The sequence below is a fragment of the Xenopus laevis genome, chromosome 5S (genome assembly GCF_017654675.1).
Source record: "Xenopus laevis strain J_2021 chromosome 5S, Xenopus_laevis_v10.1, whole genome shotgun sequence".
Taxonomy (NCBI): domain Eukaryota; kingdom Metazoa; phylum Chordata; class Amphibia; order Anura; family Pipidae; genus Xenopus; species Xenopus laevis.
This window is the reverse complement of record NC_054380.1, coordinates 112,843,296-112,986,697: the sequence shown is the minus strand read 5'-3', so window position 1 is coordinate 112,986,697 and position 143,402 is coordinate 112,843,296. Positions and strand designations below refer to the sequence as shown.

The 143,402-nt window shown below is 39.9% G+C and overlaps 3 protein-coding genes across 3 annotated transcripts; 1 reads left to right on the top strand and 2 right to left on the bottom strand.

Moving 5' to 3' along the window:
- The first annotated feature begins 19,618 nt into the window (after positions 1 to 19,618).
- On the top strand, positions 19,619 to 27,418 carry scg2.S (secretogranin II S homeolog). The gene is given in 2 exon segments (NM_001092731.1): positions 19,619 to 19,660; positions 22,919 to 27,418. A coding segment is annotated over 1 exon segment (1,833 nt). The 5' UTR covers positions 19,619 to 19,660; positions 22,919 to 22,929; the 3' UTR covers positions 24,763 to 27,418.
- A 36,426-nt stretch (positions 27,419 to 63,844) lies between these two features.
- kcne4.S (potassium channel, voltage gated subfamily E regulatory beta subunit 4 S homeolog) lies at positions 63,845 to 67,621 on the bottom strand. The gene is made up of 2 exons (XM_018265810.2): positions 66,927 to 67,621; positions 63,845 to 65,357 (listed from the first exon to the last, which is right to left on the bottom strand). The coding sequence occupies exon 2, from the start codon at positions 65,303 to 65,305 to the stop codon at positions 64,817 to 64,819; it is 489 nt and encodes a 162-aa protein (XP_018121299.1). The 5' UTR covers positions 65,306 to 65,357; positions 66,927 to 67,621; the 3' UTR covers positions 63,845 to 64,816.
- A 14,883-nt stretch (positions 67,622 to 82,504) lies between these two features.
- Positions 82,505 to 140,370, bottom strand: acsl3.S (acyl-CoA synthetase long chain family member 3 S homeolog). The gene is made up of 15 exons (XM_018265809.1): positions 140,147 to 140,370; positions 122,286 to 122,709; positions 119,307 to 119,484; positions 110,048 to 110,157; positions 107,460 to 107,592; positions 105,218 to 105,368; positions 103,818 to 103,941; positions 102,992 to 103,063; positions 99,514 to 99,653; positions 97,359 to 97,531; positions 96,942 to 97,016; positions 96,358 to 96,549; positions 90,137 to 90,251; positions 88,604 to 88,761; positions 82,505 to 88,448 (listed from the first exon to the last, which is right to left on the bottom strand). Exons 1-15 carry the CDS (start codon positions 140,353 to 140,355, stop codon positions 88,291 to 88,293), a joined length of 2,412 nt encoding a protein of 803 aa, XP_018121298.1. The 5' UTR covers positions 140,356 to 140,370; the 3' UTR covers positions 82,505 to 88,290.
- Positions 140,371 to 143,402: the final 3,032 nt, after the last annotated feature.

The window sequence follows — 143,402 nt, the reverse complement described above, 5'->3', positions numbered from 1 at the left end:
CAGCTGCCAAGAGGGAGGTGGGGAGTGCAAAAGGGGGTTGAAACAAGCAGTTTATAAAATTGAAAACTATTAAAGTCCAAGGAAACCAGGGTTTAAAAAAAAAAATTTAAAAAACCCCTTAAAAGTGCCCCCCCACCCTAGGCGGGTGCCTACTAGTTCCGGCCCTGAGAGGAGGTATAATATTTTGGAAAGTGGGCCCTCAACCTAAGGTTTTCTGGTGGGCCCCTGGTATCCCAGTCTGACACTGAATAGGAGAGGGATAGAAAGATAAGCTATAAAAAGTCACAATAACTCTAACTCTGTAGCCTTATAGATCATATGTTTATATATGGGGTCAGTGATCTCAGTTTGAAAGCTCGAAAGAGTCAGAAGAAAAAAGGCAAATAACTCAAAAACGATAAAATATAAATAATGAAGAACTCCACAGGACTGAGCACCAGGGAAGAACGGTGAGCTGGAGCGGTCTCTGTTCGGTTTTCATCTATAAATAATGAACAACAGTTGAAAAGTTGCTAGGAATTGGACATTATATAACCCCTTTAAATCTGCCTCTCGGTGTATAAGGTTGGACAAGTGCTTAGGGGCAAGATTCAAGTGGTGACATTTTATCAACACTATTAGAGCTTTGTCACCAAGTGAACTCATAGCATAATAGATTTGTTCCCCGAGCCCCCGTGTTATTTATATTATAGATTGTACTATGTTATATATATCAATAACATAGTACAGCTGGTTATTTTGATTAAACAGCCATAACTGCAATTGACTTTCCTGCTCGAACCATATCCAACCCATATTTACACCCAGTTAATGAATAGCTCATGAACAACCCTTTTGTTTGGAATCAGGTAACCAAATTGCTCTTGCACTGGTGGTGATGACACATCCTCCCCTCCACTATCAGTAGATTAGAAAACCATTCATTATATCAATCTCCATCATTCAAGGTAAACAGATCAAATGTATCAGGGTTGTTGATCAGGCCACACAGGGCGTTTTGGGGAGATTTGGTTGCCTGGCGACTAATCGCATCGTTTTTGTGGTGACCACTCTCCCCAAAGACTAGGCTAAAATGAAAAAACGCCGGCGCTTATCACACACGATGATTCATTTTCTGAAGTCACCCTAAGTTTCCTCGTGAGGCAACTTCGGAAACGAAACGCCACGTGTGATTAGCAGAGGCAGGGAAGGCGTTTGGGGAGATTGGTCGCCGCGAAAACGAGGTGATTAGTCGCCAGGCGACACATGGTGTGCTATGTAAGATAAGTAAAGGTAGAATCACTATCTTCCCCCATCACTACAGACCCTGGGCCAGAACCCCTCTTCTTCTAAAAATGCACCAGCGTGGCATAATCTTAAAGGGTTACTGTCATGGGAAAACATGTTTTTTTCAGAATGCATCAGTTAATAGTGCTACTTTAGCAGAATTCTGCACTGAAATCCATTTCTCAAAAGAGCAAACAGATTTTTTTTTATATTCAATTTTGAAAGCTGACATGGGTAGGGTTGCCACCTTTAAAAAAAAAAGCTTACCAGCCAGTGGTGGGGACAGGAACTTAAGGGGCGGGTTGTGGCGCAAACAGGGGCAGAGCCGAGGAAGCGTGCCGCAAAAGGGGCCAGTATCACAGGAAACACAGGTTGTGCCCAAAAGGCAATTTTTTATTCTTTGCCAATTTGTAATTACTGTTCCATATGGAGTCCAGCATCTGATTATTTTCTCCTATATCCCCCTGTTGGAACCTGCTCTGTTTTGGGGTGCCTTGCTATTGACTTGAGACAGCCTGATTTTTCAATTAGTGGTATATTTATTTACAAAAGAATAACGGGGCATAAAATAAAAAGGGAACTAACTAAGATGGAGGGAGGGAAAAGGTGCAATGGAAGAGCAGGGCCGGAACTAAGAGGAGCCTGCCTGGGGTGCAAGGATAGGGGGGCGCTGTGCAGGTACCTGTTAAAGTGTCTTCTGCCTACCCCTAGTCTGTGTTCACTGTACTCAGTTGCTCCCCCCTCCCTCCCTCTGCTACGGCGCATGTGTACCTGGCCATGTGGGGGTAGAGAAAAGTGCCTAACTAACAAAGTATATAAAATTCTCTTTATATATACATGAGGAACAAGCAGGGTTGGACTGGAGCATTGGGGGCTCACTGGGTTCCAAACTTCCTGGGGCTGCCGGCGTGCATGTGTGAACACATAATTGTTTTCTTTTGGGGGCCGGCAGACTACACCCCTTTTTATGAGAAGACTATAGAGATTAGAAATGTGGCATAATGGCAGCAATGCAGACACTGCACAATAGCCAAGCTGCCATGTATTCCCTGTGAGTCCCTTGGATTTGGTAGGCATGGCAACCAGATAAGATAGAAGATTGGCTTCTTCTACTGGCTGCTGATACATATGCAAACAGCCTGGTGTGTACACATTATTGATCTGCAGATGCCTGATATCTAGGCAAACAAGGTGTCATGGATACACAGCCACGGGCTCATTGCAAATGTACAAGATGATTAAGTCGCCAGTTTAAATCATCTATTGAATTCAAACATGTCAGAAAGTTATTGCTCATCTTTTTACAGCTCTCACTAGCTTTATAAAATGCTTCATATGGCTTCCAAACCAAGTGCATGTCTGATATATCACAGGATGAACCAATTGTAACTCAGGCACCTTTGCAATGGCGGGCCCTGTGGATTTGGGGCTTTATGCTAATATCAGCACATTCTTTCTCGGGTACAGAGTGTACAGGACTAGAAAGCTATAAGCGTGCTTATGAGTGAGAGTGAATGCAAAGTATTCTTGTTACAAGATCTTAAGAATATAAATTTAGGTGCACTGATTTTGGATGCTCACAAGCTGCAATCGCTTACAGAAATGAGTACGCTTTTGGACCTAGTGCTGTGCGTAAGGTTTCCATCTTTTCTGGAAAAAAATCTTTTTTCCCTATTAATAATATTGGGATCAACCATCATTTTTACCAGGCAGGTAAGGTGCCGACCCTAGCTGCGCCACTAACAGTAAGGGGGTTATTTACTAGACTCCAAATGCAAAAATCACAAAAAATTTGCGATTCGTTTTTTTTATATAAAATCGGACTTTTAAAAGATCATGAATTTTTCAGACTTAATTAAACCCCTGAGGATGGAAAAGTCTGAATCAGAAAATCCGGCATCTCAGACCTGTTGAGGTTGCATACAAGTCAATGGGAGAATTCCCAAAGATTTTTTGATGTGCGCTGGGTTTCGTGCAATACCCCGAAGTTTTCGGGCAAAAAACATAAGAAATCTGTTTTTTTTTGGGGGTTTTTTTGGGTGAAAAATCCGAAAAAATCGCCAAAATCAGATTTTTTTCCCGCAAAGCTAATTTTTGGGAAAATTTAATAATAAATAAGCGTAAAAAACCCAAGCGGATTTGAATGGAGTTTGCACCAGAAAATGTTGAGATTAAATTGGACTTTGATAAATAACCCCCTAAATCAGAGATCCCAAACGAGTAGCTTGTGAGTAACATGTTGCTCCCCATCCCCTTGGATGTTGCTGCCAGTGGCCTCAAAGCAGGAGCTTATTTTCGAATTCCTGGCGTGGAGACAAGTTTGGTTGTATAAAAACCAGATGTACTGCCAAACAGAGACTCCTGTAGGCTGCCAATCCACATAGGGGCTACCAATAGCCAATCATAGCCCTTATTTGGCAGTGCACCCCCAGGAACTTATGCTTGTGTTGCTCCCCAGCTCTTTTTACATCTGAATGTTGCTCACAGGTGAAAAAGGTTGGGGACCCCTGCCCTAAATGATGTCCTGTATCTCTAATCACTTTATACCATAGTCAGGGTGAAATAATCACAGCAAGTCAAAACTTCACCATTTTATAGTGGACTAGAGTTCCGTTCTGTATACCTCTATATAGACTCCATCTATGACTGGGCTACTGTGCTCCATATCTGGTTGTCAAAGATTTTCAGTTTCACAGAGCTAGGATGACAATTTGGTCAAGCATGTTCTACCAAAATCATTATTATAACATATTAGTATTTAAAAGCAGGCTTTCAGCTCCATGTTTGCACAGCAATCCCTTAACACCAAAGGTTTGCAAATAAAGTTATTGTTGATTTGACTTCCAATTCATTAGTCCCGCACTGCACTGATGTAGTGTGTTTCTTTGTGTGTCTAGCTAGCAATTAGAAACAATTGTGCTCTTATCAGAGAGAGTCATGCAGAGAAATACAATGGGCTATGCTGGTTTGAGTTTATAGTATCTCATAACGGGGGTCAACGCAGCATGTAGAAAGAACTGTTGCTGGAATATAATCTGGTATTCACACATCTTTTCAGTTTGTCCAATGGAGCAGATAGTGATCATTAAATTAGTATTAACAACCTTATAGGCAGAGGGTGATGTTTTTGTTAGGGGAAGCTAAAGACGGCAGACACAGGGCAATGTGCCTATGACTACGTATCGTTGGATACGAAATGCGTCAGGATATGGATATTTTTAAACTGCTGAAATAAAGTTTATCGTATTATCCTACGAGTGGTATACGGAGTGCTTGCCATAATTCTTCTATTTCTTTGGTTTTGTTTTGATTTTTACCTGTATTTACAAGCAGGTCTGGACTGGGAGTCAAAATTTGCCCTGGTATTCCAAGTACACAGAGGCCCAAAGAGTCCCCCACCAGCCCACTAAATAGTAACTGTCCATGGGACCTTATAGCAGTCCCTCTGGCATTTGCCAGAACCCTCAGATTGCCAGTCCAGGCCTGCTTACAAAAAATGACCAAGCATTAGTCTTGCATTAGACTTGCCACCTCATCCCTTTTAATATTGACACATGGAATAAACATGCTGAATGGCAAATTATCAATTAATTTAGATTCATACTTCGGACTACACTTATTTCCATGCAAACATGCAGTAAATAGTAGATAACCATGCAGTATATAGATTTCATATGTGTCTGATCAAATTGTCCAACTATTGTGTGCAAAGACTCATTCCCTTAAAATCTGTTGGTTGTGATTTATGAATATTAGATTATTAGATATTCTAAAAGCATTGTTTTTTAGTTCAGGTATAGGATCCCATATCCGGAAAAGCGATATCCAGAAAGCTCCGAATTACGAAATGGCTGTCTCCCATAGACTCCATTTTATCCAACTGACCCAAATTTTTAAAAATGATTTCCTTTTTCTCTGTAATAATAAAACCGTAGCTTGTACTTGATCCCAACTAAGATATAATTAATCCTTATTGGAAACAAAACGAGCCTAATAACCAACCTAAACCTATTGGGTTTATTTAATGTTTACATGAATTTCTAGTAGACTTAAGGCATGAAGACCCAAATTACAGAAAGATCAATTATCCGGGAAAACCCCAGGTCCCGAGCATTCTGGATAACAGGTCCCATACCTGTATTTAAAAAGAAACTGCGCACATGAACATATTTTCAGCTTGTATTCCAGATCCGCACTGCAAATGCCAGACTTGCAAACATGCAATAAGGCAGCCTGGTGAGCATAAGTGTTAGATCAGCACTCCCTTAATGTGCTACTAGTGATTCACAACATCATACAGTATAGTCTTACTGCAGGAATATCACAGACTCTCACATTTGTGGCGCATAGAAACAGTATTTTTACTAATGTGTCCTAATGTGGATCTTGCGAGGGCATCCTAATCCAAGTAATGCATTAAGTTTCTGTTTAACCCGTCCAGGTTCCTGAATCCCAGACCAGGGAGATAGGGGACAATTCATAAACAGCATATTTTTTCCTTTGATAAAGCAATGTCACTTGTATGTAGCTCTGCACTTTCTACAGTCTAATTAATTTAGTTTGACAAGGCACAAAGCATTTAACCATCAGTCAAAGGGGTCAGCCTATTTATAGAAAATAATGATTCTATGGGGTCAGTTTACTAAAAATATGCACACAAGAATATTCGCAAAATTTTACTGCCACCTATGTAGTGGCGTAAAAGTATTTTTTCGCCAGAAAATTCTCAAGGGGCAGGAAATATCCCATAATTTTTTTTTTTTTACCCATCATTCTTTGCTCGAGAGATCTGTAGCTATTGCTGACAGGATGTTTTGGCTTCTGCTTCTTTCTGTTGCAACAGCAGCAGTTTCAGCTCAGAGTCGTATTATTGGCAGCGACATCACAGTCCAAGGATTCGTCAGCCTCTACGCTTTTTTGGTTTCATTGTGATTGGCTACATTAAACTGTGCATTTCTATGAAGCAAAGAGACTGGTATGATTTCTTGTTCATAGGATTCTATTGGCAGAAGGGTTTATGTGAGGCATAAATGTTTGATTGGTGTTACTCTGATAATGTTGTTGGATGGTATAATCATCAGTCAATAAAGTTTATGAGTTTTGAAGATGCATTTCTGGCCATAAATGTCACAGTAAAAATCGCCATAATAACCGCCATAAAAGAAGACTATTTTAAGATCTACCTGTTGCTCCCCACACTCTTTCTATCTACAGCAATGCTCACATAAATCCATGGCACTTGCCCCTCCATTTGTACCATCTTGAACAGTGCTGCAATTCAAATATTTTAGATGGAGTTGAAATACGCATACAATTGAATAATGCCACTGTCAGAAACATCAGATCCTAGTTCATACTTAATGTTGATAAATGTAAAGTCAAGCACCTGGGATGTACAAATATCCAAGCCACTTATACCCGTAATGGTACTGCACCAGGCAAATCCATAATGGAAAAGGACCTTGGAGTCCTTGTAGATAATAAACTTGGCTGTAGCAAGCAATCATGCTGGAGAAGAGGTTCTTCAGGGCTGATATGATAACTATTTATAAATATATAAGGGGATCGTATAATAATCTCTCTAATGCTTTATTTACCAGTAGGTCTTTCCAGCTGACACAAGATCACCCATTCCGATTAGAAGAAAAGAGGTTCCGCCTAAAAATTCAGAAGGGATTTTTTTACAGTGAGAGCTGTGAAGATGTGGAATTCTCTCCCTGAATCAGTTGTACAGGCTGATACATTAGATACTGTAGCTTTAAGAAGGGGTTGGATGGCTATTTAGCAAGTGAGGGAATACAGGGTTATGGGAGATAGCTCATAGTACAAGTTGATCCAGGGACTAGTCCGATTGCCATTTTGGAATCAGGAAGGATTTTTTTCCCCCTCTGAGGTAAATTGGAGAGGCTTCACATGGGGTTTTCTGCCTTCCTCTGGATCAACTGGCAGTTAGGCAGGTTATATACAGACTTAAGGTTGAACTTAATGGACATGTGTCTTTTTTCAACCTACCTTACAATGTTACTATGTTACATGCTAGACACATGGGAGGAAAAAATGCACAAGGCCTTAGGCCTTATAAGAACCAGGGAAAGCCCTACAAAGAGATATATTTATAAATGTATTAATACATTAATACTTATATTAATATTTCCAAGTTCTGCTGTCAGAAAGTTCCAGTGATTTTCAGTAACTACATCTCTGATACTATTCACCAATGGCCATGCATTCTGTCTTCAGCACCTATGAAGATCACCTATATATATATATATATATATATATATATATATATATATATATCTATCTATCTATCTATCTATCTATCTATCTATCTATCTATCTATCTATATATATATATATATATATATATATATATATATATATATATTTATATTTATATATATATATATATATATATATATATAAGTTGCCCTGTATACTATAATACTGGGCATGTAATGTATAAAATATCCCATACCTTAAAGGAGTAGGAAAATCACCAAGGCTGTCTATTGCCAAGAGATTAAACACAATAGTGCAAGCTGTAACGCTATATTTATTCTGTAGAATGCTTTGCCATACCTGAGTAAACAGCTCTAGAAACTCTCTGATTGTTTAGGATAGCAGCTGCCATATTAGCACTTCCTGCTTGAGTATCTCCCTGCTGCTCATAGCTATGGGCTCAGATAACAGCAGTGAGGGAAGGAGGGAGGGGGAGAAAATTCGGCAGCTTGATGTCATTTCGGTACTTCGCCGATTTACTAACGGTTGCTGGCGTAACTTCGCTAGCGAAGGAAATAGACTCTTGCGGACTTCGCTCCCTAATGAATGGCATATTTGAGCTCTTGCGAATGGACGTAACTACGCAAATTCACTACGCAACATATACGTCCATTGAACTTTAACTTCCCGCCGTATGCAAATTAGCCAAAGCCAGCGCAACTTCGATTCAATTGATGCAGTAACACTAGCGCAACTTCGCCAGCGATCGGCTCCCTGGACACAACATTGGATTTTAGTGAATAAGCGTTGTCCTGGAGAACCTACGCCTGGCGAAGTGTTGCACTGTGAGCAAAGCAGACGCTGGCGAATTTAAGGTGGTTAGTAAATTTGCCCCCATGTGTACACAATAGAAGGAAAGTAATGCTGTGTTTCTTTTGACAGGGGACTCAGAGCAGCATTACTTTGAGGGTATTTATATAGACCAGGGGTCAGCAACCTTTACTATCAAAAGAGCCATTTTGCCCCCTCTTCCACTAAAGAAAAATAGTCTGGAGCCGCAAAACATAACACAGTTTATAAACTTTTAAAAATGTTAACCTTTTTTAATTTTAACTGTTACAACAACAGAATACAACAAACAGAAGTGCAGGGCTACTTTGAAATAAAATAAACACTGAACAGTCCTATTAAATGCTAGTGTTCTCATCTGTTTAAAGGCGATGGTTATAGACGTCATTAAAATATGCGTCACATCCACATCTATAGCCCTCGCACCTGCTGCAGCTGGACTCTGGAGGCTTCTCTCTTGTCTTGAGTGTGGGACCGCGGTAAGGACCATGAGAAACTACCAATAGATTCTATGGGATCTGCACGTTTTAAACTTTATGCAAATACGCAGAGTATTTTAAATACGGCGTCCAAATTCTCATGAGATAAGTGACGCATATACGTTTTAACGGCGTATTAGGCTGGTGATGTAATACAATCATTCTTGCTCCATTTTGCATGCAAAAAGCTTTTCTACTTGGCTTAAATTCTTCCGAGATGTCTTCCTCCAAAGCCAGCGGAATTATGGGGAACAAGAACAATGAGAAGTACATGTTGGGAAAAGAAACCTACATGCTGAAAAACGCATGTTGACGGTCACGTGTGGTTTCAGTGGCGTATTTACACCTGACAGAACTTTTTTAAAAATGCAATGTAAAAAAACCCACGTCTGGCCTTGCCCTTAGCTTACCGCGGTCGTACACTTAGGAAGCCGCCAGCAGGTGCGAGGACTGTATAGCCGACGTGACAGGCAAAGCCGCAAGCAGGATGAAGAGCCGTATGAGGCTCCGGAGCCGCAAGTTGCCTACCCCTGATATAGACCTTTCTGATAAAGCTTACTTAACTTTAACCATTCCTTCTCCTTTAAAATCTTCCTGAAAACATAAACCAAATATAGCCAGGCAGTTACTGGCATTGGATCTTGTTTCTCAGTTCTAGATGGTGCTCGATTCCCCTTTTTTAAAATATGCAGACTGTGCATTGCAACAGTAGAACAGGCCTAAGTGTTTAGCTATGTTTTAAGGGTACCATTTATAGGGTGCCTAACTTAGAAGCCCTGTAATAACGTCAATGTTATGTTTCCAAAAATAATAATACATATGACCTGCTCCAGAGGACCATTCAGAACTGGGGACTATAAATACTAATAGAAATCATTATTGATCTTAAATAATTCTTATCTTTAAATGAGGAAAAATACCTTCAACAGTAGTATAAGTCAATAAGTACCCAAGAAATTTGAATTCTAAATATCCTGGAAAGCTAACCAGACGACATGCAACTATGCATTAAAGGCAGTAAATATGTGTGTAAGATCTATTCATTAAGTAGCTCCGTGGTGACAGAAATATCAATGTACATGAAAAGGGACTTCATCACTTTTGGTGATATCCATCCATACATACATCACTGGGAGCACTAAATAAAGGACTGAGTATGGCTTGTAGGTTTAATGATTTAAGGAACTGCATTTTTATCTACCCTTCAATAACTGTTTTATCAATCACCCCAACGCACCTGTAGAAGCTTTGCATTCTGTGCTAATGATGAATGGTATCTCTAATGCCATAAACTTAATTAATCCTGCCATGTGCCTTGCAAAACATTTGCTCTATAGAATTCCTGCCATAAAGCAAGAAGCAGTTGCTGTTGTTTTTTTGGATCACAAATGGGCTGCTTCTAACATCTGTTTATTCCCATGTTTCTATGTGGAATGTATATGGAAATATAACAAACAGCTGGCATTGCAGTCTGGGGAGATTCACATGCATTTATTACGTCAAACACAACATTTCAGGGGTCCCTTTGTCATGTGCTCACCCCCAAAAACATTGTGTTTGATGGAATAACAGCAAGGGAAGTTCCTCTCACTACCAAATGACTTGTGCATGTTATATATATATTCAGTACATGAGTTTTGAGGGGTGCTTATCCCCCCGACCAAGCACAGGGCTATAATAAACTAAGAGGATCTGCTGAGGTGTATATTTGTACATATGCTGGCAATCATGGGCTGCCCAAATGCTGCATTAGAACCACTCTCTGGGGTAGATTCACTAAAAGATGAAGTGGCTAACGCTAGTGACTTTTCGCAAGCGTTACCATCCGCAGGGAAATCGCCTATTCAGACGCAGGCGTCTATTCACTAGCAAAAGAGACCGTCTCTAGCTTGCGTTCACACTCTATCGCCAGGCGACTTTTCTCTTTGGTGAAAGGTTGTTACCCGCCATATGCAAATAGACCTAAGCGCAAAATCACTAGCAAATTTTCACTAGGCACAAACGAACGCTAGCGCATCTTTGCTAAGAAAAACTCACACTGCCGAAGTAATGCTAGCGAAAAGTCGACAGCCTTCGGCGATAAGGAAGAAACTCTGCATATTAGTGAATTGGTGTAGTCGTAGCGCATTTGCGCCTGGTGAACTGTGCAAAACTGACACTGTCGAAAATTCGCTCGTTAGTGAATCTACCCCTCTGTCAGGTGCAAATCTTTGCACATCTGGAATCAGTGATAAGTGGTGAGCACCCTTTTGCCACTTACCTCTTTTGTAAAAATATTCTTATATCATTTTCTTCTCTATCTATCTTATTATTTTTTGGTAGTAAAATCGATAGCTTTTCCATCCAACACTGTATTGAGTCGTCATGTACTGCACATCATTTCCAGATGAAGTTTATGCTTTTCATCTGACAACAACCTCTCTTATAATTATTTATAGCACCCCAATTTTATAAAAGAATGCCAAACACGAGTTTATTCTCTTATGAATGAACAAACACTACAGGCTTTCAAAGTTGTGTCATTGAGGCTCAGAAAGCAGAAGGACACATGGTGTTTAGCGTAGGCTTTTAATGGATCTTGCTGCTATCTGTGTCTCAATGTCACCATGTTTTTCCTCCCTCTTTGACGTGTTCTTCATGGGAGAGGAGGCATCATGGTTGGGAAAGTTGACTCGAGTGTCTAATGCTGTTCCAGCTTTATTGTTTTTATTCCCATGTACTGGATTCCATTTATCATATGCATCCTATCAGAAATGGATAATAATTGGCAAGATCCAGAAATATCCTCTCCATTAAACTATTTTGTGTCAGGAAGAAGCATGACTTCACAGCTGCCCTCCCCATTCTCTCTCTCTCATTCATTGCAGATGAGTCGGTACTCTCAGGAGAGATGAGTCAGAAGCCCTTGCTCTGTCTCTCTCTCTCTCTCCAAATCTTTGCATATCTTTAGACTTTCTTCTTCATTCAGTTGACGTAAAACAGGTAGCTGCACAAGTGAGAGGTCTGAGGCAGTGACTGTCTCTGGAGAAGTGTTGATCTTTGCAACTCAGTAAATATAGTGTGGCTGTCGCTGGCATTCAGCTAGTGATTAAGTGCTTGTCTCATCCTGTGCAGAGGTGTTTTAGAGATATATGGGTTATAGCTGGCTTAAAGGAAACTGGACATGCGTTCAAATTTGCATTTTTATTAATGAATGTATGACACCGTCACTGTTTTTATGCAAAGAGCATCATTAACCTGGGTCTAAGTAGGGCAGATCTTTTAGAGGATTGGCAGACTCATCCTACTCTTAAAAGAATGAATACATCTGGTGTTGGTTTTGATTTTTATAACCAGCTTCTGAAAAGGTTCATCATTTTAGTTTTAATCGACAGGGAGACGGTATAGCCTGCTGTGGAGACGCCTCCCATAGATCCGCTCTGGCTGCGGCAATTCACATATGGAAGAAATTTAGTTGTGTCAGAGGTGCCAATGAAGCAGGATGCCGGGGAAACCAAGCTTGGTATAAAACATAGAATCTTTATTAGTCCTGGTTACAACACAAAGTAGAAGTGCAGGCAGGGGAACCAGCGTTACGCGTTTCGTGACCAAAGTCACTTCATCATTTTAGTTATATAGTCATAGTTATAGTATATTAGTTATATAGTTAGTTATATATGCAACAGGATTTGGAACCATGGGCCATTGCACTTGCACTGGAAAGAAGAAACAACAAAAAAAGATTATACTAGGGGGGCATAAAAAGGAACCCAAGCATGACTGGTGACATAACTAGATGCTACTGGGTTTATCTTGGAACCCAGAAGACCTGTACCTTAGGGAAATAGCAGGGAAAGACAGAGGAGGTAAACAGCCTGGATTGAAATTGCATGCCTGAAGTTTATGGCTCTCTTGTGGGTAGTTATAGGGGGGTGGGGTGATACACGTATTTTATTTACTGTACCATAATTGGTCTCTTTTTAACTTTTTAGGAAAAAAATATTGAGACCATACAAGCACATTTCCAGACACAGAGTCATTGTTTGCTATACAAGTGCGCTAACAGTAAACTGCACATTTTTGTGGACATTTATTCTCCATATTTCTATTGCACAAACCCTAGGGTAGAGTCCTGCGCGGGTCCATTTTTTGGAACCCGTACCAGACCCATACTCGCAACCTGCAATCCGCAACTCGGACCCGCAACCCGCATTCTTACCCACTTGGACCCGCTACCCGACCCGCAAGTACCTTACCCACAACCCGGACCTGCAACCCGCTGACCATCAAGAATCAGGTGCTGTCATTGTAAACCGGAAGTGGCATCAACAGAAGTAGGCGTGATCAGAAAAAAAGGAGTAAAACAGGAAGTGCTGTAATTGTAAACCCGGAAGTGACATCATCGGAAGTAGGCATGATCAGAAAAAAGGAGTAAAAATCGATATTGAGAAGACCCACGGCCCGACCCGCAGAACCACCGACCTGCGTCTATACCCGAACCCAGAACTTCTACCCAAAACCCGCAGATTATTGCGTGTACTGTCCCGCTGCAGGACTCTACCCTAGGGTACTGGTTTGTGTGCACTCACCAATGCAACCATGTTTGTATGTTTCTGTAACTTTTGACTTGATTAGGGGTTGGTTTTCAAAGGTGCACTTGGAAAATCTGAAAATTTATGGAGCACCATAGCTGCCTGTATATAGTTGTGCACATAGTTAATGCGATGGTATAGCGGTATGGGATCTATTATCTGCAAACCCATTATCCAATAAGCTCAGAATTATGGAAAGGCTTTCTCCCATAGACTCCATTTCATCCAAATAATCCATACTTTTAAAAATTATTGCCTTTTTCTCTATAATAATAAAACAGTAGCTTGTACTTGATCCAAACCAAGATATAATTAATCCTTATTGGAAGCAAAACCAGCCTATTGGGTTTATTTAATGTTTACATGATTTTCTAGTAGACTTAAGGCATGAAGATCCAAATTACGGAAAGATCCCAATACCTATATTGGCATCTCAGTTTGAATAAATATGGCAAACATTTGGTTCTTCTGTTGTATCTGGCAAAATGTACCTCCATGCTTTAAATCTGTTGGGTGTCACATCATATAGTCAATACAGAGTTAGTGGGAGACGTATTGAATTAACTTGTAGCTCTGGATGGGATTGCTTTATCTTGGGTTGGAATGCAATATTGTTCCCTTAGACACAGGATGACAGACACGTGCATTTATTCTTATATCATTAATTAATGGTATAATCCAGCCTAGAGTTCTGCCTTTGTTGTAGTTCATCTAAAGATATTGTATAACCCAGTTTCTAGGATATGCAGTTCAGTAAGAGCTGGAGAAGGTTCCCCCACCCCCATCTAGGTTATTAACGCTTACACCTTTACAGTAGTCCATACCCCTATCACTGTGAACACGAGGTTTATTTATCAGGTAACAGTAATTCATACTCTAGTCTATTACTCTATACTGGTGGTAGATTTAACAACGAGTACAAAGTGTTCAGATCCCAATATAAAGTACAGGTGGATGTTTAGAATTCTAAAAATCAAACAAACTGAACATTTTATTTACAGATGTTAGTGTTTTCCATTCTCTTGTCAATAGACTTTCATATATTTCTAAAAAATGATTTTTTTTTTTATGTGATCACGATTAGGCATGATAAATACTATGTAAATGTAACATTTCCCTCTTTTCCCTCCTTAATTTAATATAAGCAACAGTGACGTAGACAGGTCTGTTGGTATTTGTGTGACACTCCTTGTAACACCAGTCTCATTAAGTTGTCTCCAAGAGAAACCTTTTCATTTCCTACAATATAAGAATAATATATAATTGTATATTAAGGGCTGCTATCCAAAATTCATTTCCACCACCATCACCCGCCAAAAAAAAATAACTTCAGTTTTAATGGTCTCAAGGTTCAGTTGTAACCTTTTATGTACTCATCTTTTAGTTCTTCCTCCTGCAATTGCTGCTGAGTAGTACTTTACCAATGCTGGGCAACTTTTCACACGTAGTGAACTGATTATTTGCCAGACCATGTTTGATGGCAGTGTATATATACATTTACTATAACACAAAAAGGTTTGTGGAACCCTAGAGCAGACTGAGGACCATAACAGTACCTTAAATGACCATGTTCGATCTACGGGCATCAAACTGCGTAGTTTTGATTAGGTAGCCTATTAGTATGCATTGAAAGAGAAATATTGTATGTTCTGTTGTAATAGTTGCAGTACTTTGCACAGGGACGCTTTCTGGCCATGTCCTTGGATAAAGTGACTTTGTGTAAGAAAGGTGACTTTGTAGAAAGCATAATTTAACACATGCTCGTGTGCACTATCATTTCTCTCTCTTTTCTTTTTATTCTGGTTTATACAACAATGCCCTTTGGCGCAGATGTGACTAACGCTGGTGAAGTCCATTCGCCAGGTGAATTTTCGCTCTGGCGAATGGACGAAGATGCGGATTTTACTGAACATTATCTCTTTTGCCAGACTTGCCTTCACCAGCTCAGACCAGGAGAAGTGCATTGGAGTGTATAGATCTTCCTCATTCTTTTGTTGCTTACATCATATTTTTAGTGGAAAAAGTTTCTAAGTCCCAAAAAACGCTGGCGTCTTTTCCTTTTTTCAGAGTGATAGCCTGCAAAAGTCCTAAAATTTTTTCGGGTAACCGGGTTCTCCCATACATTTTCTAACATATAGAACATAAACTATACACTGGGCTCATGTGTAGGGCATTATAACAACTTATACATCCATTCAACTTTAAATATCCCCCCGTATGCAAATTAGAGTGAAGACCTATAATGAAGTTGCGCTAGGCATAATTGAACGTTAGCGCATCATCACTTTGATTGCCTAAGTAACGCTAGTGAAAATTCGCCGGCGTTCGGCGCCCTGGAAGCAACTTAAAAATTTAGTCAATTAGAGTTGTCTGAGCGAATTTTCGCCAGGCGAAATGTAGCGTTGGGTGCGAAGCCATCACTGGCGAATTTTTACCGCTTAGTAAATTTACCCCTTTGACTTTTAAGGGCATTTTATTAAAGAAGCCCAGACTTGAATGCTTTTAAAGGGAACTGAGTTCAAGTGATACTGTCAGCATGTAAGTATCCCATATCATCTCTTTACAGAGGCATTGTTATTTGCTTTTCAATCATATCATTTAGCTGTACAGCAGTTCTGTTTTGCTAGACCCCAGCCACAACAAGGCTATCTGGTCTCTCACATTCTTTATTGCCCCCAGTATAACTTTTTTCTCACATCCAGTAAATACACATGGTATGACCATTATTTTCTTCCCTATTGTTTATACCAATGTAGAATACAAAGAAAACACTGCCTCAGGTCTTGTAAACATTTTATTGTCTCTTGTGCAACAGAAAAATACAAAAAAAAACAGGAGTGATAAGAAAGGGAAATAACATTGTTGAAATTATTGCTTTAACGTTTTAAAGAGAACCATTTTGTATTTAGAACAGGCATCTATTATGTACAGTATGTATTGTATCCAAATTAGAAAACAAAATGCAATTTTATATATCCTTGTGCTTTTGTGGGTTCTCCTCCAGGTGCTCCACTTTCCTCCCCCACTTAACTGGCTTGTGATTAATTGATCTTTAGATTTATGTTTGTGAGTGTGTTGATTGTGTGTATGTGTGCAGTGGCAGGGAAATAGAAGGCCACTGGGACAAGGGCTAATGTAAATAGTAACAAAGTAATTAAGGTTGAAAAAAGACACGCGCCCATCATATATATCTGCCTAACTGCCAGTTGATCCAGAGGAAGGCAAAAAAAAACATCTGAAGCCTCTCCAATTTGCCTCAGAGGGGGGAAAACTTCCTTCCTGACTCCAAAATGGCAATGGGACCAGTCCCTGGATCAACTTGTACTATGAGCTATTTCCCATAACCCTGTATTCCCTCACTTGCTAAACACCATCCAACCCCTTCTTAAAGCTACAGTATCTAATGTATCAGCCTGTACAACTGATTCAGGGAGAGAATTCCACATCTTCACAGCTCTCACTGTAAAAAAAAACCCTTCCATATATTTAGGCGGAACCTCTTTTCTTCTAATCGGAATGGGTGACCTTGTGTCAGCTGGAAAGACCTACTGGTAAATAAAGCATTAGAGAGATTATTATATGATCCCCTTATATATTTATACATAGTTATCATATCCCCCCTTAAGCGCCTCTTCTCCAGCGTGAACATCCCCAATTTGGCCAGTCTTTCCTCATAGCTAAGATTTTCCATTCCTTTTTACCAGCCTTCTCTGTACCCTCTCTAATACAATAATGTCCTGTTTGAGTGATGGAGACCATGGAGACCATGGAGTGATGGAGACCAAAACTGTACGGCATATTCTAGATGGGGCCTTACAAGTGCTCTATACAGTGGAAGAATGACCCCCTCCTCCCGTGACTCTATGCCCCTAAATGATGGAAGATGCCTTTGCATATATCTGTACATTTTCCACATCATGAATTTATGATATATTATATTGATCTATTGACGTTTTAAGAGAATGGCATTATTCACCAGCAATTTTCCCTCTAATTTCTTCTCGGCTATGTGCTCCAAAAAATTCTCTTGTGCACATTTTAAACTTGTGTGTGCATTTTTAAAAACTGTGTGCGCAGGACAGAATAAACGCAAAATTTTGTATTTTCATATAAAATTCTTTGTCCGCACCACAATTTGTTGTGTGCGACAGCCTCAACATTTGTGCGCGCGCGTATGAGCACACGCCTTACAGGGAACATTGTTCACCAGTAAAGCAAATCATCGTGGCAGCTATTGCTGAAATACAAAATGCAATAAAAGGTGTATTTTTTTCGAATAAATAAAAAGGTAAAGTAGTAATGTACACTACGCAATATGCCAACCCTATGATAATGGAAATGACTATTTTTAAAGCTTAATAAGTTTCTAATAACGTTCAAATGTATGTCAAAGTAGTTGTGGATAAAGTAATGGCAATATAATCAAAGTAGCAAAATCTTACTAATTGCATTGTTCAACAAAGACATCAGAAGAATGCTTTACTTCTTTCACTTTGCCTCAAAATATCCTCCCATAAAAAATTATGGAATTTTGTTAGATCTGAGCTGGGGGAACAAATGAAAGTAATTTGTTGGAATGTCATTATCGCCAAGACCACAACTTTCCTAAAACCATTGAATGGAACCTTTCAACTACAGTTCTTTTTTTTAATTCTTTGATGAAAGGTCTTATTTATGCCCCTTTAGGTTCCAGGGTTTAACTGTAAACTCTTGAGCTATGTAGTCATCTATGAGACCATCATATACAGTATAACCTGCTTTATATGATAATTAAAATTGCAAATAAATGCAGATAAAAGGAATGATGTCCAACCAGCAATTCTACAACTAGAGCCCTTGCCATACCAGTACATGTTCTTACCTCTGGGTAATATCAGTGTCTGAAGCAAGAATACAAATATTTCTGAACATGAAACTCAGCATGGGCAAGAATGTGGAAGCCACAGCATGATCCCTGCAACTGCCTCTGTCTGCTCATTACCAGCAGGCAGGTACAGGGGTGGATTAAAGCACAGACTCCCCTATGCGATAGCCTAGGGGCCCATCTAACTTCTGTCAGTTATTACTCCAATTTTCTTTTCTTTTAAAATGCATTTTTATTACATTGCTAGTTCCAGTTGTGCTTACCTGCTGGGAGAAGAAGGTGTGTGTGAGCATGCGTTTGAATGTGTGCAGATGCAGTGATGTCACTGATTCAAGCAGATCCAGTGATGTCACTGATGTGTGCTGATCCAATGATGTCACTGATGCGTGCATATCCAGTGATGTCACTGATGTGTGCATATCTATTGACGTCAAGGATGCGTGCAGATCCAGTGATGTCACGGAAGCGTGCAGATTCAGTGATGTCACGGATGCGTGCAGATTCAGTGATGTCATGGATGCCCACAGATCCAGTGATGTCACTGATGTGTGCATATCTAGTGATGTCAAGGATGTGTGCAGATCCAGTGATGTCACTGATGCGTGTATATCCAGTGATGTCACGGATGCGTGCAGATCCAGTGATGTCACTGATGCGTGCATATCCAGTGATGTCACGGATGTGTGCATATCTAGTGATGTCAAGGATGCGTGCATATCCAGTGATGTCACTGATGCGTGCTAAACCTGACCTGGTGTAGGATACTCAAGAGCACGTGTCTGATCTGCATGCATCTGGACCCAGCAGCAGCCCAGAAGGGGGTCCTTTCATTAATGTGCCAATGGGCATCAGTCTGCCATTGATAGCCAAGACATTATTTCAGGTCTGGGCCACAAACATGATATATGTACCTGGGGACAAAATATAACATATTTCATGTTTTATTACATAAAACCTATTTTAGATATCTATAGTATATACACTGGCTGCTAGACAGAAAGCTTGGCTGGACATTCTTGATTCTTTCAGACACTGGTTTCCCAACCCTGCTACAATATTCCTGCCCTCAGCATCTTTGGCTCCAGCCCAGCAGACATAGGAATCATTAGCCTCCTGCCCTCAGCACTATAAGTCCAGCCCTGCTGTGATCATTAACCCTCCTGCAACAGCTCCCCTTGCCCTTAGCAGCAGACCAGTCACATGTACGAGCCAGGCAGCCAGGACACAGCCGGTTAACTGTCAGCTCACACCCCTGTGTTTTTCTCTCTTCTTTCCTCCCTTTCTTAGCGCCGTGGTGAGTGACGTCATGCGAGTCACGTGACGAGCCCTATTAAGCCCTGGGAGCTGTTCTGGTGCTGAAACGATCGCTCGGTTGTGAGTGGGAGCAATGCTGAGCCTGAACTTTACAGGTACGGACCGGCTTGTTGGGTTGTTGTTGTTGTTGGTGGGAATGTAGGAGGGGGCACAAGGCTGGTGAATCTGATACTTAACTAACAAATGGACTCTCTGTTTAGTTTAACATGTCATAGGCAATAACATATAATAAAGCCAGGCATTCCCATAACTTTAGCTGAATGTTCTTTCTGGGTATGAAATGAGACTGCCTTGTGTGATGTCTCTGCATCCCAATCCCAGTAATGAATAGAGCCAGTCAGTAGAATTGCCAGGGGCGCTGTGATACCACTGTATCCTCCTAAATGTCTTCTCTCCTGGCACCGGGACACTCACAAATGTTACAAGGAAGCCACAAATAATAACAATATATATATATATATATATATATATACATATATATATATACATATATATATATACATATATATATATACATATATATATATATATATATATATATATTGTTCTGTTAGCTGATATAAATAGCTGGGAGTTACAGTTACTGATGTGCCACTTCCTCTATTAGTGAGGTCTGCGTGGCTTGCCTGTTGCTATGCCATAAAAGCAGTCAGGCTACTGGATTAGGCTCTGATGAATTGCTGTTAACATGGAAAGGTAGAGATTTCCGCATGAACAGATTGCTCAATTATGCCTTCAAATTGTCAACATGCTGTAAGTGTACAATGTCATGCCTTCAGCTGTTCTTCTGGGAGTTGCTGTTCAGGAAGAGCTGGAGGGCTGAAGGCTGCACAATATATCTATCATCTATCTATCTATCTATCTATCTATCTATCTATCTATCTATCATCTCTCTCTCTCTCTATATATATCATCTATCTATCTATCTATCATCTATCTATCTATCTATCTATCTATCTATCTATCTATCTATCTATCTATCTATCTATCTATCTATCATCATATCTCTCTATAAATATCATCTATCTATCTATCTATCTATCTATCTATCTATCTATCTATCTATCTATCATCTATCATCTATCTTTCTATCTATCTATTAATCATCTATTATCTATCTATCTTTCTATCTATCATGTCTCTCTCTCTATATATATCATCTATCTATCTATCTATCTATCTATCTATCTATCTATCTATCTATCTATCTATCTATCTATCTATCTATCTATCTATCTATCATCTATCTTTCTATCTATCTATTAATCATCTATTATCTATCTATCTTTCTATCTATCATATCTCTCTCTCTCTATATATCATCTATCTATCTATCTATCTATCTATCTATCTATCTGTCTGTCTGTCTGTCTGTCTGTCTGTCTGTCTATCTATCTTCTCTCTCTCTCTCTCTCTCTAATTTCATGTCTAGACAGATACACACAATAACTGGCCATTTGATCACTCATGCTGTCCATTACACCGACAGTGGGATTAATGCATTTCCAATAAGGGCATGAAAACAATTAGAAGAAATAAATGGGGGCAACTATAGAAACATAGTAAAATAGCACAGGAGCTAACAGTTGTTTGCCTTAAACAGGTAAACAAGTGGGTTGAGTAAAGAATCATAAAAATAGTTGTTTAATACACCCAAGACTCTCTTGTTTCCATGGTAGGAGAGGCTATAACAGATCTTCGAAGCCATCATATAAATGAGCTTAGGAGCTTCGTTTATATTTAGACGTCTGTCAAAGCAACACGCATTCTGATACCTAAGACGGAAGTGCATAGATTTCTTAGTTTCAGTTGAAGTGGTACAGTTTGTATCTAAATTATACATTGCATTTTCTAATCTTTTTTTTCTTCCAGTTTCATTAACCCTAATTTATTATATTTCCTTTGCTTGAAGAATGATGGCATTCAATATACTAATGTTTCTAGCCATTTTACTTTGGAGCTGTTATTACTTAGCAGCATTCATCTCCCATCTTTATTTTAGTACCAGAATTTGATACAATTAAGGAATCATTTGCTTACTGTCTACTCGGTGTGCAAGGCATTTTCACAGTAATTTGACTGTCCTGTTTTTAGCTAGAGTAGATTGGACTGAAGCACCAAAAAATAATCTCTTTATGTTTTATTGAGTAAAGCCATAGAGAGGCCAATATTGTCTGCTGATTCTGATAGTGTATCAGTATTTTGCTGATAAACATCCTGTAGACTTGACTCCTACCCAGAAGAAAAATTATCTGCACTGATTTTGGGTATTTTTATTTCAAAATATTTGCATTTCTATAGATGACCCATAAATCCTCATTTATTTGGGCATTCATATTTATCTATCTGCAAGAGGCCAGCCATACTATGTGCTCTAACATGGTGTATATATATATATCATAAACTCCACTGAAGTAGTGTCAGCCACTGGCAAACTTGTCAGTTTAATTTACAGCACAATTATTTTCCCTTTAAAACAAGGTTTATGTCATGGCCGTAAGACATGGTCGAACCTGTACTCTCAGTGTAATTACCAAGAAAACAAGTTTAAAATGCACTTTATCATCTAATCCTTACATTTTCAACATTGATTATGTTTATTCCATGGCTTGAGGTTCAAACATTGAAAAAAATGAACAAGTTTAACTAAATACAGATCTTTCCCCTCAATTTAGGACATGCCACCCCATAGAGAAAAATTACAGTGGGGTAATAAGTGGGTCCTACATTTTGAAAACCAAAATGACAGTAAGGTATATTCTGTAGGATATACCTATGTTTTCATGGTTATATAACCAGATCTCAGTTATGGGATAACAAGATGCCATAGTATAGTAATAAAACTAAAGCTACATACCCTTAGATAGAGAATGTCATAAGCTTTCACTATATCATTGTCTTTTTATGAATAAATGATCTTTAACGCAGTAGGTGGCTCTGGCAAGAGCAAAGGGATTAAGGAAGATTTAAGAGCTATGCTGGGAAAGAGCCAGTTCAGGATTTATGGGTAATGCATTTGTTCTAGTCTTCTTTGGCAGAGCCCCTTTCACTTAATCCTAAAAGCATGATCTAAAAAAGGTTATTTAGAGCATCCTGAATTCTATAAATACATTAACAGTGTTACTATAAGTAGCTAAGGTTGCCTGTGAAAAGAGAATTATTAGGACATTTTACAGGATTACATCATGCAAAGGAGCTTAAGAACGGAATAAATGTATGTCTTCTGATGTAGGTCTTGAATTATTGTAAAGTAAAACGATTATAGGAACAGAAGAGGAATATTTGAAACTGTAAAACAAGTCAAATCTTTAAACCTATTACTCTCACTTTATATAAATGTGTTTTTTTTGTAGGAAAATTAAAAATGGCATCTTCAAGTTGTTGCTACATTGAGAAATGCCTGTCCCTGTCATTTTTACTGCTTTTCACATCCTTTGCTGATGCTGCACCCTTTCAATATTACCAAGTGCCACAAGACCAAGAATCCAGAATGAAAAGTATCCAGCGCCTTCCCAGCCCAGATATGCTGAGGGCCCTGGAGTATATAGAGAACCTCAGGAAGCAAGCAAACAGACCAGAGACTCTACCAGACTATGCATCCTATCAAGGGGCTCCATTTCTTTCAGAGCAGAAGGATATCAGTACACCAGGCATTTCACCAGAGAATGCCAAAAGCCCAGCTATAGATGATGAATCAGAATGGATGAGGGTCATGTTGGAAGCCTTGATGCAGGCAGAAAAAGAGGCAAAATTTTCACCCAAAGAAAAAAATAAACAACTAAGTGGAAATTTGGAGAAGAACATCCCTGCTGATTTGTTGGAAGATTATGAGTCAAGTAAGTGGCCTGAGAAAAGGCCAAAAATAGGCAACATTCAATCTAGGTACTATGATGATTACACTAGGGACAGTCCGTTCAAACGCACCAGCGAAATTGTGGAAGGTCAATATACCCCTCAAAACCTAGCTACACTACAGTCGGTCTTCCAGGAACTAGGCAAATTAAAAGGACAGGGAAATCATAAAAGAGAAAGATTAGAAGATGATCAGAAGCTGTATAAAGATGATGAGGATGACATGTATAAAGCCAACAACATTGCATATGAAGATGTTGCTGGAGGGGAAGACTGGACTCCTATAGAAGAGAAGGTTGAAAGTCAAACTCAAGAGGAAATAAAAGAGAGTAAAGAAGAGGTAGAGAAGACAGATGACATTGAAGATGAAATGAAGAGGTCCGGGCTACTTGGAATACAAGATGAAGATACTGAAAAAAATTACAAAGAACAAGATTCTGGGAACCTAGCAAGCCTGATGGACAATTATCTTAAAATGTGGATTAACAGAATGGAAAAAGGGAAACCGAATACAGAAAAACGATCACCCAAATATATAGGCAAAGACCTGGACCCTGAATCAATATACCAGTTGATAGATATTTCCAGAAACTTACAAATACCTCCGGAAGATCTTCTTGACATGCTGCGAGATGAAGATGGAAAGAAATATGCAGGAAGACTGGAGCCTAATAAAGATGTTGAAGTACCTGAAGATCTGGATGAGGTTTCTGAAACAACAGTGGATAATGTTGATGTCTATAAAAACAGACAAGGATTTATGAAGCAGCCTGCTGGTGCTCTGTTACCTAATGCCCCTGAAGATTTAACTGTGGAGGATATGATGAACCTCATGGGGGCAGATAAGCTGCCAAATCAGAGTCCTGCCTTTCTGAACCAGTTTAACCAAAACAATGGCTTACAAAGACCATATTCCATGCACAGTAAAGCAAAGGGGCACAAAGCTGCTTGGTTAAATGATTTTGAAAAGAGGCAAATGGAATATGATCCAAGATCAGAGAAAGAAGATGAGTATGTTGTTGAGATGTTAGCCAAATACCCAGAGCTGTTAAATAACAATCAGAACAGAAAAGTAGGAGCCGTATATACCCCAGGTGACATCCAAGAACTTGAAAAGCAGTATGAAAAGGCTTTGAGGGGTTATTTGAACACAAGAGGATTTCAGGATTATGAGACACTGACCAAAGGTAACAGAAGACTTCCTATGCCCAGGGAGGGTGATGACACACAGGCCAAAGTGTATGCAGACGAGGACATGCTCATGAAGGTGTTGGAGTACTTAAACCAAGAGAAAGCAGACAAAGTTAGAGATCAAATTGTTAAGAGATCATTGGAAAATATGTAATGTGTTTGTGATAACCAACCTTTTTAGTTCTGTTTATTTACCTTTTCATTTCTTTTCCTCAGGTGGATAAATATGAGTCCCTCTTCCATTGTTGAGGAAGGTCTTGCAATGTCCCAGTTTAGAGAAATTATTTTATTTTATTGGTTTAGGTCAGTTTCCATAGTAATATTGATTTATCCATTAAATGCTGGCTGTACTATTTGTAGCAATTCCCTGAGGTTGGGAGGGAAGGTTCGTTTCCAGTTGGGAAGAAATTGCTTGAGTGTCTTACACTTTAAAATTTACAGAACATGCTTTGTTTTCCAGTCTCTTGTAATTTGTTTAGCATGAGATCATGCTCTGAGAAGCTGCCACTTACTTAACAACAGTGACAACTATGTAGTTTATATTGGAATGTAATGATTGGTCAATAGGGAATACATCTGTATTGTCCTTATGCAAAGATATTATATTGCTGGGCTCTATATTAGACTTCTCTAGACAATGCAGTCATTATAATGTGCTTATTTTTGTGTCCTGCTAATTTCATTGGCACAGGCATGTTGAAATCTAGGAAAGGGATATCTGGGGTAGTCATATATTTTATTTATATTTATTTCACTAAGCACTGACTGTGCTCATAGTTTCTATGCGATTCTAGTGGTACATTTTCTTTTATAAATTATTTACTTTAACTGAACCTGAAAAGCAATGCTTGGCAAAATGTGAGTACAGCACCTGCTTTGTAGCAAGGACACTTCCATTAATGTATGGGAAACAGCTGCTATAGAAGAGTTTTATGTTCTGCGCACACCAAAACAGGGACATTTCTGGGCCCTACTTAGGGCCAGATTCAATTAAAAAATAAAAAGATTCATGGGAGAGAAAAATGTTTTCATCTCAGATTGAATAATCTGTTTAACTCATGAGTAAGATAAGTCACATAGCCATTCTAGTGCAAAGGCATTGCTATTTAAAGGAAAGCGAATATGTCACTGTAATTAATAAGACCAGGGCCGAAACTAGGTGTTGGCAGAAGAGGCACCTGTCTACAGTGCAATGATGGGGGCGTTGAGCAGGTACCTGTTAAAGGGTCTGCCTACTCTTAGTCCGTGTTCCCTTCCCTCTGTCACTCTCCCCTCCCTGCGTCACTCTCCTCTCCTTCCCCTCTGCCCCTCTCCTCTCCCACCCCTACCATCCCCTCTACTGCTTTCTGCCCTCCCCTCGGCCACACTCTCCCCTACCTCTACTGTCCTCCCCTCTGTTACGAGCCATGCGCCTGCACATTCATGCTTGCGTGCATATGGTGGGGGGAGAGTGGGGCCTATTGTGGCCGGCCTGGTTGACTAGGGCTCCCAGTCAGCCTGGCCCTGCCCTGAATACAACATTTTATGTAGTGAGATATAACAATGACTAGAGCTTAGCGTAACTAGAGCTTGGCCGGCCTCTCTGCAGATAAACATGGAGTTCCCCTCTATCTTGGATAACTAATGAAGCACGTGTATACCTTTCAACCTTTCAAAAATCACAGACTTGCCAGTAAGACCACTATGAATATGTTCAATGAAAACTCCATTAACTTTGGGCACTGCATTAATAGATTGAAAGCATTACCTCACCAAGTCGAATACCACACTATTCTTCTAACTGTGCTTGTCTCTCTCTCTGCTTCTTCCACCTCAGGGAAAGTTCAATGAAAAAAAATCAAAGATGGCCGTGCATTCCACGGGTGGAACGCACTGGCATCTTGGATTTATTCCGTCCAGAATGGGAAGGTGAGACAGCTCTATTCAAAACCTGGCAGCAGCAGCGATCCCTGCTATTTCCTCCACTGCAATGACTTACACTATACTAAAATGTCATAAAATATCTTGATAAAGTTAGCATTGGTTTAAAATACTACAGAACCACCACAGGTAGGGTTGCCACCTGCCTGGTATTTTACCGGCCTGGCCTGTGAAAATGTTACCTGATGCCAATGTTATTTATAGGTAAAAACCACAAAAATATAGAAAGGTCTGTATTTTTTTCTAGAAAAGGTGGCAACCCAAACCACGGACAGGTTTACAGTTTATCATAGAATGCCTTGTTGATAGGCACCTGAGACATAAAGTGGGAAAATAGTTAATATGTTAATTCTCAGCTTACTTCAGTAAGGAAGGGTAGGTACATGGGTGGGGTCCTTATGAGAAATGTTATTGTACACGTCCATTCTTGCAGTCTCCATTGCTTATTGGTCTGCAGTTAAGTTAAAACACTTGCTGATGGCAGTAGTTATATGAACACGTATTATAATATTTCAAACTGAACAGTAAATATCAGTTGCAATATAATAGAAGTTATATCCAGGATTCTAGTAGCAGATTTCCCCTTGCCCCTCCATGCTGACCTTTCATTAACAAATGTATAATTTCTGCCTGGGTCGTTTGGTTGTTTCTACATGTACTTACCATACTTGCCATGTTACTTAACATGCTTAATAAAGTGTTTGGGATATGACGAGACTCTATGGACTACACATTCCCTATTGACACTGCCTGACAGGTTTCACCTTTGAGATTCTGTTCACAGGCATTTTTTTTTACTCATAGAAGCTATTTTGTTACTGTTTGTTGTTTATTGTGTGGTACTGTACAAAAAAAACAAAAGAAAAGAAAAATAAAGCATTCTGTATATTTGTGGAGCGTGGTCATTTGATTAAAGCATGGTTATCATGGTTACAGTGCTATAACAGTTACACCATCATTCTGATAGACTGATAATCATTTTGGACCCTTTTGGGGCTTATTTATGAATGATCAGATGTTGACTCCTGTACGTTTCCTGACGGATTCTTATCCATTCGACCTTGTGATTCTCCTCCTGACATTCAGGATAGGGTAAATGAATCAGATCAGAAAGTGGTAAGTATTCTTCAGGATTAAAAAGAAGCTAAATAAACTCTGTTTAACGTTTACCCCTTTGGAAGAGCTGAATTCTTTAATAGTTTTGTTAACAAACATATTGGTAAACTCAATAATTTCTCCAAGGCATGCTAGTAAGTAAAAAAATATACTTTATTTACATCAATAGTTAAAAGACATGAAAAATATCCCCTCTAACGCGTTTCATGCTTACCCAGCACTTAGTCATAGGCAGATTCTAATAACAAACATATTGGCACAGGTTATTTTGCACATAGTTTAATTAATGTGTGTGGGAGCTCTCCTATTTGGTTTGCCAATAAGCAAGCATTAAACTAGTTAATGTACCGAATTGGCTGGAATTAAAACCTTGAGGGCAGGGGCACACAAAGCTACTGGGGGAGATAAGTCGCCCAGCGACAAACCGCTTCTTCGGGCGACTAATCTCGCCGAACTGCCTCCCCGCTGGCTAGAATCTAAATCGATGGCACTCGGATCGATTCGTTTTCTGAAGTCGCCCGAAGTTTCCTCGTGAGACTTCGGAAAATGAAGCACTCTGAGTGCCATCCCGCCGGCGATTTAGATTCTAGCCGGCGACTAATCTCCCCCAGTAGCTTTGTGTGCCCCTGCCCTGACAGAAGTCTTTAAAGACAACAGACAATTTCAACAGTTTTATTCCTCCAAAAGCATAAATTATGAATTGCTGATCCTCTTGTACAGAAAGTCTGAGGACCCTCATTAAATAGGTTTGAATTACTCAACCAAGATAGAAAAATGGGGTGTTAATCCTGTATCTGTCTGGTGCAATCTAGCCATGCATATGTATGGCCAGTCCCATATTGAGCACATATTTCTTACATAGGTTGCATAATAACTCAGCTATTTCGCTATAGAGCAGTGGTTGTCAAACTTTTTCAGTACAACTCCCACTTGAAGGTCCAAAGTTTGGCCAGGGCCCCCCTTGAAGGCTGAACCTCTGGTCACCAGCCTCGGGTAAGGAATAGTGAATTTTGGTTGAGACCAAGAGGATTAAAGTGGCAATAGATAGACAATTATGATCTTTCCTTCACCCATTCAAAGATCAGCCCATTCAGTGGTTGAGCCGACCGATATCCAAGTCTTCTGCCGATATCGGTTTGGCTCATTTCCTGCCATAGACGCACTGATTATTAAATGTAACTTCATTTTGTACGATATTATTGGTGCATCTATTGCCACCTTAAGTAGTGGCATTATTTTAGATATATAGTGCAGGCACACTCAAAAAGTAATCATTACCATATTCACACAGTGGTATTCTTAAAAAGCTTTCTTTATGTAATATAATTGCATTTACAAACATATACAGTCAATTTGAATCAAGAGTATTCACATATTAAAGAGAAAAAACATTTTTTTTTTACATACCACCACAATAGTATATCTGTGTTCACTTTTTGGGAGTGGTCTGGGGCTATGCTGCACCTTTTTTAAAAAACAAAACATTTTTCTAATTGGAGTGCCCTCCACCCATTGTTGTTTAAGTAGCGGCATTGCCTGGGCAAAATCATTAAAAGGCATCTCTCAGAGGGTTAAAACATTCACATTCTTTCAGCTGCAGAGGGTTAAAACATTCACGCTAATATAAACAGAGGATATGATCAGAGAGCAGCACAAAAATGCTTTACCGTACATCTAAAAATAACAAGATGAAATCATTTTAGACGCATATAGCCTACTATTACTTGCTTCCCTCCAGGGCCAAAGCTGGACCCATTCTACTCGGAAAGGAAAGGTACATCTTATACTTGTAATAGATTAGGAAAATTATATTTTATCCGAAAGTCAAAGACATGATTTTCATCTATCTGCAAATGTTCTCTCTTATCGAATCATCATGAAATTCAGAGATTTTTTATGCATTATTTGAGAACTGAAAGGATTAATTATTGAATTATGTTGATGGGTTTAAAAAATTTTTTGATACATACTGTCCACCATAGGTGGACCATGTGGGGGTCAGTATGTATCAAAATTTTTTAATACAACTTTAAATAAATATATATTTTTACTAATGAAAAGCCTGGGGACACATATCTTTGGATATAACTTTGTTTATGTTGATTGCCTGTGAACTGGGGCAAGTCCCTTTGGTTTGATGGAGGATGCACAGAGATCAGGCGTGGATTCCCAACCAAATATTGACATACCCAAAACATAACACAAAGTTTTGCCCTGGGCGTCGGACGCTGGCAAATATTTTGCTAGTGTTACTTTGGCAATTTGAGCAAATCAAAGGGAAGAAGTGCAAGCGTTCAAGTCTGCCTAGTGCAACTAGTTAGAGGACTTCGCTCAGCCTAATTTGCATAGAGCCAGACATTTCAACTTGAATGGAGCTGATACATTTCATTTCCACTGATAACTACACATGTCCAGGGAACCTAAATAAAGCCAATACAGTTGTTTTAATTCCCTACACATGAGCCCACTTTAAAATAATGTTACATATGTTAGAAAATGTATGGGGGAAACCAGGTACCTGAAAAAAATTTTTATGCCTTTTGCAGCCTATCACCCTGAAAAATGGAAAAGTCGTCAGAGTTTTTTGGACTTATGATGTAAGTAACAGAGGATTGAGGATGTTCTGTGCACTCCAATGCACTTCGCCTGGTCTGAAGTGGCGAAGGCAAGTCTGGCGAAAGAGATAACGTTCAGTAAAACCCACATCTTAGTGAATTTGCGGAGTAACGTCCATTTGCCAGAGCGAAAAGTCTCCTGGCTTTAGAGTGTGAATCAGTGCTAGCGTCTATCTCCTTTGCTAGCGAATTGTCGCCTGCGCCTGTAAGTAAATCGGTAAAGTGGCCAAAAGTGGTAACGCTGGTGAATTGTCGCCAGTGTTAGTCACTTCCCCTTTGGTAAATTTACCCCAAAGGATTTCATAAAGAGCTAAATGCCTCTGCTGGCAAGAAAAAGGCCCAAGTGAGGATGAGAATATGAGCAATGGCTGTCATGCAGGTTTTTGTTAAGTGCAGTAATGTGGGTGTGCCAGTCCACTAAGTATATGGTGCATTTTTATCACAAGGTCAAAGTAGAGTGCACCATAATTAGCAATATGGAAATTTCACATCTCTATATTCACTTGTAAGTATCTCTCTGGTGAACTCAGTACAGTCTATATGACCCTTTGGCGAATGGACCCCTAATTGAGAGAGTGTTCAAGTGTTACATCCTAATATAGCAAAATCACAGCATCACTGGACCCATTTAGTTGTAAATTGGGTAGCATTTACTGGGGAACCTAGTTTCCCAATAAAAAAAAGTTTAACTTTGTGAAAAAGTTATAGAAATGTAGTAGTTATGGACATGGGGGATATGTTAACTCCAGCTCTACTACATGCCACTCTTTCTCTCAGCTGGGCCTCCATGGACATAGTACATACAAAAAATCAGGTCTGCACACTCAAACACGAATCTTTAGACTCAGGTGGTAAGATTGAAATATGTTTTACTAGTTAAAAAGAACAAGCAAACAAAAAGCATAATGTTTAACAAAAACAAAAAACATTTCACATGATGCTAATATACATACCACCCTAGGGGGCTATTCTCATTTTGGCAGGTGTATTCGCTCCTTGTAGTCTTCTTTTCTGCCTTGCTTGTACCTTAAGGGTGGTATGTATATTAGCATCATGTGAAATGTTTTTTGTTTTTGTTAAACATTATACTTTTTGTTTGCTTGTTCTTTTTAACTAGTAAAACATATTTCAATCTTACCACCTGAGTCTAAAGATTCGTGTTTGAGTGTGCAGACCTGATTTTTTGTATGTACTATATTTGGTTGCTCTGTAGGGGTGACCTAAAGGTTATTTTGCACCTCCCACTACATTGTTTTCTTTTGTATATTTTGAATAAGGTGTGCCCTCCATTTATCTGTATTTCCTCCATGGACATAGTGCAGGTTAAGGGGCAAATTCCCTTAGTGGCGCAAATTCACTAGGACAATGCTAATTCCCTAAAATGCAAAGTTGTGTCCAGGGCGCCGAATGCCGGCAAAGTTGCGCCAAGCAAAGTAAAGTTGCGCTATTTGCATAGGCGGGAAGTGAAAGTTGAATGGAAGTATATGTTGCAGCAAATACATTACACTACACAAGCCCAGGGAACCTTAATAATATAAAATAGAGTTGTTATATTGTCCTACACATGAGCCCACTGTATAGTTTATGTGCCATATGTTAGGAAATGTAGGGGGAAGCCGGGACCCCAAACAAAAGTTTTACAGTCTTTTGCAGGCTATCACCTTGAAAAAATGAAAAGTCGCCAGCATTTTTTGGGACTTAGAACATTTTTCAACCAAAAATTGCGGAAGTCCTATCCACTCCATTGCACTTCGCCTGGTCTGAGGTGGCAAAAAGCAAGTCTGGCGCAAGAGGTAACTTTCAGTAAAATCCGCATCTTACTGAATTTGTGGAGTTACGTCCGTTCGCCAGAACGAAAATTCATCTGGAATTAGAGTGCGAAGCAACGCTAGAGTCTATCTCCTTTGCCTGTGCCCATTAGTGAATCAGCGTAGTTGCAAAATGACGTCATGCTGGCGAATTTTCGCTAGCGTTAGTCACTTCGCCCTTTAGGGAATCTGCCCTAAGGGTCTCCAAGCTGAATTATATTTTAGTCAATATAAAATGCCTAGCAATTCCCTCCTTCCAGAGCTGTTGTTGCTGTCCCTTAAAGGGTTGAAGTTAGGATGTGACAACACCAATTTGTATCTATGGTGCCAGAAACATAAAGGTATTTTATTGCACTGTATGTATTCATATAACACAGGTTTACATAATGATTTTACTTATTTATACTACTGACCCATCATCCTCGCACCAACACTCCCACTTTTCCCTTTTTCTAGGAAAAATACAGATAGAAGGTAAAACTAACTAGATTACCAAGGATGCTTTTAGAAAAACAGAAGCTGCAAGGATCCTTTCCAATCAGTGTTGCTGTGCTGAGTTTATTTTTTAAAGTATAACTTTAGACTCTAAAGTAATATTCATTTGTATCTCTAATATTAATATCAACAGCAAGCAGCCTGCGTCAGCTGTCTCACATTAAAGTCCAGTCCTACACAAGAAGAGCTACAACAACACTATGACTAACGTCTGACTCATACACTGCAGCACAAGGGAAGATACTGTATGTGATGGAGAGGGAGGAGAGTCACTTAACCCCTGTACCGACAGAGAAAACTTCCCCCTTATATACAGTAGGTCACCATGTGATGCATGAAATTTAACCCCTGTACTGAACCAACCCCTTATAAACCAACCCCAGCCAAGAACCTGTATTGACACAAATGAATAGAAATAAAAGAAACACAGACATATAAGGCAAACGATTATTTTCAATGCAGTTTAAGAGCTCACTTTGGAAGTGTACAGCTATAGCAAAAGCAGATATCACAACTGATCCTTGGAAGATATGTGTGATGCCCTCAAGAGAAAGCTAACAGAGTAGTGATGTTTATTCAGTATATTATATGTCAGGGCATCCCCATCTGACAGGCAGGATCAGCTTATTCGGTCACAGTGATATATAAAACACTTTGGTGACGGAAGAATGAATAATGAAGTGGATATTACCTGCATTGCCACTTTGTTCATAGGCCTCCTGTTCTGTATGTTCTAACCCTGAATACCATATGTATGTAGCATACTGCACTTACTAAATGCTTCATTAGGTGCATAGCCTAAACCCTCTGTAACATATCCAGTATATGGATTTTTTTTAATACTTTAAATTAAGCAGAAATATAAAATATGTGTTTATGTTATATGTGTGTCTCATTCATTAACAGCTTCCCTGTATATTCCTCATGTCCCCTTTGGCTTACATGCCATGTAAAGTACAGTATACACTGTCTGATTTCCATATTACACTAGATTAGTGCTGTCTGCATTAGTCACATGTGCTAGTCTTGCACTGTATGTGCCAGTCATGCTATTTGTTCCATTTGTCCAATGGCTGCTTTGCTACAGTATGTTTATTCTGTGCATGTGATATGTAAGAATTCATCCATCTGTTGTCTGCTTGATCTACTGTCTCTGAACTGCTACTTTTCTGTTGAATGATGTTACAAGGTATCATATGGGGACATTTTATTAGTGTGCAAGCCTCCTGCGATTAGAAAGCACTGGGGGCTAGAATTAGGGATGGTGGAATCCCTGCATCCTTTGTTTAAGCGTAACCCTAAATTGGCTTAAAAAGGCAAATACCAGCCAGTGAGATAGAACATAGACCCTCTTTCAGCAGGATGGGCTTTCACTAAGTGGAAAGAGCACACAACAGCATCATAAGACTACACCTCTATACTGCCAAAAATATAAAATAATAGAAAAGAGGATGCCAGGGGTCTTTTCAAACACAATAACAACAGACTTTCTTCAGTATAAAGTGCCACAGGGTTAGGAATAACCACAGTACATCAATAAATGGCAGATACAGTCACAGGTGTAGCAGATATAGACAGAATGGTGAAGGAATAGCAGGGGGAGTTGAAGTATACACCTTCCAGGTTGTCAGTATCTCATGTGGTCTGGATCCCTACAGTGGACAGGGAATAGGGATCTGACAATAAGCTGTTTCCCTTGTCAGTACTGCGGCCCCTTCACTACAGGCAAGCAGAGCCTGGGAGAGAGCTATACCCGTCTATCCTCCTTGTTGGAGTTCAAAGCACATTATAAAAGCACAATGTTCTTAAGTATAACAGTTACAAACTAGGATATCAGTATGTAATAATATAATAAGGGAAATGGATGCTAAACTATAAGTAAGCTCCATGCCACTGATTAGTTCTGTATGCCACTGCTGCAAGATACCAGTCTGCATGCTTTCTTTATTTTCTTTGGTAGGGTAATTTGCTGCAATATTTTGATATGTTACTGTATGTGTCTCTTAAATTACATTCACAAGGATTCCAAATTGTTTCAAAAACAGTTTGCATCAGAAGCCAGTTATAGCAAACCATGTTCTCACGTCATGCATCTAATGGCATTATACTTTGAAAAGCACCTGTCAGCCAAAGAATTACCTGCAATCCAATCCATCACCCTGCCTTTATTCATTAGGCACACGTACTGTACAGTGGAGTGTAGAAGTCAGGCCGCTACATTTGGTATTTCCGGTAGCATTTACATGCTGCCATTTCCCAAATATGACATACAGGAAAATGTTGGGATCTGGTCAGAGATCATAAACCGTCAGACACCATGATTGTAATTGCTGAAATCAGAGTGTTATATTTTTACTGGTGATTACTGATGATATTATATAATATATGTAATGATATTTAAGCTGTGGTATTAAACCTTAAATGCAGGGAGTAGTATTTGTATGGTTATTAGGGATGTAGCGAACTGCCAATTTGGCAAAAAATGCGAACGTTCGCGAACAGTTCGCGAACTTCGAACACCCGCTAAAATCGTTCGATTCGAACGATCGAAGGATTTTAATCGTTCGATCGAAGGATTTTCATTCGAATCGAACGATTGAAGCCATTCGATCAAATGATTTTCATTCGATCGAATGCTTACAATCGTTCGAACGAATGGAAATCGTTCGAACGAATGGAAATCGTTCGATTTTTAGCGGTCGAAGGAATTCGAATGGTCGAATGGTCGAACGCGAACTCAAAATGCGAACGTTCCCAAACGTTCGCGAACATTCGGCGGACGCGAACGGTCGAAGTTCGCGCGAACTAGTTCGCAGGCGAACAGTTCTCTACATCCCTAATGGTTATCAGTATTCTCACAATATCTGTGGGATTCATTACTATAGCCATAAATGTTTCATGTGTGCATTAGTGTCCCGAGGTTGATTAGGGCTGCTTGTGGTTAAAAGCTCAAATTTATATATAATTAAACCCGGAAATAAATGTTTGCTTACAACAAAATAATCCTGAAATATATATAAATTGTATAAACAGTGGAGTGATTAAAGAAATGACTCTACCAACTCTGCACATTGTGGGTTGGGGCAGTTTAAATTAGGGGATAAAAAAAGAAATATATATATATATATATCCATCCCATATAGAACAGCACTCTCAGGACTTCAAATGATATAAAAAAGGTTTTTGTTCATAAAACAGCTTGAGACTAATGTTTCGGCCTTTATCATTTTAAGTACTGAGAGTGCTGTTATATATGGGATGGATGAAGATAATGTGTTGAACGTGCACTCAGGCATTCGAGCACTTTATTGTCGAGAGTGCCAGCTTCCTGTGGGTATATATATATATATATATATATATATATATATATATATATATATATATATATATATATATATATATATAGAACAGTACAAGAGTTAATTGGTTTATAAACTACAACTACTTTAGAAATAGACCCCTTAATGCTGGTTTATTTATCTATCTAATCCATCTATCCCCAGGATCCTTGCCGCTCTGAGATGGCCCTTATGTTATCGCACCCCACCCCTAGGTGGGAGGTGCATCACTAATGCAGAGATCACAATTACAATTTAAAAATCAGAATTTTGGCTCTTAAATTTACAAGGAACTCTTTTTGCCGCCCCTGGAAACTTACACACTGCTGCAGCCTGAGTTGAGTATCTCAACTTGCCTAATGACAGCAGCTCCCCTGTATCTATCTAATCTATCTATCTACCTAGCCTCTATACAAACCTAATTTTGATCCCTGGCAATTTCTTTAGTTCATGGTTTTTATCCAGGTTTTATATACATTCCAGACACCTTTGTACATTTATCTCACCCTTCTAAAAAAAAGGGGTATGGCTGCCTAAATTCACACACTAATGACACATTTAATGCCAACTCTCAGTAAAACCAATTACTGTATATCATGATACTCTGTAAATGCATTTAACTCTAGCTTTCCAATTTTGCCTGAAAAGCTTTGTGCAATTGCCAGTAGACAGTGTAGGTTACTACAACAATATTTGTACCTGACTATAATAGATCTTTATTTAAAAAATGCATTTTGCTTCTTTTCCCTGTTTCGATAGAGGGGAAATGCACCTGTATCTCTATCTCTGAAATAAAATCCCTGCTTATAAAAGGGTTAAATGCACTAAAGTAAGAAAAAATATCACTCAATGGCAATCCTGCCCAAATCATTAGCCATTATTCAGTTGTTTGTTGTTTTTAATCTGTTATGAGAGGTGAAAGAATTCTCAGTATCCCGGGAGAGTCTGCAGGAAATGCTACGTAAGAGCCAAGCCCCATCTCCATGCAGCTGCCTGCTAAATTGCTTTTATAAAGGGAGTGGACAAAATATTTTCTCAGCCAAAAAAAATAGAATTAGAGCTTTAAAATCATTATAATGATGGCTGTATTAATATTAGTACCATTTGTTCTTGATTAAATTGACCCAAGGTGAGGTTCTAAGACTGCAGATATAAAAATCAGATTGTGGTCATTTGCCTTTGATATTTATTCTCTTTATTAGAATGTTGAATAGAGAAATAGGTAAAAGAAATAGTAAGCGATTGTTTCAACTACATTATTGTCAAGTAACATACGCGATGTTAAATTTTATGGAAATTTTGATAATATATAAAAGCCATATAAAAGATAATTAAAATATAATAAACATACACAAAAAGACCCTACACTTACAACCCATCTGCACAGCGTAGCACTAGTATACGGGCCCTAGAGACCTTTCAGCAGGCATTATATGGTTTGGGTGAGGTTAGGGGTGCTTATGTGGGCATTAGTCTAAAATTTAGGGGTGGCTGCGTAGTTCTGCTTTAAAGGGTTGTTTGTAAAGAAAAAATAAAATGTAGCAGTGCAGAGTGATGAGCTAAAATCTCTGCAGTCAAATATGGGTGGGGTGTATTTGTAAATCAAAGGTAAATGTTGCTTCAGAGTAGTAATCAAGGTACCAAGGTGCCCCACTGCCCTAAGGGTTACAGCTCCAGGAAAAAAATATCTTTGCGAATCTTCCCATCTTCTCTCACCCCAAGCTGGATGTAGCTCTAGAAGATTCACATCTGGGTAATTACTAGAACTAGAATCCAAAATGTGACCTTATTTATTATTTAAAAAGCACAATTTAATCGGATCAGGGACAAAATCGATAAAATGGAGCAAAAATCTGAATCGTTTTTTTCGGGTTTTTTCCCAAAAAGTCAGATTTTTTTGATTTTTGCCCAAAATGCCAGAAATAGTCAGATTATGTATGCGTGCACATGCATATGAAGTGCAATATGTTTCCTGTGTTCTGCCTCTTGCAATATTCTCTCACGAAAGTGAATAAGCTCTCAGGCCTAGCAACGGAGTCCAGATCCTTAGGAGAGCAGCTGTAACCATGGTGACTGCAATTGTGAAGACGCCACCTATCAATCTCTAATGACGGCGCCTTCAAGACAAACAGAATGAGCGAGTGACTAAGTCCAGCATATTGTTTCTGCAACTCTTCTTAGCAACAGAGTAGGGGGAGGGAAATTTCATTTGGGGCTCCTCAGAGCAGCTTCAATATTCCAATTCCTAGATTCTATTAGTAATCACATAGAGCTGTTATACGCCACATCTGCTATTGTCCTATTAAGGAGCATATTTACTCTGTGTTGGTATGAGTACACATCCCTCCTGCTGTTGTGAAACCAAAACCCAATTAAACTGGATGCATGAGACTGATAGAAGTTGTAGCTCTTTTTAGTAGCTGAAAAGCCACATATTGCATAGCTAGGGTTGCCACCTGTCCGGATTCCACCCAGACAACCCTGTATTTGGAAGTGCTGTCTAAGTAAAACCTTCCTGTCCAGATTTCCAAATTAGGAAATCCGCACAGGACATTGAAAATAATGACATGGTGATGAGCCAATCACTCCTGACCTCACCAGTCCCGCCCCTGATATCACCAGTCCCGCCCCCGTTGTCACTGCCCCTGCCCACACCCCACTTCTGACATCATCCCGCACCCTGCCCATTTCCCGCCCCCTGAAAAGGTGGCAACCCTATGGATAGCCCTTAGTAAAAACTACAGTCAATTTTAACATTCCTCTACTGGAAACCATAAACCTCTATCAGTGTAGTTATTATTGTGTAGTGTATAATTCTGCTGCAGAATACATTTGTATAGTTGTCCATTAAAGGGACCTTAAAGTAGTTGGATATAGTATATTCTGCATAATCTTCCAGCCAAGAGTCTTCCTAGCTCTCTGCAGGTATAGACTAGGAGGCTTCTTTCTGTGACTCCATACTCCATATTATAGAGACAGAAATTACACAGTTTAATGCCGCTCTCAGATTTCCATCAGAATTTTGTTTTATTGTAAATTATAATCCCTGGGATATAGTTGTGGGAGTGTATGGGCCATACATCCCGCCTGCACAGGGAATTAGTCCCAGGACTGCTGTAATTCATAAATCTGACCACTACTGTAAATGATGGCAAAGATATAATTTTTGTTATCTTGTGGGCAGCGGGTAACATATGGATAACGTTCATTACATATATAAATATAAATATTTCATACATGAAACTAATTATGAGGTTGTGGCATTTGAACTACTCATCATTATGACTTTTACGGAATGCTAAGATCCTCCGTGGAAAAGGAGAAATATTGCCGCTTCCTAACATTTCATCTAATGAGCAGCAATTTCCTTTCACAGAGCGTTCCAGTAATGGCGATACTGAAGTCTCAAAAGCAAGTGAAGTCATGTTTCAGCAGGAATGCCTAACCATAATTGCCTGTACAATTAGTGTCACAGCAGGGACTTATTTGTTACTCTGCGTACATTCAAGGACTGGGTAAGACCTGCCTTTAAGCCATCTTCTCTTCCTCTTATGGCTGACCAGAGAGACACAAATTAGGAAGAGTCAGCGCACTTAATTAATTAGATATTAGCTGTATAACCACTAATTGTTACTGTACACAGTGCACTTAACACTGTGCTAAAAAAACATAGACAGGCTATGCACACTGCAATAATCAGAAAGGCAAATGTATAGGTATAAAATAGATTTTATTTTTAAATAGTTAGCCTTTCCTTGCTCCCTGCAGCTAAGAATCTGATTATCTGGCTGTCTACCTAAACAAAGTTTCACTGTGACTATTTAACAGTGACACTGACACGCTTTTCAGGAATCTGGTTGCTAGGGTACAAATTAGACTAGCAACCATGCACTGATTTGAACGAGAGACTTGATTATCAATAGCAGAGGTCAGGGATATTCTTCCCAACTGTCCCGTTTTTGCGGGACAGTCCCGATTTTGACAGCTCAACCAACAGTCCTGGATTTTTACTGAAATGTCCCGACTTTCTCTTTGATCTCCTGAACTGAACAGCCAGAAAAAAACATTATTGGCTTTTGTCAGAGAGCCCAGAATACGTGGCAGGTGCATTTAGATACATTTGTTACCATTTAAGATAAGCAAAGAAACAACTGTAATAATTTAAGATAAGCAGGTCTCTTGGGGAATCTGTGACTTGCAGCTTCAAGGGCAATTCACCTTCATTAGCAAAACAGTAAGAACATAAAAGCCACATAAAATATTGTAAAATGAACATGGCAATTAGGGGGTGTGGTCACAAAATGGGTGTTGTACAAACATTTTCCAGCGCTGCACGCTGCAGTTTCTTTTGTCCCTCTTTCTATTTCCAAAATGTTAAGAGGTTTGGCCAAGGTTATCAGTTAATAAAGAGAATACAATCACTGGAGTGTGCCTAACTTTTGGCATCTCCCATTGATTAATGCCTTTCCTTCACTGAGCACCAGATAAGTGCAGTAAACAGTGTCTGGATGCACAGGACCCTGTTGTTTATACAGCCCACCTTAGAGGTGCATGCTGGCTGCTCATCCCATGAATCTGTCTTGGGCCTCTGAATTCTGCGCAAAGTACAGGGCAGGAGGAGGACACACATGGAGGCCTTGAACTAAGCACGGGGGGGGGGGGGTGCAAGTGCTTATGAAATGTGAACTGTGGGTCATGCTTTTGTGCCCCTAATGCTCTTGCCTCTATTGAATGGAGCACTGCCCAATGCAGGAAGAATTCAGGGTGCAGCCTGCAGACTTGCATGACCCCTTTTGTGTGTTACCATTATGATTGTATCTCAGTGCAACAGGAAATTTGAACTAAATGAAATACACAAATAAAACAATTTCAATTGCTTTAAGTGCAGGAACAAACAACCATCTTTGGTGGTTGCATTATAAATATCCATGGGCTGCGCTTGGTACACCTACAACCATGTTCTGGTGGCCATAAGATAAGTTTATCAACTGGTCCTGTAAGGTGTTATTGGCCACTTAATAACGGCTCTATCTTCCAGCATGTTGGTATTCATCTACCACTATTTTTCTCTCAAGCTCAACTGTCAAATTGTTTAGGCAATTTTGTACATTTAGTTTTTTTGTTTGGAACCTCTTCATCATGTTGAGCATGTTTTGTAATAATCCATTGCCTTGGATAAACCATCACTATTAGCTTCAGCCATCTTCTTTATTTTTATGACTTTCCAAATGTCAAGGATAGGAATGGTGGGGAAAATGTGACCCCCTTAATTGCCAAATCTTCATCCTCGTCCTTGATATGCATTTTTTCATCTAAGTGGGCCTTCTAGAGTTGCATTTTAGTGCTGAACACACAGAAGAAAAAGCTCAAAGACCATTTCTATGAGGCACCAGAAAAAGCAGGTTGTAAATAATAAAGTCTGTCTGATGCTTGAGTTTTTCCAGTAGAGGGCAATATTAGACTAATCTGATCTTCTATATGGGAAACACAGCAATTCAAATAAATTAAGATAAAATGTGCACACAGCATCTTCCAGTGTCTGATGATTGAATGAAAGAGTATAGATGCAGAATAACTATAACAGGATAAGTCTGGTTTGTATTTTGCAAAAACTTGTTGTAAGCACAAATAACAAAATTAACCAATAGACACCTTGAACCAATGCAGATGTATGTGCTTCCCTGACCCTTATTCTGCCTGGTCAGAAAGAAGTGAGTGAGCAATAAGGAGAGGGTTGGCTGGGTGAGAGATGAATTTGTGGACAGTGCCACACCATATGAAAAAAAATGGTCAGTCATTTGACTGCATTTAGGATAAATATCTGCTTTCGCAACTTTTATAAAGTGGAGTCATTGGGGACTTTAAAAGGTTCTATGCAAAAACCTAACAGAATCATTTTATCTTTAACAGTATTTAGCAGGTCATATATAAATTCATATATAAAGTCCTCCTGTACTTCTGGAATAATCGACAGAAATTCCAATGGCCATTATCCTAAAATACAAGGCAAGTTGAAAAACTCACCTCAAGTGCCAACAAACTGCAAGAAACCGGGATGGGGGGGAGCAACTCCTGGTACCTTTAAGAGATGGATTTCCCGTTTTTAAACCAGAAATTCAGCTTTTTTAGTGCAATAGTGTACAATTATGCTCTCTGCACTAGTGATATGGTCCCCCAGACGATCTCTGATGCAGGAAAGGTAACGCTGGAGGGCAGCATTGCAGCAGCTCCTTATTAAAAAACACTGTAGTTACAGCTCTTTTGTGCTGTCAGAACAAGTCTTAAATCTCTATAGAACATGTGATTGGGACTTGTATGACTTATCCGCAGTACTGGTGGAAATGGTAATAGTTTTGTAGACAGCCCAGGAATGGAATGTGGATCTGTGACCAGTTTAAGTTGCGGATACTTAGGGCTGAACCAAAAAGAGGGGAAAGGGGAAAGATGGTTGATGGGTATAATTGTGAATCCCTTTAATAGATTTTAAGAGCTTTAAAGGAGGGAACAAGATTAGTGATGTGCGGGTTGGGGTTTTCCCGACCCGCACCCGACCCTAATCCGCCCATCTTCAGCCCACCCCCGCACTTCCGGGTTCCTTTTATAGACCTGCGCCACCCCGCCAATGATGTCCCAAATGGTGCGTGGCGAGCAGGCCCGCGGCTATAAAGCTGGAAGGCGGCATTTGAAGGTGGCGGGCGTGGAGGGCAGGAGAAGAGCAGATGAAGAGCAGTGCGAGGTCGACCCACTTCCCACCCAACCCGTGTATCCCTCGGGTATCGGGCCGGCTCACACATCACTAAACTAGATGGGTTTCCAGAATTGCAGCAGCATTGTCAGAAGAGATACAGGCCCAGGCCTGGATTTGTGGCGAGGTCACCTAGGCCCAGGCCTAGGACGGCAAAATATTAGGGGAGTCCACCAGGCTGTGTGTGAAAATGGCTGCTAAGAAAAGGATTATGTTATGGGCAGCCAGTCCTCCTATGTCAGATGGTAGATAAATAACGAGACGAGGGTGTCTTGGATGCTCAATAGAGAGAATTCAAGATAGAGTAAAGTTTTTGGAAAAACATAGCTGGAAGGGTTACTGAAAAAAGATATGTAAAAATTGGGAGCATTATCATTTTATACAGGTTTATACAGCACATAGGTGTCCCCTTATCTGTCCCCTAACTTGTCATTCAGACAGACAATGGTGCAAAGGTTGACTGCCCTCCAATAAACATCTTTTGCACACAGTAACGTAACTTGGATTACACAGACCTTTGTGCAGGACTTGTGCTCAGGCCCCCCTTCCACTGCACCCCCCCAGGACGTGCGCACAACTGTGCCATTGCGTCTTCCCCACACAAATACCTTTAGTACCAGCATCATCTGATCAAATATTTGTCAGACCCATGGAAGGTGTGGACCTGGGTGCAATTGTACCCCCCCACACACCCCTGGTAGTTATACCAGCATTACACAGTTTAAATCACTGGGGTGCCAAAATGTTAGGTATCCCCTAGTGATTATCTCATACCTCCCAACATTTTGGAAATAAAAAGATGGACAAAAAAGTAACCACGCCAATTTTTTCACCACCTACCTAATTATGAAAGTTTGAACATATTTCTGTGTTTTTTTTTTTGGTTTTTATAGTTTTGCTACTGAAGGTGGATTGCCCTTTAAGCTGTGAGTCTAACTTCTCCCAAGAGACCTGTTATCTTACTAATTTGCTGATCTCAAAATTGTTACAAAAGTAGCTTATCTGCAGCTGTGGCTGTTCTGGGCTCTCTGCCAAAAGCCAATTAAGTTAGAAACATTGTTTCTTTTTCCGGCTGTTCAGTGCAGAGAAAATCAGGACTTTCCAGTACAACCGGTTGAGCTGTCAAAAGAGGGTCTGTCCCTCTAAAAATGGGACAGTTGGGAGGTATTCTATATTGCCTTACCTGCAGAGTCGGACTGGCCTGGCGGGACACCGGAAAAAAACTCAGTGGGGCCCGACCCTCATGGGCCCCTGCCGGGCCAGACCCCCTCTCCCAATATTCAGATTCTACACTGTCTGCGCATGCCCGAGGCGTCTATATGCATGCGTGCCGAGACTGCGCATCACAGTAGGGGGCGGGGGCCCTGGACAACAGTCCAGTTGGGCCCCTGCCCCCCAGTCCGACCCTGCTTACCTGACACCCTGGGTAGGAACTACTGTTCGATAAAACGGCACTTGCCCTGAGCACTTCTGTAGGTGATCCTCTTCAGCTTCTTCTGTCTTCTTTTCATTCACTTGGCATATGTGCAGTAGAGTGAAAGCTGAACAAAAATAGCCGACTTTTACACACTACTGTGCATGCTCACGTCCCCAGACATCCCCTCGCCCAGGGTATCAGGTAAGTGATTATTATCATTGGGGGGGGGGGTGCTAAAATATGGCACCCTCCCCAGTGATTTCAACTTTAGTTTTCCTTTAAAAGGTGCACAACCACATGTAACAGGGCCACCCATGGCTGGTTGGCACCTAAAGATGTATTAGGAAGGCGTTTAGTGTAAAACGCAGACATCTTCATAAGGCTGCAATAAACCAAGGCACACGTTATTGATGAGCAGTTTCTTGCAGGGAGGCAGGTTACAGACCAGGGCTCTGCTTATAAACTCAAGGGTAATAGTTACACAATTGGTGGCCTCTCCACAAATCCGGGCCTGGTCACTCTTCATCTTAGCTGTCCTTGCTAACTAACCTCTCTATCTTTCACACCTCACTACTAGCCACTCACTAGTCCTGAAGGAATAGCCTCCCACCTGGTATTGCCACAATCGTCTTCAATCCTGCCTGTTTGATTGGCCAGAGAGGCAGTGCCTCAGCAAGTTACTGCCTTATATAGGCTCCTGCAGGGATCCATTTCTTTCCCTAAGCTAAAAGCTTTGTACACGACTGGGCACTGCATTTACTAACAGTATAGACAAACCCTTGTATAGATACTTGTCCGCAAATATATTCCAAAGCAGTGGTAAAAATAGGAAAAGAGGCTGCTGAATCAAGTGCTGCCAAATGCAGTATAAACGGATAAGATCCCAAAACAGCGAGGATGTTCAGAGCTGAATAAACCAGAAGTAAGGATAAGTAAACGTAAAGATAAATCTAAAAGTATCATTCTAAAACAAATATCATTTTGAGATATAGCAGCAGGCTTCCATTCTATAAATAATTCTCTTAGCAGACTAGCATGTGATTCCATCTTTCACTGCTCTGACATAGAGAAGTAAAGCAAAATTAAAATGTGGCCTGTTTTATGCCTTTATTAATTCCATTCTAGGTCTCTATCGCAGCAATTAGAATCAGTAACATTTCCAGGTGCAGTCCTGGTATGACTTTTATGGCATCTCGAGAAGGAACATTTTCTGAAAGTTTAAAATGTCCATAGAATGAACAGTGAATAAGGCTGGAAACACGTTTAGGATATTTCAGGTGACGTTTATCAAGTTTTACAGACGCAATAAAATATTAAATATTTTTTTTGCTGCTGCTAGACTCTGTTCTTAGTTACCTCCTCAAGCAACAAAAATAGAGCAGTTTTTCCCTGTTGGAAGAACAAAAGAAATACTGATTCATCTCACTGGCAGGTTTATTGCACAGCTCACTTAGTCTGATATGAATATGGGGAAAATGTAGTGCATCATTCTTCCCTGTAATCTTTTCTTGAACTAGAGCCATGTAGCCACAGAAGGACTGGATTGGTCATGGCCAAGCAAACCAGCAGCTGTGAGTTTGTCCATAAAACCAAGGTAAGCACAACAGGTAGATATGGTCACAATGTTGGATTACAGCATTCTGATATAGGCGCTCAGGAATTTCAAAAGCCTCACACCTAGAGAAACAATTTTGTTTGGCTCCAAATCACGTTTCTGCTTTCCTGATTCCAAGTCCACATCTTTCTGCTTGCATTGACTCCAAATCATGTGCTTTCTGATTTTCTGGCTGAAAATCCACATGGATTCTGTTTATCTGGCCCCAAATCCACGTGTATTCTGTTTTCTGGTCCCATATCCACATAATTTCTCCAGCGTGCATGCTGTCTGCTTACCTTTGGCTCCAAATTCACATGTATTCTCCTTGCACTCAGGCCCGGACTGGCAATCTGTGGGTTCTGGCAAATGCCAGAGGGGCTGCTATAAGGTGCCATAGAAAGTCAATATTTAGTGGGCTGGTTGAGGCTGTTTGAGCCTCTGTGTGGGCTGATTGGGCCTCTGTGTACCTGAAATGGCAGGGCCTATTTAAATTCTCAGTCCGGACCTGCTTGCACTGCTTTAACTTATAGCTATTATATATATTTACTATATTTATCTTTACACATAATTTTTTCTGCTTGCCTAGCTCCAAAATGCATTCTTTTTCCTTACCTGGCTACAAATTACATGTCTTCTAGTTACATGGGTACAAAATAGAATGTTTTCTGCATGTAGCAGCGAGATTGGTTGCTGAGGTCGCCCGTGTTCTTAGAAACAGATTTGCATACATCTCTAGGTGTTGGGAGAGCTGTGTGAGAGCTGCTGTGCCTGGCCTAAACTTCACTTTAGTCTTGCACACCAGATAACAAGAGTGAACTACTGCATCCCAAAACCCACCTCTTAACTCATCCAACTTTGGGACAAGGGTGCTCTGTACATTAAACCTGCCTTGAGGAGGCATTATCCCACTGTTCACTTCCATTCACATGTTTTCTCAGTAGGCACTCCTACATGAGCCTATGACTAAGTGTTAGGACTACATGCATAATGCTACCTGCTACTGTTATTGTTACAAAATAAATGTACATTCCTGCCTCTGATGGATCATGGACTGCTCATTTAGTGCCTGCTCAGACATACAGGGTTGATTACGCTCCCAAAGCTGAAGGCTCAGGGCAGTACACTTGGACACTCCTACTTGCCCCAGCTGTATCATACTTGCCACACACTCTGGCATGTCTAACTGCCACAAAACACACAATATTGCTTTATGGAATCATTCTTGTAACTGTACTTTAAGGTATGCTACATGCTGGGATGGAACTGGGAGCATAAGGAGAGCTCAGCCTGAGAGAATTGGGCAATGCAGGAATATAATTGGGTTACAGGGATAGTAGCCCATTTATGGATATTTGGAGACTCAATTAAATGAATAAATGCAGAATGCTGGCAATAAAACACTGGCTCACAACAAGTACACACAGTACCCAGAAGAACTTTTCCCTTTCAGACTGGGTTATGGTGTTCCTTGTTTCATGTTCTGTGTGAACTGATGGTTGCAAAATTATACAAATGCTGTGATATAAAACTTTTCAGAACAGGAACAAGAAAGTTCCAGCTAATGGTAGATTAGAGTTTCTAAAGAAGGTGTCTGTTCTCAGTAATGTAATTAATGTCCGGCAGACCCTGCTGAAAAATTTGCACTTTGGCCCCCACTTGAACCGCACCCCTATCTGTCCCAATCCATCCCTCCATTTTTATCTACTCTTGTCCTAAACTGTTTTCTCCCTTCCTTCCATATTTTTATTCTCATACTCTCATTTTGCTTCCCTGCTTTCTCATTATTTTCTCATTTCTGCTTTTTAGGCTCTAAAACTGAGGGTGGTGTAGCTACAGTATGTCGTGAGTGGAAGAATGCATTAGGAACGTAGGAGTCTTGGTTTCTGCAGCTGACTTTAGTTTCTTATTCCTCTGCTGCTCTTCTTGGTGCAAAATCAGAGGTTATGTAGTACATTTCCATATGGCAGCCATATAAGCATACCCTCAAACAAATGTTTCCCATCCCATGCGTGAAGGCATCGTAAACATGTGCAAAAGACGGGCTGCGTGCATGCTACAGCATCACATTTGTCTTTGTGGGGCAACCAGGGGAGCAGGTCTGGGCCGGCCCAGTCCGACCCTGGTATTCTTTATAAAGGGCCAAGGAGTGCCCGAAATGTAGCTGTAATGCCCAGAGAATAATACAATAACTTAAAGAAAATTGAATAGTGCTGTTCCTATCTCATTGCAGCCCCTCATGCTTGGATTGCTGAATGTGCCTGCCAATACAAGTCATTCATGCACAGAGATTTAAAATAGGTCCTGGCATTTCAAGTACATTGAGGCTCAGTAAGTTCCCACAGGTTCAAAATAAAATACCAGACAATGGCAGCCCTTCCAGCATTTGGCAGAATATCCAGATTGCTTGTCTGGGTTTGAAGTATTGAACAGCTGTATCTGCCCGGCCTGCGCAACAGTTTGAGTCTGGATGTCAGAGGGGTCTGTGCATTCCTGGTGCAAACAACCGCTTTTATGAAGCCTCCTTAGGTGCTTCCAATCTTAGCTGTAGGGTTTTGTTAGAACCAGGCCCTGACTGGGTTTCAAAATAGGCCCTGACATTTCAAGTACACAGAGGCCGAAACAGCCCCCCTCCCCACCAGCATTGTAAATAGTGACTGTCTATGGCATCTTACAGTAGCCCCTCTGGCATTTGCAAGAATCGACAGATTGTCAGTCTGGGCCCGGTCAGAACACAGAGGACAAATCACACCTGTGGCTTAACAACGCTGTTGTACCATGAACCGCAACTGTCCTTATAGTAACTTTCTACAACTGCGCCCAGCTACTATGGAGTCTTTTAAGTACTCTGGAAACCTAATGAAAATCTGTAGACCTGCAAGAGTCCTCTTTACCTAATTAGTACCAATGAATACCTAATAGTCACCAAGCTGCGTAAAGAACCCATGAATTCACACTGGGAAAAGCTCTAGGAAAGTCATGTTCTTGCACAGGCCATCTCATTTACACAGCTGTGGCTACTAGCCAGTACACAGTGGCCCCCTACAATTATTCACAAAAACAACAGCCCCTGATGTACATGTGAAAAGTTGTAGTTGTGTTAATTTTGGTTTTTGCATACATACTCTCATGTCATTATAGGACTAAATTCTCTATTTGAACCACAAATAGTAACTCCATGGCTCTGTTCCCTGATACCCCATTTTTCGTGGCTTGAAACCATTCGGTGAATTTTCTGCCCAACTGGATAACTTTGCAGTTAGGGCTGCTGGATTGCTGTTGTTTCAGTTTCATCTTTCTCCCTGACTGCTTCAACCTTCTATTTTTGTAGATAGTCTGGAAAATGCAATATACTGTGACAGCTTTAATACCTTTAAAAGTAAATGGCCTGAGCTGTATAGTCTTTGGTGAGCTATCGAATTACATTCAACATTAACCCTTAACAACCACTGTATATTAGCCTTATGGACCAACAAACTGAAATTGTGTAAGTTACTAATGGGACAAAGTACAAAAACCAGAACTGGTTGCTACAACATACCTCCCAACATTTTGGAAGTAAAAAGAGGGACAAAAAAAATTTTGTCATGTAGCGCAGCAATTTTTTTTGACACACCCATTTTTGTGGCCACACGCCGTAATTACCATGTTCATTTTACAAAGTTTGGCAGATTATAAAAGTTTGAAAATATTTCTCCTTATCTAAACTGTTAAAATTACTTATTTTCTTATCTCAAAATTGTTACAAAGTAACTTAGTTGCACCTGTTAGCTTTATTGGCCTCTCTGCCAAAAGCCAATTAAGTTAGAAATTTTGGACACAATAAAAATCTTTACACTTTGAATTGGTGCCTGCTGGAAGTCTGCCTTCATTGAGTGCCTGCTCCTTTTTACATTTCGGTTCGTCCGCCCCCTATGCTGAGGGCTCAGGGCAGTGCACCTGGGCCACTTCCCTTACGTGGTGAGTAATTAGTTTACCACATTGAAGTACCCATACTACAGATGACTTCTTGTAAGTTAGAAATTTTGTTTCTTTTTCTGGCTGTTCAGTGCAGAGAAAAGAGGGACTTTCCAGTACAAATGAGGGACTGCAGGCTGAGCTGTTAAAAGAGGGACTGTCCCTCCAAAAAAGGGACAGTTAGGAGGTATGCTACAATCCAATGCAAGAATGCATATTTTCCACAGAGGAGAAGGCAAGTAGGAGTAGCACAAGATGAATTACAGTGAGCAGTAAATATCTAATCTATTTCTGCTTGATGTGGCTCCAACAACTGCTACTCGTGCTTGCCTTCTACGACAGAGGAGCATACATTCCACCCCACCTCCGCTTCCTTCAACTCCCATTCGTGGGAGTTCTTTGCAGAGTTAACTACAATGCTAGTGAGGGGATCTGAGACAGCTGGAGGATGTAACTGAAAGATCTTATCATGTACAGATCTAAATAAAACATATACACAATGAACCTATCTGAAACGTACACAGGACCGATGGATTAGTTGTTCACCCTTGAGTTAACTTTTATTATGACGTAGAGCGTGATATTCTGAGACAATTTTCAATTGGTTTCCATTTTTTATTATTTTACGATATTTCCCTTTTTATTCAGCAGCTCTCCAGTCTGCAATTGCAGCAATCTGGTTGCTAGGTTCCAAATTACACTAACAACCGTACACTGATTTGAGCAAGAAACTGGAATATGAATAGCAGAAGGCTTAAATAGAAAAATGAGTAGTAAAAAGTAACAATAAATTTGTAACCTTACAAAGCATTTGTTTTAAGATGGGGTCAGTGACCTCCATTTGAAAGCTGGAAAGAGTTAGACAGTAATAACTAAAAAACTATAAATAAAATGTATAATGAAGACTAGAGATGCACTGAATCCACTATTTTGGGTTCGGCCAAACACCTGAATCCTTCGTGAAAGATTCGGCCGAATACCGAACCGAATCTGAATCCTAACGCAAATTAGGGGTGGGAAGGGGAAAAAAATTTTTACTTCCTTGTTTTGTTACAAAAAGTCATACGATTTCCCTCCTCGCCCCTAATTTGCATATGCAAATTAGGATTCAGTTCGGCTGGGTGGAAGGATTCGGCCGAATCTGAATCCTGCTTTCAGTGCATCCCTTATGAAGACCAATTTAAAAAGTTCCTTACAATTGGCCATGCTATAACATACTAAAAACTTAAAGGTGAACCACCCCTTCAAGGGTTTGTCATTCTAGAAATCGGTGGTCAAGCTGAGTCATATAGTAGGACAGGACTGGTGTATTGTAGTAGGATGCAAGAAGTTAAGGTAATGGAACCAGGAATTAAACTTCTGTATATAGAAAATGTGAATAAAACTTACCCCCAAACTGACGCTGCCCTGTCTGGCCTTACCTTAGTTATTCTGATGTTCCTGCCTCTTTTAGAGGGAATTCTCTTTCCACACAAATAGCCTATGATCTGTTCTTTCTGTTCCAAACACCATGATGCAGAGCCTCCTCTTGCACAGTTGGGTGACATTTTATCACTTTTGTTAAATACACAGAACTCATAACCTTCACAGAAATGATTTTTTGCGTAAATAAAGGTCTAAAAATACACAGTCAGACCATTTGTAGACATGCTTGAAGCATAAATAATGCCTATTTGAATCACTCCTATCTAAATATTGTGAACATTTACATTCCCAACTTTATCGAGAAATATTTCACTGTAGTTTAGTAAGAAATATATATATATTTTTTTTACTTAGTTCCCATTTTCAGGGATATTCAGCATGAACATCCCCAACTTGGCCAGTCTTTCCTCATAGCTAAGATTTTCCATTCCTTTTACCAGCCTTCTCTGTACCCTCTCTAATACCAAAATGTCCTGTTTGAGTGATGGAGACCAAAACTGTACGGCATATTCTAGATGGGGCCTTACAAGTGCTCTATACGTGACTCTATGCCCCTTTTAATACAGCTCAAGACCGTATTTGCCCTTGATACTGCTGACTGGCATTACTTGCTACAGCCAAGTTTATCACCTACAAGGACTCCAAAGTTGTTTGCCTAATGCAGTCCCGTTAAAGGTATAAGTGGCTTGAATATTTTGAAATCTCAGGTGCATGACTTTACATTTATCAACATTGAATCTCATTTGCCACTTAGCTGCCCAGATTGCCAGTTTGTCAAGATCATGTTGCAAGGATGCCACATCCTGGATGGAATTAATTGGGCTGGATAATTTTGTGACATCTGCAAACACTGATACATTACTTATAATACCCTCCCCAAGTCATTAATGAACAAGTTAAATAAAAGTGGACCCAATACTGAGCCCTGAGAGACCCCACTAAGAGCCTTACTCCAAGTGGAGAATGTACCATTAATAACCACCCTCTGTACCCGATCCTGTAGCCAGTTTCCTATCCATGTGCCAACTACTTCATTAAGTCCAACAGACCTTAGTTTAGAAAGCAGTTGTTTATAGGGATACACCGAATCCAGGATTCGGTTCGGGATTCGGCCAGGATTCGGCCAAATCCTTGTGCCTGACCGAACCGAATCCTAATTTGCATATGTGAATTAGTGGCAGGTAGGGAAATCACATGACTTTTCATCACAAAAGAAGATTTTTTTCCAATTTTTCCTTTCCTGCACTTAATTTACATATGCAAATTAGGATTCGTTTTGATATTTGGCCGAATCTTTCACCAAGGATTCGGGGATCCCAAATAGTGGATTTGGTGCATCCCTAGTTGATTGTGGGGCACAGTACCAAACGCTTTTGTTGTTATATTTGTACCTCTATGACCTCGTACATAAGGCAAAACCACGAAATAGTGCAAGTTCAAATACAATGAGGTAGTTTATTGTGTCCAAAATATAAGACAATAGGTTTTGCCTGGGGAAGCAGTCGGTGTGTCACCTGGGTGGTACCCGAATGCTTTCCCAAGATACTCCCACATAACATAAGTTTATATACCCATTTTGATGTCATAGATGGGGGTGATAACAAATGGGGGTATGCCAATACCATACATAGTCTGACTCCTCCTTGTACAATTAATGTCTAGATAATTTGCTTAGTCTTACAAGTATTTCAGACAATATTGCAACATATTGTTCTTAGTTCCAACAGTCCGCAGCCTCGCAATCAGCTATTAGCTAAACATAGCCATTGTGGTATTCACAGTAAGTTTGAGCAACACTTATGCAAAAAGGGGCCCCACAAGACAGTCTGACACTATGCTGGCACTCTGGAATTTAAGTAACAGAGTGGTGATCATTTATTTGTATGGCCTAGTATAAGCTATATGAGTGACCATTGTCCACAGTAGACCATTAGCCCTTATAGTCCATCCTGCCTTGGGCCCTATAGCGTTATGGCGTCATAGAGGGCGGGGGTGACAACTATCAACCCTCTGACACTAGCCATTCGTCCGTCTTAGGATTTAGACCGTTCCAGATATAATTTTTCATAACATATTGACACAATCCAAATAGATCACATCTACTGCCCCCCCCCCACTGTCGAGCATCTTACGTATCTCATCATAAAAAGCAATCAAATTCGTCTGACATGACCTATCCTTCATAAAGCCATGATGATTGCTGCTCATAACGCCATTCACTAGGACAACATTTTAAATGTGATCCCTTAACAAGCCTTTAAATAATTTGCCCACCACAGATGTCAACAGTAACGTAACTAGAGGGGGACGGGCCCTTGCGCGGGACGTGCAGCCGGGCCCCCGCCCCCTCCGTATGTCATTTTCTGCCGCCGGAGTCAGTGGCACACGAGCTGATAGGGGGGCCCTGAGGGGGTGCGGGCCCTGGCCCAATCCCACCCCCTGCTCCCCCGCTAGTTACGCCACTGGATGTAAAATTTACTGGCCTATAATTGCCAGGCTGAGATTGTAATCCCTTTTTAAATATTGGAATAACATCATCTTTTCTCCAATCCATAGGCACCATACCAGAGGAAAGTGAATCTGAAATTCAGAAATAGGGGCTGGTCTAAAACTGAACTAAGCTCTCTTAGAACCCAGGGGGTGTATGTCATCAGGCCCTGGAGCCTTGTTTACATTATTTTTTATTATATATGGATCATATCCTGAGTCAGCGACTGACTAGCTTGAGCTGAGCCATCTGTGTACCTGGAATGCCAGGGCCAATTTTAATACTCAGTCCAGACCTGGTGGGGGGCACCAGTTGGACAGCACTGCCTTAGAAAACAGCAAAGGAAAAGGCTACATGTAACCTTAACCTACTCTAGGATGGGTCATTTCTGAAGTATAGTTGTGAAGGCTGGGATGCTGGAAGTTGCAATAATAGGTGAAGGGTTGAAGGTTGATTATGTTTGATATACCATGCTGAAATTGGGAACAGATGCCATCCCTCCACTTCTTTATTTCTAAAGTGTCATTTTTCACCTTCTAAAGCAGCTCTGGTAGGGGGGTCGCCGACCCTCTAACTGTTCTAAATTGATACATTTCCTTGATATTTTTGTTATCTTTATCCCTGCTGAGCAGAATCCCTGAGTTCCATTAGAGGAAGTTTTTAGAATTTATACAATTGTTGCTAATATTCTAAAGATACTGCTGAGAAATGTATCAACTAAATGTAGCAAATTGTTACAGTTCAGAATCTGCTCATGGATCATTGAGCTGCCAGACTTCAATTTTGGTAAAAGGATAACAAATAAAAATGGAAAGCCATTGAAAAAAAGTCTTTATTTTTGGTGAACAATCTGAAAACAACTCAACTGAAAAAGTGTTTGGAAGGTGAACAACCCAAGAGCATATAGAAGATCGAATGAGAGAAAAGATTGCTGGGAGAGAAGTAGAGAAGAGACGGAGAAGTGTTATACATATGAAGAAGAAAATAGGGAAAACAATATTAATGTAGAAAACAATAGCAAATTTGAGGAATGTGAGATTATATATATTAAATATAGAATATATTGGGGTTGTGTTACAATATACAGGCAGGGTGCTATGTTTTCAGAAGTAGAATTGGCATCCAAAAAAGGTCATGTACAATTTGTCATTTCATTTTTGGGTCCCTATGCATACTGGGCATCAAACCATTCATTACCAACATGGAAATACCAATATGGCTTTGCTTTAAAGGGATACTGTCATGGGAAAAAAAAAAAATTTCAAAATGAATCAGCTAATAGTGCTACTCCAGCAGAATTTTGCAATAAAATCCATTTCTCAAAAGAGCAAACAGATTTTTTTATATTCAATTTTGAAATCTGATATGTGCCTGCACTTTAGAAGAGAAATGCTTTCTGGCAGGCTGCTGTTTTTCCTTCTCAATGTAACTGAATGTGTCTCAGTGAGACATGGGTTTTTACTATTGAGTGCTTAGATCTACCAGGGAGCTGTTATCTTGTGTTAGGGAGCTGCTATCTGGTTACCTTCCCATTGTTCTTTTGTTTGGCTGCTGGGGGGAAAAGGGAGGGGGGTGATATCACTCCAACTTGCAGTACAGCAGTAAAGAGTGATTGAAGTTTATCAGAGCACAAGTCACGTGACTTGGGGCAGCTGGGAAATTGACAATATGTCTAGCCCCATGTCAGATTTCAAAATTGAATATAAAAAAATCTGTTTGCTCTTTTGAGAAATGGATTTCAGTAAAGAATTCTGCTGGAGCAGCACTATTAACTGGTTCATTGTGAAAAAAAATTTTTTTTCCCCATAATAGTATGTATCCCTTTAAAGTGGGTGAAACCAGAAAGTGTTTGGCTTATTATAGCAGTGGGTGTGGCATATACATGTGGGAGGGGCTTGGTTTTAGCAAGCTGTGCTTCACCAAGCACAAATAGAATCCATTCACCTTTTTTTACTCCTATTCAGGCACTGCTTATATGTAATATTTCCTCAACCCATTGGGGCCCCTGTCTTCCTGCATTTCCAGGAGTCCCTCTAAATCTAGCCTTGTTATAAAGCATTCCATGCTGGGTTTTATGTTGCGATGAGGTGAATGGAAAATGTTAGTGAAGAGGTCATTAACAATCTGTACAGTTCAAAAACCACACATCTATAATTGTTTTCTTTTTTCCAAGACATTTGTTCCCACACTTTTGCCAAGAGATGATGTTTTATAGCTGGATTTTTTTAAAAAGATTTTTTAATTACATTTTTTGTCCAATAAATGGAATCTCAACATGCTATAAACTGGTTCAGACAACTAAACCCCTGTATATATCTCAGCAGATGGGATAAGGCAAGCTGTAAACTGGGATAATATCAGCTAAAAATAATAGGTTTCCTGCGGGAGTCAAGAATAAACATCCTTTAGATCAAACTGGGGATTCATTGAATCTGTGGTTATTTATTTTATATTCTTCTGAATTCTGAGGTCTAAAAAAATGGGGAAATGAAATCCTAATTTCCATATTCAATTATGACTGTAATGAGAGAATGTGTGATCTATAGCAAAGTGTCTCTGACAACATGACATTTGGATTTTATTCAAGCAAACCTAAAGGCATACATTTTCATTTAAATTCAAAACTAAAATAATTAAACAGCGAAGGCCCCAGATGCTTCATATTCAGTCTGTTACTACTTTTATTACTGCAAAGGTCCAAAAGTCTGTTGAATTCCTAGACCTTTAGTTAACCAGCTGACAAAAAATATAAAAGTTGAGCTATTGCTCTAAACATTCAACCTCTCTCACTGACTGAGTACTTTGCACAACCATAAATGAAGCAACTGTTTTATAATTTAGGAAAAACAATTGGGTGACTAGCGTCACATGACCTACTGGGGGCAGTATTATAATCTCCTGCCACCACAGTCCTATACAGGTTGGGTCCTAACGGCAAGTTAGTAGATCTTCATTAGTCTTCAGTTAGTGGCAGGTGCCAAAAGATGTTGAGACTACACCATCTTCTGGTTCTAGCACTCCAGTGTGTGCTTCATGCCCCTCTCCCTACTCCAGATAGGAATTTCATGCCCCTCTCCCTACTCCAGATAGGAATTTCCAGTGTTCCACCTTCTGGTCCTAGCATTCCTCCAGCGGCCCTCTGCCCTACTCTGCATACGAATTCTCTCATTCTTGCCAAAGCCTGACCCAATTGGTCATACTGCTGCCACTTCGACCCTAATTGTGGCTTAGTCACAACTACTAAGCGTCTAACTCCTTGTTGAGGTTAGGGCTACCCATGCTAGTTGCCCTGTCTAACTGAAGTACCTAGTACTTCCCACTAGGAGACCCTCTTGTCCTGGATGTGACCTCCATTTTTATACCCTTGGCAATCTATCACCCTCTACTGGTTGGGGTCTGAACTGCAATTAAACTTACATCACCTTAACACCATCTAGTGGCCAACCTAACACATTGCACCTATCCCCATTATTGTAAATGCAACAAAACATACTGTATATGAAATCAACATTTACATTTCATAACTTTTCACACATCATTTCAAAGTCACAATCACACACAATTACCCAGTCTACCCCCTTACACATTATATGAGATAGTGAGTGTGTGCTGATAATTAGCCTTTCATGGACACTGCCGCACACTATGAAACTACAAGCTAGTTTTTCTCACTAGGCCAAGGGGGGGGGGGGTCCCAAAATATATAATGGTTCAAGACAAGGGTTATGAACCTTCTTTTCTTTCTTTAATGCTTCTCATAGTAAATTCCTTTGTTGTGCCTATTTAAAACACTACAGTTACACTTAAGGTCACAGGTATATTCATTGCACAAGAATTGTTTGTAACCCGAACAATGGAATGAAATTTAATGAAGAAGTTTTAAAATAAATCTATGAGTAAAAGCAATAGTACCCATTGTCCTACATGAAGAGTAAAAATTAACTGGAATTTAATCATTATTTGAAAGTTAACACACACCTTGAGAACACACAGCCCTAGGCTACGGGCCAACACCTTCTGGCTATGTGGGAATGTTTGGGAGGAAGGTGTGACCCCTTAGGCATGAGATAATACAAGAAGACACATAATACCTCCTAGTAGGCTGAAATAAGAAAGGTATCTGATAATTAGTATTATACTAATGTCTAGAAACAGGTTGGGCAGTTAGAAAATAAGGCCTACCTTGTGTTACTGTATATGCGGCAATATAAAAATCACAAAAGCCAAGTCACAGATTTCTTAACCACAGGGCAGGCCCCAGCTTTGACCAACAGTTTGTTTAACTTTAAGGTTAAATAGCTATTGGCAAATCCAAACTCTTAGATAAGTAGGGGGCCTTTCATTTTCTCATGTTTATTGTTTGTCCTTCACAATAAAAACATGTTTGTCTTGATAGTAATCTAAATATTCCTTTCCTGACCCCTGACCCCTCTCTCCAGAACACTGAATTCTTTAGTATTAATATTTTTGTTTCCATTTTGGACAGAAAACGTGTAGTTTTTTTTGTTATATAACTCCTCTCTTAAAGGGAAATGGTTCAGAGACATAGCATTTAAATAAATGATGTAGTCAATGATGTAGGGTAATGGCAGTCTGCTCTTCCAGGGCCAGGCAAACTATCGCCTGACATGTGCTGGCATCAGCTTAATAAAGAGTAGGAAAAACAACTCAGGTTTGCATCAACAAACCTATTAGCTCTATCAGGGGAAACAATTTGGCCCTGGTAGGTGCCCTAATGGCTACCCCCCGTAGCTTAGGAGCCAAAACCAGACTTTCCCTGGGTCCTCCTCCTTTCCCAGAGTACCATGGGGCTCCCAGCAGGCTTCAAGTGCTTGTCCCACCTCCCAGCCAGTTGGATGGTTCCCCTGCCTGTAAATGGGCAGTTTGAGGTCACAAGCAAAAGGAGCAAAGGTACAGGGGCTGGTTGGCCTACAGGCAGATCTGCAGTTCTCTGATCTCCTACACCATACAGACAGTAGAACATTTGGCTTCTTTTGATTTTGATACATCGACATGTTGATCCCCTCCCATATGGTAAACTCATCTTTTTTAGATGAGTACCAAAATGGTACTATAAGTAATTAGGTGTAGAAATCTTGAGTTTTTTCTCATTGGGGCTTTGTTCTCTCCTGCAAACATGCTTCTGTTGAGCCCATCTGGGCAGTTTTATGCAGGATTATTTGCTGGAGATTCAGTAGAGCATGGGCACCTGGGCTGACAGTCTCTTTTTGCTCCCTGAAACTAATTTTTATACAGTGGTAACAATTATCTTTTAAAAAAAGTTCATTGTTCAACCTTTTGCAAAACCCATGCTGATCAACAGGAGGGCAACATTTCCAAGCAGACGGCTGCTTATTCAATATCCCATAGCAAGTCCTACCTGACCCAGAAAATGCCACTTGGAGTAGCACTAATAGAAGGGCATCAAAGCAGACAGTGGACTCTCTGGTACCTGGGCATTTTGGTCTCTCCATACAACATGGGTTGCCACCCACAGATGTTGTATGTAGTGGTATGGTGATCCATACTGACCATACTTCCCAACTGTCCCATTTTCAGCTCAGCCCGCAGTCCCAAGTTTTTTTTACTGAAATGTCCTGATATTCTCTTTGATCTCCTACACTGATGCCAGAAAGAGATACAATCTTTCTGAAATTAATTAAAATAAGGAGTTTTGGCAGAGAGCCCAGAACACTGAGCAGCTGCACTTTATTACATTTGTAACAATTTAAGATAAGCAAAAGCACAATTTCAACTACTTAAGCTAAATAAGTCTCTTTGGAGAACTGAGACACAGCTAAGGGTTAGTTCACACGAGGAGATTTGGGAAGATTTTGTCACCTGGCGACTAATCGCCTCTTCTTCTGGGCGAAAATCTCCCCGAACTGCCTCCGCGTGTCTTCCATTTCGTTTTCCGCAGTCTCCCAAAGTTGCCTCACAAGGAAACTTCGGGCTACTTCGGAAAACGAAGCATCGTGCGGAGGCAGTTCGGGGAGATTGTCGCCCAGAAGAAGAGGCGATTAGTCGCCAGGCAACAAAATCTCCCCGAATCTCCTCGTATGAACTAACCCTTAAAGGGCAATTTCAGCTTCCTTAGCAAAACTGTTATAACCATAAAAAAACTCCCAGAAATGTGTTCAAACTTTCATAACCTGCCAAATTTTGTAAAATGGACATTGTAATTGGGGGGGTGTCCATAAAATGGGCGTGGCCAAAACTGATATTTTTGTCGTGCTTTACATTTAAAATGTTGGGAGGTATGCTAAACAGAGCAGGCATCTGAGCTGAGCAATCAGGCCTGTGGCAGACCTTTGACCTGTGCAGCCCTCTCTGTCTTCCTTCAGGCTAATGCTCAGCAACAAACTCCTCCAGATATGTCCATATATGTCCCATTGGTTTTCCAAAGTTGGCAAAAGTTTTCTTGTGAGGCAATTTACATTATTGCCAATGGGAAAGCATTTGGAGGAAATCGCCACAGAAAAGGAGATTGATTACGGGCGACTTATTTCCTTGTCTGTCATTGCCCTTAAAGGCAAATATATGCTTAATGGGTAATAGGTATTGAATAAATAGACATTTATTTACTCATCTGCCTTTGCTGGATTGCGCATTAAGTGCCTGCTCACAACTCAACTCACATGGTTGAATTCACTTCCCTAGCTGAAGGCTCAGGGCATGGACCTGGGCCTCCACGTGACTTTGGTGAGATTTGGACATAACTTTTACCTTGTTTGAAAAATATAAAAGAGTTTGGGTGCTCATTCACCCAAACACTCCCAACCCCACTCTACCACTCACACAAACCACTGGCAGGTGCTGCTTAAGTTACTCAATACCCTCTTGGGTCGTTTGCTTGCTCTCTCCATCTGTTCTATAGGCAGGGGCTTCTGCTGTCTACCCCTAGTTCCTGCCCTGTGTCTATCCTTAGGCCTACTTCAAAAAGACTACTATATGGCTTATATGTAGGGCTGTCACCTTTTCTGGAAAATAGCATTATGTTATTAATGTGTTAATAACAAATACTGGCCAGGAAGCAACCCTTATTATATTATTATATATGTTTATACAGAAGGCTGACCAGCCTCTCTCTCTATTTTATATATATTTGATGGTTAATAAATGTTTTATTTTGAGAGATGTGTTGGGAGCAGGACTGGCAAAGAGAAACAATCAGTACCACAGTACACACTATAACACCTACTTACAGAATAATAATAAATACTAATAATAAAAACAGACTGTGATATGGTGGGTTCCTTTGGTGAAGCAGCTACAACAGCCATGTTCTTCCCACTTACTATACAATAATTTACACATACAAAATCATGTTAGCAGACTCCATAATGGGGACCTGGGGGACTTGTTCTTGACCTTTTTGATGGGGAAACTACAATGGGGGAAAAAGCCCTACGAATGCCATTGGTTACCTATCACTGCAGTGAACACCATCTGAATATTTCTATTGCGGAATAGGACTTGCGTGGAACATAAATTTTCTCTGTTTTCATCACAAAAAATGGAATTAGCTATTTAAGCAACACCCATTATCATACTTCCCAACATTTTAGAAATGAAAAGAGGGGCAATAATTTTGCCGGGCGTAGCGTGGTGAAATTTTATGACCACGCCAATATTGGCCACACCCCCTAATTACCATGTTCATTTTTCATAATTTGGCAGGTTATGAAAGTTTGAACATATTTCTGTGGTTTTTTTTTCCAGTTATTACAGTTTTGCTAATGAAGGTGAATTGCCCTTTAAGCTGTGAGTCTAACTTCTCCCAAGAGACCTCCTTATCTAAATTGTTACAATTACTTATTTGCTTATCTCAAAATTGTTACAAAAGAATCTTATCTGAACCTCGTGGCTGTTCTGGGCTCTCTGCCAAAAGCCAATTAAATTAGAAACATTGTATCATTTTTTAGTTGTTCATTACAGAGAAAATCGGGACTTTCCAGTACAAACACGTGCCTGCAGGTTGAGCTGTCAAAAGCAGGACTGTCCCTCTAAAAACGGGACAGTTGGGAGGTATGCATTATAACAGGTAATATTAGTAACATACAATGACATGCTTTCTGTGCTTTGTTCTTTAGTTTACTTGTCATTTAGTTGTCATAGTATAGTTGTCATTCAGCCTTTAAAACAGGGAATTAGTTATAGATGTTTGTTAATTGGCTGGGGCTAAAAAGCTCCTTGCTCTTTCACTATAGCTCCTGGGTTAAGGGAAAGTGCACTCTTGGGGGCAGATTTATCAAGGGTCGAAGTGAATTTGAGGGAATTTTCCAAGTAAAAAAATTCGAAGCAATTTTTTGGATACTTCGACCATCGTATAGGATACTACGACTTCGAATTTACTTTGAATTCGAAGTAAAAATAGTTAGAATATTTGACCATTCGATAATCGAAATACTGTCTCTTTAAAAAACTTTGACTTCAATACTTCGCCAAATTAAACCTGCCGAAGTGCTATGTTAGCCTATGGGGACCTTCTAGACCATTTTTCCAAGTCTTTACACATCGAAGTAAAATCGCTCGATCATGCGCTAAAATCGTCAAACGATTTTACTTTGATTGTTCGATGGCCAAATTCGGTGAAAAATCCTTCGACTTCGAAGTCAAAGTATTTCAATTCGAGGGTCGAAATTTCGAATTATTTATCACTTCGAAATTCGACCCTTGATAAATCTGCCCCTTGGTCTTACAGTCACACTGTTTGCTGGGGGACTTGATTTTAAATACACTACAAACTTAGAATGCTCACAGATAGTGTAGGACTCATGTACAATATTTTGGCCAAAGTGTGGTACCAACACCTATAATTTTTTATAATAATTACTTTTAGGCAATCCGTGCACTGGCAATTTTTCTCATTCAATTATATCATATGGACCTGACTGTTTATAATAAAAACAAAGTTAGGTCCACATAGACTTGGAGTGGAGGAATCTCCTAGGCTCAACCATCTCAACAGCTGTAGGATACATTGTCACACAACTCAAGGAAACTTGTGTATTGTAACAAACAATGTCCCCCCTGCTGTAAATCACTAGGGTAAATGAAATCACATCAGTGTTCAATAACCTGTATAAAAGCACTCAGCCTCCATGCTTTTATATAGTCATGAAATCTCCACAGTGACTTATAATATCCTTATAATGTATAAGTGGGTAAACGATTCCCTATATAATATATCTATGTAATGTATCGTGTAACTATGTCATTTCATGATAATTACTCTTTTAAATGAGGAGAAAAAAAGACCTTTTTGAAATAAATAAAATACATTTATTTAAATAATTCAATATATCAGATACAAAAGATCTCAGGCATAGATGTTCCATTTGGTGTCACAGTCATAATGCAGCGTGAAACAAAGTAACTAGAAAAAACTCCTCTAGTTCTTTCTTCTACAGTCACTGCCTTTGGGTCTTTTAGTCAAATGCCATTTCTATGGTCTTCTGTAAACTGTGGGAAACGGCTGTTGTATAGACCAGAGTGATATCATAGAAAATGTCAGAAGACGTGGCACCTCACAGTTCATCCCAGAGACAATTTACACTTTACAAAGTACAGCTCAATACAAATCAGTCATGGCACAAGAAGGTTAGAAAATCTGTGTACAGTGTAGAAATTATAAAGATACATATTAGTGCCAAGCAAACCAATACAAACCTTCTGTTCTTGGCACTATCTGTTACCTCTTTTATTGGATATATTTATAAAAGTCTCCACATGAAGGGAGAGAGAAAACCACCATGAACTTACTAAAGCACCCTGTCACATTCAGCCGGATTTGCTCTATGGCTAAAGAGCATCGGTGAGAGTACAGCCACACTAGAAGCTAAACCACACAAAATGCATACACACACCTAACATATCAGATTTATTTCCCAGATACTGTATATACATGTCCTAGCAACTCTAAGCTGATTTACATAGGATTCATTTAGATCAGGTTGTTAAGTTTCCACCTTTTTAAAGGAACAGTAACGTCAAAAAATAAAAGTGTTTTAAAGTAATGAAAATGTAATGCAGTGTTGCCCTGCACTGGTAAAACTGATGTGTTTGCTTAAGAAACACTACTATTGTTTGTATAAATAAGCTGCTGTGGAGCAATGGGGGTAGCCATTCAAAGGAGAAAAGGCTCAGGTTACACAGCAGATAGCAAATAAGCTCTGTCTGTCAGATGGTGTTATCTGTTATCCATTAGTTATCCTGTGCCATATAGCCGTTTTTCAATTTCCACCATTGCTCCACAGCAGCTTGTTTATATGAACTATAGTAGTGTTTCTGAAGCAAAGAGATCAGTTTTACCAGTGCAGGGCAACACTACATGATATTTTCATTACTTTAAAACACTTGAATTTTTTGGTGTTACTGTTCCTTTAAAAACGAGATAGGCAGCTATTTTCTTTGGCCAGCCTAGATATCGCAGAGGTTTGCAAAATGTGTGATAGGCAGAACACTTTCCTTACAATCTGGCTTTGCAACGTGGCGTTTATCTGCACTTGCTTTGCAGGATTCTTAATATATATGTTCCGGGCTTGAATAAGTTAAGGAGATAATCGTATTCATTATCTGTACTGGTCTAAAATTTTCCCAGGAAATCCAGATGTTACATTTCAGCTGTAAAATGGCTTTTATATCCATAAAAAAATCCCCTTGGCTAACTGAATCACTGTATTTTTAAACACATTCTATGTATTTTGTTGTGTATATGGTCTGTGCAAACTAGGCCTAAGCTCCTAGTTTCCATCAGATTTAATTAAGGAAGGAGGAAAACCAAAAGTTAGTCCATGGTTAAACTGAGATATTATTTCAGAACAAGAGAAGTCCATTTACATTATAGACAAGGCAATCATAAAATACATCATAAATGGACACCAGTTTCTACTGTGTTGTATTTGGTTTTGGATTTTTAAAGCTTTTTTGTTTTTTGTTTTACTTTTCTCTTAAACCTTTTCCAGTTCCGCTGTATGACATTCTCACTTGTAGTAATGCGTTTTCCCTAAGACAGGGCACACTAAACTGTACAGGGCCTGTTCTTTGGCTATTCTAAGGCCACGTCAAATATGGTTTATTGTGAGATTAAAGCCTTTTAAGCTACTTAGTTTACCAGAGGTGAAAGGAAGATATTTTTATTCCCCTTGACGCACGCTCATGGTTGTCTATGTGCTGCAGCTGCCCTGACCATCACAGGACTCATCACACAACTTGGCTTCAAACATAAGAGCTAGGTCTCACATCTAGAGATACTAGAGATTCCTATATGTCCAGATGTGAAAGGTCGCTAGGAAATCTGCCTTTTGTCGTCATCCTTCTCAACCTCTGGAACATCTTGGAGAAGTCCTTCTGGAGATTCTTCCTGGATAGTTATTTGGACATCAGATGTGGAGGACTCAGAGCTTAAACTACTGCCTTCCATACTGCAGGCAGCACAGGAGAAAGCAGGGATCATGTTTTCTTGGAGGGCACTGAACATGCTGGAAGCCTGTAGAGATAAAGGGACTGACAAAGCAGGGGTGGTCTTTCTGCCACTCAGCCACTGTCTCTCCTCATCACTGCAGAGAAGCAATATATTGGCTTCTTTATCCCTTCTTTTCGTTTTCATGTAGACCAGCATGATCCCCATAAGAAATATTCCATAGAAAGACAAAACAATCAGAATGTAGAAGTATTCATGGCTGTCATTCCCATTGGTCACTTTTCTTGGTTGATCCATAGACAAGCTGACAGCTGGGCTTGCCATGGTCCCATTCATTGCTTCCATCCTCAACATTGAAGAAGTTGAACTTTATGTTCTGCTCAGTAAAAACAGACTACGAGTTCTTCTAGAAAGCAAACAATATATTGATTTAGAAGAAATTCAGCAAAGATTCATTCATACATACACACATTCATACATAGGTATGATACATTGTATTGTAAGGTTTAATCCCCCACTGAAATCCAACATTTGATCAGGGACCCACTTAGAGAAAGTTACATGAAACTATTGATGTATTATTAATTTAGCAATAGCTCCAATGATATCTAAGGTGGCAACTTTCACCCAAAAATCTCACTTCTAAAAGTATGTAAAAGAGTAAACAGACAGTTTCCTTATAGGCGAACTATTGCGAAAACGAAAATTTAATATAAGCTTCAGCATACTAAAACTTTTAGAAACTAAATAAAATCAATTAAAAATTCTGCAGCAATTCTGAACTAATCAAGTTTATGTTCACTATTCCTCTCTCAGCATCTGTTTCTCTTCATTCTCTCTTCATGCAGCAGTTGGGTGTCAGATAATCATTGACAGTTAGATCCAATATATCTTATAATGGGGCTCCTTTTGCCTAGAAGCTCACTCTATTAAAACACCAGACATCATGTCTCTCTACATGCAGAATTTGTGCAAAAGGCAGTTATTTTGTTACATTTTGTTTCTACTGGAATTAGTTATTTGAATGAGCTCTTATTCATCTGCTAGGAAAGGAAGCACCTCCTATAAGATATATTGGATCTAACTGTCAATGACTATCTGACACCCAACTGCTAAAAGAAGACAGAATGAAGAGAAACAAAAGCTGAGAGAGGGATAGTGAATATAAACTTGATTATTTCAGAAACAATGCAGAATATTTTATTGATTGTGTTTAGAAAGTTTCTTATTTCAGTATGATGAATCTTATATTACATTTTCGCAATAGTTCCCCTTTAAATGTCTCGTTAACAGCTCTTCAGCTTCACAGTTTCTGAACCACTGGTCTACTGTAACAAAAATATCTATAAGATAGAAATATAGATAAATAATAAATGGTCATGAAGTCTTCACGGACATCAAAAAAAAAAAAAAAATTTAAAGGGGACAAATGAACTTAAACATGACAATGATTATAGTCAGTCCAGGTCTATTCATATGTTATCTGCGCGCACCTTTGGAATATGAATTCACAAGGTCAGTATTGTGTTGAAGAAATCAGAACAAAAATGAAGTCATTCTTTTAAATGGACAGTTAGTATGACTTTGTTTAGCTATAATTTTGCCAAGCAGTATGTGATCTACTGGGCTAAGATTGCATTGAGTGACTTTATAAGAACCCCCATTGATACTCTGAGCAGCTAGCTGATGCTAAGGGCTATAGTGGTAGTCAATATTGCTGTCTGTATTTTTTATGGAACGTTTTTCTTCTCTCTCAGACTATGGGGAATATGTCAGGATGCTACTGTAGCTACAGGCTGTTTCAAATGAAGGCAAACTATAATGTGTTGGATCTTACTATTGTGGGGGCTGTACTGATATTAACGTGCCACAAATTCAGATTAATAAAAGCGGTATAAGATATATTACAGTCAGTGACTAAAAAGTCAGAGGATTAATGAAACATACACACACAGAGAAATGCTGTAACACTTACTTGTGTGTCTTGCAAGAGGTTCAGAGTAGAGGTGCGGCTGTTTTTGGTAGCTGGCAAGAAGAATAAAGCTGGGTGCTGGCCGGTATACTGGAGAGGGGCTGTAACTGCTGGGAGAATATATAGGCAGGCGTCTGTGTGACATGCTAGGGAAAGGGGAGGTACAAGGTTTCATCCAGCTGAATGTGTGGCAAGACTCTGAGTGAGGGATGTGTGGGGTGTGACGGATCCAGAGAACATGAATAAGACTGGATGGAATAGAAGAAAGGATATACAGTTTATCTACATCCACATAACATATATTGGCAGATAAAGAAGCTACAGAGGGCCCTGTTCAGCAGAGCTTACAATCTAAAAATGAAAAAGAAATATGACAAAACTGTTTCTGGGCTTACATGTATTCACCTAGGCAACTGTAATACAGTGCACAGGGCCAGTGAAACAAACTCTTTGACTGCTGAATAAATGTTATGAAAAAAGTCAAATCTTGCTCTCCTGTATTTAGTCTTCCTATATTCCTTCAGCCCCCCAGGTAAAACAACTGACAGGCAATTACATGAGTTTGTAGCAGTTCCCCCCACCCCCGCTTTTCCTGCTGAACTTCATCCATGTTTATTATACTATCAAGCAAAATTTTTGTCTCTAGCATGAACCTAGCCTAGATTGCTACTTGTGTTGGTCTAAAAACAGAGTACATCATTTTCAGTGGTGCAAGGTACATAGGGGCAAATTTACTAACCGCCGAAAATTCACCAGTGACGGCTTCGCTCACAGCGCAACACTTCGTCAGGCATAGATTCGCCAGGACAATGCTAATTCCCTAAAATCCGAAGTTGTGTCTAGGGCGCCGAACGCTGACGAAGTTGCGCTAGCGTTACTGCGCCAAGCAAAGCGAAGTTGCGCTAGAGTTGCCTAATTTGCATACGGCGGGAAGTTAAAGTTGAACGGACATATATCTTGCAGCAAATACATTACACTACACAAACCCGGGAAACCTTAATAAAAGAAAATAGAGTTGTTATATTGCCCTACACATTAGCCCAGTGTATAGTTTATGTGCCATATGTTAGGAAATGTAGAGGGAAAAAAATGTTACGCTTTTTGCAGCCTATCACCCTGAAAAAAAGACAACAGCAGAACTCCTATCTACTCTATTGCACGTCGCCTGGTCTGAGGTGTCGAAGGCAAGTCTGGCGCAAGAAGTAACGTTCAGTAAAATCCGCATCTTAGTGAATTTGCGTAGTTACGTCCATTCGCCAGAGTGTAAATTTGCCAGGCGTTAGGGAGCGAAGTACCGCTAGAGTCTATCTCCTTCGTTAGTGAAGTTACGCCAGCGACTGTTAGTAAATCAGCGAAGTACCGAAATAACGTCACGCTGGCGAATTTTCGCCGGCGTTACTCACTTCGTCCTTTAGTAAATTTGCCCCATAGACTACAAAATATAGCATAGACATCTGCACTGTCTGCCTTAGATCTGTGACTACATGTTTTAAATGGGACCTGTCTCTGTTTCTACTGATCCTGGACTATATCTAGCTTCACAGTAGTGCCAACTGCATGCTCACTACCCTACAGACTGCTTGTGCATTACAAGAGAACTGTGGGAAACATCTAACAAGTAACTTTCATATATGTATGAAGCATTGAAAGGGTTTGAAAGGATTGCTGTTTAACTCTCTCTTATAGCTGTTCTTTTACTGAGATATGTTGGTACATTATATATTTTGAGAGTAAAAGCGAACTTGTTGTCTAAAAAAGAGGGGAGTGCACTTCTTAGAAAATGTAATCAGCTTGTGCATTACTATACCTTGCTTGCTGTGCAAGTGTGCCGTACAGTACCTACTAAAGCTATAGCTTTGCTTCTTCAAAACTGCTTGGCAATTATTTCTTGCTCTGCTTTATTTATATAATATTCAGTAGTTCTGTTTAGCCCCTAGGTAGCCAAAGTATGCTTATGAGATCTAATTTGCCCATTGGTGGAGCAATCAGAAGCTTAGTCATTCTCTTTCTTTTAAAATTCTTTTTATTGAATTTTCATGAAAATACAATGAATTAAATATATGAACAATCATATTATGGAATAAAAGAACAATTCATATGAGTAAAATTCAAGAGATGTTTTCATGTATCTGAACCATGAAATAACCAGAAACAAATCAAAACAAAAACAAAAACAAAAAGACCCGTACTTTTTTTTAAAAAAGATAATTAAGACATGGGAAGTCAGTACAAATAGTTTTAACACACTATTACCAAATTCATTCATTAGCGATCATCTTGTCCCATCAGTTTAAGGATAAAATCTTTTTTAGAAACATCTAAAGATGAAATATACAGGGACCATCTGTTTTTAACTTTATTTCTTTGAATAGAATCATCCATCCTAAATCTAACAGCTTCTTGCATACATAGCTTATGTAAATATGAAATTACATCTTTCAAAGAAGGGGGTTTATCTTTAATCCAAAACAGAAAAATAGACTTTCGAGTAGCAGCCATAACCAGCCAACAGAAAGACAGTATTTCATCTGTAATCTTCCCAGAAGAATCACTCTGTGATAACTGAAACGAATCTTTAAGATCTAACAGTGCATATTGGGGTTTCAACAATATATCTAACGTGACCACTCCTTTTATATAACGTGAAATTTTCTCCCATAAAGTTGTGATAAGTGGACATACCCACATATAATGAAAAAAGTCAACATTTTGCTCTTTGCATTTCGGACAATAAGAAACCTTCTGAGAATTTTTATTTTCTTGAAACAATTGTCCATAACCCAGATGAATGAATCTAAATTGCTGATCTCTCCAGCTCTCAGAAAGTACATTCTTTCTAAAATTTTGAAACGATCTCAAAAGGTCTTTGGAAGAAATGTTTATCCCTAAAAACACGGACCATTTTTTACTGGAATTATCAAGTGGATCAAAATCATTAGAAATTGGGTTTAGAAGATGTGATGAGATCCATGAAATATTATTTAGTTTGAGATCTTCAGTTAATTGCACTACGGAATCATAAAACTGATGATGATTTAGTTGTGACTTTGTTTTGTGATCAATTAGTTGAAAACCTTGTCTAATTTGCAAATAACTTAATCTCTCTTTCTCAGAAAGACCATATTGTTCTTTAATTTTGTTCCAAGAAAGAGGATCTCCTGAAACTGGATCAATAATATGACTAATTTGAAAAAATACCAAATCTTCTCCACCTATGAGAGACAATATTTCTTCCCTTTTTAGGAAAACCTCCCAAAAAAAAAGGAGATAAGAAAGGTGAAACATTAAAATTTAAATTATTCTGTTTACACAAAATTTTCCAAGTGCTGAATGTATCTCTATATATTGGGTTTCTTTTAATATCAATATTTTGCTCTGACCAACCTCTATGTAGAGAAGAAATAATATGCTCTTTTGAGTCTAAAAATTGTTCCAAATCTAGATTTGTGAATTTCTCTCTACCAGACAACCATTCAACAATATATCTAGTATTTGCAGCAACATTAAACTTTCTAAAATCTGGAACATTAAGTCCCCCTAAGCATTTAGGTTTCCTAAGTTTAGATAAAGAAATTTTTGCTTTTTTGTTATGCCAGGTAAAATTACTTAAAATTCGATCCATCTTCTGCACATCTGAGTGCTTTAACAATAGTGGGAGATTTAATATAGGAAATGCAATTTTTGGAAAGATCAACATCTTAAATAATGCTATTCTTCCCATTAAATTTAATGGACTATCCATCCATTTTTTACAAAGAGTATTCATTATTTGAATTAATGGGTTATAATTTAATGAATATAACTTAGAGAGATCAGAAGAGACCAGCAATCCTAAATATTTCAATGTACCAGAAGGAGATTTAATGTGAAGGTCAACAAGTAATTGTCTTGGAATGACATTACCAATGTTTAAAATATTTGTTTTGCTAGAGTTTATAAAGTACCCCGAAAAAGTTTTATAATAATCAAAAAATTTAAAAATGTTCTTAAGTGATAGTGTAGGATTACTAACAATTAAGAGAAGATCATCAGCATATGCTAATGACCTAATATGTTTGCCGTCAATCATCAACCCTTGAAATAAATCAGAAGAGTCCATAAATCTAATTAAAGGCTCCATAGAAATATTGAACAAAAGTGGGGACAAAGGGCAACCCTGGCGAGTTCCTCTATACAAACCAAATGTTTCAGAAAGTTCACCAACTACAGCAATTCTCGCTTTAGGATTTGAATATATGGAATGAAGCAGTCCAATAAATTGACCTCTAAAGCCAAATCTGTCACAGCATTCAGAAAGATATTTCCAGGAAACATTATCAAAGGCCTTTTCGGCATCAAGGCTCAAAATTGAACATGGAACCCTAGATTTCTTGGCTTTATAAATGACATTTAATAAAGTACGTATATTTTTAACCCCAGTCCTATTTTTCACAAAACCATTTTGTTGAGAAGAAATAATAGTAGGCAGTAATAAAGATAATCTATCAGCTATTATTTTCGTTAATATCTTAAAGTCAATATTTATTAAGGAAATAGGTCTGAAAGAAGCAGGTTGAGAAAGGTCTTTACCTTCTTTTGGAATTAACTTAATATGGGAGACCAAACTAGAATCTAAAATTTTCCCATGACAATAAATTTCGTTATATAAATCAGTTAAAAAGGGGGCAAATTCCATTTTCATATTTTTATAAAAGGGAGAAGTGAATCCATCAGGCCCTCCTGCTTTAAAATCTTTAAGTGAATTAATGGTTAATAATACTTCTTGAGTAGTAATTGGTTGATTAAGCGAAGCTAACTGTTCTTCAGAGAGTTTTGGAAAATCGACCTTCGAAAGAAAAGTTAAGCTTTCAATGTCATTTGTTTGTGAAGGGGAATAAATAGATTCAAAATAACATTTAAAAATATTAACCACATCTTTCGGAAGATTAGTTAAATTACCTAAATGGTTTCTAATCAACATTGGTTTATGAGAACTCTTACTATTTTTAAACATATTAGCTAAGAATCTGTTAGACTTATTATGCAAATTACTAAATTTAGCTTTGTAATAAGCCAATGAAGATTGATCTCTCAGGTTAGTCCAATATTTAAGTTTATCCAAAGATTCTTTATACTCCTCACTATGTTGTCTAGATGGATGCATAATAAAATTTAAATAAGCCTTTTTCTGAGCTTTAGGCTTAGTCATTCTCACACGCTGTGTTGTGCTAATGAGAAGATCCCATGTGATCAGAGAAGGAGTTTGCTGAGTCCTGAACACTAACCTTGCTTAATTATGCCTTAGCATTTTGAATATGTCAACCCCTCCCTGACTGGCTAAATAAAGAAGGACCTCACATTAGGTTTTCTTATTGTTAGAGAACTCGGGAATGTGAAAACTTAAGTTTTGACCTTTTGAGCAAAGTTCCTATTGCCGTGATGTCCAGACTGAGTCATTGCACAAATAACATTTGTTTCTCATGCATACAGTAGCACTGGTGGGATTTCTGGGAAGCCTTGGAACTAACTAACTGATCTAACCAATTAACTAACGGAACTGTGCCTTGTTTTTACCTCTATCACTTCTTCTTCTCTTCCAGTACCTGTTCAGTGACTAACCTATCTTCCTCAAGTTTAGTCCCCCTCAATGATGCAAGCTGCCAAAGTCAAAGCCCACCCACAGAGTGCTCCCAAATTCACAAACGTAACAAGAAACACATTGAATAACACTGACAAGCCCACTAATATACATTCTGATACCAGTTTGTTACTGTTGTAGCACAAACAATTTGATTCCTACCTTGTCCAATTTTTTTAGTTTTAATGCATTTTTAAACCCTATCTTCACAAAAAATTTCCCTGTACTTAGTGATGTGTGGGTCATGAAAACCTCGACCGCACCTGCACGACCCACTGCCGGCTTTCCCTCTCTATTTATAGACCCACATGACATCACAAAAGGGAGTGCCGAGGTCAGTCCGCACATCACTATTGTGCAGCTTCCAAACTCAATTTAGAACTTACATCTAACAATAAATATTAGAGGCATAAGTAGCTGTCACCGGGCCTGCCCCCCAAAAATCTTTGAAGAGGCCTGCCGCGCTGAGCAATGATGCCCCTACTGGTTTGCACAAATGTTGTGGTGGGTGCGCAAAGTTAGAAAAGTTAGAAAGTCTTCTTTTATATATAGGGATCTGCTTCCTATATAGTTACACCTTTAATAAGAATGTGGCAGTTGGGTAATTCCGAATTGCCTATTGTTTGGATCCATCTAGATCACTGGCCCCAACCAGAGGCTTATGAGCAACATGTTCCTCACCAACCCCTTGGAAGTTGCTCCTAGTATCCCCAAACAGCAGCTTATTTTAGATTTGTTTGGTTGAATAAAAACAAGATAAACTGCCAAACAAAACCATCTATAGGCTGACAATCAGCACAGAAGCTGCCAAATAGCCAATCACAGCAGTTATTTGGCACCCAGGAACATTTATCATGGTTTATCGTGGTTACTTTACTCTTTTTACATATGACTGCAGTGCACAAGTAAGAAAGTTTGGGGAACCCTGATCTAGAAGAAAGAAGAAAGGCAGATGCCATAATAACTTTCCTATTTTCTCAAACCACAGCTCTGTTTGGGGGAAGGAGGGGTAGCGGTAAAAATAGATGTAACAAAGGCAAACAGCTAAACAATTGCCATTACAAGAACTTTATATTTACAAGTTCAGAGTGATCTGGCGTTTAATTCCATAACAAGCTGTTTTAGTCTTTGGTGGACTGTTCATTGTCTTAATAAAGACGCATGTATAAAAGCTAAGGCCAAATATTCTTCATATAGAGTTTATTGAATTAATTTTACTTCTTGTCTTGTCATAGCACCATAAAACAGATGGATTATCATAGTTATATTTATCTTCCAACATTTCTTGCCACTCATCAATAGTTTAATGTCATGAGCCTACAATTTTCAGGCCTGCGGGTTCTTATCAAATCTCTCACTGAGTTTTTCATGGAATACAAAGTGTACATGCAGGGGCCACTTCATCTTCTGTTTTGGAGTAAGAAAGAATTGTTTTTGCTCATCTGAGCCAAAATGGAGACAATGTTAGAAAGATGTCTGAAGAACTGAAGATGATGGATGAGGGTCTTTTCTCGTCCTTCACACATATATCTTACAATATTTATGCTTTATAATAATGCCTTTTTAGAACCCAATGAATGAAAAATATTTGCATCTAAATAGGAGCAAATCTATGTAGTAACCTGCATTACTATCGATACAGTAAGGCCTATCTGCTCCTTCTCTAGTTCTCTTTAATTTTCCCCTGAATCATGACATGTTTCGGGAATAGATCCCTTTTTCAAGTGATCCCTTGAAAAAGGGATCTATTTCCGAAACATGTTGTGATTCAGCAGACAAAAGCATTGCCTATGTCCCAGTCTGTTTCAACTTTCTACATTTGTGGTAGCCATTGGCACTGTACCTTTGCCTGGTGTGATTTTGTGCCGCTTTTTTTTAACAACTGCAAGATATCTATTAACTTTTCAAAATATCTGGCATTTAATAGCTGCACATATTTCACTATATAACTGATTTATTAGTGCATCAGTACAGGTATGAGACCTGTTATTCAGAATCCCAGGGTCATGGGTCTCCATATAAACATTAAATAAACTAGGGATGCACCAAATCCAGGATTTGGCTTGGGATTCAGCAAAAATTTGGCCTTGTTTTGCAGCAGGATTTGAATTCGGCCTAATCCTTGTGCCAGGCCAAACCAAATCCGAATCCTAATTTGCATATGTTAATTTAGGGTGGTAAAGGCAAATCACTGGATTTTTCGTCACAAAACAAGGAAGTAAAAAAATGTTTTACCACCTTTTCCATTACTGCCCATAATTTGCATATGCAAATTAGGGTTCGGATTTGGTTCCGTATTTGGCCGAATCTTTTACAAAGAATTCAGGGATTCTGCCGAATCCCAAAAAGTGGATTTGGTGCATCACTAAAATAAACACAATAGAATTGTTTTGCTTCCAATAAGGATTAATTATGTCTTAGTTGGGATCAAGTACAAGGCACTGTTTTATTATTAAAGAGAAAAGAAACATTTTTAAAAATTAAAGTGATAAATTTATGTCAGATCACTTTCCCTTAATTCAGAGCATTCTGAAGGGTGTTATATGCATAATTATAAGGATTAAACCCCATGTTGTACCTGTTTCAGCTGAACTGCAAGCAATCCAAGCTGTTGTGCAGCATAACTCTTCTAACAGTAGTAATGTGACTATGGAACAAGCCCAGGGATCTGTTTATTTATACCTAAGTGACACGTGGCTCTGTCGTAAGGAACATAATGGCTGTAATGGAAAATGTGAGAGTTTTCAGCACTAAAGAGCAGATGAGAATGCCGCAGGAGGCAGAAGCCCGTACGCACATGCATTTAACCCTGTGACTGGTGCCATTTGACTTACCCTTCAACTATGTATTTTTTCTCATTGCTAAATCAGAGGCTTGAGAGACTGGGGCATTTCTTAACCATTTCCCTGCCAGAAAACATTACGCTCAAAGTGATGAATGCAGTAGCAAGGTTTAGTAAAATTTTAAAAAAATATTTATTATGACATGTATAGGCTACACCTGTCCTAATAAATATTTTTTTTAATTTTACTAAACCTTGCTAATGCATTTATCAATTGCGAATCTTTTTCACTCACTTTGAGTGTTTTTCCAAATTTTGGTTACCCTTGGACTGGGGGTTTTTGTGAACAAGACCGTGTGGTTTGACTTATCCTGGACAATCTATTTATATATTTATTGTATAGATGCATAAATAAATGCCATTTCTGGTGTATTTAGAAAATTAGAAAGTAAACCCAGCCTGGCTATCCCTGATAATCAGTACTGAGTTTGCAATGTCACTGTTGCCCCTCTAAACTCTCCATAGGCTACATCTAATTTGCTATATATACTCGACACTGTTCTGGAGCACTTTATAGCTGCACAGCAGTAAGGCATGGGGTACATTTGACTCTTTACTTATAGGGAACAGTATATGCAATAACATTACTCTTTTATTTACACAGATGTTGAACTCCAGTGGTTCTGGAGTCCAATATCACACATTGTGACAATATAATACCACTGCAGAATGAATGGAAGACCAAAGTTATTATGAACTTAATACTAAGGTTCCTATACTGGTCATAGTTACTGGCCTCTAACCCAACTAGGCTCCCGCTCTTTGCAGTTAGGGGCTGCTTATCTACTATGTTTTCAAACTAGAGCAGGGGTCCCCAACCTTTTTTACCCGTGAGCCACATTCAAATGTAAAAAGAGTTGGGGAGCAACACAAGCATGAAAAAGTCAATTGGGTGCCAAATAAGGGTTGTGATTGGCTATTTGGTATCCCCTATGTGGACTGGCAGCCTACAGAATGCTCTGTGTGGCCCTATACTTAGTTTTTATGCAATTAAAACTTGCTTACAAGCCTAGAATTCAAAAATAAGCCTGTGCTTTGAGGACACTGAGAGCAACATCCAAGGGGTTGGAGAGCAACATGTTGCTCATGAGCTACTGGTTGGGGATCATTAAACTAGAGCAACTCCACTTAGGAAGCTAGCCCTGTTTTTGGAGGAAACCCAAGTATTTTGGCAATGGTTTCCAGTAGGCAGGCCCAGAGTAGTGGAGGAGGGTTGGCCTTAAGGCTGGTTTGGTGAGATTTTGGGAGAATCCTTTGATGTTGTACAAGGATCTAGATTAGAAATTAAATGTTAATAATGACCTCTGGCCGTCTTATTTATTCCAGGGGAATCTGGATTGGCTGATGTGTCTGTTGCCATCATAATCTTGCCTAATATATATTGCATGTGTTTTAGCTAGAACACTAATGAGCTGCCTTGGCATGGCTCAGAAATTATATCTCCCTAATGTGACATCCCTTTCCATAACGACTTTTGTACTTAATAAACATTTTCCGTACTGGGTTACAAGATGCAGATGGCGAGCCTTTGCCTTGTTTGGCGTTTGCACAAGCTATACTGAGACTAGCAAACTGTTTGTGCTTGGGGTCTTTATCAGACCCAAAGTCAAAACTGACCGTGAAGACAAACAGCTAGAAAAAGACACTACTTGTATTTTATTGCAGTACTCATTTCTGAACTGTCAGTACATTTTGTATCTTGTAATTCAGGCCCTGAGCCAGAAGTCATCACTTCCAGACCAATTTGTGGGTCTGTTTCTATGTATGAAGTGATTTGCAGTCCCAGAGTAACACAAATAGGCACGTTACAGGTCAGAAAATGACCCCTGCAGCTGGCATTGGGATCCATCATTGTCAGATTACATGAGGCAATGAGGCAAAGACATGCAGTCTGAGACTACATGAGGGGACACAGATATTCCTCTGACAGAGCTCATTACAGAGAAGTCCCGACTGCATTGTGCCAGGGGTGAACAACTTTGCTCTCTGCCTAAACAGGAGCAAAAATGTTTTCAAATGATGTTACCTTCCATTTATTTCCTTAAAAAGACAAGGAAAAGCTTCTGGGGGTGCCAGTTTGTTAGACACCCCCAATAACCTCTGACCCTAGGCTTGCGCTCCACTTTGCTGAAAATATGCACCAGCTCATAGTACTACTCTAGTGGGCACAGTGCCACCATCTTGTCTGAATACAACCAAAGGAAAACAAGGAAAACATTTCCTCAAATACAGTATATCAGATACATTATATTAGTACGTTTTGTCACTGCGTCATCAATTGGGTGAGAAGGGACATTCCACATTATAAGGCACAGGAATCAAGGTAGGACAGCTGCATTATTGGGTGAAATATATACCCACATATACTGTATACCCACAGGCAGATCAAATATGGCGAACGCAAAAGCTATTTTCAAGCCAACCTCCACTCCCTGTACCTGCATGCAAGTGGAAGCTGTAGTTTTCAGTGCAACTCCAGAGCTTTTTTCTGCCTGCAAACCCCCCCCCCCCCCAAAAAAAAGTGCAGGCTGAGAGCCAATGCTCTGCGTGCCTTGACCAGTGGCATAACTAGATGTTACTGGGCCCACAGCAAAATAATTTGATGGGCCCCCAAACTCCCGAGAGGTTGTCCTGTTTTACCAATATATATTAAAATTACTCATTAATATGGGCCTCATGGGGTCCCTATACCTCCTAGACACCCCTGCAGTCGCAGGGTCTGCTTCCTCTGTAGTTATGTCCCCTGGCTCTGACCAAAACACCACAGCCACGCCAATAAAGACAATCTGTGTGTATTACTACTACATTACCCACTATATGGCAGGCTGGATTTTATATAGGCACCCAAGAACCTCTGCCAATGGCATAAGCTTTATGGGGGGTGGCCCTTGATTGACTAGAGGGAAATTGTTTAAAAAATAAAACCCAACCCAGCCTGCAATCAGACACTTGTGGCTAAATCCGGCAGCAGGATGAACAATAAATGTCCCCATCATATTATACATATCATATTATACATACAGTATATGTGTTACTAAGATTTGTTTTCTTCTCAGATCTAACTAACTAACATGGTCCAATTCTCTTCTTGGACAGATAGAGACAGATGAACTATAACACAGTTGGCTGTATGTGGCAATGAACTGGGGGGATTTGCAACCATTCTTACTCCACTCCTAATGTGCTTCTGAAATGTCATCTGAGAAGGTGAATCCCAACAGAACAGGGAGATCTGCACTGAGACCTCCCAGGTTTAACCATAGAGTCTCAAGAGCAAATGCTGAAAGTCTCTATAAAGAGAGGTCTTTGATAACTTTGATTATATACAGTGTCCTTGCTGTAATACAAGATAGTGGCCTTATATCGACCTAGGACAAGATCGTGTCTTATAAAGTATTAACACTTGAATCAAATGTTCCTATTCTCATGGCCGAGTTGGAACCACTTATGATAGAGATACGCTGCAACTGCAGTTAAGCCGCTAATGCATTCCAGAGCTCGCACGGTATGAAAGAATTAATGGTATTGTCATACAAATATGTCCTCCCCATGAAGAGAGTCATAGGGGACCTTTGTGTAATTTATAGCCCTGTGTGATGTCACTTGGAGATCTGGAGACCAAAACAGCTTTTTGAGGATACACAGTGATAACTGATTCCAGAAGCTTAATGGATGGTTAGGGAACACAGAAAAGGAGATTTCCATTATGTTGTAGATTTCTAAATGTGACATTCTACATGATGGCTTGATTATATAGAATTGGGAAAAGTAGAGTGGTGGTCTCTACGTGTTTTGGAAAAAGTAGAGTGGTGGTCTTTATTATGGGAAAAGTAGAGTGGTGGTCTCTTTTTTTTATGGGAAAAGTAGAGTGGTGGTCTCTATTTGTTATTGGAAAAGTAGAGTGGTGGTCTCTATTTGTTATGGGAAAAGTAGAGTGGTGGTCTCTATTTGTTAATGTTCCTTTTTTGCACTCCCCAGTGGATACAATGATTGAGTTTGTTGCAAACAACCAATTACAATGCGTTATTTTACCAAACACTGGGCTACTTGTCATCTGGGCAGTCACTCATGGGAACCAAATGTTTGCTTTCCTTGTTCGATGTGCACCTGGCTGAAAAAAAACTAATGGTTACTATGGATTACTGCCCAGGTACTAATGTGCCCAGTGTCTTGGAAGTTAGGCATTGATTTCTTTTTCTTGTCCACCATTAGCATGTCCTTCTAACAGACTGCAAGTGGATGAAAAAAAGCTGTCCTAATGCAAGTAACAAACAAATGGGCATATATACGGTTAATGTCACTGGAAGATGACATTGGAGCGGAGGAACACTATCAAAAGTATTTATGTATAAATAGCAGGATGTTTGGGTGCTCTGAACATGTTGCACAGTTCTCCTTGAGGTTACCCTTGACTATCCTGCTGACAGATTTATAATGTAGGAAATGAATATTTCCAAGCAAGGGGATGATATTGTGTAATAGGATGATATGGGACTGGATACAGGAATGCCTTGACTTGACCTTGAGGACATAATACCCATAGTAACTCTACATGAAGCGTATCTTGTTACATGTTAGGTTGCTGGACAAGGAGGAACACTCAAGCCATTCACAGCACTATCCCCATAAGCGAGACGGCACTTTGTAACTTACCTGAATGTTTAACTACTCATATTCTGAACGGAAAGATATTTGACGTTCTATTAAACTTTCCACCGCTTAATGCTACTATTTAGCTGTGGGAATTGTATTTTCTCTGGGTAACTTCTGTCCATGTTAATCCAATAGGCAGAGATATTGGATGCTAAACTGACCAATCATCTTCCTTGGTTTCTGACAGCTTTTTCCCAATAGATGAAGAAGAGTACCCTTCCAGCTCACTAAGCAGCCATTTGCTCTAACTAGAACATTGAATTCCACTATTCTCCCTTTTACCATACAAATGAATAAGCAAAATAGTGCTGCTGTGTTGACAGATGCCATCTTGTAGTTTTTAATCTTTCTGGCACTGAACACATGCAGTCTCCATAGTCAGTTGTTAGTGAAGATTTGGCTACACAGTATGGTGTCTGTTAACCTCTATGTGCTACTCTGCTTCTCCTCATTTTGCAAGGTGAATGAGGCATACCTGGGTGGAGTGAGCTGGTGCTGTTCAGGAGAGGAGCTTTCCAGGGACACAACCTATGCCCTAAGGGTTTAGTTATTTTAAGGAGAACTAAAGCTTAAAGGGGAACTATGGTGAAAATGAAAATTTAATATAAGCTTCCTCATACTGAAATAAGAAACTTTCTAAATACAATCAATTGAAAATTCAGCATTGTTTCTGAAATAATCAAGTTTATATTCAGCATATGTTTCTCTTCTGATTCATGCAGCAGTTGGGTGTCAGATGAATGATCCAATATATCTTATAGGGGGGCTTCCTTTCCTAGTATTAAAGCTCACTCAAATAACGGATTCCAGTACCAACAAAATCTAATAAACACGATGTCTGGTGATTTTAATAGAGTGAGCTCTAAAACATCTTCTATGCAAAAGCAGCCCCCCCCCCCATAAGATATATTGGATCTAACTGTCAATGAATATCTGACACCCAACTCCTGCATGAAGACGGAATAAAGAGAAACAGATGCTGAGGGTGAAGATAAAGTTGATTATTTCAGAAATGGTACAGAATATTTAATTGATTATTTTTAGAAAATGTCTTATTTCAGTATGCTGAAGCTAACATTAAATTTTAATTTTTGCGATAGGTCCCCTTTAACCAAAGAAATAGGCTAGTATTGTTGCACATTATGTTTTGTGCTTCTGTACCAGCCCGAGGCAACCACAACCCTTTAGCAGGGAAGATCTGTGTCTCCAAAGATGCCCCAGTAGCTCCCCATCTTCTTTTCTGCTGATTCACTGCACATGTTCTGTGTGACTGACACTTACTGAGCTTAGGGACAAACTCAAAATATACTGTACATACAGAAATGTCACAATATAAGGCCGATTAGTAATTAATACAGATAATTACTACAAGGCAGCACAGAAACCAGTGTAATTAGCATCAGAATTAATAATCAGCCCTGTTGTATCAGCTTATATTACAGACAAACCTCATTTTCTGCTGGATAATTAGTGACGAGCCCTAAGTTTAGCTTCTCAACAGCTGCTCAGAGCCCAATGAGCATGTGAGTGTCACAGACACTTTCCAAGATGGTGACCCCCTGTGACAAGTTTGAAGTCCTGGATCATTGCTGCTATTGACAAGCTGAAATCCCCAGTATGCCACCTGCATATTCAAGCAAGAGGATTCCCTGGAATCCTACTACTAGATGGTAAGTGTAGAAATAAGAGAACATATTGTGGTAGTGGCGTTATGCACTGCTTGCACAGGCTAGAGGTGATGACAATAAAGAGAGAGCATATATCAGCAGATTGGTACAAGAGTGAACAGGGATTGCATGTGAGAGGTGTCCGGTACACTACTAGCACATGTTAGGGAATCCAATGAGACAGAAGAGAGCCTGGTACATACAGTAGTTGATGCTGCCATTTCAGCACAAACATGAAAAGAGGGGATTCTGGGGAAAAGGTCCCTTGTTAGCTTCATTTATTTTACACAGGATACAGAGGCCAAAAAATGGTAGTGTTTGGCAAAGCTTTTTAGAATCCTTTAGAAGTACACTCCCTACTATTGACAGTATCAAAGAAAAAAATAGGGGATTACAAGGGAGAAATCTCTCTTCTGTTGTCCCTGTTTGAGGCGATGCAGAAATTAGGGATGTACCGAATCCACTTTTTTGGATTCGGCCGAACCCCCGAATCCTTCATGAAAGATTTGGCCGAATACTGAACCCAAATTTGCATATGCAAATTAGGATTCGGCTGGGCAGAAGGATTCGGCCAAATCCTGCTGAAAAAGGCAGAATCCTGAACTGAATCCTGGATTCGGTGCATCCCTAGAAGAAATAACCTGGATTTTTGGGGAAGAAAACCTAGTGAATTTGAAAAGCAGATTTCCATTTCTGATCAACATTTATTCCATGTTGTTTTCTCAATATGGGACTTTTCAAGCCTACAGTTTTATACAAATACAGTAGATGTTCCCAGGAAAAATGAGCACAGAGCAGGGAATCCATTCACAGAGTTTATTGGAAAACTTCAAACCATTTAGTTACAAATAAATAAACTTGACTTAGCAGAACCCAAAAGTGACATTTGCTTCCTTTTTTGTTTTTTTTGTTGTTTTTTTAACAGAACCCGTTGAAAACACCTTGAAAAAAAAAGACATTCCACACAAAAAGGAACAAAGAGTTGAAAGGGTAAGTTACACAGTTTACAAATATTGGGAAGCAGGTGTTCTGTTAACACAGGTTTAATACATTTCTAAAAGGTGCCCCAACTCTCATTCCTGGGCACAAAGCAGCTTGCTGCCTACACACTGGAGCAGTCACCAAAGCATTGCAGCACAATCAGAATTCCACCACTTCTACACTCAAGATTAAATGGCACTCTATGTCATTGGTTAATTTATTCAGCATTACGGTCATGGCTGAACATCAAGCTGTATATCAGCTAGGGAAGCTGCTTCACAGAAGCACGAGTGCATCACAATAATGATAGGGTAGTGCACAAAGATGAAACAATAGTGGAATGTGCATCTTACGGCTGCTAAATGGTCCAAATGTATTAGGCCATTGAGAAGACGGAAGGAGACTTGGTGGATTGTTTGGACGTTTTTATACACGAGATACATGAACTGCTGGAGCACATTAGCAAATACAACCAGGGGACAAGCATATCCACAGAGAATGCAGTTACAATTGCAAACAAAAAACAATACTCCTTTATGATAATTTCAAAGATATGAGCACAATTTTATACGTTTAGGTAGAGGCGACTGCTCATTTTTCTCTTCTGGGGCTTGACCCTGTATTCAACTCTTTGGAAAAGAGTCAATTAGGACAATAAAAAAAAGGTAAAATGAATATATATATCACTCATTAAAAACCTGGACAATTTGTGTTCTCTTACTCTCTCCTGAAGCATATTTACCGCTTCCACCTATACAGAGCAAACAGCCATCGGGATCCTATGGTAAAGCAGCAGACTCGTTTCTGCAGAAATGTCTGAATAATATTCCCATGCAGTGGGCAGACAAGACTATATAAAGGGTAACTGAGCATACAGATTGATAAAAACACATTTAAGCTGCTTACTATTGAGAGTTAATGTTGGCCATAGACGTGCCGATTTATCTTCATATGGGACGGACGATCGTTCGGTGCCATCTCCCGACCTGCCACTAACCATTCAGATCAAATAAAGTAAAAAAGAACAGATCAACCGATGTTCTGCCCCTGACAACAATCGTATGAAAGTTATGTCCGACAAAAGCTGGTGACAGTCTCCCACTGATACCGTCAGATCAGCAATACATACAGAGATATTATCGGTAACCGACCGAAATTTTCTAACCCATCTGAACGACCGATTGCCACGGTACGAAAAATGTTGGAACACTCTACACACGGCCTGAAAATCGTATGAAACGGAGATTCGTATGATCAAATCTTTGCGTCTATGGCCAGTTTAAGGCATTGTTTCTAGCTGTGGAGTGTATACAACAGCTGATTCAATGTAGCCAGGAGATCATGAATTTGAGTTTTTACGCCAAGCATGTACATTAGTAACAGCTCATGGGAACATATCCACCCCTTTAGTATGAGGAAAGCCCATACCTGTCTGTGCTGGAGACACAACAGCAAAGTTAGCATTTTCACCAGCCTCTATTGTTACAATTTTATGGAATCTTTGTACATATGTGTGATTTAGAATATAATCTGAGGGTGATGGAAGGACAGGGTTTAATTCTCCTGTATTTCTTGATCACCTTCCTAGCAGATTGTGTGTTAATAAGGAGAAACTGTTGAGTTACTATTACTGTAAACCCATGTGTTTTGGGAAAGTACAGCTACCCAGGCAGGAAAGTCACACTTTAAACAGACGTCAAAGTACAAGTGATACAGCAGCCAGCTATTTTTTGTCTACCCCCCCCCCCCCCAATATTAAGTCAGCAAATTGACTATGTAAACATGGCAGAATATGGGATATAAACCAATTACCTATTAAGGAAGAGAAATTTCCACTTGTAAATGATGGAATTTTTTTTTTTACCACTAAAATGGAGTGAATATAATCTGATGCCAAACGGTCAATAAATGGTGCCAGCATGACCTTGCCCATTTCATGCAAACCGGAGGGCTCCGTTTACTATGTGCCTAGCCAAAGGCAAGGTGCAAATGGGCAGTCATGTTCTTTGTGCATTTATAACCCTTTTGCTTTTTTTTTTTTCTTTCAGCCACAAACAAACCCAATCAGAACCGAGAAAGCACAAAATAACACAACACACCGGAGACTGCAAAGATTTAGGGCTTGGCTGATACATAGTCACCTGTGTTAAACTATAGGCTATTGTATCAGAGCACAAATACAATGCTAATAAGATACCACAGAACAACTAACACACACATTTACATATAGTACACCACTCAGTGTTCAGGGGGAAAACACCCAGAAGGCCCAAGTGGAAGCAATAACCCTGGATTCCTCTGGTCAAGATTCATTTTGTACAAAGCTGTTTTTGATCATCTACAAATCTCACCGCCTCTTGCACTGGTTTGGGTCTGATTTGATAGATATTTAAAGCAGCAGTCTGGGATTTCGAGATAGGAATTATAGTTCTGGGGTACATAAAAATAATTTTTTGGGGGTCGCTTAAATCGCACTTGTTCCATGTTTGAGGGTTTTGTCCGTATTGATGGTCCTAATATGGAGTAACATCTAGAGACAGCGTTCTTTTGGTACTGAACAGCCCACATTGCAGCAAGACGTATAGGTCAGTGACCACACATATGTCAGTAAACTTTCTGTAGAATGGAGATAATTTACAGAGTTAAGTAAAGTCCGTTCATAAAAAACAAAAGTTGAATGGAAGCCAGTAATCCTCTTTTCCAGACTCTGCTGCTTCAGGTCAACCCCAGGAAATAATGTGCAAACATCGGCAACGCTCCCATGGACGGGTTTTAACAGAAAGATACAGCCTTGTATAACCAATACAGGAGAATATGTCGCAGTAATGGGAGCTCCAAACTCAGCAACCTCCAGAGAGAGATGATGCCACATGTCATAGTCGAGCAACATAATCAGACAAAGGGGTACAGACAGGTAATTATGGTTCATTACCTCTTGCTTTAAACTCTATGACCTAGAACTGAAACCCTAACCCTAGATGGTTTGCTGTAGTTCAATATGGAAGTCCATAGGGCCATCATAAAGAAGTGGGTGCAACAAGAGGGTCTCCAAATATTTAAAAAAAATAATTTCTTCAGCATTGTAAAGCAGCACATTCACAGTAAAAAAAAAACCACTGAGAAACATAGCTAAAACCCGTGGTTCTTATCTGGTACCCGATCTCAGTGTTGGTTGTCAGTGACACAATTCTCATGCTTTCTCACCTTCATAGGTTTGCCAAGGAGAGTGCTACCAAAATAAACGTTTTTATAGATATGATATGCGCAGCAGTCCTTAATAGTGGCTGCAGATTGTAAAGGAAACACTAGCACTTGTTAATGAAAAGTCTCAAGAAGGTAATATTACAAGGCATCACTAAATTTCTATTCATTTTATTTTTTCTTTCTCCATACGAAGCTGTTATATACTGCGACTGTGGACAGGCATGCCTATATTTTGATTGGTAAATTGAGGGAAGCGAAATAGCTTTGCTGCAGAGGTAATTACTATATAATATGCAGATGATCTGAGCACTGCTCAAAAACGCAGGCGTGAAGTTGGATGCGAGGGAAGTAAGATAAGATATACAAATGTTGGATGGTGTCGCATTGTTGATCCGACGCGACACGTCTGTCGGATGTAGACGCTGCACCTGAATCCGACAGTCGTGTCGGATAAACTATGCGACACCATCCAACATTTGGATGGTGTCTCGAAGCATGCGTTTTTACGCAGCACGTCTGATCGCACAAATAACGCCTATGTAATCCTACCCTTAAAGGCTCTTAGAGGTACAATTTAAATGAGACTGGCCATACAGGGGTACATTTTTGCTGCTAATTCAGCCCCTTTAGTTCAATCAGCAGCTTATCTGCCCATATATGGGCCTACCCAACTGATAACTCGCAGAAAATGGACCAGAAATCGATTGGACAGGTTTAAAAATCCTGTTTGAGTGAGGACTGTATAAGCTAATTGATGCAGTCCTCACTCCCACAGCCTGTGTATCTCTGTCGTCTCTGAAGGTGGGCATTATCAGTGAAAGATCTGCTCGTTTGGTGACCCTGCCACACGATCTTTTGATGTGTGGCCATCTTAAGCTCAATAAAAATGCCCTCCATTTTAAGATGGCCACAAACAGTAAGTTGGATCATACTCAGATACGCTCACCAACGTTAGGGCGAAATCGGGTTAATGTAAAAGTTCGGATTACATCGAAGAGAATGGGCGCAGGACCACATCAACTAGTCGATCAATATCTGGCTGATTTTTGGCCTGTTATTGATCGGGGAGACCAGTCGGTAGCCCCCATACACTGGCAGATACTGTAAGCGAATCGATCTAATGGACCAATATCGGCTGTTTTAATCTGCCCGTGTATAGTCACCTTTACTTTGCTAGACACCTGCTAGTTGGATCAATGTGTAGAGGTCCTTGGCTGATCTAAATAGCAGCAGTGTGTAAATAGCAACTGCACCCTCCATGTAGGGGAAAGGAAGATTCATGCGGATGCAGTGGAGAAGGAGATACTTCTCACATGATTAGATGGTACTTGCTCTGTGCTTGGTTTATTTATTAACACTGAAGGTACTCCGACTGAGCAGTTACTTCAAAGAGAAAGCCATCATATTTTTCTTGGAACTTATGAATATGACCCAGATTGGGTTTCAAGCACAGTTAGGGACAAAAAAAAATAAAATAAGCAGGTCTGTGCAGTGATTCGCCAATTATTGTGGTGCAGAAGGGGCAAACAATGTCAGGAGAAGACCTTCAGATAAACAGAGCTACAGTGTGAACACAAATTCTACTTAGACTTTATAGACTTGGCAACTCCAGTGGTTGCTGGGGGTCTCTGCAACTTCTATTCCTGCCACAGACTACATTAGTACTATATTAAAAAAAAAAAACTAGAGTTAAAAAGGTTTCCCTTTCAATTCCAGTCCATGTTTGATGTTCTTTCCTTGTCAAGTCTGTATGTGAATGTCTGTATAGGGTGAATGGGCCCCTATCTTTCCCTGGGTATAATAAAAAGTTTAGGCACAGTGGGGGGCTGTTTAAAGTAGATTTACCTGAGAGAATTGCACATATTTAAGTTTGTATATCGCTGACTTAATAGAAAAATAACCTTGCAGACTGCTGCTTTAAATAGAAAATCTTTATAAAATGGCCCAGAATTGTACCTGCAAGCGACTCATTTGCCCTGTGCCTCGCAGACCGAAGTTCCAGTTTTGTTGATTCCAGCATGTAAGGCAGAAGAATGGTCAGATATTGCACAAAATTCTGTATCTGGAAAACAGTCTCTGTTCTTAGGGCAACGAAAATACAGACCACTGAGATAGCACTCCTATTTCACTAGAAACTCAGCAGAAGGCTGCAATCTGCAGAGTACCCCCAAATCTACAACTACAGACTAAAAAGTTAAATTCTAGTTTTTGTTTCATCACAAAGGTTTTCCTTTTATAATGTGGTTTGGTTTATGGTTTTGCAACAGGGAAGTTCAAGCTTTTCCATTTTTGATCTCAGGTCCTTGTAACAGACTTGCCGGATTTAGACCCAATGGCTGCAAGAGGGGCCTTCAAAGGGAGCAATAAATAAGTGGCCTTCCTGGATGGAATGGAAAGCGTACTTCATTTCCCCCCATACATCCGCTCAATGTCCTCTTGGTAGTGACTCTTCAGTTCTTTGCGCTTGAGTTTGAAGGCATCGGTCACCAGTCCGGTCTCAGGGGTCCAAGGTTCAGAAGCTAGACGGATCTTTGCAGGGACCTCAAACTTCTCTAGGGTGGCTGTCAATTATTAAAGCAGGCAATTAGTATTTTAAGAAACCTGTTCAGGGTAGGTACATTTTTAAAAGTGCATCTTATATGTAAACCATAAAAGGACTAATGTTTCCCCGTTGTGGCAACTCTAGACTGGCAGCTTTGAATCAGGGGGTACCTACCTGCTGCAGGAGACTCAGCAAGCACCTTCAGCACTTCCCTCTCCATGATAGCATTGTTGCACAGAGACTCCAAGCATCCTTGTACACCCTTCTTCTCCGCCAGCTTCAACAGCTCCTTTTGGTTTGGTACCACAAAGCCAATGACATAGGATTGGTCACTGTAACAAACACAGGCATTCAGGATTTCGGCATTTTTAATTTTGTATTTCAACAAATGGACGAACAACCTGTCTAGCCAGTACCATATTTTCTCACGTGCGTTGTCAACAGCTCACCGGTAACGGTATGACCTGCACTTGAAACTTTCTAACCTGCCAATTGGCCCCGATGAGATCTCCTAAAGCAGCACGAACTGGTCAATGGAACTAAATGTTAACAATATCCTGCCATGATGTTGACAGAAGGTTTCAGGTAGAACATGTGACTAAATGCACCATTATAAAGATAGTTTTATTTTCCGTTATTCATGAAAAGTAAGAAGGTAAATATTACAGGCAGTTCCCTAAGCCAATACAAAATTGACTAACTTTTCAGAACAGAAATAAAATGGCACAACACTACCAACGGGGTAAAGACAAAATAAGCAGACCCTGCAGCTGCAGGGGGCCCTGGTCTGCTTCCTCTGTAGAGGGGCCAACAATCTTGACCTAGACGGGAGGCCCATGCCCCCAAATTTATGACATTAAACATTACTTCACACTGCATTCTTTCAGTCACCCTGTCGTCATTTTTATGACAGCATACCCTTAATTGCAATAGCTGGTTCCAGTCATTCAAAGACTAGTCACAAATGGGAGGTTTCTAGGAATATGGAACAATGTGAAATACAAACATGTCATACAAGGTGGTTGAGATCATCCTTATTGTTTAGTAACTGGAATGTCGGGACCAGAGCCTAATGTTGGCAAAATTATCCTGTGCATGTGGTAAATACAAAGTGTCAGCTACAGTGTTTCAGCTCAGTGAGTCATTAGACTTGACTAGAATTCACTTGCCGAGTATTTGTAACAGAGAATGACATTGTACTACCTGTACATTCATTTTATACCATTCTTAGAAAAAACAGAGAACATGTCCACCTGTAACATGCTTTAGGGCAGAGACACATGCTCCGATTCGGGGAGATTAGTCGCCAAGCGATTAATCTCCCTGAACTGCCTCCCGCCACTAGAATGTAAATGCCTCACGAGGAAACTCCGGGCGACTTCGGAAAACGAAGCGCTCAGAATGCCATCCCGCTGGTGATTTAGAATCTAGCTGGCGGGAGGCAGTTCGGGAGATTAGTCGTAATGAAGAAGAGACTATTTATCGCGGGGCAACTAAATCTCCCCGAATCTGAGCGTGTGTCTCTGCCCTAAAGTAAATATAAAGGTGAACATTACAATTAGACATAATTAAAATCAGCAATTAGTGTGCTGAAGGTCTAAACAATATGTTCTGACTCATGGCATCTCCACGTAGTTCTGAGGAACATCTAGTGACTCTGGGAGGTGTAGCTGGGGAGCAGGTGTAGGGCCACAGGCTGGGACTTACCTGTTTGCATACGCACAGATGTTGTCAACAATGGTAAGGTTCTTCAGAGCGGCCTCCACTTTTCCCAGAGAAACATACTCCCCTGCTTGAAGCTTTACCAAGTCCTTCTTCCGATCTAGATAAAATGGGGATAAAAGACATCTCAACAAGTATCTCCCCAGCTCATTGCACTCAATTAACTTTCTAAAAGCGCTTTGTGTTACTGCATTTAGACGCGTTATAAATGCCACATTAACCCCTGAAGCCCCGATAATCAGCTCTAGTGAAGGGACCATTCCAACTTTATACAACACCACATGGCATTATAGACATCTTTTATAAAATTATATTTAAAAAAAAAAAAAAAAGTTTTTGGTGTTTGGTGAAGTAGTAAGCAATTTAGAGTGACCTCGTGCTCTAAAGGAGAACTAAATCCTAAAAAGTATATGGTTAGAAATAGTGTGTTTGAAACACTAGTTTCTGCACCAGCCCAGAGGTTCTGCTGCCCTATAACCATTTTTTAAAAAATAGTGGTGAGCACAACTTTCCCTTGTTTGTTATAGTTATACAGGAGCAGTGACCAGCTCCATGTTGTAGCTCCCACCCCTCCCAGCTATAGTCAGGTGATCCCACTGGTGTCTAATAAAAGGGCAGCCAAGTTTGGGAGTTTTACTTTGAAAGCAGCTAGTAAGTTGCAGGTAAAACTTAGTCCCTTTGTAAAATGTATAATGAAGCAATAGAATTCTTAATGAATCAGATAAAATTGAGCATAGGACTGGCCAGATATCGGATGACTTTGACGTAGTTGGCCAGCTTAAATATATTGCAATATATGGACAAACAATCCCTGTGTTGTTTAAAGGGTAAGGCATTTTTTAGTAGCAGTATGCACAAAATGTCTCTGTCTTAAATATATTGATAATGGGTTGAGTGCAGAGGACCTCTTGTAGTTGACTATAACCATAAAGAACCATGCCTTAATAGTCTTCCACAAAAACTGTCCTTTATTGCGTAAGACTGTGTGATCGAGGCTACTGGTGGGAAGCTAAGCTTAGTGGTTGTTGAAATGTATGAATCTGAATTAATGATTAATCATCCTTGTATCTTGAATGTATATATTGTGAGTCAGTCCCGAAGCTCAGTAACTGACAGCAGCTCCAATAATGTGCTGTGAATCAGAAAAGAAGGTAGGGGGATACTTATAAAGCCAAGATCTTCACTGCTAAAGGGATGTGGGGGCCTTGGGCTGTTACAGCGGTCTAAACTATATGGTGTAACATATCTAGACTAGGGATGCACCAAATCCAGGATTCGGCCAAGATTCCGCCATTTCAGCTGGATTCAGCCAAATCAAAGTGCCTGGCCAAAACAAGGAAGCCAAAATTTTTGTAGCAACATGCAGTTCTCTATACCCCTCATTTCCCTAATTCATCCCGTGGTCAGCTGAATGTTTCACAAAGAATTTGTGATTTGGTGCATCCCTAGTTTAGACTAAAGGGCAGATTTATTAAGTGGTTTAAAAAAGCGGCGGAATGATTTGCCACACATCACCGTGTAAAAAAAGAGGCATAAATATGGAGTCATTTTTTTTAACTGCTTTTTCACTGAGCAACCTCTGCTGGAATTTACTGAAGGAGTGTAAAATCATGGCTGCAAATCTGGTGGTCATTCACCGCTTTTTACACCGTTTTTGCCTAATTTCATTTTACAATGCATTATTAATAGGCCCATATATCTTTTTGTATTTTAGTTCTCCTTTAACACGAAAGAAATGCAAAGATTCCTCGGGTTGTATATAAATCAACCTTAGATTACAAAATCCCCCACTTAGAATCCTTACAGTCCAGAGGTGCGCTAGAGCTGTAGAGCCTCAGAAGCCAAATGATGGAGCTGTTAGTTAACAACTGTTACAGCCTACTGATTACACGCAACAGCTACAAATGCTAAAGGTGCCAGAAGAACTAAATTATAGGTGGTTTTGGACTTTTGTCTTTAGTTTAACAGGATCTACCAGAAAAAAAATTAAAGGTGTAAACAGATTACAACAAACTCTGGAGATTATACCTTCCATTAAGGGTGTCATCGTAAATACCAAATATATATTTATTTGGAGTTATAAATTCAAGCTAAAAATAAGAGAAAATGCCTTATTGAGTAACATAATCATCTTTTCTTACAGTTCCCAAATGGAAATACTCATTATGACAAAGTTCCATACAAACGACGCATTGAGCATTTTGGGACGAAATACATTTAAAGGAGCAGTATACCAGTATACTTGGTGCCTAATCTTTCAATCATGAAAAAGCTATAGTTTTTGTTATTTCTTGAGCTAAACAGGGTAATTGCAGCATCTCTATGTTTGGTCCTTGCGAGGCAGCAGGGGATTATCTGCACAATGGTGATCTAATTATTTAAAAAAAATATGCTGGGTTTTCTGTAATCAATTTATATCCATACGTTCCCCTTAATTTTTTTTGTGGCTGGCCAGCCACTAATTAAAAATGCTTTTTATCATACATATACATACAATAGCTCATACAGATTAAAAGATAAAAAAAAAAATATAACTACCTTGCAAGAACCAAACATGGAGTAGATTAAGTTTCCCTGTTTGGCTCAAGAAATGTCAATAACTGCAGCTTTTTCATGACTGGCAAGAAGCATGTTCAGCACAAAACCTATTGACTGAACTCATACTGATCAATGGAGTCACTTTAGTTAAAGAGATACTGTCATGGGGAAAAAAAAATTCAAAATGAATCAGTTAATAGAGCTGCTCCAGCAGAATTCTGCACTGAAATCCATTTCTGAAAAGAGCAAACACATTTTTTTATATTCAATTTTGAAATCTGACATGGGGCTAGACATATTGTCAATTTCCCAGCTGCCCCGAGTCATGTGACTTGTGCTCTGATAAACTTCAGTCACTCTTTACTGCTGTACTGCAAGTTAGAGTGATATCACCTCCCTCCCTTTCCCCCCCCAGCAGCCAAACAAAAGAACAATGAGAAGGTAACCAGATAGCAGCTCCCTAACACAAGATAACAGCTGGCTGGTAGATCTAAGAACAGCACTCAATAGTAAAAACCAATGTCTCACTGAGACACATTCAGTTACATTGAAAAGGAAAAACAGCAGCCTGCCAGAAAGCATTTCTCTCCTAAAGTGCAGGCACAAGTCACATGACCAGGGGCAGCTGGGAAATTGACAAAATGTCTAGCCCCATGTCAGATTTCAAAATTGAATATAAAAAAAATCTGTTTGCTCTTTTGAGAAATGGATTTCAGTGCAGAATTCTGCTGGAGTAGCACTATTAACTGATGCTTTTTGAAAAAAACATGTTTTCCGATGACAGGATCCCTTATATAGACAGTCAATAAGCAACGGAAAGAAAAATGCTTTGCATCAGCTATAATTGACTTAATGACTACAGAATATGGATATATAAATAGATGGCTTGGTATATACACAGATGTATATGTCTTATAATAACTGCCAGTATAAAAAAACCATTGGGGCATTAATGCATATTGACTTCCAGAGTCTATAGTGAGACAAACCATTATTTCATGGTACATTTCATTAGTTTTCAATAGAAATTGCTACCTTAGGCTTTGCTTTAGAACCTACCAACGACGTGCAACTGAGATTAGTTTATTGAAAGGTTATGCCTATAGTTCAGTGACCACTTGTGCAATGGAAAAGGGCACTGTTATTCTGGAACAACTCACTTTAACCATAACAGAAATGCTGGCCAACGTTTGCCATCAAAAACAGAATATTTAGTAGTTTTTTGGTGCAGCAACCTCTTTGCTGGCCAGCATCTGCCAAAAGTGGTTAGTATTGATTCCTTGCAGTGCTGGGGTCTTAGGCTGGATTCCAGGAAGGGGTTTGGGTTCTTTTCCAAGCTTGTGGGGTTTCTCAGCCTCCAAAACCATACAGGTAGGTTCATTGGCTCCTGACCACTGAGAAATGGATTGATGCAAATTAGCATTCACCCCAAGTCTTCACTGAATGCTGCTTAAGGAAGGGCCCTAGTAGAGATGTCGCGAACTGTTCGCCGGCGAACTTGTTCGCGCGAACATCGGGTGTTCGCGCTCGCCGGAAGTTCGCGAACGTCGCGCGACGTTCGCCATTTTGGGTTCGCCATTGTTGGCGCTTTTTTTTGCCCTCTCACCCCAGACCAGCAGGTACATGGCAGCCAATCAGGAAGCTCTCCCCTGGACCACTCCCCTTCCCTATAAAAACCGAAGCCCTGCAGCGTTTTTTCACTCTGCCTGTGTGTGCTGAAGAGATAGTGTAGGGAGAGAGCTGCTGCCTGTTAGTGATTTCAGGGACAGTTGAAAGTTTGCTGGCTAGTAATCGTTTTGATACTGCTCTGTTATTGGAGGGACAGAAGTCTGCAGGGGTTTGAGGGACATTTAAGCTTAGGTAGCTTTGCTGGCTAGTAATCTACCTTCTACTGCAGTGCTCTGTATGTAGCTGCAGTGGGCAGCTGTCCTGCTTCTGATCTCATCTGCTGACTGCTGCAATAACAGTAGTCCTTGTAAGGACTGCTTTTATTTATTTTTTTGTTGTTTTACTACTACTACTACTACTACTACTATAAGAGCCCAGTGCTATTAGTCTAGCAGTGTTGGGGAGTGGGACTGGTGTGCTAATCTGCTGCTCCTAGTAGTTCAGCAGCACCAACTTTAATTTTTTTTTTTAATATTCATTTTTTTTTTATTTTACTTTTTTTTATTTTACTACCGCTGTAGTAGTGTATAAGTTGACCTTTTAGGCATTATTTGCCCTGTAGGCATTATTTGCACACTGTTTTCTTCAACCCGCCATCGAGCTGTGTGACCTTGTTCACATTCTGTCTAAATATCCATAATATTACCGTCTCCAGAAAAAACACCGGAGTCACTTTTTTCAAGCAGCCATAATATATTTTACGTAATCCGTATCCACCGCTGTAGTAGTGTATACGTTGGCCTTGTAGGCATTATTTGCACACTGTTTTCTTCAACCCGCCATCGAGCTGTGTGACCTTGTTCCCATTCTGTCTAAATATCCATAATATTACCGTCTCCAGAAAAAACACCGGAGTCACTTTTTTCAAGCAGCCATAATATATTTTACGTAATGGCGAAAAATGACTATTTTCAGCATTTATATGGCATATTTTTTCTGGCAACTGTGCTTCAGTGGCTGCGTCCAAAAAAACTGGGCAAACAATGCCTACAAGGTCAACGTATGGCAGTTGTTTAAAGAGAACAGTAGATTACTAGCCAGCAAAGCTACCTAAGCTAAAATGTCCCTCAAATCCCTGCAGACTTCTGTCCCTCCAATACAGAGCAGTATCAAGCAGATTACTAGCCAGCAAGCTTACTATCATCTGTCCCTGAAATCACTAACAGCTCTCCCCCTACACTATCTCTTCCAAGCACACACAGGCAGATTTTTCAGATACATTTTTGCCCTTGATCCCCCTCTGGCATGCCACTGTCCAGGTCGTTGCACCCTTTAAACAACTTTAAAATCATTTTTCTGGCCAGAAATGTCTTTTCTAGATGTTAAAGTTCGCCTTCCCATTGAAGTCTATGGGGTTCGCGAACCGTTCGCGAACCGCTCGCATTTTTGCGCAAGTTCGCGAATATGTTCGCGAACTTTTTTTCCGACGTTCGCTACATCCCTAGGCCCTAGTCTGAGTGGTAAAAAGTGAGGACACGGGTGAATACCAATTTGTTGTCTGTTCTTGATGTTATACAGGTATATGACCATTATGCAGAATGCTGGGGGCCAGGAGTTGCTCCTGATAAGAAGTCTGTCAATGTGGCATACCATGCCTAAAGGCTACTAAAGTTCTCCTTTCCGCAACCTTCATTTTAAAATCAAAATTACAGCTTTTGAAGTTGTGCTTCTCCCTTAGGTCCTTAGGTTCCCCAGATACTGTCTTAGTCAGTGAATCACTGTACCCCCACCTCTATTAGTAAACGCTGCCCAGAGTTAGCGACTTGATGTATAGCAACAAAACAAAGCCCTTTCCTTTGGATTTCATTGGCACGTTGTTAAGCATACTGGATGTACCATGCCAGCCAATCAGATCAATGAATTGCAAATAAACCTGGCAGGGAACACTTTTGGGCTTCATGCCATGACATTGCTACTTTGCCTAAATTAACATTTTGCAGCAAAGAAGCTTCAGAGGTTAAATTAAAATGATTCTCTCCAGTTGTAGAATAAAAGCTCACCAATGATTTTTAAGCAACCGTCAGAAAGGAATTCCCCTATGTCCCCAGTGCAAAACCAGCGCTGTCCATTTTCATCCACAAAAAAGTCCTCCCGAGTCTTGACCTGGTTTTTGTAGTAGCCCATGGTAACGTTGGGCCCACCAATCAGGATCTCACCTCTTGGACATGGCCGATCTGTGTTATAGTACCCGCCTGTAATAGAGAAATAAAAGAATGGAATGTGTTCAGCAGAACGATTGTTATACAGGGGCTAGAATGTCAAATATAGTCATCAGGCAAGTAGAGCACAGTTGTGACCCAATATGTGACCAACATGCTGCTATTAAGGACAATATGGTTTATTCATCTAAAGAAAAAGACAATACAAACTATATGATTTTCCTTTAAATTGAACAGTTGCTGGCTCAGGAAGACGGGAATGTGGAAAGCATTAATATTATTTACATTAAGATAAAAACAAACCTGCAGGCGTATTTAGCAACATGTAAATAATAAATATTAGTAACACAATATAACAAGCTATAATTAAGATCTTGGTCACAATTCAGGGGACAAATTTGCAGGAATTTGTGTTAAGTACTTACCTTCTTCCCAGTTCTTTAGCTTTATCTCACAACAGACCAATGGTGCTCCTACCCTGCCAGTGCTGTAGTCCCACACTGAAAAACATGCACCAGATAAAATAGTATTTGATGCTTAGGTGAAGTGCAAATTAAAGCCAACATTTATTTGCATTTATGATAAGTTGATATGGTTGAAGTGTATAATAACAAACCAAGGAGACTATGGGCTTCCCACAAATTATGGCAACACTTACCAGGTCCGGACTGAGAATTAAAATAGGCCCTGGCATTTCAGGTACACAGAGGCCCAATAAGCCCACACAGAGGCCCAAACAGCCCCCACCAGCCCACTAAATACTGACTTTCTATTGCACCTTATAGCAGCCCCTCTGGCATTTGCCAGAACCCACAGATTGCCAGTCCGGGCCTGACACTTACCTTCTGTGATGGTGCCAGCTCCGCAGGTCTCGGTCAGGCCATATCCTTGTCCCACTGGGCAACAGAAACAAATGTTCATGAAACGTTGGGTGGCTGCAGAAAGTGGGGCTCCACCAGACAGCAGAACTCTCAACTTCCCTCCTAGCAGCTTCCTCACTTTCCAAAACACGACCCTTTTAAAGTTAAGGAAACAACATAGTTTAATCTGTCTCTTCATGTCTTTTACAATAGTGTCAAATTCACCCCTCCATCCAAAAAAAAAAACAATAATTATTCAAAATAATGTAAAGGATCAATAAAATAAGCTAGTTATGGCATTGCTGATAATGCTTTAGCTTAAAAAAAAAATCCCTGGAAAAATATTAAACCCAACTTAACGTATGAGGCCTGGGTTAACAGCACAGTAAGTAATTAGACTGTATCTGTTGATCTGTTTCCCAGATCATTTGAGATTAGAACTGATGCCTCACTCTCAGCTTTCAAGCATAAATAAGGAAATGTATGTCAAGGCATCAGATGATGCAAAGGCCAGTATGAGAAGACTTTCCCTAGAACACTTGACCAAATATTATTTTTCTGTCCCAAACAGACCATGGAGAGGCAGCTGTGATGTTTATGGGATTCTTGGAAGTTACCGTGGCAGGAAATCTGTGCACACTAGTTGCTCCCTATGTGAAAGGCTGACTTGGGTCAAATGAAAGAATATTCAAATCCCAGAAAGACATACAGTACAATACAAACAGTCTATGGAGTGTTTAAGGGATATGGTCACCAAAACAAGCAAGAAAACAGCATTTGCTGGTCAATATGGTGTAAAGTATAAAAGTAAAATTTGTGGGGCCAGGGCTTTTACTTCACTTTTGATGCTTTAAAGAGAACTAAAGCTTAACTAAAGAAATATTGTACATTATTTTCTGTACCAGCCCAAAGGTCTCCACCGCTCTTTAGCAGTAAAGATATGTGCCTGCAAAGATGCCCCAGTAGCTCCCCATCTTCTTTTCTGCTGATTCACTGCAAGTGATCTGTGCTGCTGTCACTTACTGAGCTTAGGGACCCACTCACAATATACAGTACACATAGAATAGAAATGTCACAATATAAGGCTGATTAGTAATTAATACCGCTAGATTACTACATGGCAGCACAGAAACCAGTGCAATTAGCATCAGAATTTAATCATCAGCCCTGTAGCATCAGCTTATATTACAGACAAACCTCATTTTCGGCTTGATAATTTGCGACGACCCCTAAACTTAGCTTCTCAACGGCTGCTCAGAACCTACTGAGTATGTGAGTGTCACAGACACTTTCCAAGATGGTGACCCCCTGTGACAAGTTTGAAGTCCTGGATCATTGCTGCTATTGACAAGCAAAAATGTTTGGCTGGTGTCATAAGTTCAGTATATAAAATATGGCATTTTTAGTCATAATTCATTTTAGGGGTTACTTTAAAAAAAAAAGGCGTATTTCCATTCATATAGCAAACATTTTATGCCAGCAAATCATAAGGATCATCATCCAACAAGCAAAAGCAGGATCAAATATCCTTTATCCAAATGGCTTGCAAGCCACAAGTTTTCAAACTGATTCTAGTAGCTAGCTCCGTATACAAACACAATGGGAAATGAACGTTTCAAAGTTACAGTTAGGTTAAAGTTGAATATAAAGATTCCTGGGGATGATAAATTAATGAAGCAAGTAATTAATGACTCGAGTATACAGGTATGGGACCTGTTATCCAGAATGCTTGGGACCTGGGGTTGTCCGGATAACGGATTTTTCCATAAATTGGATCTTCATACCTCAAGTTTACTAGAAAATATTGTAAACATTAAATAAACCCAATAGGCTGGTTTTGCTTCCAAAAAGGATTAATTAGATCTTAGTTTGGATCAGTACAATGTACTGTTTTGTTATTCCAGAGAAAAAATATATATTTTTTAAAAATTTGGATTATTTAAAATAAAATGTTGTCTATAGGAGATGACCTTTCAGTAATTTGGAGCTTTCTGGATAATTGATTTCTGGTTAACGGATCCCATACCTGTATCTCCTTGTATTCGTTTAATACACCATAAATCTATCTGTACATTTGCACAGATTAATGTCCCCTGGGGTAAAGTGGATGCTGTGCATGACCACTAAATATCCATACCTGTCACACACAGGAGTGCTGTAACCTCTGGAAATCTGCTTCATCTTGTAGTTGTAAGCCAGGGAGAAAAGGCCTTTCTGTACAGGGCTCATAGTGGCCACTTTGCTCATGACATTCTTATAAATGCGGTCCATTATTTCCTGCGGGAACAAGAAACAACTAATCAACCCCAAACAAACTGGACATCAGCAGCTGTACTTGTGTAACCATCAGCAATTAAAGGTCAATTCCTTTACAGGAAGTGTCACCTACACAGAAAAAGCTGTATAATAAAAGTTGTTTGCAAATTAAACATGGAACCCAAATTCTTTTTTTTTTTTTTTCATTAAAGCATCCATACCTATTGTAAAGGTGTTTAAATATCTGAGCTGTCAATCAAATATCTGCCCGACTTTATGCCTGAGACATTCAATTACCGTACTTTCACTTTCCATTCAGCACTTCCTACATGTCACTCCCATCCTCACATTCCTCCTCCCTCCTATTGCTCTATAATTTGTAAGGGGACTGCGCATGGGCAGAAGGTCCCAAATTCTGGTTCATACACAAGATTTTGGGGTGATACGCAACTTGTCTTGATAACAGTGTCTACAAAATGGCTCCTGACTGCTTGCTATGATTCTGTAATTCCAAGATCAAAGGAAGCAAAGTTTAAATAATAAATGTAGTGTAAGTACATTTTATTTTGCTCAACTAAAATGATAGAAAATTATTTGGAATTATTCTCAGGGTGACAGGTCCCCTATTATATCCCCCGAATACTTGGGCCGAACCGAATCCGAAAATCATGTGACTTTTTGTCACAAAACAAGTAAGTACGAAGTGTGCGGCTCTATTTTTCCATATGCAAATTAGGGTTTGGATTCGGTTTTCGGCCAAATCTTTCACAAAGGATTCGGGGTTTGGCCGAATCCAAAAAAATGGATTTGGTGCATACCTAATAAGCAGGGCACTTTAAAAGCATTATCAGAGATGCTGGCACAAATGCAAGGAACTGTGTGTGCCACATTTTGTGTTGGCTGGTTGCATGGTGGTGTTTATTAACTGGCAATCTTAGACATGAAACAGATAGAAATCCTGACAGTCTTTGTCTTGTTTTATCATTTCTATGCAACATTAAAGGTAAAGTAACATCAAATAATGAAAGTGTTATAAAGTAATAAAAACACAGTGCAGTGTTGCCCTGTTTAAAAATAAGCTGCTGTGTAGCCATTCAAAGGCTCAGGTTACACAGCAGATGGCAGATAAGCTCTGTAGAACATAATGGTGTTATCTGGCATCCACTATTGAACCTGTGCCATATAGACTTTTTTTTCACCACTGCTACACATCAGCTTGTTTATATGAACTATAGCAGTGTTTCTGAAGCAAACAGATCAGTTTTACCAGTGCAGGGCAACACTACATTGTATTTTCATTACTTTCAAACACTAATTTTTTGATGTTACTGTTCCTTTGTTCACCCAAATTCAGTTATGAAAGTGCACCTTCTGGATTCCCTAACCAGAACAGCAGGCTAATAATGCCTGCACTCTGCTTGTGGTAAACAACTTACAAGCAGCATTCCCCCCCCCCCAAAAAAAAAGCGTTGTTTCCTCCAATAGGGGCATGAACATGAACTCATCATGCTCAACAGTCGCCCTTTAAAGGGGCAGTATACCACCTCTTGTGTACTTTCTTCTAGCTTCAAGATGGTAAAAAGACCCCTTCCATCTAATGCAGCCCCATTTTTATGCATATCATTTAATACTGCATATGTAAAACAATGTATGATACTAGTTTTATACATGTGTATTATATGAAAAGTTATTGGTATCTATTTTTCTACTTTCTTTTTACCTCCATAATGTATCTTTCAGGCAAAACTGAAATAGAATCACATGTCTGCAAAAAAGTAGGCCCATGTATACCATAAACTGGCAAACAGGAAAAATTCTATAATGCAATAGAACTTTTCTAAATGCGGATTGCAGTGTTCCTTTAACATCTATGAAATGGTAGAAACGGATTATATAGAAGTGTATTTTAATGTAAAGCAGCTAATATTGTGTGGTCCACTTCTTAGGGAGACAAAACAGTTAATCAAAGTATAAAAGAAACACGCTCATCGTAGTGTAAACACCCCAATCTCTGTGTAAATAGCACAATGGGAGAACTCATTAGGCGACAGCTTGCTTTAAGCAAGTCAAATGAAGTGTACAATCGGATCAGAACTGAAGCCAAAGGCAATCTAGAAAGCGGCTATATACAGAGTTGGTTTTAGTGAACAATGCCAACAGTTGTATTCATCGGATAGGGGAGTTGCATAAACGTGTTCCTTTAAATAAAAGCAGTTTTAGTTGTACAACTAAATTATGTTGTTACTTAGGTTCCCCCTGTATACGATTACATTTTGTTTAAAGATCAGAAAACATTCAATGTTACAAACATGCAATAATAGGTAAAATAGAGTGGAGAAATACTCGGATGGAGCGAGCCCTGGTGATATTTTTCCGTGTAGCCAAATACTGCCTATTAGTGATGTGGGGGTGGGTTCGGGCCGACCTTGCACGCTTCTTCGCGGGTGGCGTGCAGGTTAAGCTCTTCTACTGCTCTCCCCGCCCACCACCATCAAAGGCTGGCTTCGTCTTTTATGGTCCCTGCGCCTGCTCTCCCCGCCCCTTTTGTGACATCATCGGCGGGGCGGGTCTATAAAAACAACCTGGAAGAGCCAGATGTGGGCGGATGTGGGCCAAGGGAGGGCGGGTTAGGGTCAGGTGCAGGTTGGGATCCCGAACCCACACATCACTACTGCCTATAGCTGCCATTGAGCCTTTAAAACAGGAAATTATTTATTTAGGTGTATGTTAATTGGCTGGGGCTTAAAAGTTCCCTGCTTTCTCACTAGAGCTCCTGGTGAAGGGTAAGTGCACAATGGTCTTACAACTTACACTGTTTTCTGTGGGATTTGATTTTAAATGCACTACAAACTTATAATGCTAATAGACCGTGTAGGACTCATGTACAATGAGGAGCATTGGAAGCATGTGAGCTTACATATATTGGACAGAGTGTGGTACCAACGCCTCATTTTTTGCAATAATTATTTTTAAAAGAAAACCGTGCCCTAGCAATCTTTCCTCTTTTTAAATACTTATCAATGTCACCGTTTCGCATTGGAGCAGATGTCACTATCTCTTTAAGCATTAAACTTCTAAAGCACATGTCTCTTATCTGGAAAAACGTGCATCGCAACCCTTGAAACTATCACTAGAATCAGCCAATTGGTATGAATGATAAAGAGAGAAAGAAAGACGGCCAATGCATGGACTGCACATCTCTCATGTAAAGGCATTGGAAGGAAGCTAATATAAATATTTATACCTGCTTCTCTTCACACTCTGTGCTAAGGCAGAGAACACTAAGTAAGTCAGTAGAACGTCAGGACAGCTCAGTTCACTCTCATTTACTGTAAATAAGGGTCCAGGCTGCTACTTACAGGGACAGCTGCCATCAGAGTTGGCTGAAGTTCTGATGCGTCTCCTTTGCTTCCTTTCTTGATTTTCGTGGACTGCAAAAATACACAAAAATAGAGTACAGCCATGTTTTAGGTAAATCTGAAGCACAACATATTTTAGTGGTGGTTGGAACAGATGCAGTGCGTCATCTAAATTTTCTTGCCCCATTCATTCTTTGTATGCTAGCAAGACTCACTATAAATAATATCACTTGTAAATTAATGGAACGCAGTAAACTCGCCATAACAAGATTTACAGTGTGGGACAGCAGCAACACACCTAGAGAACCTCATGTTCTCGGTCTCCTGCTCCTGAATAGATTTATATTGTTGTTGTTGTTGTACAGAGAAATCATACAATGAAATACTGCCTATATTTATAATATGACGTAATATTGTGCTTTTTTTTTTTTTTTTTTTTTTTTATCTGGTCAGGAATATAGATTGCAAGGCAACAGTCCCCTGGTACAAATCCACATAAGTTTTCCAAGCGCTTGTATAGAGCAGTCAGTCTGGAGCTTCTTAAAGGCAACAAAAAGATGGCCTAAAGCAAAGTGCAATATGTAACAAAAGTTCTGGAGTATTATACTAAATAAACACATATCCATTGGCTAGAGTTGAGATAATGGCAGCTGTAGTTGAGCAGTACCTGGAGAGTGAAGATTTCCAGCAAACAAATCCATCTTGCAGATAAAGAACAAAAATGTGGAGCAATGTAGTAGCCAAATAAACGGTTCTACATGTATGTTTCAGCAGTACACAAAACGTAGGTTGAAACTAGGCAATATACATATCAAAAGCAGCTTACCTGGTCGGATAGTGTCTGTGGTGAGGAGTAGCCCACACGGCAACCTCGTGACAGGCAAACCAACTCAGCACTTAGCTCCAAGACGTGTGCCAAAGGCAGGTATCCAATGTATGTGTCAGTGTCCCTGAAAAGAAGAGCAGCTCAGTGTAATCGCAATAATAACAGCAATAAAATAAACACTATTTTTGGCTTTCTTTCTGAAACAGGACCATTATGTTGATAACACAGTCTACTAAACTAGGGGAATTTGAGAGGTAGCAGGGCTGTATACTTGAATACTTAAATAAAGGACCTCAGGGACAGAAAGTACAACTAACGTCGCATCTCAAATATTTCAATTCAGATTTAAAGGAAAGGATAAAACTAAGTAAGCTTATCAGAAAGGTCTATATAAATACACCAGTAAACCCTCAAAGTAATGCTGCTCTGAGTCCTCTGTCAAAAGAAACACAGCATTTCTTTCCTTTTATTGTGTACACATGGGCTTCTGTATCAGACTTCCTGTTTTCAGCTTAAACATCCAGGGCTTGGGCATGCTCAATTTGCTCCTCTCTTCCTCTCCCCCTGATGTAATCTGAGCACGAGTGAGCAGGGAAAGACCCAGGCAGGAAGTGATGTCACAGCAAGCTAATATGGCAACTGCTATCCTAAACAAAGAGTCTAGAGCTGTTTACTCAGGTATGGAAAAGCATTCTAAAGAATAAAAATGGCATTCTAGCTTGCAATGTTGTGGCTAATCTATTGGCAATAAATTGCCTTGGTAGATTTCCTTCTCCTTTAAAACAAATAAATAACTTAGGCTAACAGCTTTCACATCACAGCACCACATAAAGCACATTCCCAAATTAGGCCATATTGGAAATAGCATCTTGCGGCATCAAGTGGCTGAGGCAATAGGATTATCATCAGCCACATAAGTGATAGAAACAAAGGCTTTTAAAATGCTGTAGAACACTTGGCAGACCTTTATTCGCTGCAGAAGCATTAATCCAAGTCTAAATATTGGGCAAAGGCAAGCTAATGGTAATGGCAATTAACAGCGCAAGAGAGTAAGTAATAGATCCTGGCTTACAAGCTTCGGTCTGGCAAATGTTCAGCAAGAGAGAATAATAAATAGAAGAGTGGAAAGGTCTGTAATGGTGTCATGGCTTTAACAGAACCATCCATAGCTATTGCTGCGCAGAAGCATAGTGCCAGTGTGCAAGATAAAAACATATTTCTATTATAATACAATTTATTTTCAAAAGTTGCAGATACAGAGCTAGGGAACGAACCCTTCAAGCGACATTTCCTTATTAATGGCAACAAGGAAAGCTCAAAGTGCTTTGGCAAGGGATGGGTTAGCAACACGACAGCAAAATCAACAACGATACATGGAGTACAGTGGAAATGTAACCTACCCCAGGTTAGGTATCCTTTGTGCCATCCCTGTGATGCCCGATATCAAGTTACTGTGAGAAATCATGACTCCTTTTGGAATGCCGGTTGAGCCACTTGTATACATAATTACAGCAATGTCATGAGCCTCAGGGTACGAATGCTGCTTATTCACTGGCGACCGAGAACAAAGTCTTATTAGTGATGGATTTCTAATATAAAACATGTCATTTTGGCCAAACAGCAATCCTAATAAAATTAGTAACAGCAGTGAGGGAAATACAAGCACTAAATGTGGGTGTTGGAAGCATGCAGTACTAAAACAACTGCACAAACTATTGACCTTACACTTTCATTAGTGCTTCACATTATTTTAATTTGTTTAAAACTGCATGTTAACATGTGGGAAACATCTCCCTATGCTTGTATGAGTTTCCTCTGGGTACTCTGGTTTCCTCCAACACTCCAGAAACGGACAAAAAAAAAAAAATAATAATAATAATAATAATAGCATAAAAGGCATGTGCAGGTATGGGACCTGTTAACCGGAATGCTCGTGACTTGGAGTTTCCCAGATAAGGGATCATTCCGTACTATGAATCTCCCTACCTTAAAGTAACATCTAAAAATGAAAGTGTTTTAAATTAATAAAAATATAATTCACTGTTGCCCACTGGTAAAACTGCTGTATTTGCTTCAGAAACACTACTATTGTTTATATAATGAAGCTGCTGTGTAGCAATGGAGGCAGCCATTCAAAGGAGAAAATGCTCAGGTTACACAGAAGATAAGCTCTGTAGAACATAATGGTGTTATCTGTTATACACTATTTAACCTGTGCATATAGCATTTTTTCCATTACTGCCATTGCTACACGGCAGCTTGTTTATTTAAACTATAGTAATGCTTCCGAAGCAAACAGATCATTTTTACCAGTGCAGGGCAACCGTACATTATATTTATATTACTTTTTAAAACACTTTCATTTTTTGGTGTTACTGTTCCTTTACGTCTACTAAACATTAATTAAACCCAATAGGATTGTTTTGCCTCCAATAAGGATCAATTCTATCTTAGTTGTGATCAAGTACAAGGTACTGTTTTATTAAGAGAGAAAAAAAGAAATAATTTTTAAAAAATGTAATGATTTGATTATAATGGAGTCTATGGGAGAAAGCCTATTTGTGAAAATGCTTAATCCAAAATCCATTTGATATAATGGAGTTCTAACAGCCATGAGAGTGTACAATGTCCCTCAGTCTCTCCTCTTAAGAGTGGCATTGGTTTGCTATTTTAGAGGACAAAGGGTTAGGGTTAGGGAATTAGTGAAATCTAATTAAATAATAAAGAAGTGTAATTTTTGCCAGATGTATGGGGCCTGAGAGCGCGTAACTCTCTCAAATAACCCTCTTTACAACATTTGTTCACATGGAACCAACATCCTATAGAAAGGGGGATGGGTGGGATGCAGCTAATGGTCATTTACTCCATATACATATCCTGCTGTGTAATTACGTTATTGGAGGAAATCCCTGGACAAACCATCGTTCCTAGAAACACACCAGTTAAAACTTGAACTTGACTCTTTAGGGTAGGACTACATAGACGATTGTGGAGCGATCAGACGCACAGCGCAAAAACACAGGGGTGAAATCGGATGCAAAGGAAATAAGGTAAGTGAATGCATTGTCGGATGAAGTCACATAGTTGATCCGACGCTACTGTCCGATGCAGACGCAGCATGAACGCTGCGACTTCATCCGACAATGCATTCACTTACCTTATTTCTGTCGCATCCGATTTGACACCTGTATTTTTGCGCATCGCGTCTGATCGCTCCAAAATCGTCCATGTAGTCCTACCCTAGGTTACTTGCACTGACAGCATAAAGGTGGCCATAGACTCACCGATAATATCATACGAAATAACTTTTCGTACAATATTAGGTGCGTGCATGGTGGAAAAAGAGCCGACCGATATCGGCAGAAGACTTGGATATCGGTCTGCTCGTCGATCAGGCGCCCCAAACATCGCCCATTGTTAGTGCTGAATCATCACATAAAGGTCGAATTCTATTGTTTCTACCTGTATATCTGATGATTCAGCTCTACACGGGTGTATTGAAACGAACGATTTTTCTTGGAAAGATCTTTCCAAGAAAGATCGTAATTGTTACGTCTATGGCCACCTTTAAGGCTATGTATTCAGAGATCCTTTTGTTTGGCATCTAGAAATGTGGATTGCGGGTAATATGGTCTTGCTTACGTTGTTTTGCTCCAAAGGCTTGCACTGCGCCCATACTATGTACAGTGATATTCTTAGGGAAATCAGTCTGCTGAGTGCCCATGCCATCCACAAGGATAATGTGTCTAAGAAGAGGGACCTGAGGGAGTATAGCCTGTGAAAACAGATATAAATAAAAATTAGATTAGACTAAGTTTTACAGGACAGGATACACTTTCTCCTACATTACATGTGGGATTTAAACAGGAATATGAAGAACTGCCATGTTCAGTACACCAAACATCTCAGAAGGGATGTGTTTCGGTGTACATGTTAACAACGAACATCTGTCCTAGTAAAATGGTGGAAAGGACTCAAAATAGCCCTCTATGCAGTGGAAGACAGCAGATGAGTCAAGCTTCATTCTGCGGATCATTGGATGATTGGCACACACCAAACACACTGGCTCAGGTTCACAAAGTAAAGAGTTCTAGCATCATTGTGTAGGGCAGTATAACTGAAATACATACTAGTAAAGCTATTCCTAGCGATCATCTTGTGGATACCAATAGTTATCCTGAATATAATGTTGCAGGAGAAGAGGGGCTCCACCACAGTGTACACTTAGGGGCAGATTTACTATTGGTCGAAGTGAATTCGAGGGAATTTTCGAAGTAAATTTTGGATATTTCAACCATCGAATAGGATACCACGACTTCGAATTTACTTCGATTCAAAGTAAAAATAGTTTGAATATTCAACCATTCACTAATCTAAGTACTGTCTCTTTAAAAAACTTCGACTTCAATATTTCGCCAAGTTAAACCTGCCGAAGTGCTATGTTATCCTATGGGGACCTTCTACAACCATTTTCTAAGTCTTTACACATCGAATAAAAATTGTTCAATCGATCTAACGATTTTTATTCAACCGCAAGATTGCCAAATTTGCTGAAAAAAACTTTGAATTCGATATTTTTTGGACTTCGAAATTCGACCCTTGATAAATCTGCCCCTTAGGTCACTCAATGATTCAATGAGAATGCAAACTATATGACCATAAATTTCTCACTGAAGGAGAGTGCTTTACTTCTTCACTAGAGTTAAAGCCCTTGTGAATACAACCCTGCTCTTAAAAAAGGGGATGATGTGTAAAGTGTAAAATAAAAAGAGAATGGGATGATTTTCAAACGACAACATATCTGATGCCAAAATGGAGAAATTTAATTGTTTTATGAAAAATATATGATCATTTGATGCCATATCCGTATCTCTTATTTTTGCAGACCCCTCGGTATGGATAAACACAGAACACATACAATCTGCGAAAGTTTATTTGAATGTGGTTAGGTTTTTATAAATGGGCTGTTATTGGCCGCCATTCAACTCACAAGCATTTCTGTAAACAAAAAAAGCCCGGCACCTTAAGTTGGTATATTGAAACTACATTTCTGGAGTCAGTTTATCTTCATTCTAAACACTGAGCTCAGCAATACCTTTTAGAATAAAGAAGTCAAGGAATGGGAACTAGGGGGGGAATAAAAAGAATCAAATGAAGCATGCAAGAGAAAAGGGAACCATATACATGAGTATGCATTTAATATGCACTGATTGCGCTTTCAAAGACCTGCCAGCTATTACATTGATTAAAGGCGGCCTAAAATGGCCCTTGCGTTAATACGGTTAGAGGTTTCAGTGCACCCGAGGCTGCAAAGTTGTACCAAGGTGTCTACGTCCTCCTTTCCATCCATCCCAGTTTATTTTCACCTGATGCCAATGTAGCTTTAAAGTACCTTAAGCAGTTTGGAGGGTCTATGAACTGAAAATCCCTTAAAGGGATACTGTCATGGGAAACCATGTTTTTTTTTCAAAACGCATCAGTTAATAGTGCTGCTTCAGCAGAATTCTGCACTGAAATCCGTTTCTTAAAAGAGCAAACTGATTTTTTTTTATATTTAATTTTGAAATCTGACATGGGGCTTGACATATTGTCAGTATCCCAGCTGTCCCCAGTCATGTGACTTGTGCTCTGATAAACATCAGTCACTCTTTACTGCTGTACTGCAAGTTGGAGTGATATCACCCCCTCCCTCCCCACGCCTAACAACAGAACAATGGGAAGGTAACCAGATAGCAGCTCCCTAACACAAGATAACAGCTGCCTGGTAGATCTAAGAACAGCACTCAATAGTAAAATCCAGGTCTCACTGCGACACCTTCAAAAACCTGCGGTACCCTGTGGGTTGCAGGTAGAAGTTCTGGGTGACGGTATAGATGCGGGTCGGCGGTTCTGCGGGTCGCGGGTCTTCTCAATAGCGATTTTTACTTCTTTTTTCTGATCATGTCTACTTCCGATGATGTCACTTCCAGTTTACAATGACAGCACTTCCTGATTCTTGATGGTCAGCGGGTCCGGGTTGCGGATAAGGTCCTTGCGGGTCGGGTAGCGGGTCCAAGGGGGTAAGCATGCGGGTTGTGGATTGCAGGTTCCAAAAAAATGGACCCGCACAGGACTCTAATGCAGGGCACTAGCACACTTCACATGAATCACATACACAGCGTTGTTTATCGGATTACGATATGCTTTACCTTAAAACTGAAATGACATTTTACACAATTGGTCAGATTTACCTTTAGCTTTGTTTGCAGAAGCTCCTTGCTGGTGATGATGTGTGTCACCTCTGTTTCGGAAAGTCCATGTGCAATGGCAGGGCCACCCAGAGTTGCATACAGCGTAACAACTAATAAGGAACATACATACAAAGGATTGTTAGAATACTGTAAGGTTTTAAAAGGTTATCATCTATTAAAGGGATACTGTCATGAGAAAAGATGTTTCAATTGTATCAGTTACTAGTACTACTCCAGCAGACTTCTGCACTGAAATCCACATTTCAAAAGAGCAATCTGATTTTTTTTATATTAAAAATTTTGAAATCTGAGCTACACATATTGTTGGTTTCCCTAGTGTCCCCAAGCATGTGACTTGTGCTCTGATAAAACTCAGTCACCCTTAACTGCTGTACTGCACAATGGAGTGTTATCACCCCCCCCAGCAGCCTAACAAAAAAAAAAAAACAATGGGAAGATAACCACATAGCAGCTCCCAGGTAGATCTTAAGCTGGCTATAAACGCAAAGATCCGATCGTTCGAATCCTTGAACGATCAGACTTCCACATCCACATCCTGCCACTTACCTTCAGTTCAAATAAAGTAGTAAAAGAACAGATCAGCCGATGTTCTGCCCCTAACAGCAATTGTACAAAAGTTTATGTCAGACAAAGATGGTGACAGTCTCCCACTGAAAATCGTACAATCGCCAATATATGGAGACATATTACCGGCAGCCGACAGAAATCTTTTAACCTATCGATCAACTGAACGACTGATCTCCGTGGGATGAAAAATATCAGGACCCTCCAATCACGATCCTAAAATTGTAGGAATCGAGGATTCATACAATCGGATCTTTGTGTCTATGGCCAGCTTAAGAACAGCCCTCAACAGTAAAATGCAGGTCCCACTGCGACACATTTAGTTAAATTCAGTAGGAGAAACAACAGCCTGCCAGAAAGTAGTTGCATCTTAAAGTGCTGGCTCTTTCTGAAAGCACATGACCAGGCAAAATTACCTGAGATGGCTGCCTACACACCAATATTACAACTAAAAAAAAAAAAAAAAAAATACACTTGTTGGGTAAGGTATAAAATTTTATATTGTAGAGTGAAGTATTTTCAATGTAAACTCTGTAATTTAGAAATAAAAACTACACCATAAAAATCATGACAGAATCCCCTTTATTGGCTGGTTCAATATTATGCAGGATATTGTCCAGTGCGTATCATACAAAACGAAATAAAACGCTCTCTATGTACAACACATACATTGCAAATACAAATAAACATTTACACAATGGAATATGGCTGTTGCCACCATGCTCTATTATGCAATATCCATCTATTGATATTTTTGTGCTGAAGGGACACCCGGGGAGATTTCTGCTGTACAGGAGATGTAGCTCTATTTTCTTTCCCTTGCTAAAGCTTGGGAAAGGAGCTGCAGGCCAGAGGCTGAACACTGCAGTGGAACATATTTGAGCTAATGCAGACCAGATGCTTTTATTTCCATGGAGAGGCAGCAGGCAAATCCTGGACTTTTCTTCCTTTCACCCTGAACAACCAGTGCTTCATTCAGCACTCTGTTGCTCCCCCATAGAGAGCTAAGGCACAGCAGCTGCATATCTGCCTGGGGGCTGAGGATCAAAGTGGGAGAAAGGATACCAGATCTTGTATAATAAATTCATTAAGAATAAAATGCAAGCTTATTTATAGGGATATGCCACTTTCCAAACCAGCTGTATTCACGTAGTAGAGTAGAAATACCGACCCTTTTGTTTCTACAATTTCCATATTCAAGGAACATATTTGCTTTATCTTTCTGCCTCTTGTGCTTCCCAGTAGCAACAAAAAGCTACAGTAAGGCTAATGCCACATGGAGCGGATAACTGGCCTGTTGAAAATATGCAGGCCAAGACTCAGTCCCTCCTCTGGCCAGCACATGGGGTGGATTTCAGGGCCAAAACGCAAGAGTCTGCATCCTTGCACGCAAAATCTGCCTACAACTGGGCTGAAACAATGGTTCCAGGTGCAGACAGGAGGCTAATGCCAGCGTAGGGGCTAATTCTCTGCCTGTGTATTTCAGAAGGCCAATTTGCAGCCATGTGTGGAATTAGTCTAAAGTATGAAAAATGGAGCTTTCATCTAGATTTACAAATAACTTTAAAACCACTGAAAATTTTAAATCACTGTAGATTAGAAATAAACTTTATACTTGGATAAAATTTTTATTTGGGCTTACATCCCCTTTAAAGCAAATTAGCCATATAGATAGAACTATGTGGGACACAAAGTTTCCCAAAGTGGCTAGCTACGTTAATGTCACTTTCAGCAGATGGGGTGGGGTAGAGGAGAAGTGCCTTTAAGCTCGCCCCTAGACGCAAAGAAATGCAAAGACTTGTGTGAATTTTGGATTGGGTGTGGATGTGCGAATGTCACTGGGCGTCACTTCTATTTGTCAGACATAACTTTTGTATGGTTGCGGTCTATCAGTAAATGGCTAGAACATTGATTTGTTATTTTTCCTACTAAATTTTATCCGAATAGTCAGATTGGTAGAGTGCTATTGTTTGCCACAAAGTATAAAATGTGCACATCTATGGCCAGCTTGTCTGACGCTGGCAGTCAGTAGGCATCATGTCTGACGCTGGCAGTCAGTAGGCATCATGTCTGACGCTGGCAGTCAGTAGGCAGCATGTTTGGTGCAGGCAGTCAGTAGGCAGCATGTTTGGTGCAGGCAGTCAGTAGGCAGCATGTCTGACGCAGGCAGTCAGTAGGCAGCATGTCTGACGCAGGCAGTCAGTAGGCAGCATGTCTGACGCAGGCAGTCAGTAGGCAGCATGTCTGACGCAGGCAGTCAGTAGGCAGCATGTCTGACGCAGGCAGTCAGTAGGCAGCATGTCTGGTGCTGGCAGTCAGTAGGCAGCATGTCTGGTGCTGGCAGTCAGTAGGCAGCATGTCTGGTGCTGGCAGCCAGTAGGTAGCAGTGGACATTATTACTCCAAGACAGAGAACAGAACATTGCTTTGGACACAAAGAACCACATTTAATTCATTGAGAAAAAGTTCTCATGGTTTAGCAAACACATGGATATCATTCATTCAATTAGAGGAGAAATAAAAAACTTTTCTCCTATCACAGTTTATTTCCCATAGACTTCAATAGAGTTTTCATGTGATAAGCTGCGAGAAAACTTTTTCTGAATTGAATCTGACGAGTTTTGATAACCCTTTTTCTTACTGAATTCAATCAGTCCCAAAGTCTGCAGTGCTGCCTGATAGCTGCGGCTACAGTGGAACGCAAGACAACACTTCCATTTATTTTGGATTTCAAGTCCCAGCTCCCATAATCAGTGGCAGCAGAGCAGTGGGAGAGTCACATGTCACATCATTTAATCAGGACTCATCATGATGACTATGGATATTTGTGAATAAGGTTGATTAAGCAGACCACTCTATCCATCATATAGCTGCTCTGGTTTTTGTTATCTGTCACTTTATATTCTGATCCAGAAGTGCAGCATAAAACAGCGAATAAACATATTCACATTGTTGATTTTTCCCCTTTCAGCTGATGAAAGCAAGCACAAACCCAGCAAGTGCCTGGGATGGTTCCCACAAGCTGTCTCTACAAACTCCTCTGACCCCAGTTACATAAACTGCCAGGCTTAGGGACAGGCTTCCCCGCTGTCAGCTTAACCCTTACACCGTCAGTGCTGCAGTCTCCAGCAAGGCAGCTCAAATAAAAAACAACCCAATGGGATCATTTTAATACTTATTATGCATCAAAGTGAGCCATTCCTTCACTTCTATTCAAGTTCACTCTGATTCAGTTGTTCCCAGATCTTGGGCATGTGAAAAATGTCTGTGTAGAACAGTGGTGTATAAACTGAAAGACCCAAAAATGTTTTTTTTTTACAGCTTTACAAACAGTTTAGGAAGCTTTTCAATATGTGTGTAAGAAATGTCAGTGATTTCACGTTTATTTCTAGGTGTAATTGCTCTAAAGCAGTCTGTCTGTCTGTCCCTATTCCCATCACTGCTGGCTACATGGGCCAATAAAACAATGTAATGGCAATTTGTTAATCTCCAGAGAAAACTCAATTTCGCACTTATAGAAGTGTGCAAAGCATTGTGGGAAATGGAGGCTAGGTTGGAGGAGACAAACACTACACAGGTCTGTATTACTCCCACACTCTGTCCTCAATAATTGCTCAAGGTAAAATCGTATTTGTGTTCTGCAAAAACAAAATTCTATTTTTATTCTTCCTCTCTCCTCCGCTTGCTTCATCATATTTATTTCTACTAGCAATTTGTTTTCATTTTTTATTATTGAAGGTTTTTGAGTGATTTAGCTTTTTATTCAGCAGCTCTTCCATTTGCGTATTAACCAGTCTGGTAACTAGGGTCCAAATTCCCCTAGCAACCATGCATTGATTTGAATAATAGACTGGAATATGAATAGGAGAGGGACTGAAATGCAGGATCAGTAATAAAAAGTAACAATACATTTGTAGCCTTACAGAGCGTTTGTTATTTAGAAGGGAGTCAGCGATGCCCATTTGAAAACTGCAAAGAGTCAGAAGAAAAAGGCAAATAACTATAAAAAATAAATAATGCGAACCAATTGAAAAGTTGCTTAGAATTGGCTGTTCTATAACATTATAAAAGTTACCGTAAAGGTGAACCACCAACTTTTAGCATGTTATAGAATGGCCAATTCTTAACTTTTCAATTGGTCTTCATTATTTATATTTTAGCATTTGTATTATTTGCTTTCTTCTTCTTCTGACTCTTTTCAGCTTTCAAACAGGGGTCACTAACCCCATCTAAAAAAACTCATGCTCTGTAAGGCTACAAATGTATTGTTGCTAATTTGATAATTTTTATTACGCATCTTTCTATTCAGGCCACTTCTATTCACATTCCAGGCTTTTATTCAAATCAATGCAAAGTTGCTAGGGTAATGTGGACCCGAGCAACCAGATGGCTGAAATTGCTAACTGGAGAGCTGCTGAGTAAGAAAGCTAAGTAAATCAAAAACCACAAATAATAAAATAAATAAATGAAAACCAATTGCAAATTGTCTCATAATATAACTCTAGATCATACTAAAAGTATATTTAAAGGTTAACAACCACTTTAAAAGAGATATATAATTAACTTTTTGCCCCAGCCTAAAGTTTCAGCATCTCAATAGCAGCAAATGATCCAGAACTTGTCACAGGGGGTCAACCATCTTGAAAAGTGTCTGACACTCACATGCTCAGTGGGGTCCGAGCAGCTGTTGAGAAGTTAAGCTTAGGGGTCGTCACGAATTATCCAACAGAAAACTAGATTATTAAACTCTGATGCTAGTTACACTGGTTTCTGTGCTGCATGTAGTAATTATCTGTATTAATAACTAATCAGCCTTAGATTGTGACATTTCTATTCTATGTGTAGTGTATATTGTGAGTGGGTCCCTAAACTTAGTAAGTGACAGCACAGACCATGTGCAGTGAATCAGCAGAAAAGAAGATAGGGAGCTACTGGGGCATCTTTGGAGACACAAATCTTTACTGCTAAAGGGCTGTGGTTACCTTGGCTGGTAAAGAAGCCCAAAACATAATATACAACATTTCTAGCCACTTCCTCAGTTAGGCTTTAGTTTTCCTTTAAGGATGGGGGGTAGAAAGTTGTTCAGTAATAGGGACACGTGCCAACCTTGTAGCAATATTTCTATTGTCAAGAGAGGCTGCAGAATTGGCAGCACCATCCTAGTGACTCCCGCCTGATACTAGTCAACACCTCTTCAAAAGTCAATTGCTGAAAAAAAAAAGTCTCTTCAATAAAAAAATAATTTGATTCACAAACATCTTAAAATGCCAGTCCTTCAGTTTAACCGCATTCTACCTTTCTGGTACGAGGGCAAACCCCTTATATAAGCTATCCCATATCATAACTTATGCTTGGGGCACCTACACTGTCTGTATCCAAACCTCAAACCCAACTGAGCAAGCTCTAGCATTATTTCAAATAAACATAAAGCTGTTTTTGATATGGGTGTGCTTAGAAAGAGTATAGGATGGACCCGCTAGTTGAGAGATGACAAGATTAACAGATCTGAGAGGTTCAGAGCCTTGCCAAAGCCAAGTACTGACGTCACGGGGTTGATAGGACAAGAGTAGAAACAGCTGGAAGCCACAGCTCCAGTACGGCAATCTGTTAAGGAATCTTCTCGGCCGAGGTACAGGGGGCTTTCCTCTAGTCAGGGGCAACATTCGTGAAGAAGCTCATAAACACAAACCCCCAGACCCTCGAGAGTCAGCATAACATAATGGTAAAAGATTAAAAATAACAATTTACAGAATTCTTTCAGTGAAAAGGAATATTCAGGCAGGATCATTGTATTTGGACATACTGTATGCAAATATACTTTATGGGAGAAAAGAGGACAAGGTGATGCAACTGTGTAATACTATTACAAACCCATATGGAAGTCTGATATTGGGCACACACTTCAGCAACTTGCTCACTTAAAAGGAATCCAAAACATTCTGATAGCCACCTTACAGCCTTTAAAGGGGAAGTATAAGCTCTTTTTCAGTCTAGTGACTAGGGATTGTGCTGAACTAACAATTAAAAGAAATAGGTACTAAATGGGACAACACCTGAAACTTAGTGAATTTACATTCTACTTCATGACCCGCATGAACACAATCAAAACAAATCACAGAGAGGCTCTATGTATAAGCAAAACTCCTTCCTTCCTCCAACTGCAGCCAGCTAGGCTGTGAGCTAACGAGCAACTCATTAAGGGCAGAGGCGCACACTGCGATTCGGGGAGATTAGTCGCCCGACGACAAATCTCTGCTTCGGGGCAACTAATCTCCCTGAACTGCCTCCCCACTGGCTAGACTCAAAATTCGCCGGCAGGATGGCACTCCAAGCGATTAATTTTCTGAAGTTTCCTGGTGAGGCAACTTCAGGCAACTTCGGAAAATAAAGCGATCCGAGGGCCATCCCGCCGGCAATTTTACATTCTAGCCAGTGGCGAGGCAGTTCGGGAGATGCTGGACATTTACCCCACATATATAATAAAGTTTGCCCAGTAGCAGTAACCCATAGCAACCAATAAGAGGTTTCCTTTTAAACAGGTGACCTGTAAATGCTGCCTGCTGATTGCTTGCCATGGGTTACTACTCCTAAGCAAAATCAGTGGGGCTCATTTTTCAACACAGGGCAAATTTGCCCATGGGCAGTTACCTATAGCAACCAATCGGTGATTAGCTTTTTAAAACCAGCTGCAAGTAGAACAATGAACGCAATTTGATTGGTTGCCATGGGTTAATGCCCATGGGCAAATTTGCCCAGTGTTGATAAATAACCCCCAGTGTCTTTTACTACATAGGCCCATTAAAGTCCTGAAAATATCTAAGTCTCCTAACTTAGACCAGAAACAGCAGCTAGAAAAAATGGGCGCTTCCCACAGTATTTTACTAATCATAATCCAGTGCATGTGTTTCAGCATTTGAGGAATTTAATTTAGGGTTTGCGCAAAGAAGATATTCCAAAATGCCCATGAGACAATCAGGACACAATATTTATGTTTCAGTTGTGCAGGGACAGCAATAAAAGGGCCACAAGCAGTCAGAGGGCTGTCTCAGCAGTGCACGTGCGAGTCCATAAGAGCAGCAGCTGACGTGTTGGGGAAATCAGGAGTGAGATACAGCACGTTTCCAAACTCTGAGCAGGCTCAAAGACCTCATGGCCCATGTACAGAATTCTCCCCCTCACATCCTGCTCTTGGGCTCTTCCATTTCTGTCTAATGTACTGGGAAAGTTGGATCAAGGGTGAGAAGGGAGCTATTATTTGTCAAGTCGACTGTGCATTATAGGGAGGGCTAGTCCTGGGGTCAAGCTCAGGGGTTTCTGAGTTAACATGAAGGTATGGGAATTAGCACCAAACACATTTAAACATGGGTGGGGGAGGAGGAAACCTTAATGATGACAAAGCATATGCAGTAGTCTGTTTAATATCTATGTCATCTACAGCTTTAGGGAAATTTCTGAATTTTACAACTTCCCGAAAAGAGCTTTAATTTGTAATTTCACTGGTAAGTAGAGCATCTTTATGGGAAATACTGCACAACAGCATTAGTTGCGGTCAATAGCCTCACACTGGAGATTTTAAATGGGATGTCCAACTTTTTATGACCTCCACGAAATAAACACACACACACACACACACACACACACAGAACTTAACCCATCCTATGTAACCCGTCCCTCAAACCCAGGTAATCTTTATGAGCAGGACATCAAGTTCCACATTTGGGTTGGAACTATTTAAAGGAGAAATAAACCCTGAAAAGGAATATGGCTAAAAATGCAATCTTTTATATACTGAACTTATTGCACCAGCCTAAAGTTTCAGCTTCTCAATAGCAGCAATGATCCAGGACTTCAAACTTGTCACAGGGGGTCACCATCTTGGAAAGTGTCTGTGACACTCACATGCTCAGTGAGCTCTGAGCAGCTGTTTAGAAATGAAGCTTAGGGGTCGTTGCAAATTATCAAGCAGAAAATTAGGTTGGCCTGTAATATAAGTGGATGATACAAGGCTGATTATTAAATTCTGATGCTAGCATGTAGTAATTATCTTTATTAATTACTAATCAGTCGTATATTGTGACATTTATATTCTATGTGTACTGCATATTGTGAGTAGGTCCCTCAGCTCAGTAAGTGACAGTCACACAGAGCATGTGCAGTGAATCAGCAGAAAAGAAGATGGGGAGCTACTGGGGCATCTTTGGAGACACAGATCTTTACTGCTAAAAGGCTGTAGTTGCATTGGGCTGGTACAGAAGCACAAAACATAATGTACAACATTTCTACCCTACTTTTGTTAAACTTCTCCTTTAAGAACCATTAGGAAGTATTTAAGCAAGGTTAAAGGCAAGTACTCTAGGGCCTCAAATACAAACCCCCCCCCCCAAGGGGCCAAACTGTCCCCATTGCTCACAAAAGCCTCAGTGTAACTTGTGTTAGTGTTACTTACCTAGCATGTTATAATAATGCTAAAAGAAAGCAGAGCAGGGGTTCTCAGGAGCAGGTGAATACAGGCAGAATTTCTCCCATTATGAATATAGGCATCTCCATGAAGCTTAGTGAACCAACCTGGCCCTGTATGGCCACCAAGGCCTGAAGTTGAGAAGCCCTGGTTTACAGAATTATTTCTACCCAAAAATGCCAATACCCACAGAGAATGGCAGCAGGAGATCACTTACGTGGAAAATTGTACATGAAGCAGGCCTGAGCCGATATGATCCACTCCGCTCGAGTCTCGCAGAATATGGCAATGTTGGACTTGGGTTTCTGACCCAGTGCGGCAAGACCACTTCCAAACTGTGAAGCAAACAAGTAGGTCTCCTCATAGGACATCCAGTTGTACTTTCCCAAGATCACCTGGTTGGTGGAGGGGAAAAAGGAAAATCAGTTAAAGGATCAGTAGCAGTAGTTTTAATGGAATGACAATATAATGTTCTATTGCCCTGTACAGGGAAAATGGTTGTGTTTGCTTCAGAAACACTACTGTAGTTTATATAAACAATCTGCTGTGTAGCTATGGGGACAGCCATTTAAGCACAGGATACATAGTAGATAATCAATAAGTACGAAAGAATCCCATTGTATGCTACACAGCTTGTGTTATCTGCTGTGTATACTGTGCCTTTTCATCTTTGAATGGCTGCCCCCATGGCTACATAGCAGCTTGTTTATATAAACTATTGTAGGGTTTCTGAAGCAAATACACCAGTTTAACGATGCAACAGTACATTATATTTTCATTACTTTAAAATGCTTTTAATGTTTGGTTTTATTGTTCCTTTAAAAAAAGCTTTCCGCTTTGTGCAGTAATGGGGTGGCGAGACACTGGGAGGGGTAAGAACAAATAAGCTCATGTGACAGGCTAAAAGATTATGTTAGCAAAGCTGTGCTGGAGTTGTGGATTTAAAGCACACCTAACACAGGGATATGAATAACTGGCAAGCACATCACATTAACAAAATGAAATTCCCTTTTTTACTGCCCTTTAATTTCATGTACTAGCAGCTTGTTACATTCAGAGAGACGGAAAAGGAAAGTGTATGTACATTACACTCCAGAGACAGAACTATTTTAGCACAGAGAACATGCTGGCCATTCACACACAGCTCCTGCAAACTGAAAATATAAATGTGCAGACCCCGACACTCTCCCAAAGGAAGAACCTTTTGTGCCTTTGTCATTTCAGCGGTCCCTTTGGTAATCCACAAAGAGCTGCATCAACGGCTGTCAATGTTCTCTTTGCAGAAAGCCAATACTGCATGATAACAGCTACACACAATGATCCTCAGCCGCCAGATGTTTCTCAACTACAACTGCCAGAATTCCAGTGTCAGTCTCTGACTTGTTGAACCAATAATGATCAATAAATCACACTATAAAGAAGCAGCATGTTACCAAAACACAATGTGAAGGGTATTTAATACATTGGGTTCACTAAATCTGTTATGCACCTGAGGAAGGGGTTGTCCCGAAAGCTTGTGCCGCTTTTCTGCTGCAATAAATGTTTTGAAGGCAAAGAGCCGAAAATAATGGTTTGCTTGATTTACTTTTCCTAAGAAAGTGGCTTGGAAGTGGCCAGAGATTGGATGAACGCTGTAAAAGTAAGTGGTGTGCCGAAGAACAAAATAATTTGATCCTAAAGCTGATAACATCGACCCTATTCAGACTGCAGTGTGCCAAAAACTAAAACGTTCAGTAAATAGCAGGAGTGTCCATATAACAGAAGAAGAAATGGGGTAGACTGTACCTGTGCCCAGCATAAAGCATAGCTTGCTCTAATTAGCAAATGAAGAGTTCTTATTCAACCAAGCAAGTCGAAACTAAAGACTAAAGGTGGCCATACACGGGCAGATAAAGCTGCCGATATCGGTCGTTTGGACCGATTTGACAGCTTATCTGCCCGTGTATGGGGGCTTCCGACGGGTCTTCCCGATCGATATCTGGCCACGATATCGATCGGGAAGGTTGGATTTTTACCCGACCGACCCGTCGGAGCCCCTTGGCGCATCGTAATTCGATCGTTCGGCCATACGGCCGAACGTTCGAATTACCCCCGATATAGCCATGCAGTTAGTGGCATATCGGGGAAAGATCCGTTCGTTTTGCGATGTCGCCAAACGAGCGGATCTTTGAGTCTATGGCCACCTTAAAGCACATGGAATAGATTTACTGACAGAGTTAATTCTGCACACAATTATAACTATACTCCAAGAGCTTGAAGTCACACACGCTGATGAGAATGGCAATACTGCCCTCTACAGGAAAACAGACAACAGAGTTGGCCTTCTGGCTCTGCATTCATGCTACATATGCTGTCTGTGCTTATTATGCCGAAAAATACCTTTCAATGATCTAACAGTACATATGGCTAAGGGCTATTCCACACGGGGAGATAGCCTTGCGTTTGCGGTCGCGGCGACAAAGCGCCGCGCCTGTCGCCGCGACCGGCGCAGGCGACAGTTTTGTATGGGCGCCTATGTAAAAACGCCTGTGCTAACCACACGAGGCGATGCGCTTTTCAACAGTCGCCTGAAAATGCCTCGCCAGGCTTTTTCAGGCGACTGTTGAAAAGCGCATCGCCTCGTGTGGTTAGCACAGGCGTTTTTACATAGGCGCCCATACAAAACTGTCGCCTGCGCCGGTCGCGGCGACTGGCGCGGCGCTTTGCCGCCGCGACCGCAAACGCAGGGCTATCTCCCCGTGTGGACTAGCCCTAATGAAAAGGTTTAGTCCAACACTTTCCACCTGTGTATAGTGCTCTCTTTCCAATCAGACCACACCAGCAGACCCGCATAAAATTGAACAACGTAGAGTAGGATGGAGCACACAGTAGGCAGTCTCAAGTGAAAAAGGATCCATACTGATCCGAAACATGTTGTGACCTTATAAATTTATTGCAGCAGAGTCTGCCTACTGTGTGCTCCATCCTACTCTACGTTGTTCTAACAGTACATATGCTGTCCCTTTCCAGCTTGGTGCTCTAAAAGATTGCAATGTATTTATATTGTTTGCCAATATAGGTATCACTTCCACAATACTTTTTGTATTGGTTTGTTTTTTTTTATTTGTTATTTTTGATACTGGCTAACAAAGTACCACAGTTTTATATTTTGCAGGAGGATACTTGGACCCCTGGCTGGCTAAAGTGGGCTTTTTACCTTTTTGAAAACTTTGCCATTAGGCTGGACCTCATCTTCTTCACTCAGTACCTCTCGGGTACCCAAGCAGTCGCTGTGTTTGAATAGTTCAGTGCCATGTTTGAAGACCTTATCCAGGGTGTCACAGCCTTTGTATAGGGTAGAGGCGAGGCTATGGAAGCTGTCCACTGATCGGTACGGACTCTGTGGCTTGTCTCCAACAGGTTTTGCCTTTACACGACTGGCTCGGACCTGCCTGTCTCGTGCGCCCGACAGCAGGAACCATGGCACAAATGTAACAACACCATAAAGCCACATCAGAAAATGGAGAAGGTAGAGAAGAACTGGGTTCATATCTTCCTTTATGTGCATGTTGACTGAGAAAGACAGCGAGATCCCAGAAGATGAGGCGATGATGATGATGATGATGATGATGGGCAAAATCCTGCAGAAAAGAAGAAAAAAAGGTATAAGAGAAAAATGGATCAGCGCAACTACACAACTGTGGAATGTAGAAAATTAGATGGCACACACTTTGCAAATATTTAGCACGATTGCCAATTTATGGAGATCTCCACACAACGTTTCGGTGGTACAACCTCCTTTCTCAAGTGCTCTCAGCTCAGAGCACTTGAGAAAGGAGGTTGTACCTCCAAAACGTTGTGTGGAGATCTCCATAAATTGCAAATATTTAGCAAGATTGCCGGAGTGTGTGCCATCTAATTTTCTACATTCCATGGATGATTGGAACTAAGGTTTGCAGCAAGGTTTCCAAATTGACCGCCACATGAATATATACATAGAATTTTGTACTACTATATGTTGGATAACAACTACACAACTGGGCTTTTATTACTCTTATTATATGCACCGCTAGGGGACATCTCTATAAGAGTGTGAAAAACAGCAAGTCTGAGGTGAGATGGGAATATATTGTTCCTTATGGAAAACAGATCCATGAATAAACTAAGCAAAAACAATAAGTGAAGCATAAAAACACAGAAAGGTCATATATAGGGAACAAATGCAAAGTAAACATTCACAAAGGAAACTTTGTGTGTGTTTTTACTTACAATATAACAAGAACTGCAATTCTAAAATTCCCCATGAATCATCTCACATTACCTTGAATCATCTCACATTACCTTGTGTCACCACACACACACTTTGTAAACCTTTTGCAACATATGCTGCTGCCACTGAAGAATTTCCTGAAAACTTCAACAGAACCCCAGAAGTAAAAGCTACAGCATTGTCAAGCTGCTGTTTTCTGTGTTGACTCAATAGATCTTTAAAGGAACACTTCAGTGTGAAAATAAAAACTGTGTAAATAGATAGGCTGTGCAAAATAAATATTCTAAAATTCTAATATAGTTAGTTAGGCAAAAATGTAATGTATAAAGGCTGGAGTGACTGTATGTGTAACATAATAGCCAGAACACTACTTCCTGCTTTTCAGCTCTCTAACTCTAAGTAAAGCTTGCCATAGATGAAAAGATCCGATCATTCGAATTCTCGAACGATCAGACTTCCCCATCTCCCGACCTGCCCCTGACAGCAATACTACGAAAGTTATGTCCGACAAAAGCTAGCGACACTCTCCCACCGAAAATCGTTCGAACGGCAATACATGCAGTGATATTAACTGCAGCCGACAGAAATCTTTTAACCTGTCCGATCGATCCAACGACCGATCTCCATGGGACGAAAAATGTTGGGACTCTCCACACGCGGTCCGAAAATCATTTGAATCCTCGATTCGTACGATCGGATCTTTGCGGCTATGGCCAGCTTTAGTAAGTGACTTGAAGGGGGGCCACATGGGACATAACTTTTCAGTGAGTTTGCAATTGATCCTCACCATTCAGTTCAGATTTAAAAGCAACAGATATGACCCATGTGCCCCCCCCCTCAAGTCTCTGATTGGTTACTGCCTGGTAACCAATCAGTGGAAACCAAGAGAGCTGCAAAAAAGGAAGTAGTGTTCTGGCTATTATGTTAGACATCCAGTCATCATCATCATCATCATCATCATCATTTATTTATATAGCGCTGACAAGATACGCAGTGCTTTACTGCAGTTATAGCAAACAGGGAATAAATGGTGGATAACAGACAAGGATTACAGAGTACAATAGGGTTTACAAACTAAAAGGTTAGGGTACAATTGAGACATTAGGATTATATAAACACTTTGTCATTTTTGATACAGCAATGATTAATTAAGGTACATCAAATAGGCCTCTTTAAACAGATGGGTCTTTAAGGAGCGCTTGAAAGTTTGGAAGGAAGGAGAAAGTCTGACAGCTTGTGGCAGAGAGTTCCAGAGAAAAGCAGAAGCCCGAGTCACTCCAGCCTTTATACATTACGTTTTTGGCTATTTTAGAAACATTTTTTTTCTAATAAATCCTAATAACACAATCCTACTCCTTCTATTACACAATTGCTTTATTTTTCCTTTAATCACACTCCTCCGTGTCTGCCCCATCCTTTCAAATCCAGTGGACAGTAAGACCCTACAATAATCACTAGTCTTTATTGGTTCTAAATAAGATCTTGCCTCCGATAAGAATGACAATGAAATCTATGTGAGGCAAGGATCCATATATGTTCTAGAATCAGTTGTATACATTGTATACATCCTGAGCAGGCAGTGACCCACAGCTGTTACCTATGGCTCAGTGGAATAGTCCCAAGTTAGAGAGCTTTGCAGCACCTCTCACGGCTAATTCTTTCTCAAATCTTTGGTGGAAAGGAAGGCAAAAAATTCACCTGTATTCCAAACCAATTCACCTGCACCTCCTAAGGTCATTGCTACTAACTTCCACATGGTGGCGAAGGAAACCCACATTTCAGCACTACCCAAGTAACAATATTGCTCTCAAGAACTACTCTTCTCCATACAACCTAAGAAGTTGTGTGCTGTATGGTATAATACTATATGGTCAGCAAGCGTGAATGCTACAGGTAAGGCTAGAACTACAAGCTTGGTTAGTTAAAGCAGCAAAGAAACTGAAGGAAAAAAAGCAATAGGAAAATATTGATATATTCACCTATTAATATTCAAAAATAAAAAGAACAAGGACACAATGGCATGATTCAACAGGAGACAGACAGGGGGTTGGGCCAGCCCTTAGGGATCATGTGAATTCAGATTATAACACTTCCTCTAGTGCACGCTCAAGAAATTCCAGTATTATACAATACACATCAGCAGAAGTACTGAGTGTGCCTAAGTGACAGCAATTCCATTAATATAAGAATCAGGCAGCTATAGCTTTGGAACAACTCCCTTATATCCCAATTGTACTTCCTCCGTCTCAGGAATGAAATCTAAAAATAGTACACTACAACTTCAAGCAACCCCTGCTACATAACATCAAACCGTTACTTTGGGTTCACCTTTAATAAAGGACCTATGCGTGGTATGCTTAAATAGCTGCATTCTCTCATTGGAGTGCTGCATTGTTCTTGCATTATAAATGAGAATGCACAGCTCTTTTTATTTATTTTTCTTTTAAATGCATAGGCAGTTTAAAGTTGTAGGCTGGAAGGTATACTGGAGAAGTAAATGCCACCTCTTTTTGTAATATAACCACGCAGAAAGTAGTGCATTATGGGTAGGTACAGGTAGACAGGTGTCTGAATGCTCCTTATATTGTCACCTGGAGACAAATTTGACAAAAGCTTGTACAGGTATGGGACCTGCTATCCAGAATGCTTGGGACCTGGGGTTTTCAGGGAAAATGGATCTTTCCATAATTTGGATCTTCATACATTAAGTCTACTAGAAAATCATGTACACATTAAATAAACCCAAAAGGCTGGTTTTGCTTCCAATAAGGATTAATTACATTACATCATAGTTTGGATCAAGTACAAGGAAATATTATTTAAAAATCTGGATTATTTAATAATGGGAGACAGCCTTTCTGTAATTTGGAGCTTTATGGATAATGGGTTTCCGAATAATCCCATACCTGTACTAGAGCTTTCGCCCTATAGCTGAAAGCTAGTAAAAACCACATAAGCCAGAAAACCAAAAACCCTGTGAAATTACTCTTAGCCTGATCCAGGGGGATTTGCAACAATCAGTTTTAGTTGTTAAAACACATAAAAAAAACAAATACAAAAAGTATTGTAGAAGTGATACCTATATTGGCAAACAATAAAAATACATTAGAAGCTTTCGGAGCACCAAGGACTGTTTGTCAGGCAAAAGGGGCCTGACGAAGTGGCCTTGGTGCTCTGAAAGCTTGTAATGTATTTGTGTTGTTAGCCAATATAGGTATCACTTCTACAAAACGTTTTGTATTCATTTGTTTTTTTAATTTGATATTTTTGCTACTGGCTTACACAGTACCACAGTTTTTTGTTTAGTGGTTAAAACATTAAAATGAATGCCAAAGTTATTAACAGGGAACAAAGATAATAGCATGGATGGTATTTATTTTCCAGAAAAATGTGGCATCCCTAGTTGGATGAAATATTTTTTTTACAATTTTTCATATCCAGTATAATGAGTAATAGTCAATCTGTGATTATGTAGTAGCACTGTTGTTTGTACCTATGTATGCTGTTCCACCAGCAATGGTCCAGGTTCCCCTATGGCTTTGTACCCAAATAAAGACAACTTATTTGATTATCTGCTGTTATTAAAGTATTATTATTATTCTATGTTCAGGGATTTAACTGTGCTTCTGTGTGTAGACACCCACAGGCAGGGCCGCCATCAGGGGGGGGCACAGGGAGGAGAGTTGTAGGGGGCCCCGAGGGTAAGGGGGGCCCGGCCACGCCACACTTACTTGATTAGCCGTGCCCCCATCTTTCTATGAGCTGCTGACTTCGGGAAGGCACGGATGTTTAAGGGGCCCTGGCCACCAATTTTCTTATAATGTGTGTGGGGGGGGGGGGGGGCTGGCCACCAATTTTTTTTCTCATGTGGGGTCCTAGCCACCAATATTTTATAATGGGGGGGCCCTGGCCACAAATGTTTTTTTATGGGGGGGGGCTTTGACCACCAATATCTTTTTATTTTTTATTAACATGTGGGAACCCTAGCCACCAATATTTTTTTTGTTTTTTTACTGTGGGGTGGGGAGGGCCGAGGAAATTTTGTCGTATGGGGCCCTGCGATTTCTGATGGCGGTCCTGCCCACAGGCGAAACCTGGGTGAAACAACCGCACATACACCCACCAGTGTGTAGGGGCTAATGCAGCCTTACCATTGTTTATCTGCCGTTAAAATGTGATCCAAGTCATTCATAATGCTAATTATAACTTATAACGCTGCTATATTGTGAGCATGCTGTGACAGACATCTGCTAGGGGATTGTGTGAGTTGTAAGCCTCGGGCTGTGGGTGATGGAGTGAAGATGAAGAGTCACAATCGTCAGTACTAAAACTTTCTCAATGTGAATTTGAGTTCCAGGACAACTGCAGAGAGGATACGTGGCCTGTGCCACACTCACAACCAAGAATCACGTGGCCTCAGTCATGCTAGTATACAGGTATATTGCATGTATTTACTGTAGAAGATTCAAAAACAATGCTGCTATTATTAATTGTGAGAAGGAGCCATACAACAGGATGAATAGTCTGAAGGGGCTATTTGTGCCAGAGCCACACAGTGTCTGCTGCTGTCCCCTGCCTGGGAGAGTTGGTTGAGTACATATGGATGGACATGCTGCAATGGAAAGCCATAACCTAAAGCGAACTCTCTCACATCCTTCTGTGCTCTTTTACCGTAGTTTATAGGAAAATTGCCACAGACCATGAAAAGGGCAATTAGAGTCGCTGCGCCGTGCAGCACATAAGGGAGCCGCTTTGTCATTTTCCGGCCACTTGCCTCTGTATAAATATTTACTCTTATTTTTAGAGAGAAAAAACACTTACAGGCACAGAGAGTATTCCCCTGGCTTTATGGGATTAACTCAACTTCTACTGCCCCAGAATAGGGCGAAGGCTGCAAAGGAATTTGCTACTATCACCAGTACGAAATGCATAGTTGCAACTCAACACAACTATTGGGGCCTTATTTATCAAAATCCAAATTTTTCGGAGTATTTAAAATAAAGTCTGACCAAACAAGAATCCACAATCGACTTTATTTATTAATAAAAAAGCAAAATAATTTCTAATCGGGTAAAACTCAAAATCGAAATCCGAATCGTATGATTTTTTTTGGGGATTTTTTCCCTGAATCGCTTGGTTTTTTTCAGGCTTTTCCCGAAGTCTGAATTTTTTGGATTTTTGCCCAAGAAGCATGAAATAGAGGGATTTTGGGGCAAATTCCAGTTCAGACCACAGAAACTTCTTGACTTATATACAACCTCGGCAGGTCTGAGATGGGAGTATTTTCACATTCTGACTTTTTCCATCCTCGGGATATAATAAATCTCGAAAAATGTGTGGTTTTTTTTTTCCTCACTAAAAAGTTGGATTTTATAGTTCAAAAACTCGAATTTTTCGAGTTTTTTTTTTGATTCAGACTTTAATAAATAACCCCCTTAATGTCTAAAATGAAAGTGTACAAGCAATTAATAAATGGTACATGTTCTACCACAAGTAAGGCCTAAAAAGGCCTCACATACTCAATCAGTAAAACCCGGGGATATACATTATAACATGCTGGTGAGACCACAAAGGCACCCTAGGGTGCACACAAACAAAATAATAGCATGTCTGAGATAAACAAAACCACACACCCAGTTTCTAGTTACCCTATACATTAACAGAGGGTATCCCAGGTGTAAAGAAACTAGGGATGCACCGAATCCACTATTCCCCCGAATCCTTTGAGAAAGATTCGGACGAATACGAACCGAACCCTAATTTGCATATGCAAATTAGGGGTGGGAAGGGAAAACATATTTTACTTCCTTGTTTTCTGACAAAAAGTCACAATCTCTCTCCCGCCCCTAATTTGCATATGCAAATCCCGAACCGAATCCTGGATTCGGTGCATCCCTAAAAGAAACACAGTTGAGTTGTGCTAAAAAACAAAAATTGCATAAAATACATCATGCAGGTATGTAGCACACAAACTAAAGAGCCCTTTTACAAATAAAATATATGTTGGAGAGTACTTCTATGCCAGTGCAATAGAGGGAGACAGGCTAACAAGCGGGCTGCCATTTTGGATACATTTTATCATCAATAAAAATCAGAATGTCACTGGTCTGTTGCAGACAAAATAACTGAAAATTAGCATTGTACAGAAAGAGTCTAAACCAGTGATCCCCAACCAGTAGCTCGCGAGCAACATGTTGCTCTCCAACCCCTTGGATGTTGCTCCCAGTGGCCTCAAACCAAAAGCTTATTTTTGAATTATTGACTTAGAGGCAAGTTGTTGTTGCATAAAAACCCCATATTCTGCCAAACAGAGCCTCAAGTAGGTTGACAGTCCACATAGGGGATACCAAATGGCCAATCACAGCCCTTATGCGGCACCCCAAAAACTTTTTTCATGCTAGCGTTGCTCCCCAACTCATTTAACAGCTGAATGTTGCTCACGGGTTCAAAGGGTTGAGGATCCCTGGTCTAAACCATCAGCATTAGAACTGCCTCACAGCCATTAAGGGATTATTATTTTTTTTTTTTAAACTTCTGAAAAGCAACAAAACAAAGCAATATAACAGCAGAACAGAACAGGGCTAATCATTTAGAATAAAGTCTAACTTGCCCCAAGCACTTCTTATAAAGAACAGATTGAAAACAGAAAGCACTAAGGCAGCGGTAAATGAGATCACTCTGGCCCCTTCATGCACTAGAACAGCATTAAATTCCATTTCAACTAAAAATTGTTTACGGCTCTATATCTTCTGTGGATGCTTAATTTTCACTACACTGATAAAGCACTTACTCGTATATTAGATTACAGTTGAATTTATTGTTTGTGCGCTGGGGTTTATACCAGCGGAAATACACTAATTACATGTTACTAATAGAGAGTAGCAATTAATCTCATATGCTCAGATGATTTTGCCTGTGTAATTGCAAGTTGTGTACAGGTATGGGATCCAAAATACAGCGATATCATTCACCAGAGTCCTAAAATACAAATACTTTTTTAATGGATCTGATTTTGCTCCGTAATTATAAGACTGAACAATGTACTTCTGCTAAAAGTGCTGTGTGGATCATTCTACTGTTTTTTTTTTCCCAGCAGCCTTAAAGGGGATGTAAAGGCAAAATAATAAAATCCCATTTTTACTTTCTTTAATGAAAAAGAAATCTATCTCCAATATACTTTAATTAAAAGATGTCTACTGTTTTTACAATAAACCTGACTGTATACAGTGAAATTCCCCCTTCGTTTTACTTGCTTTGAAAGCTGCAGATAGGAAACTGCAGACGGTCCCTAACTGCTCTGCAGGGAAACAATCATACTTTCAAAGGCAGGGGGAGCCCCCCCCACCTTCCTTCCTTGACCTCGAACAGCTTTGTTTGTTTCCCTGCCGTGCAGCCACTGACTGTGTAGAGATTTGTATCCGCAGACCCAGTGCAGTCTGTATATTCTGATTATTAATCAGTCTTGCTGTATCAGCTTCTATGGCAGATATTTGACTTGTGCTGTTTTGATAAGTTATGATGATCCTTAAGCTTAACCTCCCAACTGAAGCCCAGACCACACTGAGCATGTACATAGTCTTGGTCTTGCAATGATGTTTAACAAAGTTACAAGATGATGACCCCCTGCAGCCAACTTTGAAAACATAAATCATTTGTTTCATTACGCTTCGGGTGCAGTAAGTTCATGTTTATGTTTATTATACAAAATACAGCATTTCTAGCATTATTCTATTTTAGACTTTAGTTCCCTTTAAATGGTGCTCTATATTTAATGTGGTTCCCCAGGTCACAAGTATAATTCCCATACCTGTATATTAGATATATATGTAAAATAAATCTGAGAACCCCATTGATTGAATGCAAGAGGTATCTCATTTACATCTCATTATTCATTGATTGCCCAGAACTGTAGACCTGCTGTTTCGTACTGTATCTAAACCCAGAAAAAAAGAAGTTAAACCACCATATGGTAGTGGGAGGGAGGCGTGCAGGGTATCGGCAGTAAAGAAATGCAGTAACAGATGAAATACATAGGAAATAAACATTTACAGTACACTAGTTAGAGAAATAGATTCATCTAAGTCAAGTCTGAAGAATCAGTTTTTTTTATTTTGCTTTTTTCAGGAAGACAAAGATATCCCATGTGGCCAAGTTGAGCACTGGTTTTACTAGGAATATACTCCCAAACAGGCCCAAGGGCTACACACCCAGCGTATCATCACTTCTCTAAGCACTACACACAAACACACAATAAATGGGCAGAGCAGGAGTGCAGACTAGAGGCAACTTGTTCAGCTACACAGATCAGACAAATATGTCTGCTGAAACTGGGCACATGCCTTCTATATTTACCCTCAGGCCTGACAAGGGGGAGGTAACAAGGGGCCAGGATGGGCACCTTTTCAGGTTCCACAGGTCATACATGTGAGTGTCATATGCAAGGTAGTAGGGAGGGAGCCAGGAGCACAAAAACTGAATATAAAAATGCTGTCTTGTTGTTATAGGACAATGCCAGAAAAATCTACATTTGGCCCTATGAGAAAATCGTAACAGAATTATATGACTTGAGACCAACCCAAGCTAAAAAAAACTACACGGAAATTCTATTCCATGGCATGACAGGTGTTATTCATCAGGGAAAATGCATAATGACCAATGTAATGTGTATCAGCATGCATTAATAAGCTTCCTATCACCTGCCTAATACCATGCCCAGGCGTCATCCGTGAACGCCCAATCAGCCTGCCACGTGGAATGCATTAGGGTAAATGTTTTGAAACTGTATATTTTCTCATGCAAAGCAGCTACCATTACACACGTGCAGCTGTTGGACGCACAAGAAATTACTGAACAGAACCGTGTGCCTCAGAAATATTACTTTTCTGCAGACCTTTAAAAAGTGTAAATTGGGTCAGAGCTCCCGTCTGAAACCTTGGGTCCCTATGCAACTAAAAACTTTGGGCCTTTCACGGTGACCAGCATAGAAGGTCCTTTGTAAATGCCAGCAGGGCCCAGGCACGGCTCTACCTCGCACTCAAAGTATGGCAAAATAGGAACCTCAGGCTGCTGTTCAGCCATTGGGAAAAGGAAAAGTCAGCATCAAGCAAAGTGTTTGTACTGGATAAGGCTCTGACAGTGAAATTAAATAAACAAGACATCATAAAATCTTAATCACTGAGCCGGGAAGCTGCAATCTGATTAGTCTGAAGGAAAGCGTAAGGTTTTATTACAGCCTGTACAGAAACAGTGTGGCCTCAACTGATCTGCTCATCAATGTGAATATCCTCAGGGCCCATTCCAAACAGAGATACCAAGAAATCCATTTCCCTTCATGAAATGTTCTGATTTTGAAACCCCTGGGGGGTTTTTTTCCTGCATGGTATGAAACCTTTGAGTACCTTTACATTTTGCTGGGAGTTACATTTTAACAGATGGTCACATGTGGTAACCCCTATATCTGACGCGGATTAAGTATGTAGGAGATCCCCAATATATAGGGATGCACCCCTAAATGGAACACAAAGCAGTGTGGAAGAGGGTTTAACCTGGGTAAAAAAATTGAGAGAAAATTTGCTTTATCCTTTTGAATATCCATAGAACTCTGTATGAGTGACTGCAAGGTCCATGATTTTCATGCCTGTGAAGAAGAAAAGGACGGCACTCTTATGTTTATTGCAGTGTCCTATAGATATCCATTGCCTTGCACATTTCATGCCTATGATTAAGGGATTGACTCCCGAAACGCATAAGGCAATGGATATCTGTAGGACACTGCAATAAACCTGCCTTTTTTACCGGAGTGCCGTCCTTCTCTTTGGTTTCTGAAACGTAAAGGCAGTAGGGACGCCGTGGACTGAGCACCCGGATAACAATAAGAGAGCAGCTACGGGAGTGTGAGTTTGGAGCGGTGCCTTTGGTGCGTCTTGATGTGATCATTATTATATGAGCAAGCTTCTTTAAAACCTGACAGTTTCCCCAGTTTGCTGTAAACATGCTGAGAGTCTAAGAATGACAGCAGTTTATTGTACCAACTGAGGAAGCATGGGTCAGATGTAGTTTCCCGGACACTCAACAGGAGAGCCAATCTTCTTTACATGTAAGATGAAGAGGAAAAATGGGGAAGGGGAAACCCAATAAAACATTATGTTTTTTATGTAATAAAAGGCACTGTTTGTCCAGTAGCAATAACTCATAGCAACCAATAAGATGTTTGCTTTTAAACAGGTGACCAGTAAATTCTACCTCCTGATTGGTAGCTATAGGTTATTGCACCTGGGCAAACTTAGTGCATTTTATTACATAACCTAAGTAGCTCAAGAACTATGGAGAAAAAGTAACAGATCAGGTTTGGTAGATATTAACAGCTACAGCAGTTCCCCTTTAATAAATATGACAATGCATCCGGCCACTGTGTATAGAATTCTAGAGAGAAATTGAGGTGCCCCTTGGGACAAAGCCAGATGTAGGAAGATTAAATTTAAACACTCTGCAGAAAAAGAAGCTTTAAAGCCTTTAGAATAATCAATAATGTAAAGCAACCCCTTAAGAAGCACTCACCATGTTAGCAACAATGAAATGAGAAGGGCAGCACAAAAAGTACCAAGTCCTAGAGCTGAATAGTGCTGATGAATACACAAAGTCACTGCAAAGTCACAGCAAGAACCCAAGTGTAATACAGCTTTCAGTCTCCAACAACACTAATCCATAGGCTATGCCACAAAGTATGGCACAACTGTGTATTGCAAAGGAAAGAAACTATAACAACTCTATTGTTTTTTTACCAACATTATAAACACACTATTTTTGATGACAATGCTCATTTTTCATGTGGCCTGCTGACACCTCATTTACCCTGGCTGAGCAAATCAGTATCGGTTTCCCACTAAACAATGGTACACAATTATATTTGTGCAGTGTGCTTCCCATCTTATCTGCCCTGACTGTGATGCATAGCAGTGTAATAATCACATGGATATCATAAGTCAGAATGGGAAAAATATCACAAGAATATTTTTCCTGATCCTCTTTTTTAGTGAACTGGTTGCGCTGCTGCTGCTGCTGAACTGCAGCTATTACTGCTACACAATGGGTATAGTACCTGCCACAGGTACAGTGTTATTTCCCCAAATCCCTGTATTTATAACCCTCCACCAAATACACAAACACCATGTATATTATGAGATCAGAAGACAATTTTTGCTGATCCTCTTTTTTAGTGAACAGGTTGAGATGCTACTACTGCTACTACTACTGCTACACAATGGGTTTAATACCTGCCACAGGTACAATGTTATTTCCCCAATTGCCTGCATATTTAACCCTCCACCAAATACACCAACACCATGTAAATCATGTGCAGGTCTATGAGAGCAAGTGTAGACAGACATCAATGAATGATCCCACAGTTATTGAAGAGCTACTAAATACAGATTTGTATGAACCTGCTGCTAGCACAGTCACACAACTAAGCAGCAGTTTCAATTATTAGAAATATGTGGAATTATAATAAAAAGGGATAATTATAACAGTATCCTTTTAAATATTTCCCTTTTAAATGTTTTATACAAGCCGTTTCTGTTATATTTATAATCCATATTTTAGAAGTACAAAGCACCCGTTTAGTTTTCCTCCACTTAACTTCCTTATCTTTTTAAATTTAATTGTTTAGTTAGTCAAACCGAGAGATAGATATCACTCCAGAGATTTTTTTAAATTCAAAACAATTTTATTAAAGCATCACACATGTACCCAATGTTTTGGCCCTCGTTGGGCCATTATCAAGGATGAAGTGTAAGTGGAATTCCCAATGATATCCATGCACATACATGATCACAACTATAAAAACCAGTGTGTGGATCCACGCTCTCAATATACAATATAGATCATTGCTTTGAATCAGAAGACCATTTGTTTTGATGACTGCACCCATTTAAAAATATCTGCTGTTTGTAAGTCTACTGAAAAGATGTCAGCCACATGAAACCTAAAACACCTGACTGCACCAAAAATACATTTAATACCTTTCCATATAGGACTAATGCCCTTTAAGACACAACTATCACAATGTATTGTTGTATGATGCCACCTTCCCTCTTATTTGGGTTAGAGAAACTGGGATTAATAAACACAAAACAGGAGACTTTTCTTACCAGTCAGCCAGGTAAATAATAAGTGTGTAAATGTACAAGTAATGAGAAGCTAACAATAGATGCCACTATATTTAGCCGTAAGCTACTTTCAGTGTACAAGCAGGCTCACAATTGGGACAGATGGCACCTTAAAGCTGTATAATCATTGTAGAGCAACACAGGCAAGTGATTGGTCAACTGATTATTCCTATTTAACGGTCAATGTGAAGTAATTTCTTTGTGACGTTTACTGGCAATTTTCCTGGTTATATATTAGTTTATGGCAAATTTTTGTCTCCCTACGTTTACATTATGATTGCTACATTATACTAAAAGGATGTCAGTGTAACACAGCTACACTGTTGCATTCTAAACTGTTTTGTTATTTAATCCAAATACGGTACAACAACAAATAGCAGCATTAATAAAATAAAAAGCCAACTGCCGGGGTTACTCCCATTCATTGTGCCAATGGCTCGCACTGCAGATCAAAGGCCGACGCATGCTCATGCAATTGGTCAGCTTCGTATTCCCACAGACAAATGCACCACGCTGACAAGGACAACAAAGGAGCACTGTCTCAGACAAAGCACACTTTCCAAAATCCTTATGAAAGGCCGACACATGGTCAGAATAAAAGCCTGGCCAATTATTTCTAGCTGCTGAATGCAAAATTAAACAAGGCTGGGATGGAGTTTCTGGGCTGCTTTAGAACAGGAACCTTTGAAGGAGTTGTTCACCTTTAAATTAACTTTTAGTATGATGTAGAGATTGATATTCTGAGACAATTTGCAATTGGTTTTCATTTTTTATCATTTGTTGTTTTCGAATGATTTAGCTTTATATTCCAAAGTACTGCCGTTTGCAATTTCAGCAATCTGATTGCTAGGGTCCAAATTACCCTAGCAACCATGCATTGATTTGAATAAAAGACTGGAGAGGGCATGAATAGAAACATAAGTGATGCAAAGTAGCAATAACAATAAATGTGTAGGCTTACAAAGCATTTGTTTTTAGATGGGGTCAGTGACCCCCATTGTAAAGCTGGGAAGAGTCAGCAGAAAAAGTCAAATAATTGAAAAAAAAAACTATAAAAAAAATAAATAATGAAAACTAACTGAAAAGTTGCTTAGAATTGGCCATTACATAACATACTAAAAATTCATGTAAAGGAGACATGGGAGGAATCTGCTTATTTATATTCGGTCACACAGGATCTAGTGAAAGGATGGGTGTGAGACTATAGGAGGAGATCGTCCCTTCCGAGGGCTTAAACGGACAGCTTCCTATCATGATACACAATCAATAAATGAGGTGTTTACATATTTAACAAAAATGGGGAAAAATCCCCCCACCATCAACGCCATTCATTAATTTCAAATGGACCTGAAAAGCCTGCCTACATGTATTCAACTTGGTTGCTAAGGTGATTTGAACACTAGAAACCAGATAGCGGCTGAAATTCTAAACTGAATAACTGCTGAACTGCAAACTGTCTCAAAATATCACGGTCAACATCATTCTAACACCTTTAATTACAATTGCAGCAGAACATTTCACTTTAGTAATGTGTATAGACTCACCTTAGGGTTGCCACCTGGCAACCAGACTGCAGAAACTGCAAACTGGAGAGCTGCTGAATAAAAAAAAGCTAAATATCACTCTCTACATCATACTAAAAGTTAGTTTAAAGGTGAACAACCCCTTTAAGCCGATGGAACACAAGGAACGTTTTAGTTGGTCACGGTCTGTTCTTTCAAATTGACTTGAATGGGTGTATCAAGGTATTTCCTATTCAAATTAATGGTAGGTTGGATTGGGCAATATTAGCTATTTTCTAATTTTCAGCCCAAACCAGGAGTCAGGTTGAGCTTCCATTACTCACTGCTCCAAGCAACACAATGGTCCCAGTGTAATCATGTTCTAGGGTAAAACCATAACCCTGCAATTATATAAAATATTCACTCCTATCCTGCACAGTGCAATCAGATCTATTTTAGCTCCTGGTAAAAATGGCACATGAGACACTGCTGAGTGTTGCTGTAAATGTTACAATGGAAAAATATGTACTCGGTCATTCAGAAGGGAAGGCAACTCACTGAGCCAGATACTGAAACACCTCTGGGAAATGTATTTTGGCCAGCAATTTGCAGCTCTCACTCTTGAAAGCTAAGTTCAGTGTATCAGGCAAGTCCTAGTGTAGGGTAATGAACTGATTTTGAAAAATCTACAAAAAAAAAAAAAATCAGATTACTGCCACTTCAAGAATGTAGTATATGATGTAGATGGCTCAAATGTAGAGCAAAAATGTCTGCAGACCACAAATAATGTAATACAGGTATGGGATCAGTTATCCAGAAACCCATTCTCCATAAAGCTCCTAATTATGGAAAGGCTGTCTCTCATAGATTATTTTAATCAAATAAACCACATTTTAAAAAATGATTTCCTTTTTCTCTGTAATAATAAACCAGTACCGTGTACTTGATCCAAACTAACATTGGTCCCTGACACGGACGAGCCATGTTTATTAATGCATCCAATAAAAGATATTTGTCAGAGAAGAGCAACAAAAGGCAATGGAATGCAATCAGGGCTCAAAGAAAATATTTGTACATGAAATATATAAGCTGATGGCAAAGGCAGGAGCTGGGTACTTATGCTTGTCTGCATGGAATAAACCACCATTAATTACATACGCACACACAATATAAGCCACACTGTGGGGAACTAAAGACCTGATCAATTGTTTCCCATTTATTTCATATTTACTATATTTCAGATATGGCCACTTTTTTAACTTGCCACCTCTCACTTGGTCAAAGGAGAAGTACCTGCCCATCAAAAACATAAAACCAAACAATAAAAATGTGACCCTAATGAGATTCCTGTGGATAACGAATAGGGATGTACTTAATCCAGGCTTCAGATCAGGATTCTGACAAATTTCAACCTTTTCTTTTGCAAGATTTGGATTATGTGCTCAACTAGACCAAATCCATGCGACCAAATCCACACAACATGAATTTTTTTCCTGAATTTTTGCCTGAAAATGTGGGCATTTCCTTATTTACATGACATAAAGGGTTTGAATTCGGTTGGATCCTACCCTGCCAAAAAGGGCTTTAATTCAACCGAATCCTGAACCAAATCCAGCATTTGATGTATCCCTACCTGGACCCTCTCTGCAGCCTTGTGCCAGGTGCATATGTGAAGTAGGTCTGGACCGGAGGTTAAAATAGGCCCTGGTTTATATGGGAGCTACGAGGTTTGGTATCCACCCTGTCCCACTGAATCTAACTGAGACTATTCCTAGTCTGATTTATAATAATGTAATTATTTTGAATAACACTGAAAACTATATGTACCTGATTCCAAAATCTCAATTTTTAACTTTTAACTTTAAGATTATGTTCCAATTACACTCTCAGCACACCTTGATATGGTTTAGGCATAAAAGGTAAATGTTGAGACAGAACGGAATGCGGGTCATAAAGGTCCTAGCTCTAGATGGAGCTACTTCTGCTATACTTTACTGATATGTAAATAACAAATAGAACGATGTTTGAACACGGTTTGTAAAACCTTGAAAAAATAAGTTACCAAAAAAAAAAAAAAAAAAGGCCCTGGTATTTCAAATGCACAGAGGCTTGAACACCCCCCCACTAGCCAAATAAATAGTGAAGGTGTATGGCAGCTTACAGCAGCCCCTCTGGCATTTGCCAGAACCCACAGATTGCCAGTCCGTGCCTGAAAATAGAGTGAAAATCTTGTTTTTGGTGTCAAATTGTAGCTTTTCTCTGTACTATGCATGAGTACCTGGATCGGCCCATGATTGCATTTACACCTTTCTTCCTCAACCTTTTTTCAAGCGGACCCCAACCATGTTGCAGGATCCGTTTGGGGCCCAAATATTAGTTTAGAACCACTAAATTGCTATAATTACTTTGAGAAAGATATTGGACAGTTTTTTAAATGCATCATGGAGAACCATCCAAAGCAAGTGGCTCTGATACAATGAAGCTTTCTAACCCGCCCATTATCAGTTATATAATTATCAGAAGCATGATATTTGTTATATTTATTATTTTGAATACTGGATGAGACCAAGTTGCTAAACTTGAATTTGACTGATCACATGAGAGGAGAGGCAGGCCTAACTGAATACAGAAAATGTATCAGTGCAGCTTGTTTGGAATAGAACAGCTTGTCCAATATAAATAAGATAATTGTGTGTATTAAGTGCAAACAGGTGCGGTCACCTTGGCTCCCAGTCCTTAGCACTAGGCACTACAGTATGAGCAGAGATTAAACAGCAGCAGAAATAACAGTAGCTAGAATTTGGAATATCAAGCTACAGACAGCAATGGAATCACTGAGCATTTGTCATTACCTATGGGGCGGCTAATCGGTGGGAGAAATGTGTAAACAAAGAGCAGGTATGTACAGCCTGGAGTAGCTGTGCAACTACAATAGCAACACATGTCGGTGCATGCTGGGAGATGTAGTGTAATAGTAGCTTGAGGGCAGCAGGATAGACGCTACTCATCATATAAACCCATCTAAAACCTGCGCTCCCCCACAACAGCTGGACTACAACTCCCAGCATTCCCGAAAGCTTTGGAGCCGCACCGTTCAGCATCCGCAAGGTACCTGAGGCTACAGAATAAGACTACTTACCGCTGAGAGCGCGATAGGGAAGAAGGGCTGAGAACCCCGGCCGCTGATGTTGCTGGGGGCTGATCCACGCACAAGGTACTGATCGTAGCCGGTGACACTGCCGCGCACACGCACAGCGCCGCCCCCTCCAGCCAATCGCGGCTTGGCTTGAAAGAGGTGTGTTCAAACCAATAGGCGCTATTGCATTTTGGGTTCTCCCCGCGTGTCATTGAGGAAATATGAGAAAGCTTCGCTGATTGGTTGCCGGAAAGTGGCGCGTTGAAGGGGCCAGTCCGGGTCGTCACAGTGGGCGGGAAAGAGGGTTACTAGAGGTCAGGCAGATTGAAACGTAGAAAAAAATGCCGGGTTCAGTGTGTGGCGCACTCTGTTTGGGTTGCTTTTTACTCAAGGCTGCAAAAAGGAATTCCAATACGTATTGTTGTGAGAAAGCCTTGTGCACATAGATATCTGTCCATCATAAAGTGTCCTGCTAGCAACGTGTTGCACTGGAATGCTATACACAAAGGCAACACTATGATTATGTGTGAGGAATGCTTTGCTGCATTGTCACCACACGTTGCCCCACTATTGGCTCTCAGAGAACTATTTATTGAAGGCTGAGTTTTAGAGGTTTTTAAAACAAGGATTCAACTTCTTTCTGTAAAACCACAATGCCATAAAGTTATGGAAAGATCTGATTATTAAAAGTTAAAACAAAAAAATACCAAACAATGAGCTAAAAAAATACGAAAACCTCTAGTTTTTAGGACAATTTCTAGTGGAAAAAAATCCCAAACCCCCCTTAAAGTGATTAAATCCCTTACCCTCCAAAGTGATTAAAAATGGTCCAATGGGATCAGTGCAGCTCCCATTGGCTTCTTATGGGACCTCAACGCCTTTTTCTTGGTCAGGGTCGGACTGGGGGGTCTGGGGCCCCTGCTGCAGGGGTGCTTCGTCAATGAGGCGAGTTGAGGCTGTTGCCTCAGGCGGCAGCACCCCACTAGGTACCAGGGGCAGCAAAGATGCTGCTCCTGGTACTTTAAGAGCGAATTTCCGGGGGAGGTGGGGCAGCAACAGCTGCTGCCTCAGGCGGCGGAGGGGCCAGGATCGCCCCTGTCCTGCTGGGTTCCCCGCCGAGCCCCCTACCCCTGCAGCATGAGCGCATGTGCCTGCTTTGTATTTGCTGTGACCTGCCTGAAAAAGGGAGGTCGCAGAAGTAAAATGAATTTAGGGAGCGGGTCTAGGGAGCAGGTCTGGGGTGGCAAGGCCCCACTGTTTTTTTCCCACAGTGCCCCACCGGCCCAGTTCGACCCTGTTCTTGGTGCAGTTTTGTATTAAAGGTTTGTGTTTTCTTTAGACTTAGAGGACCAGTAACAAACATTTTGTTTTCAAAAAATTTTTTTATACTTAACGGAAAATAAAAACCCACCAAGACACATTTAACTTTAAATTCTTTTTATCAAGAAATGACGTTCCGATTCTCCGATCGGTCCATTGTGCCTTCTACAGGAAATAGCCAGGGAGGAGAAATCGCACGCCGCCCTGTCGCCGTTTCTGAAGAGGAGAATCGATAAGTAATTACCGTACTTAATAAAGACTTTGCAAATTTAAAGTTAAATGTGTCTTGTTGGGTTTTTTTTTCCGTTAAGTACAAAAATTTTGTTAAGGTGGCCATACACGGGCCGATAAAAGCTGCCGACAGACCAATTGAAAGTCGGGCAGATCTCGATCGGATGGGACGAAAAATCCCGTTGGATTGCGGCCGCATCTATTCGTTGATGCGGTCCCGCGATCTGACTGCCCATTAGTATTCGTTAGGATCCGATCGTTGGGCCCTAGGGCCAACAATCGGATCAGCCCGATATTGCCCACCTCAAGGTGGGCATATCGGGGAGAGATCCACTCGTTTGGCGACATTGCCAAACGAGCGGATCTTTCCCTGTATGGCCACCTTTACTGGTCCTTTAGTAAATCTCGAAGTTTTAGAGAAATACAAAAAACTAATTTTTGGAGAAAAAATAAAATTTGGGGGAAAAAATAAAAATCCAAATGTAAGTAAATTGGCCCCTCATAGGTCCAGAGTTGTATTTTGATGGTAGACATGGAAACAAGTACCACTTGCCAGGACACTGTATGTCATATTACTGTGCAAATAAATGTTGGCTTTAGGATGCCCATAGCACAGTCGTGCTGTAGGGCAATGGTCAGCATTATGCTCACCATGTAATCTCTCATTTCCTGATCAGGCAACAAAATGTTCTAAACTACTTTGCTGTTGCCCTGAATAGTAGTCGCCTGGTGAACTTATGGGTGAAGTAATTATTATTATGCCCAGACTGGGTTTCAAGATAGGCCCTGGCATTTCACATTTCCTGGCCCAAACAGCCCCAATAAATAGTGACTGTCTGTGGCATCTTATAGCAGCCCCTCTGGCATTTGCCACAATCCACAGATTGCCAGTACAGGCCAACGGAGGGGCAATTGCATATGTTTGCCACATGGCCACCAAACTGGCAATTTAGCAAACACTGGCAAACTCCATGTGAGCCCCAACCATAAAGGGGTGGTTCGCTGTTAACTTGTGGAGGCCCATTTATTGAAGGTTGAATTTTAGAGTTTTTTGAAACCACGAATAAACTAATTTCTATGAATGTAAGTAATTTATCAAAAGATCTGAACTGAAAAAGCACAAACAGGAAAAAAAGGCAAAAATCATGTCTTTTACGACAACTACGAGTTTTTCTTATTGTCGCACAAAAGCCGGCATCAAAAACACCTGAAAACCATGAAGCAAAGAAAGCTCTTCCTGTTGTAAAAGTTACATCTACCATTGACTTCTACATCATTTCAACAGGTTTTAGCTGGTGTATTTTCAGATTCAGAATGCTCACAAGTTTTGTTGCATAATCAATCCTGGAAAAGCGCGTTTGCAATATTTATTTATTATAGTTTTTGAACTATTTGCCTTCTTCAACATCCAGCATAAAATTAACCTGGCAGCCAAACCAAAACAGTTTTCTTAGTGAGCTTACAATTTTATTATTATTGTAACTTTTTATTCCTTATCTTTCTGTTCAGTCCCTCTCATATTCCAGTCTCTCATTAAAACAACTGGTTGATAAAGTACTAAAGACCCCAGCAACCAGCTGTTGAAATTCCAAACTGGAGAACTGCTGAACAAAAAGCTGAATAACTGAAAACAACAACAACAAAAAAAAATAATTGCACAGTGTCAGAATATAAATGTCTATGTCATACTAGAAGTTCATTTTTAAAG

Bases quoted from the DNA above. Each gene is read 5' to 3' on its own strand.
- kcne4.S (XM_018265810.2), bottom strand. From the start codon at position 65,305: ATGTTGAGGATGGAAGCAATGAATGGGACCATGGCAAGCCCAGCTGTC.
- acsl3.S (XM_018265809.1), bottom strand. From the start codon at position 140,355: ATGACACGCGGGGAGAACCCAAAATGCAATAGCGCCTATTGGTTTGAA. The intron at 110,158-119,306 runs GTAAGTGATCTC...GTTCCTTATTAG, and splicing joins CTTCATGTACAATTTTCCAC to TTGTTACGCTGTATGCAACT. The intron at 97,017-97,358 runs GTAAGTGTCAGG...CATGTTTTTCAG, and splicing joins AGCTGGCACCATCACAGAAG to TGTGGGACTACAGCACTGGC.